Genomic DNA, 144,179 nt, shown 5'->3' with positions numbered 1-144,179 from the left:
TGCCAATGAACCAGCATAGCTCCAGAAACAAATCAATGTTTGGCTCTCCTCCCAAAGACGCTTCCTAGCTGCATTATCATTGACAAGGTAACCGATGCTGTCAGATGGCAAATTCGCACAGGTCTTTTGCCACCGATCTGCCAGCGGGGGAATTCTCTCTGTAACAAGGAGAGCAGAGAAACTCTGGAATAAGCAGTTTCTTATTCTCTGGAAACTTCTTATTCCAGAGTTTCTTACAGCCCTCTGTTTTTGTAGCTTCTAAATGAAGGTCCATGAATCCTCTGGTACTGAAATAGGGGTATGAAACCTCACATTTCTTTGTGAGAATTGCCAGCTAAATGGGAGCTGGCTCCTCCAGAGTATGAAAGAAATACTAATCTTTTTTCCTGAATAGAAATATAAAATAGCATCATGTAGCCTTATAGTTGTGAGGAAACTGAACTTTAATGGCTTCAGCACTTAGCATTACCCGTAGTTAGGAAGGTCAATTTTTATCCATCACCTGAGGACAGTTTCCCCGATTCCAGCCAGTGATGTTGTTGAAAACTTGCTACCTTTAAGACAAAGTTTTTTTCAAAGACAAGTGTGTTTGCTCCTGAAGTATTACGTAAAGCTCCAGTCTACTGTATATGCTGACAATACCAGCTGCAAAGGTCTTCAAAAACACTGTTCACACAGCATGGAAATTCTCGCAAAATGGAAAGCTTTATAGCAATACAATACGCATAACCGTCGCTTTCGCAATTCCAGTTGACACTTAAATATTTAAAAACAACAGGGACATATGGGTTATTTATTTTCTTTTTTACTTTAATTCTAGTTCTGAAAATAGTTTCTAACTTAGTTATTTTAAAACAGAAATGGCACCATTTTAGCACTGAACTTGCGGGCAATTCATCAGGTTGTGAATTCTAACCTGACACTTACAATACACCAAATGCTTTTTCAATGCTGCTGTTGCACCATCTGCTTTGATATTGCCTCAGAATTACACTTAAAAATATGTAGCTGGAAGCAAAAGGAGGTTTATAGAATTTGACTACAATCTATATCTTTCTGGGAGGGAGGATTAATCTTCAGTGCTTGAAAGCTTTTATGCTTTATAATTTTTGACAACATTTGAAAAAGAGAACACAACTGGCACTGCCACAAGGATGTAAAAGTTTTCTCTTTTCAAGTTCTAAAATAGTGGTGTTCTTGCTAAGTTCTTCTGAAGAATATTTTCTGTGGTGTCATTTTTCTCCTCAAAATCTAACCCACAGATATCTCTACGTTTTCTTTTAATGATTCTTTCACATGGGTATAAGACCAAAATATTATGTAACTGTAAAATAACACGCTACAGTAAAATGCTTTCATGAAGGGTAAAATCTGTGTTATTTTCTTACAGACTGTAAAGAGCAAACCAACTCAAAATCTCAATTCTTTTGTGGACAAACATAGCATATGTGAACAGAGAGGTTTCACGTTGTTGCAGCTTCATGTCATAGTATAAATATTGCAGATTTTACTGTTTCAGTTGAAAATTTATATGGAATAATCAAGTTGCAGAGTAGGGAGGCAGACAGTTTTATGAGACACACTGTAATTGTTCTGACCTCTGCTACTGATGAAATAGGGGCAATAAAGTGAAAAACTTACTGTTTATTTGTCCACGGTCTAAGTATGACCTAAATGTTGCAAATCTTATGACAAAAATGAAGCTGTTTCTGCATGTTATTTGGGTCTATTGTTGGAAGTATTTATTCAGAAAACAGATTTTACTAGAACTATTGAGAGGAAAGCTCTGTAATCTTCCTCTTGGGCACCTAGCACTGGTCTCTGTCAGAAACAGAATCCAAGACTAGCTGGATCAGGAATTTAAGCAGCACTGTAAACCTTGTTCTGATTTGTCATTCTTCCAAGCAAAAAAACCACTCTCAATTTTATCTTTTTGAACTTCTCTTAGTGGAACATAAAGTAAAGATGAAGCAGGTAAGGTATATTATTTATATTCATGCCTTTAAAAACATTTATGAAACACAAAAAAGGAAAAAAACCCAACTGTGGAGATACAATCTATGCTAACACACTACCCTTCGTAGCAGGTTTCTTACACTTTCTCCCTGGTAAATTTTAAATGTGCAAGATTAAGAATTTTATCACTTCTCAAGAGCATTTATTCCTTAGACCAGATCTGGAAACTCCTTGACAGACCAAAGGCAGAACTGTGACTTGAAGCATTTCAGCATTTCTATACAGGGTTCTCTACTGCTTGAGTTTTCAAGAGAGATGGTCACAATTCTCAGAAATCACAAGCACTTCTTCCAGCACGAACCCATTTGGATTTAGTGCAAGTGCAGTGAATTCACTTGAGCTTGTTAAGAGAAGCATGCAGCCCGACGGAGCATCAGACACCACTCCACAAGTGGATGTACTACCATTGATCAGAAAACAGTGATTGTGTACATGGATCATTCTGCCCTTCATTCAAATATTTTTTCTGACATGGTTTCATACTTCAGAAATTTTCTGAGTGCCAAGAGGGCAATATGGAAAATTAATCCTTGCGTTAATTTTCCCCTTTGTTTATCCACTTCAGTTAGGAAGTTCAGGACATCACCAATTCCTCAGGGCTCACAAAGGCTTATGCACATCCCCTCTGTCACCCATAGGTTGATACTGTTGTAGATTGACATAAGATCTAGTCTATATTCTTCAAGTTGGTTGCCCCATCAGATGCTTTTGTCTCAAATACAAGTTCTCTTTACACTTCTCTAACCCTGCCGCTTGCTCACATGATCCCAGCCTCTCTTTGTTTCCCATCTGTTGCACTTTGCCTCACACTCCTACAGCCTTCTTTTACCCACCTCAGTAACATTTTTAAACAAACTTCTTTGAACACTTACCATTTTGTTCTTCTCACTTAGCAGTGGCTCCTACTACAGGGCTCATTGTTTGTTCTATAATTACCTCCTTAAAGTTCCCATTTGCTGAGGAAAAAAAGGAGAGCAAAACATAAGATTGCTGACACATTAAGACTTCTGCCTATCATGCCCTTGCACTTCCTTCCTTTTCTATTTACCCGTTTCTTTTTCAGAGCTCTTTTCAAGAAGGATTTTACTATGGTCCATAACTAAGGCTTTCAGATCAGGATAGCAGTAGTGATAACACTTCTTCCAAAGCAGAGTGTGGTTTATGCTCAAGGTACATTAAAAAACAAATTTCCCATCCGTGTTTTTTATTGAAATGTGAGATGCTAATTCAAGTGAAAGCACTCCAATCATCATTCAAAAACTAACGCTGCAGTGACTGAGGATTGCTCAGATTGATGGATTAAAAACAGTATATAAACCTCACACCGTCCCAGCTGTGTAGGTAAGAGTTATTTTCATTTTATGAATAGGTGCAAAAAAGAAGATGTGGTTTACAAAGATCCCACGCTAAGTCAGTCACAAAGTATGTCTAGGTCTGGAAATCATCTCTCTCGTTAAACGGCATAACCTGATCTCATGGAAACCTGTACACAGCAAAGCTGCTGTTCTTCTCAGCCTTCCCTTTTCTTAATGCTGAATATTTCCAGAGAATTGACAGTCACAGCTGCACAGGATGACTTTGCTGACTCCAGAATGAACCCTGAGTATCCCCAAATTATACTTTTAGCTTTTTTGGTTTTTTTGTTTTTAAAACTTAAAGACTTTTTCTGTTAATACTGCAACATGCATGCTACCCTCTGGTATATTCTGTCTTGCTCTTCAAGAAAGTCTAGAGTAGCATATTAGTGTTTTTGACAACACATGTGAATCTATACTAATTGTTGCATCGATGACAAAATTATCTGAATTATCTTTGGCAAAGTAGAAGTAAACTGTATAATATCCCCTGCATATATACACACAAAAAGACTAATCTGAAACATTCTATCGTTAACTGAGGCTCTTGAGTGTATATCGCAGTTTAAAAATAAAAACAATTTTCTTCTTCTAGTGCAGATAAAATAAATGGCACCCAATTCATTTTAAAAAACATTCCAGCATGTAAAGTTGGTGACATAATTAAGAAATGTATTCAAGCTATTACTAATTTAACATAGCTCATCAATACTGCCATCAGAAAGCTGTTTATGGCCAACAGTGTCACAACTGAATTTATGCATTGTAAATAAAAATATATTTTATTCATAGAAAATTCTTGTGACTTCAATTATGCAATAAGTATTTATTTGGAATTCATTATTTCTTGTTTGATAGCCATCATTAATTCATGTTTAACTGATTAAGCCTGCTGTAAGCTTTAGTGAACATTATACAAGATAAAATGTAGATTTTTAGAGATCTGTATTTTCCCTACAACTTCTAATCTGGAATCTGTGGACAATGATGTTCTGCTCTTTTACACGACCGCTGAATTTTATGTTATAATAGCATCACTAGTCATGGAAATACGTCACAAGTCTTTCTATTAAAAACAACGTAAATCTCTGGACAAGAAGATAAATCTATTGCTTTAGTAGACCTTCAGCTTCTTGCTACTTTTAAACCTCACAAAGTTATCTCTCTTCTCACTACCCGTTTTCATTTCTGTATACGTGATTAAGATGTAGGGTGTTTCCTCTCCCCCCACCATCATTTTGCAGGCATGCAAATGCTTGCTTACCAAACACCTAAGCTCTCCACACAACTGCTTCAGTTAAAAAGGGTGGTATGTTTAAGCATACACAGTAAATTTAATCTTCCTCCACATTTTTTCTTAAGCAGGGTGCTAAAATTTGTGTTGGAATATAAAGTAAGGTTCGTATATTCCTGAACTGACTTTTCTTTTTATATTGCTTTTGCTCCTGTTTCCTGGGGCTCATTTAAAAAAAAAAAAAAAAAAGAGCAAAAAAGAACAAATTAAAAGAGAAAGTATGTGACAGAGAAATAAAGACAACACTACTACTGTTTTCTATAGCTCCTTTTTGACAAAGAAATCTACTTTAGCTATCGAAGGAAACAAAAGTTCAGGGTGATGCATAAAACCATTTTACTGAAGTCAAGAAAAGCTGGAGAAAGACTGAATTAGTCCAAACCAAAAATGCCCACTCAGAAAACCAAACAGCTGTATTGAGATAATTTCTGGTAAACAAGGGTAGCATGAAGCCAGAAATTAATGGACCAAAATAGCTATGCTGGAAATTAAGCCCAATTAGCAAATAAAATAACGAAAGGAATTGCTCTTTCCATCTCACTTTCTTCTTTCAATATGCTAGTTTTGAGATCTTAATTTCACACTGACACCAAGAGAAAGCACGGACCAAAAGGAGCAAGAGCACTATTACAGCTGCTGTGCTGCACATCAGCTGTGTGTGAATTCACTTTTATTTTTATTTGGCCATGGTTACCAAAAGTCAAAGATCAGAGACTCAAATAATATAGTCTATATGTGCTTCAATGCATGTACTGAATGGTACAGTCAAGTGAGCTCGCGTGGCCAGGCTCCTCAATGCAATCCCCCTTCACCTTACTTCTTGCTTTGGTACCTTTTTGGTTTTTGCCACTCATCTGAAGAAAAAGCCTAACTTTGCTGACCAATTCAGAACCTTTTGTTTTGTGAGCCCTTCAACAAAAAAGGCAGCTACAAATTACATCTTAATTCAACATTGTCCACCTTTGCCAGGTGTAAACCCATTAGTGATCACTGCTGGATTACAAGAAAGTACTAGAATCAGAAACATTTTCCTTGCTACTCTTTTCTGTGTCTATTGATTCTGTAGAATTACAGGGCTGTGTAAATGGCATCAATACATTTTCACATTCACCAAAATTGCTGCAGCAGTTCCATCTTTTCAGCAGCAAGCATCAGACGTCTGCTTCACTGTCACCTCAAAAGCAGCCCTCTCTGCACCTTACCCTATGTATTTGGTGTACGCATGTAGTCTACCTGATTTTTGGAATGAATTCCACAGGGGAGGACTTTTTACTAGGGCATGTAGTGAGAGGATGAGGGGGAATGGCTTTAAACTGGAAGAGGGCAGGTTCAGATTGAACATTAGGAAGAAGTTTTTCACTTTAAGAGTGGTAAGGCACTGCAACAGGTTGCCCAGAGAGGTTGTTGATGCCCCATCCCTGGAGGTGTTCAAGGCCAGGCTGGATGTGGCCTTGGGCAACCTGGTCTAGCGGGAGGTGTCCCTGCCTATGGCAGGGGGGTTGGAACTCGATGATCTTCAAGGTCCTTTCCAACCTAAACCGTTCTATGATTCTATGATCCATAGCAGAGCCTTGGTCTCTACACAAATTCAATGACTGTTCTCTTTCTGAAATAAGATCAATAGTCTACAAAACCTATTCTCTATCCAAAAGCAAGCGTCACCAATGTATACTTACTTTGCTTGTGTTTTAGGCTCAAAAAACACAGGTGTAGTGAAGAGACTGTAAACACAGCTTTTTTCCAGACTGTCACTTCCTTCGTACCAGAAGAGAGTCTTTTCTGCAGTGTCTGTTCTGCACATGTTTAAGGCTACACTTTAAGGAGACAAACAGTTTGAGTTGTGGTAATGACCCCGAACACTTGTGCATTTGTATCTTGAATCAGAGATAATGAGGTTAATCCTTTTTCCATTAGGCACAGGACAGAAACAGAATGGTATAGACCTGTGTTTATTCTTGGGGGCACGGTTTGTATGAAATTAATTTATTAAGTATCATACGTATGATCAAAATAGTGGCATAATGCTATTAATATTATGGCAATATCTAGGAGTCCTCATCAAATGACTATAACTTTGCTGTGATAGATGTTGTACAACTTTACATGGCCAGAACTGCTGCTGGTCCATACGAGGAAAATTTGTCTTCCTATATTTCATTTATTGCAACCTTTCTACAAGCCTTCTCAAATTTCTCATTTGCATAACCATCTACTTTCCATACATTGCCATTTTTACTTTTTACAAGTATCACAAAAGCATTTAATTTCCTCCCCTTCCAAAGCTCAATATTAACTCAGCCAGAACATATTCTTAAATTATTTCTTTCCATAAAACCCAGAACCAACCACTGACTTCTGAGTTCACACAATTGTTGTAAAACTCATTTGTGAAGCTGGCTTTTGAAACTTCCAGCACCATAGACGGTTATGTCACACACTTGCTCTAAGAATTTAACTTGAATTTGTCAAAACCATAACATGCTCACCTAGCAATGAGCTTCTGAAATTAAATGTAGGACAAAAGACATAAGATAACATATTTAAAACAATAATTTATGTATTTATATTTTTAAACTGATAATGTAACTCCACATGCACAGAGAAGGCTTTTATATGGTAAAGGAAATCCAGAATGTCAAATACTACAGTATTATTGATTGCTTTTGATGCTGTGTTATTCATAATAATTCATACTAAATTTAATTCAAATATTTATACTAAAAGATATTATTCATAAAAGAAATACTGATCACTCGGCACTACCAAACATCAAGATAAGAAATTTTAAGAGCGCCTCATAAAGTAATCCTTCATGAAACGAAAGGTATTGCTGGTTTCAATGAAAATCAGTGCAGTGGAGTATACAGATTAAAGACTGAAAGAATAGCGTCCTCGTCCTTTAGTGACGGCACCGGATTCTGAAATTAAACCCAGCAGGTAAGAAGATCCCAAGAGGATTTCAAGAGCTCTTCTGTTATCATACAGTGCCTGAATATCAAATCATAGCTTCTTTAAACACATTACAGGTCCCTCCCATTAACTTTGTTTCTTGTTGGGTTGGGAGTTTGGGGGGGGTTGTTTGTTTGTTTGTTTGTTTTAAGAAATCCAACTGGAAATGCACTGTGATCAGATCTCTCTGAAGGAAGCACTTCTTTTTAATAAACCATCACTGCTCACCAGTAATAATTAATTTTTTTTCATACTGCTAGACAGCATATGCAGGCACTCGCATACATTCTCTATTGTCCACAATTTTTACTCATTAAGACTTTACCTAGACTGAGGTAGCAATACGGTCATCCCGGGGAACACGACTGCTTAGAAAACTGCTAATAGTACCAAGTTCTCCTCTACTGGCTTAAATCAGGCATGTAACAAAAAGAGCTACTGTCACTTCCATTAATCTAAGTTAGTTTGCTCACCACTTCCTGCTGTATCCTTTCTAGCTACAGAGAGAATTTCTTTTTGTTGAGAGCTGAAGTGAGCAGATGGACATAATATTCAACTACAATAATACTGCTTTACATCTCTGACAATATAACAGCACTGGATATTAGTGTAATTTACTCCCACTTTAAGTCTCCTTTTCACCGACAGAACAGCATGAAGAGATCTTCATGTAAGTGAAAATAAGTCCCCCATGAATTCTAGGACAAAATTATGACGTAGCAAATGCAAAACAGTGAACAAACCTTGGATGTGGATGGAAAACATACAATTAAAATATCATTCTGACTTGAGGGCTTTCCGAGTATTGCAAAATAAATAGGGAATATCTATTGAGTTCACACTTAGACAACAAATCATAATTTCTCTGATCTCTAGAGATGATAGCAGTGAGGCACATGATTAATACATTATGGTATATTAATCACACTTTATGGTGTGTCTGTATTCTGTTGCCTGTCTTGCACATGAACTGCCTGAGAGGATTTCAATCTCTTGTAGTGGCTACTTAACACCTCCCCAGCAGTACCGGCTTCTGCGGGGATCATTCTCAAAACAACAAAACCAAAATTATATCCTGTATCTTGCAAGACGTGCCATCAAATGGCATTATGAGATGTTGGGCGCCTCTAGTGGTGCAGAAGATCCCAGGCTATCAGACCTCACTGCTACGTTCACACAGTATAGAGTTACACAGATTTAGAAATGATGCTGCTGTGTATGCTGCTTCCAGATTTAAGTAAGCCCGCAAACTGTTCAGATAGGCCACTGATTTAGCAGACATGCTTTGTAAAGGCAGAAAAATATCCCTCACGCTATTAGGAGGCAGGGGGGAGGAGGGTGCACAAAGGAAGCCTCTCCCCTGCCCTGCAGAATCCATGCTGGAGGATGTACTGTGCTCTGGAAATGCTGCCGCTTGGGATGCAAAGGCACCAGGGGCAGCCTGGAGATGGGGGATTTATGAAATTCCATTGCTAACAAGACTGCCTGTAGTACACAGTCTCACGGGATATGATTTTGCAATCCTCACCTCACAGGCATACCAGCATACGTTTTACTAACATTTACCCAAGGACTGGCTTACACAAATGAAGTGAGTTACACAAGCACAACACCTAAGGCTTTCCCCACGCAGAGTTTACTAAACATAGGGAAGTAACTTGAGGTTTTAAGACAGTCCTGCAATGCTCCCAGATATATCCATCCTATGCACTAAAGCCTTTCCTTCTACTGCTTCTTAAAATTATGAGAAAGAATCCCCCTCTCTGATGTGACATCTGGTCGTCTACTTCTACTTCTTCTACTACTTCTAACCCTTGCCTACTTACTGAAAACACCTGGCTAAACACCGTTCTTCATCTGTGTTACCCTCTCTGTCTCATGCCAATCTCACTTCAAAAGTGAGAGCAAAAAGACGGCAAACTAGTATTCCCATCAGGATGAAAGTTTTAGGCTGATGAAGATGTATCCTAGGCATTCAGAATTAGATTTCACAACCAGACAGAATTCATAAACTAGTTTTCCAACAGGTTCATCAACTGGTATTAACTAGTTCAGCAATGTAAGATTTCACAAATGGTTTAAAAGCATCACGAGAGCAGACCTAAATCACCGATGGCAGAAGGGGAAATGTATGGGATGCTAAATCAAGAGAGGCAAAACATTACAAAAGATAACAAGCAAAGTCAGTATTAACCAGCTTAATTTTTTTCATCTCCTTCTACAATTTTCTCCTAATTCCTCTCCTGTCCACTCAATCTACTAAAAAGAATGGTTATAGAAAAATAGCATTGTTCCCACCAATAAATACCTTTTGCATATATAAAGTGGCTACCTGAAGAACTTTAATTTTTCCATTTGCCACCTATTTTACAAAGTATTCCTATCTCAGTCTGTATTTTACAGGAGTGTAACGTTTTTAATGTAGCAGAGTTTCAATCCACTAAAACTTGACAATTTCAAATGCTGCTTTTTCAGTTTTAGGCATATGCATCATTAAGTCAGCACAAAAATTTTTCACATTGCATTTTTAACAGGATACTCAAACTATTCACAGTGAAACGTTCTTAATTACGAGAATGAATCCTTGCTGTCATCACTGCACTTTAAAAATGTGACATCTAATTTTATTTAATTCTTTCCCATATTCTGTAGCAAAAAGGTTGCAGAATGTGAGCAATTACAGGCTAAGAAAGGGTGGTAAGGCAGTGGTAGTATAATGGGGTAATCAAAGCAAGCTATTTAAATTGCAGGGGATTTGAGTGTCTCGGTGTCTAAAATAAATATTCTGCAATTCAAACGATCAACCAGTTTAGTTTTCTGCATGTGTTCTACCAGTGTGTTTTATTAGTAAGTCCTCAAAAACCTTGTAAGGTATTTGTAGGATTTATCTCAACCTTTCTTGGTGCTTTTTCCTCGCAATTGGAAGGCCACCTACTTTGAGTTTTTCATGGCTGATTTCTTTCTCCACCAATGTTCAGTAGCTATTGTTTTATTGCAATGTATTTATGAGAAACAGGCAATTTTTTTAAGGTGCCAAGAGCTTCAAGCTTTGTTTGTTTATAGCTCCTCTGTGCACTACTACACGTCTCTTGGATTCCACTGCCAATGTAAGGGATTAAGGGGCTAAGCGAGTTTGACTGGTGCAGGAATCTTTCAAATATGTTCCTCTAGCTCAACTCTTTCACTGGCAGTTTTTATTTAACGATAACTGCCAAAAAAAAAAATATCCCTTGGTGCAGCAGGAGTGACAACACAATCACGCATTTCAGGCACAATTCAGTATCTATTCACACCTCTGAATAAAATAAAATAAAATAAAATAAAATAAAATAAAATAAAATAAAATAAAATAAAATAAAATAAAATAAGTCCGCAAAATTACACAGCTCTTTGGCCTGTTGGCATGCTTTTGCTGGGTTTTTTGTTTAGTCTTTTGAACACAACTAATATTCAGATTGTTAGAGAGGGTTAGAGCAAGCGTTTGCTGACCTATAGCCTGCCCACAGGGCAATAATTATTCAGTTAAGCTCCTGTAAGTGAAAATAACATTTTTTAAAGCTATCCTAGAGAAATCTTGCATCAACATTCTTCAGTTACTGCCTTATTTGGTTTGGACTACCTGAAATCTTTCCTTGGCTCCTGTTCCCCATACATCAGTGATAGCTCTGGTGTTTCATCACTAGAAACAGAAACTGTTCTTTACATGAATTACAGACAGCTTTACATTTGTCTTTCTAGGGAGGGCTGCATTTTCATTGCTGATGAAAAGAGCTATTTAGTAATACCAGCAACTAAATTCAGGGCTAGTCCCAAAAGCATCTCTGCTGATGCAACTCATTTCTGCCCAGCCCTGTTGATTTGCTCCTTGTTTCCTGGGCACAGAGATTCAAGTTGTAATAAAAACTAGAATCGTTTTGCTTTACGCACAAACAGAGATGGGTCCCTCTCTTCCTCTCACTTGCTTCTTAACTCCTGGTCCTCAAAGTGAAGTACAATCATGTTGATTTAAACCTATGCAAGTATGTTTTTTAAACAATTAAAAAGATATTGCCTACGTGTTGTTTTTCAACAGCAAGATGAAGATAAGAGTATTGATGCTCATTCTCATATGCATGATTTTCTAGTTTTGTTTATTAGATTTAATTCTTTCAATGAGGAACTGGTTTTGTTTTTTTATTTTGGGGGGTTTCTTTGGGTTTTTTTAAATTAGTAACACTCCTACATCAAGATTATATTGTTTTTTAAAGACATACACGCACAGAAACTGCTCTTTGGTAAAAGATGCTGGTAGATCACAGTGTAATTGGGAGAGTGTGGGAAGAAAAGAATCACCAAAACGAGAATCATTTTGGTCATGCAGTTGAATGCCAATACAAATAAATACTCCTGATAAAGTTTGTGGCTGACACAGTGACAAAAGCCATATGAAAAGACTTTATCTCTCAAAAAAGTTGACCTGAAACAAATACAGAGCAGAATTATAGATAGAGGAGCACAGAATACAGGTCCTACCAATGGAATGACAGACTGAAGCCAAAAAAGCTGCAATTCTGACAAGGAAGTAGAGAAAAAGTGGAAAGGTAATTGATATACTCTGTCATGATGCTAGTCAGAAACAAAAATAAACCCTAATTCAATATCTGACAAAGAAAGAAGACCAAAGAGTAAGAACAAGACAATGTTACAGTCCATATGACTATACAGCATCTGGTAATCACGGTTTTAGAGAGAGCTGGGAAATTAGAGGGAAAGCGCAAATATATCACAAATATGATTTCAAGGTTAGAAGAATGTGTCTTATTATTGGTAGACAAAGACTTGATATCTTTAGCCTATCTAAAAGGAACCTCTACCATTATGTGATCCTACCATCTAAGCAGCTTCCCGGAGAGAAAATAGAGAGCAACAATAGCAAGACATAACATCTCATCCGTAAGGCAAATGTTCTTCACAGAGAGGGTGACTAACGACTGGAAAAGCCTATAAAGCCAAATCACAGATTCCCAATTTCTTGACATTACAGGTCTTTCTGAAATATATACTTATTAAACTGTGTTCTCCCTACAGTTACACTAAAATGACATTTGTGACGTGCTCAGGATAGTTCGACCTATGTCACACCACACAAAGCAACTGATAGAAAGACTCTTTGTATATTTAAAACTTGTCAGAGTAAACGTCCCATATGTTTTACCTCTGTAACATGTGGAAATAACCATAACTTAGTACACTACGTATCCACATCTCTTCTTTACTTTTGTCTAAAAATACACATATTCCTCACTTAGAGTCATTCCCTCTTGGCACAAGGGAAGCTTGATAGCTCTTAGCATGAAAGAACATGTGATTAACACGTGTGGGCTCAGTGTTCCTCATTTGAGAATACTGACTTCATTTGTATGGAATACAAATATGTCACATTTCCTCAATATCTGAAACAGAACATTTATATTTATGAGGATATAAACTCATTTTCTCAAGTCTCTTATATTTGTTGAAAATTAATCATCCCCTCGCGAAACACATTCACTAGAATATTCATAGGAAGCAAACATAATGAATAATCATATTCAACTTTCATAATCAAAAGTTCCCAAAGCAATTTACAGGAGATAAGTATCATTATCCCAGTTTATGGACAGGGAAACTGAGGCATAATATTAACTTGCCTGACATCAAATAGCAGAAATGTGTTCACCTTAGATTTTTGGCAAATCCCTGGAATTCCTGTTCCTCTAATGCATAAAGATAGTCAAAGAAAAAAAAAAGTTTTAATTTCAGTCAATATTAATATGTTTCCATGATCTTCAGCAAGATTTCCCTGAAGCGATTGGTATTTCTTCACAGTGTTCAGAATGCCTATGTTCTTCAAGGCCTACCCATTTTTACTTGGGTTTCCTGAACTATTATGCTAAAAACCTGTGAAAATCTGAAACAGGTTTCCTGACTTGACTTGTAGCAATGTTGAGAAATCAGAAATATTACGCGGAGCCACTCTACAACAATTTTTACCCTCATTCTGGTCTAAAGCTTTTCTTGTTTGTACAGTAAGATCCAATAAGGACACAAGGTCACCGTAACCCAAGTTTGCTTAATCTTTAAGCTATCATTAAAAAAAAAAAAAAAGAAGGGAAAAGACCCCTCAGTTAAAAAGTTAACTTTATAAATTCATAAGATACAATTCTTCCATTAACCATTATAATTTTAAAGTGAGGCTAAAGAATCCAACCTTTAACTCTACATGGAAAAAAGAATTTTTTCATCATTTTTCACCGGAGGTGGAGGGGAAGTCAGATTTGCTCCTTAAGAAAAATGAGAACACTGAAATTGTAAAACATTGTACTGGCATTTCCTCTCCATTTATGTACCTCTACTTTGAGGATTAAGTCAGTTCACAGCCCTACTTAACTAGTATAACTGTATATATATATTTTTCACTTCTTACTGCTGAGTTTAATCGTTTCTTTTAAAATGAAACATGCCGACGTAAATATAGTTAACACAAAATAATTATATTCACAAAATATTTTTTAAATTTACTTCTCCACATAAAAAGTAAAAAAATAAAATCTCCATGCTTTGCTCAGTGACTTTAATATGAGACTGCCGGTGAAGTCATCAACATATTCTCAGCGTAATACATTAAGCAAGCATGTGTGGGTGTCAAATAATTGTAGACAATATAGTGACTGAATTCCTTTAGGGTTTTAAAGTCCTACTATATTTTTGCTTGGGTACCTCTTTCCTGGGTCATTAAGACACAGTTGTCAAAAGAATAGATGAAACAAGCTTTTAATGTTTTACTGCTTTATAGGAGTTTGAAGGAGTTACTCTACCTCAGTATCCAGGGTTTGCAGCTCTAAACCTGTATTTTTATCTCGCACATGCGCACCCTGAAGCAGTCTGCTAAGGGTGAAATTCATTTTAGAGAAAACAATGCAGAGTTTTCTGGATTTTGATCACAAGTCTTACATTACCGTATTATCTGACATGATCCCCTTCATCAATGCATACACTAGTTCCTCTGCACCAGTCAGCAGGAACTGCTCACCGCCGAAGCTGACTGCCCTGCAATCCTTAGGAAGCCAGCCTAACTACCTACGGAGCAAATCACATTGGGCTATTACTCCCCGTTATGCTGCTCTGAGACCAAATCCGCTCAACATACACAAAGCATGGAGAAACGTGATTGGCAAGGGATGCAAAGGGCAGTAAGGAATGGCTCCTATAGGTACGGTAGCACCACAAGGAAAACAAAGGAAAATACGGGCCCACTGCTCAGTGACACAGTGGTAAGGGATAGAGGATAGAGGAAGAACTCAATGAGGATTAATGCCTCAATCTTAAATGGTGAGGTTTGCTCACAGGCCTCCTGGGTAGCGGACTACAGGGAAATGAAGTACTGCCCATAATAGGGGACGACAGAGCTACATTTAAGCTAACTGGACATACATTAAGTCCAGGCAATGAGATGGGACATGCGAGGCCTCAGGTACAAGAAAGAGACTGTCAAACCAGACTAAGTCCAGTGGAGAGCTACCAACGTAGCCAGGGGCTGTTGCACACGACATACAAGGAGAGTTGCTTTGGTCAACCTGGAGAAGACAGAGAAGGTTGCAGGAGAAGGGAACTGGAAGGGGATCTCCCGCTTTCTAGAACTGCCTATTGTAAGGTGTACAGATGACAGAGCCAGGCTGAAGTGAGTGGAAAAGGAGAGTCCCTACACCCTTGCAGATATTCCAAATTCAAGTGTGCAAGGCCATGTGAAACGTGATCCAACTTAAAATCAACAAATTATAATTATGTTGTTTGTAATCATCAACACAATTAGAATTTCAACATCAACATACAACATCATATAACATAACGTCAACACAATTATAATCTGATGACTGTAATCATCAATGTGATTACAATTTCAACATCGACATATAGCATCAACATAATTATAACTGGTTGACTGTAGTCAAGTTTTTTTCTCCATATGACTATTGCTATTAATATTCTGGAAGAATCTTTTATTACTCTTCCTACTTTGCATAAAATTTAAAGGGTGCAGGTCATACTCTAACTCTGCCATTCACTAAGCTTGTTCCCTGAACTCCTTACCTTTAAGGACACATACCCATGTTCAAGCAACATGGTTGAGGCAAACTAAGGAGGGAGACTGGGAAGGAAGGGAAGATGGCAATGAAAGACAGAAAAATCAAATCATGGAAATCATGGAAACTAACACAATTTCAAAATGTGTCATACTAACCAAACTGCCGCAAAACTTCCCATTCTGTAATATTCTGCACATTAGAGTAAGTATCCACAAACCTCGGGAAAAATGTCATAAAGTTTAAGCCAGTGAAGATGAAGTGAAAATATAGAGACACCTCAATGGAGGAAACATTCTGGAAGGCTGAGTGAGGAACGAGAAGTCAGCCTACTGCACATTTACTGTGTGACTGTGAGGCAAATAAAAGGTTAGGGGAATCTTGGGTGGTTTAAAAAGGAAAAGTAAGTCAAGGTGCTGAGAACAACTTCTCTATAATTCTAGGAGTTATGCAGCAATTTTTGACAGTTCAGTACAGAAAGACAGGTGCATTTGACAGACGTACGTTTTCTGCAAGACTGAATGAAGAAAATCCCAGACAATTGCAATAAAACACTTATCCTATAAAAATGAACAGAAGACTTTGTTGAAACCCTAGCAACACACAGATAGCTGAAAGAAAGCACTAAAACACGCGAACAGCCAAAAGGGGAAAAGGATGAGGTGCTATTCATGCTTTCATCTGATGTTGCACTGAATCAAAATGCGATCAGTTTATACAAGCCCTTCCTTGCCCCTTTCTTCATTCACTGCACAGGGGTTGTTACTGTATTGTTACTACTATACGCTCCAGTGCAGGCGTAAGGGACAGGATGTGGACATCACCTCATTTAGTCACAGAACTGTCTTTGCCTTGGTTTTTTTTTTTTCCCCCCCACAAATTACATGGAACTAGCCAAGGCTCTAAATCCAGCTGCTTGGCTGATCACTTCCTGGTAGGATCAGCCCATAGGCTTTCATAAACTGTTTGTAGAGCTTAATACCTTACTTTTCAAAAATTTTTGGCCATTCCTTACTTTTTCCTTCCAGAAAATGGACTCCAGAATTTCTCCATCCTGTAAATGTCAGTGAACAGTGAGGAGCAACAGGATACAGAAGAAAGTCTATCAGAGTAAATCTGACATCATTTGAGGAAGTAGTTGCATACTGTATATACAAAAAGCAACAAGAAAGACCATAGACCATCAATTCTAATATGTTCTGCTGAGCATGCAAAGCAAGAAGGGCTGGGGGTTTAATTAAGAATATTTGGTTTGAATAATATGAAGAACCAACCTGATTGTGGGATTAATTAGACTACAGAACAAATACTCTCCCAAAGGAAGACGTGGAATTTCCATTGCTTGAAACATTATGAAAAGGCTGAATGAAACTAAGGAGAATCCACAGCTGAATAACCACCTCATGACATGGTAAAGTGGTATAGTAGACATTTAGTAGGTATATTCCAACCTTAAGTTGTCAAAAAATGACATATGCATATTGAAAGGACTGCCTAGCCTGATAGCCAGAGGTTGAGCAAGAGAATACACAATTTCTGTAACATGAAAAGGAACAACAGTAGCAAGATATTGGAGCTGAAGATGCATCACTGGACAAGAGCATGCTATTTTGCTAAGTCTCTAATGCACTGGAGGGACTCGCAAAAGGAGTCTCTAACACCTTCCACCTTGCTGCCAGGTGCAGGTGGGAATCTTCTACTTCCTCCAGCAAAAAGTCTAATTAGCCTATACCTTTTTATCAGGTGCCTTGAAAAATGGTGGCAAAAGGTATCTACTTCTGTACAGAGTGTTGATAAGGTGGCATTGAGCCTGGTCTATTTACGTGAATTTCTGAAAAAAGAAGAAAAAAAAAAAAGTACTACCGATATCTTCTGCTACACTTCCCAAACATCAATCTGCTGGGTTTTCTGTCTAAATAAAACCCACCCTTGTTTAACCTGCAGCCTATTTCCTTGCATCTTTTTAGTAAATATCACTTCCTTCCTCTTTGCCCTTTTTAGCCCTGAAACCCACCTCTGCAATGCAGCACCTTCTTTACTTCACACAATGATCATATTTCATCTCCTCTGCAGCTGAATCCCTTAAAACCTCACCATCTATCAAGCAAAACCCAAACTTTTTATCATTTGCCGTGAAAAAGCCTTCTTCTAAATTTTCAAATATTTCATATTTAGTGCAGCCCAACTGTTTCAAGAGGCCTATACACTAAGTAGCTTATAAATATCGTGCAATTTTGAAGATGCATGCCTTATTCAAAGAAACCCTTGCAAATCTCATCATTGCTTACCACTTATATTACAGTTGCACTTTAAGATTTGAAGCAAGTCAAATCATACTGAAACATAACAGATGTAACAAAAATATTCTTATTCTCACCATTTTTCTTAAACAGACCTCAGTGTAATTCTCCTGCTCTTAGTCAAACCTCAATTATGACCCAAGCTTCTTTCAAGCTTCTGATTATTTTGCCATCTAACTAATAATATTTACAAATTCTAAAAAGATATCACACATGATGTCTGCTGCTCCTTCTATCAAAGAAAAGGGTCACCAAATTTTCTGCAGAGAGGGGAAAAGGAAGGAAGTACTTGGAACAGTTTTCTATAAACTTATTTTTACTAGCAGATAAATTTCTTTTTCCTGGATAAGAATTTCAGTTACTAACCCAAAATATATGTGCTTTACAAACCATGACTCAGATTAGAAGGATTTGTAAAAAACAGCATAGTTGTCACACTGATGCACTTCGCAAATGCAAGCCTCCTATATTTGTGTACAGTATTGTGGAAGAGAAGAATTGCTAAACAAATTACCGCATTTCACTACCCAGCATGGTAATAACCATAGCAACATCTCATAGAAGAGGAGAAAGGTTGAAAAATTGTAGCTCTGGGATTAGATATTTGTAGACTCCATTTTGAAGAGAAAATCTTTATTTAATTAAATGTTTATTTAATTTTGGAGAAAACAAGTCTTTTGTCTCTATGATAATTAGAAAATTTATATAGAAAGGTATATAACCTTGCTGAAATTACAGAATGCCATTGCCATATTTTACAGCATTTTCCTAAAAAAGAATAAAAGTGAGGTACATCTACACAGCAAGTAGCATAGATATTAATCAAGCATATAAAAGGATGAAGTGAATATACATAGGTTAGACAATTCAGTTTTCAATATGCATCTCCTTCTGGGACTCATCATCATGTAACGTATGCATTTACTAGTATGGTTATGAGCGCAGTCTAGCTCATTTTGTATTTCTTGGCTTAGAAGTCAGTTACGCTCTTTAAACTTCATTCAATAAGCTGCTGGTCAATTTAAAAGGTAAGTTCAGAATGGCATGGACAGACTGCAAAAGTCTATGAGTTGAGATTTGTCTCGGTTTTAGAAATACCTAGAAGTCTGCATATCTACCTGAAATTCCTCACCTTTTTAACTGAGAAACCTTCCTGAATAGTTTGCTCCAAAGGCTTTTTGAGATACGCTGGTCCTTCCAATTTCAGCTTAACTTACGAAGGCAAAGATGTAAGAAAGCTGAATAAACTGTGTTTGGATCGTGATGCCCAGAACCATAGAAAGTTGGAAGGGATCTCCAGAGGTCTCTAGTGCAAATCTCCATGCAAAGCTAGTGCAGATAAAGCAGGCTGTAAAGGGCTGTGTCCAGTCAAGTCTTGAACATCTTCAGGAATGGACATTCTATCTAAAGAACAGACAGTTTAAAGAGCTCTTTCAGAAAAGCAGAAACATCTAACAAAGGCTTGTTCAACCAGAAAGTACAATGATCTAATTCAGCTAAGTTTCAAAGTATGGGATAACGATTCCAGCAAAACAGCACTTCTTCAGACCCCTTACAACATTCGATGAGAGCATTTCAGTTTGCTTTCAAGTGAACTCCTGATGCAAGTTTCCCAATTGTTGTACACCACCTGCTCACATAGCAGAGCAGTTTTGGACTTCGAGGACTATACCTCATCCAGGTGAGATTCCACTAAAAGACATGCTCTGTGACAGCACTTGGTGTAGTTCACTTGCTCATGGGCATGAAGCCCATGCTACCAGACTAAAACTAGCCTGAAGTAAAACCCCAGACATAAATATAGCGTGGATTTCAGGTCCTCAATACCAATTGCTTTTTCCTGGAGATTTGCTCTCTTTGGTCCTCACTACTGCCTCTCCTCCCTTCTTTGCTTCGCCTCACTAGAATAACGTGTCAGAATTTTTATGGTGGTTGGCAATTTGTGAAGCTTTGTAGGTGTAGTCTATGTTGCTGCTTAAGAAGAATTAATTTGGGGGTTGGAATAGATGAGCCAGCAGAACTGCCACCTTGGATTTCTGAAGGGCAGACTTTAGCCTGTTTAGGAGCATGGTCGAGAGTGTCCCTTGGGAGGCAGTTTTGAAGAGCAAAGGTGCCCAGGAAGGCACCTGCACCTCAAACCAGGACAGCATACTTCAAGCAGGTGCTCTTAGAAACGCAGGAGAAGGCCATCCCCTTGTCTTGTAAAACGAGCAGACAGGGAAGACGACCAGCCTGGCTAAATAGAGAGCTTTGGCTGGACCTCAGGAAAAAAAAAGGAAAGCTTACATTCTCTGGAAAAGGGGGTTGGCAACTTATGAGGACTATCAAGATATAACAAAGCTATGCAGGGAGAAAATTTGAAGGGCCAAAGCTCAATCAGAACTCAGCTTGGCCACTGCAGTTAAAGACAATAAGAGATTCTTTCAGTATATCAATAGAAAAAGGAAGACTAGGGAAAATGTAGGCCCACTGGTGAATGAGACAGGTGCCCTAGTGGTGGAAGACACAGAGAAGGCAGAGTTACTGAATGCCTTCTTTTCTTTGGTCTTCACTGCTAAAGCTGTCCCTCACGAATCCCATACCCTGGAGGCAAGGGGGAAGGTCTGGAGAGAGGAAGATTTTCCCTCAGTTGAGGAGGACCGTGTCAGAGACCACTTGGCCAAGCTGGACATTCATAAGTCCATGGGCCCTGATGGGATGCACCCACAAGTGCTGAGAGAGCTGGCAGATTTTATTGCTAGACCACTCCCCATCGTCTTTGAAAGGTCATGGAGAACAGGAGAGGTGCCTGAGGACTGGAGGAAGGCCGACATCACTCCAATCTTCAAAAAAGGCAAGAAGGAGGACCCAGGGAACTACAGACCAGTTAGTCTCACCTCTGTCCCTGGGAAGGTAATGGAGCGACTCATTCTGGATGTCATCTCCAAACACGTTGAGGAACGGGAAGTGATTGGAAGTGGTCAACATGGATTTACCAAGGGTAAATCATGCTTGACCAATCTGATAGCTTTCTATGATGTTATAACTGGTTGGCTGGATGAGGGGAGAGTCGTAGATGTCATCTACCTTGACTTTAGCAAGGCTTTTGACACTGTCTTCCATAACATCCTCATTAGGAAGCTGAGGAAGTATGGGCTAGATGAGGTGACAGCGAGGTGGCTTGAGAGTTGGCTGCGGGACAGAAGTCAGAGGGTTGTGATCAGCGGCACAGAGTCTAGTTGGAGGCCTGTAACCAGTGGTGTCCCCCAGGGGTCAATACTCGGTCCAATTTTGTTTAATATATTCATTAATGACCTGGATGAGGGGACAGAGTGTATCCTCAGCAAGTTCGCTGATGATACCAAACTGGGTGGGGTGGCTGACACCCCAGAGGGCCGTGCTGCCATCCAGCGTGACCTGGACAGGCTGGAGAGCTGGGCAGAGAAGAACCTAATGAGGTTCAACAAAACCAAGTGCAAGGTCCTGCACCTGGGGAGGAAGAATGCAAAGCACCAGTACAGGTTAGGGGCAGACCTGCTGGGAAGTAGCTCTGAGGAGAAGGATCTGGGGGTCCTGGTAGACAGTAAATTATCCATGGCCCAGCAATGTGCCCTTGTTGCCAAAAAGGCCAATGGAATCCTGGGCTCCATAGGGAAGAGTGTGGCCAGTAGGTCGAAGGAGGTCATTCTCCCCCTCTACGCTGCCCTGGTGAAGCCACAGCTGGAATACTGTGTCCAGTTTTGGGCTCCCCAGTTCAATAGGGACAGGGAACTGCTGGAGCGAGTCCAGAGAAGGGCAACTAAGATGATTGTGGGATTGGAGCATCTCCCTTATGAGGAAAGGCTGAAAGAGCTGGGACTCGTTGGCCTGGAGAAGAGAAGGCTGAGGGGAGACCTTATTATGGCGTACAAGTATCTAAAGGGTGGGTTGAAGGAGGATGGAGCCAGGCTCTTTTCAATGGTTCCCAGTGACAGGACGAGGGGCAATGGGCACAAGTTAGAACATAGGAAGTTCCGTTCAAATACACGGAAAAACTTCTTTACGGTGAGGGTGACAGCACTGGCACAGGCTGCCCAGGGAGGTTGTGGAGTCCCCTTCTCTGGAGATTTTCAAGACCTGCCTGGATGCAGTCCTGAGTAATGTGCTCTAGGCAATCCTGCTTTAGCAGGGGAGTTGGACTAGATGATCTCTAGAGGTCCCCTCCAACTCTGAAACTCCGTGATTCCGTGATCTCCAGAGGTCCCTTCCAACCCTGACCATTCTGTGATTCTGTGACTTCAACGTCCTAAAATGTTGCAAGTTAGTCCCTACTTATTTTAAGAATTAGTTTTTTAATACAGTTACTTTTGGTTTGGTTTTCTTTTTAAATGGGTAGTTGGGGCCAATTTCACCACATTATTAAGGGCATCCAAGCTAAAGGAGGTGGCACTACAGTATTTTTGGCATTCACATTTTTAGCGTATAGTATGTGCAAAGTTGCTTATTCTTTGAAACTAGAATAAGTTACTGTCAATAGAGGGATTCAATGCAGTGTGCTGAGTACATTGCAAGTTTATCTTAATGCATCTACTCTTACCATAAACAAGTATAAGAAAAAGTTCTTATTGTGAATACTATATGTATGTTTCCAAGCACTAAATCCTAGACTCAAACTATGATATATAAAGCACAAAGTTATGTGGCAGCAGCAGACAAAAGTATCAAAGCATTTACCAAAAGGTATTATTAACTTATTGCACAGATGGTTTCCTAATATTTTATGCTTATAAAGCTACTCGAGATGGCGTATTTCCATTACAGCTGATCTTCCCAGTTATGCTCAGTGATCGTTTTCAGATGCTTATAATCTTGTTCACTATGAAAGGTATAGTAGGCACCTAAAATATGCATAAAATCCATTTTTGCCATGTTTTTTGATGCACGTGTACTTTAATACAAAACAGAAAATGTATTGATCTTAAGATTATACAGTACATTGTGCACAGAAAATCATTACTTGCTAGGTATCATTGTGGAATTAAAAAAAAAGATGTCTTTCAGTTTTTTAGGGCAGAAAACATAAGTGGAAAAAATTGCATGCCATTCCCCCCTCTCCCTATGTGAAGCAATAAAATCTATGAGGTACCTGGCATATGTAGCAAACTCAGTGAGTTTGCTAATTATATTTACTATATGCAAACGATTCAGAAAAGAATGTCTGACTTAGTCCTTTCTGGAACTCTCCATCATTGAAATAACTAGATACTCCTTTGCAGGTGCAGGCAAAAAATAAAAGAAGGAAGAACAAATCTCCACCAGAGACCTTTTTGAATTATATTTCACATGACAAATACATTTAATGTGTAGTTCTCATAAAGCACTAAAAAACTCCTATACTCCTATAACATAGATCTTCAGCTTTTACGGACAACATCTACTGTGTTCTCCTAAAACTGAAAAACTACAAGTAGTGGTCAAAATTGGTGTGTTCTCAGCAGCCTTTCAGTAGTAATATTACCAGCTCCTTTACCCATCTAATTTAACATTGTCTTACAAAAACTTCAATGGGAAAGGGAATGGAATTTTTCTGAGACAAGAAAATTTAAATTATGCAGTTATAAATGGAAAAATCAGTGTGTATAATGTTTTGTTAGCAGTAGCAAGATCCTGAAATGAAGAGCTTCTTAAAGTGAAAACATCAGTCCTGCTTTTTGCATCCAGACTTTGAAAAAGTTTCTCTGTAACATATGATGTTAGCTTCTATTAGTTAATCTGATGTTGGGTCATAGGTAGCAGTAATCAACACAAAAACACCTTCAAAAAAAAACTCCACTGCACCTTAAAACATGTGTAGATCAGCAATGTAATTCTCAGTCACACTCACTGTTTTTTCTCATAGAAGTGGATATTTTTTTAATATTTTCACTTCATCCTTTTTTTGCAGTTTTCTCTATGATATAAAGCCACCTTGGTAGTGTCCTCAGAAGACTCATGTTCCACAGCCAAAGAAGGAAGATACACCCAAATGAAACACTGAAAGCTGTTAAGAAGGAAAAAAAGTATCTCCCAAGAGAAACATGATATAAAACTTCTATATATTTTTAGTCTGATGATTCAAACAGATCACAGGATTTAACCCCTGTCTCATCACATGCATTGCCTAGGTTCGCCTGTAGGATTCATCCCTCCCAAACCCTTTTCCATTTCTTCAGAAATCACTTAGCTCACACATTTCCCTGAAGCCCAAACAGGTCTCCAGTTGCCCGTGATAGAGGAAATTAGTTCCTCTGCATCATCATACTGCAGTGATAGTAACCCTTCTGCTATTTACCCATAAAAGTCACCACAAGATAATAGTTGACAATCATGTTGAAAGGAAAGAAGGAATATGACTAAATAGAACCAAAGGCTTCATGAAAGCAGAATTCAATATCCGTTGACGAAGCTGAAAAGATTGCCAGACCTCCAACAGGCAGATCTCCAACTGACAAATTTTACAGTTAAAGAGAGAAAAATGTAATGATAAAGGAGAACCAGGAGTTCCTTTACTAAAAAGGACAGTTAAAGACAGCGTGCAGGTGAAACAGAAGATCATAAAAATGTCACTTCCCAAACCACAAATTCTTTTTTTTTTTTTTACTTCAAAGGCCAGAAATGAGATTTTTTTTTTTAATTACCAAGGACAAATAGAAAAGAATAGCACAAATGCATACACAAAGTATAAAACCCAAGAGCACGCAAACACAACTACCAAGGGCATAAGAGTTAACTGAAATAAACCTGAAAGTGTGTTGTTAATAAGAGGGGCATATACAGACAAAGAGAGGGGGGAAAAAAGCTACTGATTGCTACTGTATGGAGAAGAAAAGCAAGAAAGAGGAAAAGAGGGAAGGCCAAAAAGTTTAATCTCTTTTTGCTCATCTGCACTGGTGACCTAAGTGCAAGCAGGTTGCCAGTACAGCTAATACCAATGAATCAGGGCAAAACAGAATCTCTCTAAAATATAGAAAGAACAATCTTGGACTATTTAGATAAGTTAAATATTTTCAAAACAGCTAGGGTAGAGATCTGACTGAGGCAATGTCAAAATTAATTATCATTTGTAATTCATGACACCAGTGAAGTATGGGACAGACAGAAAAGGGAAATGTTGTGCCTGTCTGCATTTAAATAACAGGAAGAGAAAATAAGGGTCAGACAGGTACAGATAAGTCTGTTTACTCTCCTGGAAAAACATTGAGACTAATAATCAAACTAGTTAAAAAACTTCTAGATGATGAAAAACAGAACAGATTTGGCAAAAAGCAGTCACCAGAAATATATTTAATCTCTACATTTAACAACAGCCACCAAACAAAAGGCCCTGTGAACCAGACTGGTCTAATACTGATGCAGTATTAATACAGGATGGAAAACTATTTTCAACACTTCTCAGGCATCCACCATTAGACAGAGATCATCAAGTCCAGTTCCTTCACTGTCTGCACTGGTTCTCATACTGTTAGAAGTTTTCAGGAACAGGATTATAGACAGAGCACGTTTTCTTGTGAAGAAGATACAGGTGTGCAGGAAGTTCTACAAGAATAACAAAAGCAGTCAGAACAAAAATCTCCTCCGAAAACTTCCCCAGAAAAGTATGACTAATTGGAGAAGTGATCTAGAAAAGTGAAGGCAATTCTAAAGGAACAAAGAAATTTAGAGGTATGAAGAAAATATAGTGAATAGTCAGCTAAAACTAGGAATCCTAAAGACTCGATCAGAAGGTTATAGTAGATCATAAGTTGTTTGTGACTCAGTAAATGTCATGCCCTTACAAAGGGAACAATTTCCTGGGAGGCATAGAAGTATGTTACATTCCAGAAACAACAGTTCATCTAGATATCACTGGAAATATTGCAACTGTTTTGATCAGCGCTGTTCAAGAAAAAGTTGAAGAATTTTCCAAAATAACTAAAAAAAAAAATTCAAGAAAAAAAATATCAAAGGTCCTAAATTTGTCCTACAAGAAGAGCTTAACCAAACAGTTGGTGCTTAGCCTGTAGAAAAAGCAGAGACTGAGAGGAGATTTGATAATAGTCTTAATGTACTAAAAGGAAGGAAAGAATCTGTTCACCGTTTTTACTTGGGATACCACAAGAATTAATGAGCTTAACTTACAGCTAAGGAGATTTAGGTTAGATATTAGGAAAATCTTTCTAATTGTAAGAACACTTAAGCTCAGGATAGATTTCCCTGAGGATGCTGCAAAGACTTCAGAACTGGAGATCTTTAAGAGCAGTTATGTACTCATCTGCCAGAGATGAAAAAAGTACAGTTGATCCTGCTTTGAAGCAGGGTGACAGACAAGATGACAAAGATCTCCACTTGCTCTTCTTCCTCTAAAGTAGAAAATTGATTTCCTGAGTAGGATCTCAAACAGACTGAGGTGAGTTTAATTTGATGCGTAAATTTCAATTACATAGTGAAGGAAATAAGAAATCCTAAGACTCCAATTTTTACTGTGGGAAAGGTAAGATGTCCAGGAAACTTAAAACAAATGGAAGAATATAATTTCCTACTGGTCAGTTAAAGGCATTAAATACAAGGTCTTCCTCCTTTGTCTAAACTGTTTTCACACTTGTAGTTGCATAATGATTAGTGTAGTCTCTCTTCTCATATTTTTAAAAGCCCATTGCTGTCAAAAATTTGAATTTGAGAGAGAGAGTAAGTTTCTTCTTTCCTGTAATATCTTCATGACCGTTCCTTTCTATAGCATCTATCTGGGTAGCCAACACAACATATATATAGCACAGTCCCAAATGGGAATTTGCAAAGCTGCTGCTTTTTCTTTTCATGGGATAAAATTTGTGACGAGAGTAAAGTGTTTAGCACCATCTTAATTGTGCTGATTCTTTTTTTTTTTTTTTTTTAATCAACTTCATGTATATTTCCAAGCTGTATTTTGTTAGGAAGTTGGGAATGGTGAAGGCAAAAAAAAACCCACCAAAGACAACAACAGGCAAAGATTCTATCAAAAACTATTGAAGGAGGTTTGAAACAGCCCTTACCTATATTCAGGTTATAAATGCACTGGACTACCTCTAGAAATTAGTCTTGGCTGAGCAGTATCTCTTCTTGTTATAACAATCTTCATTCGGATCTACATTAGCCCAGAAGATTTCAACTGCCTCGGTGGTCCTTAGGTTGAAATTTGGTAAAAATATATCTATACTACCAGCCATTGATTGACACCAAATATATTACAGCTGGGTAAGTATATAGACATAATGTTCAATGGCATACATCATCTACACTAACTGTTCTTAGACTCTATTTCCTTTAGGAGAAATTATAATAATTGGGGGCATACAAAGCTGCACCTAGTCTTCTAACTGAAGATGAAAAATCAGCCTATATAAAAATCTCACCTAAGTCTTCATAAGACAGGGATGAAACTTAAACTGAATATTCTTTTGATGCTAGAAAAAGCTCTGACACCACAGAAAATCTATTTTGACAACTGTAGGAGTTAAACTCTAATTTCAGATGCGTGGCTGTCAAAGAAAAAAAAAACCCTGTTTCTATGCCTACAGAGATTAGAATCTGGCAGATGATCTAAAAACCCAGCTAAATATTCTTTTTATAGAGTCACCTCCTGGTCCCCTTATTCACATGAGGAGTCTTGCAGCATTCAAGAACAATAAGGGGGATTTGGCTCATCTTGCTTTTCTGTTCAATAACAATGCTGTAAGATAAAATCAATACAGACAATCGCATATTAAACTGAAGGTCACTCATATGGCAGGTAACTACTTACACAACAACATCTCCTGATTATACACATCTCCGCTGTTAAGAATGACTGCTTTCGCAACTATTGGCAATTTTTGAGTGTCGTTTTCCATGCCCATCTTGAGGTATGGCAACAAGTAGCGGAGCAGCCCACTAGAACAGAACTTGGTCTTTGCACAGAAGAGTTTTGCATCTTCAAATACCAACACAGGCAATTTCTTGTGCCCTATGCTGTTATACCCCCTTGATGAGTAAGTTTTCCATTATCACATTCTTGCCACAGGTCAAAAAATCATTTCCATGATAAACAGAAATATGAGGCGCAAATTTTGAGTGCAGGAAGGAGTGATTTCTCATGCTTCTATAGGCTGTAATCACAGCACAGTAGCTACACAAAACTGCTGGCCGAAAACGTATTTACTTCCAAACATATTTAGACACCTAATTTTTTTATTCCAGAAAACTTTATGCTAAAGTTTGGAAGTTTCAGAAAGATTAATTCTTTTCCAGAAGTCCCAGGCATTTCCAGGCTTAACTGAAGCTCAGATATTTATTCTGCTAAAGAACTGTAAGCTAATTAACCCAATAATGAAAATACTTCATTATGAATAATCCAAGGGGTTTTTTTAATTTTATTTTTTCACGGCATTTCTTATTGAGTATCCAAGAAACGAAGCACAAAATTTATTGTGTTTTTAAAAATTTTGGCTTCAGTATCATCTGAAATTTGATGAACACTGCACTAGCTTTTCAGTTGCTAAAGTTGCTAAAGAATTCAACAAAAAAGTTTAAATAAGAATAAATATGATTCTGAATTCTAATGGTGAAAGAAAAGATTTGTCCTATATGCAACCTAAGCTGAGTAAAACACATGTCAAAGTACAGATACCTACAATATGATTCATAATGCACATAGGCAATTAAGAAAATGTTATTTATACTAAAGAATGTGTCATCCCCCACTGTCAGCATTAAAATATGGAGCCATCTAACCCCACTCTCTGCACAAAGACACTGTAATATTGTTAGTATCTCTGTTCTACTTTTTCTGGTTTTCATCAAGTAATTTAAAAGTAGACCTACTAAAAAATAATCAAAACCACACACACAAAAAAAGAAAACCCCGATCCCAAAACCCAAACCAAACCACAAACCAACCAAAACTCACAACTTTTTTCGCAGGACATATGTATAGATTTATCTTCTTCCAAGAAACCTTCGTACACCCACACCCCCTTCTTTTTTTCCCCTCTAGCATCTTTCCAAAACAAGTGTATTATGCAAACCTGTGTGGGTTGATAAACAGCTGGTTTAACAGGACCTGTTGACATTTCATTCGGCCACTTTAAAAGCTACTCTGTTCTATAATCCCTTTCCCCATATTCTTTATATGAAAAAACAAGAAGAATTTTTTTTAAAAAAAAAAGATACCTTTTGATACACATTTAAAAATACATTGTGGGTTATGAAACTTTCCAGTTCTAGAATACAAAAGAGTGACCTAAAATGTCCCTAGCCTTTCCAAATAAAATCACTCACTTGTTGAAGCTGAAAACTGGTAAGCTGTACTATACATACCTTTTTAGTTATTTTAGACTTCTTTGTTTTCTCAGGTACTTACTGGCATTGGGGTTTTTTTTAACTGGCACTATAGCAAAAACTATTTTAATCTGTCATTCTAGAGACAGAATTCAAACATCTCATTGCTTGTGACACTACATGGCATTCTTCATAAACATAATTTACGCTGGTCGAGGAACTATGTCAGCCGAGATTTTGAATAATGCAGTTAGATGAAGCTATTCTTCAGACGAGATAGAATCATAGAATCATAGCATTGTCTAGGTTGGAAGGGACCTTGAAGATCATCAAGTCCAACCATCAACCTAACACTGCTAAAAACCCAACTAAACCATGTCCCTCAGCACCACGTCGACCCATCTTTTAAATACCTCCAGTGATGGTGACTCCACCACTTCCCTGGGCAGCCTGTTCCAATGCTTGACAACCCTTTCTGTGAAGAACTTTTTCCTAGTATCCATCCTAAACCTAACCTGGCGTAACTTGAGGCCATTTCCTCTTGTTCTTTTGCTTGTTACAAGCGAGAAGAGGTCAACCCCCACCTCTCTACAACCTCCTTTTTTTAGGTAGTTGTAGAGAGCAATAAGGTCTCCCCTCAGCCTCCTTTTCTCCAGGCTAAGCAACCCCAGTTCCCTCAGCTGCTCCTCAGAAGACTTGTGCACCAAAGCCCTCACCAGCTCCGTTGCCCTTCTCTGGACACGCTCCAGCACCTCAATGTCTTTCTTGTAGTGAGGGGCCCAAAACTGAACACAGTATTTGAGGTGGGGCCCCAACAGCGTCGAGTACAGGGGGACGATCCCTGCCCTCGTCCTGCTGGCCACACTATTCCTGATACAGGCCAGGATGCCATTGGCCTTCTTGGCCACCTGGGCACACTGCTGGCTCATATTCCACTGCTTGTCAACCAACAACCCCAGGTCCTTCTCCGCCAGGCAGCTTTCCAAACATTCCTCCCTAAACCTGTAGCGTTGCACGGGGTTGTGGTTGTTATGACCCAAGTGTATACAGCCTTCCTCTAACAGTATCCCACTGTAGGAAGGCACCACACATTAGTAAAACAAATCAGGGGGATTTTAAGTCTGCTAGTGTTTAGGTTCTGATCAAAACACAGAAGAATCGTTCTTACTTGCATCTTAGCAGTTGCATGATGCATGCACACCATCTTCACCAAGCAAGTACATCGAGGATAGGAATGGATTTTATTTGTATTTCACAATTTTTCTAGATTTTGTGTGAATTGAGCATTGTTTCATTTATAATTGCCTTTTTGGACATTAGCACATACAGTGACAATACACTAAATGCTGGAATGAGATAGGGACATGCCAGAGCCAACACAGGAACAAAGCACAGAGTAATTGTCACACCCTGGCACTGAAATGCCCGGTGGGAAAGGGAAATCTATTCCTCTATGTCAAGAGCAGCAGGGGAAGATCCTAGTTATTGTTTTCATTTCCAATTATAACGTTTTCCCCAGTTGAGAGTGAAAACATACATAAAAAGATATTTAATTGGATCAGAGTTCTCAGCCACAAACTTCTATCTCCTTTCCCAATAGCTCTAGCTACATATTCTAAAAAGAGAAGCACTTGCATACATACAAAGACCGAGTATAAGCCTAAAGAGCAATGACTGCTGTGGAGAAATGACAGCTTTTGGCAATCTTCTCTGCATTATCCAACAGCTAAGTTCAAGTTTCAGCATACCAGACCCACATGGCCACAGCTTTTCAAGATCTCAGTAAGCTCACGCTTGTCTTTGGCTCCAGCTGCTCTGGAGCAGACTGTTTCTGCTACCTCTCAATGAAATAGGGACTGTGTGGCTATTTGGCTCCAAGACTAGCATTGACTCTACTTTTTCCCTACTCTTGAGTCTTTGGGACTTATTTGGGACTTACATGACACTACTGAAAGCAAATGTTTATTCTGCAAAGTGTTTCTGAATCCATTTGCTTTGCTTCAGATAGCTCAAAAATTGCACGCATCCTGATCTATATGCTGCTTTTCCGCAATGTCTGAATCACATTAGGGTTTGTGGTTTTTTTATTAATTGTTTTGGAAGAGCTCTAGAAGACCTTTTGGAAATCTTATCCCTTTAAGGGGCTTGTCTATCCCAAATTATCACACGCATTTCTTTGACTTTGGCTGCTACTTCCCCCAGAAATACCTCTCTCCCTCCAGAACAATACACCTTTACATGAACTAGACAGCAGCTAGTGGATTCCACTCACACTGATATTTCCAATGATGCAAAATCATCAAATCAAAGTTTCACGTATACAGATTCCCCAAATCATCACTAGTCAGATCAAATCCATACTTTCTTCTCTCTTCCTTTTCTCAGCTGTAGCTGTCGATTCAACATTCACAGGTTTGATTCTCTCATGTGTCAGCAACTCTCTACACCTGCAACACCTCTAAGTAAGGCATCAGGAGCAAGAGCAAGTACTGATGAAAACTCAGTCCCTCCTCCCCTTCCTGCTGCTGCTACCTTGCCTCACCTCAGCTTTGTACAAAATATTGCCTCCAGCTCCTATGCAGCACATAGCCAGCATCTGCACATTTCAGTCCCTTTTTATTCTTACTTTTCCCTCCCCTCTTTTAAGCAGCTGTGTTTCTGGAGTTTCCCTGGGGAAAATCTTAAACTTGAAAGGGCTTCTTAATAACCTTGCTCAGCCCTGCACACAGGAAAGCTATTCTGCACACTCAGCATTTACCACTCTGTTCTGCAATCCAAAGTTCTCGTACATACATACAGTTTGCAGCCATTTGGGGATTGACTCCTTCACCTTAGAGAAGTGCAGGTGAATTTTCATTTCTGTGTGTGAACTCTTTGCCTAAAGATGTGGGTAATAGTTCATATATTGAATACAAAAGGCTCTAAATGTATCAGAGCCTCTTTGCATGGCTGCCAAAGAGATCTGTCAGACAAACAAAACTCATACCAAGTGAAAACATAATTAGGGGCCTTTGACTCTTAGATTATTCTCCACTTGATTAAGTGTAAGAGTGCCCCCCTTCCTTAAAAAAAAAAAAAAAGGCAATTTATTCTTTTCCCCCACCCACTGTTCTAGTGCACGGTGGTTTAGGGAATTCATTCATTAACCCCTCTTAGTTGTTTTCCCTTTAGTCTAAGGGGCTGATACTTAGGGACACAACCCTCTGTAATTTACATACCAAGACTGAGAAACTGGCTGCCTAATTTGGCTACATCCCAGGCAGCCAGTCTGCAAAAAGCACAGTCAAATTGCTCAGCTGCTCTGTGAGTTTAGGAAGCATGGTGCCTGGCACTCAGCACAGGGCTCACAATAATTCCTGACCAGTCTGTCTATAAATCTTACAGAAGGCTTGGACCAAATATTTTTCTTCTTTTACATTACGGAAATCAAAGTGCAATGCTGATGTGTTTGCTCTCCCATTTAAATTCATGTTTCCTTGCACAAGTACAATTGCAGATAAAGAACTATGCTTCTTTCCTGACAGTTAACATACAAGAAGTATCTACAAATGCTGACACATCCCACATGTGAGACCAGGCACATTTTTTGGCTTCAAAGAGAGACATACCAGGTGCACAAAGCTTTTGCTTCCCCAAATTCTCCACACTCAAACACTCATCCAGCACTTTGCTACTCTAATTCTGCTGCCACAGAGAGCCATCTTTCCTGGCTTCTAAAATGCCTGCCTTAAAATAACATCTTTGCGTTGACATTTGTAAGTGCAGCAGTCTGCGCCCCTCTGAAGTCACCCATCCTTTTACTTCCCTCCTATGAAAGACCAAGTGACCCTTTCAAAACATGAGTCTAGAAAGATGGGGTGCCATGCACCCAGGCTATTTGTTGATCACACTACACAGAATACATAACATGCCAAAGGCTGGCTTAACTCCACATGTGTTTCAGCGATGTTCTTACTAGTTGCAGCAGGCCACTGGAAACCCCTGCCTAAATTATTACCCATCAAAACTATCTTCTAAACAAAAATAATACAATTCTTTTAACCCTCCCTCTACCTCTTACACCTCCCTTCAAAGCTGCAGTAGAAAGAGCTGGGTAAGAAGGCTGCAGCACAATGTTACAGCAAGCTCTGTTAATGCAGAATTGCTTAAGTAGTTTTTCCAGCAGAGAGGCAGAGAAGGTTGGCAAGACCCAGGAAGGTCTTCAGTTAATTGATGTGAGTCAGATTCTGAAAAAAAAATAAGAGTATCAATTCTTAATAACTGCTTTGAAATAACTGGGTTTTTACAACTGTTTCACAAATATAAAAAAAAAGCCTACCGTGCTAATTTTATTTTACTAGCTCCCGTGGAATCCAAAAGAACCAGGCTGAAGAATTCCTAAGTGAGAAGATCCCAATGGTTTTACAGCAGATTTATTACAAGAGGTTTACAACTGTCCTGAAAAAGTTTAATACCCAATCTGACACAACGAAACTGCATTGTTCTCTTCTGTCAGCTAGCCGAGTACACGTCAACTTCAGCATACAGGTAATGAACAGAATTCAAGATGCTTATCTAGCCATTGATACCAACGGCTCTCAGTTTCTGATTTAAGACAACAGAAAAAGAAGGTACACAAATTAAAACTTTACCCTAAAAAAAAAAAAAAATCACATTCTTTATTAGGGAAGCAATAATGCTGGTATACTGCAGTTACAGCACATGAAGCACGTGGGACATATCTCTGTGCAAGAGTTTGCTGAAAGGATTACTTAGATGATTAGAGGACCGCAGACTGCGTTCAATATTCATAGTAGTGAGTTTCAATAATAATATCCAAATGCACAGCTAAATAAAGTTATCCCCTGGCAAGTAGCACATAAGGAAAGTACAAACCCAAAGTACCACATTAATGACAACACGCATTATCAAACCCCTTTTCACTATAGAGTGTTTTGGAGCATTCATAAATCCAAAATCCAAATGAAAAGTGTTCCTTTTCAGTCTTGACAAGATTTCCTTACACCAGAACTGCCAACACTATTACTACAGACGCACGCTTGTTTCCCACATAAAGACAGCAATCAAAAATTGCTTACAGATTAGGGAAAGAGTTCAACAATTGTTTTCATTCTGTGCTAAAAAAGTGCTCAGGAGCACTGAGAGAAGAGCCTGGCACAGCTTGTTGCAGAGCCAGAAGTTGCCACTAACTCAAGTTTTCTTTTAACACTCTCCAAGACACTGCATCTGCCGAAAGGCCAGTGCCTGCAGAACTGCTGCTGACATATAATTCAATGAAATATGAGCACTTCCTCTGAGTCATGGGATTTCCCTTGTTCTCCAGGAAAGCTGAGGAATTTATAAGCACATAAAATCCCTGTCTTTGGTCAGGTGGATCCAGCAACAACATTTCAAATGCAAAGTTGTGGTATCCTTCACAGATTTGGCATTTTTGTTTTACTTACTTATTTTTAAATAAAACAGCAGAATTAATTAGTTCAGCCATCAAGTGCAGGTTCTACATACTCTTTACCTAGGAAATGCACTGCAAAGGAGTGATTAAAATGTTAAGTTACCATGGCTACCTTTATATCACAAGAGAAAGAAAACTTGCACTCAAGATTAAGAAAGAAACAAGACACTTTTTTTTTTTTTCAGTATTGTCAGAAGGAAAGTCTGCTTAAAAAGAAACAATTATGTATTGGTCCAAGTATTTTTTTCTCGTGTTACACAATTTGCTTTTTTTTCATTTGTAGGAAAAGTGATGAGTATCTACTACTTGCATTAGTAGTTAAATGATTTTCACAAAGCACTGAATTCTTCAAGTTCGTTCAGATATTTAAGACTAAGAAAAACATGATAGAAGCAACTTCTTTAACACTGCTGTAATTGCAGCTCCGCAGTTTTTAGACTAAGGTTTTTTCAAAAGAGGACATCGTGCAGTAATTTCCTACACAAGAAACAAATGTAAAATTGTAGAGGCACTTTAAGATGAAGATAAAGTAAAGTTGTTAGAGGAAAATGGATATTTGTTGATTGTGCTGTGAGCAACAGTTATTATGAAACGTGATATCATAATTTTCCATGAAAGTTTCTTGAATACTATGAACTTCTATCAATATAACAGACCTGATTCAACACGTGGAAATTGTGGAAACATTGTCAGACGCTAACATTTAAAGTCATGAAAGCCACACATTTGACAGGAATGTGGTCATATTTATGAAGCTTTTTTTTAATGTCTTAAATTAATTTTTTATACTAAGTATAAATCTGGAAACAGACTAAAACAACTAGAAGGCTCTTAAAGAATGAGTTGTTTATCTCATATGCCAGCCTGATTCCCTTATTAGAATATTGACTATCTCAATTCATTATAATTGACCTAATAAAAAAATTAATTATGTCTTAAAAATAATTTTAAACTGTTACACCACAGTAACACATAACCCTAAAGACTTGTGCAAAGGGAGAAAAAGAAAGGCAAACAACAACTCTTCTGCTCTGCAACAAGCTCTATACCCAGGTCCTACCGTGCTATGTGGCAGTTCAAAAACCTTAACTAGTGTGTTAAGCATCAGTAAAGAAGATAAAGCAACAAAGCACGAGCTAGAGAGAAGCAGGAAGCAAGGCTAGCTTGGTGATGATGGCTAGAGAACCTCTTACTCATCAGAAAGCAAGCTTTGAAATGTCTGCGATCTGTGAAACACAGCATGTGAACCATCGCTGATGAGATCTGCAAGGGCAATTGCATGAGGAAGAAAGTTTTGACTTTTCAGAGTATAAAATAGGGAAAGTGCATATGTTTGTTCTTTCTGTTGTGTTTGAAAACCGGGATCAGAGCAGATGTTGTATTCCAGTTGTACTGCTTTTGATTATATGAACCAAGTAAAAACCTATTTGCTAAGGAACTACATGCTTTAAATTTAACATGAAACAATCCATTGTTATTAAAAAACAGAGTGCACAAAGTCTCATTAAAAGGGCTTTTTCTCCTTTCCCTTATGCTTTTAAATGACAGCATAATAGCTTCCAAATAAATGAAGAAAATACATTTACTAGGAGCTACAATTGAAAAGACTATACGTTATGATTGATGGCCAATTCTTTCCAAAGCTTCAGCGGAGGGTTATGACATCCATTATTGTAAATCCCATACACCACCAAAGTAGAAACACAAAACCACTTACTAGATGCCATACAGGAACAGTCTGGCCAACAGAACTCAAATCATAATAAATATGGAAACGTACTGTCATTTTAATAAATACGTTAAATAACTTGTAAGGAGACTTTCTCAAACAAACACTACAAGTATTTTAGTGGTAATAAAAAAACAGAGTCAAGATAAAAATCACTTATAAAGACTCCATTTCTCTTTCTGAGGTATTAAAAACACATTATGAGAACTGAAAGGATTTGAGAAAACAACTGCTCTTTCACGTTTGTATTTTTCATTTACTTCATGTGTTACTTTTAAGCGTGAAACCTTTTTTCCTCTTATCCGTTTCCATTATAGTTGAGACTGCAAGCCAAATGTTGTTAAGCGATTAACTTATTTAATAAAAATTTTCTCTCTAAACTGTCGCCAGTTACATATGCAAACTGCAAAAAGTGTAATGAAGTCCACTAAAATACCCAGAAATTAAGCCAATTGCTAAAAGCTGTGCAGTATAAGAAAAGCAGACTCTACAGTTCAAGCTCTCTGATGCCTCACAAAAGGAACCACATCCTCCACTTTCTGAGGATCTCCTCTACAGATAGTATAGTCACTGTTTTATAAGACAACCCCTAAGAGCCTTCACACAGGGAACATTGTCCATTGTACCTAATATTGCAAAGATTGGATGGGAAATTGGGATATTAAAAAAAAACAAACAAGAGTAAAAGCCTTCCTCCAACTGGGCTCTCAAAAGGGCAGAGTTCTCCAGGCTGGTTGCTTTGTTGTTTATTCTATTATAAAAATGATACTTCTCTATTTTCTGTATAAATTAAATAGCACAAGTGTTCCTGTACACACTTTGTAAATTATTGATATCCATAGAAAAACTTACAGGGGACTCAAGTTACTGCAAACCATATACGCAAAATATCAGACAAAGAGCTGGCCATCTTGTATAGCTGCTCCAGCTCCTGGGATTTAACACTCGAGCAATCGCCCATAACTGAAAGAATTCTCCAAAAACTTAGATGCAATTTTTTGAAAAGAAAATGAAAAAAACTCACACTAAAACAGAAATATATATATATACACAGGCACATACGCACACATATAAACGATGTTATAAATGTGATGGAACTTTTAGGGAAAACTGTAAGCTTTCTGGGCCACTGAGAAACCCAAACTGGAAAGCATGACACAGAGAAAACCAAGACTATTTGTACACTAGCACCTGACTTCAGCAAAAAGTATATAGTACTTCAGAAAAGTTTGGTTAGTCTTTCTTGTGAAAATACGGAGTTAAGAGATGATGATACCTCTAGTCAAATTTGTAAGTCTTGGACGTGGGTCCTCAAAACTCTTGGCTGTTCCCCTGAAGTGCTACTTCTGGAGAAGCAAGACCTCCTCTACATTTGCTTGAAATAGAAATGCTAAGTGATAGAAGTCCAGTTCCCTGTAAAATTTAGTAACAAAGAATTATGAAAAGCTCTTCTGAATTTCAGTTCATTTGAATACTTCATGCTTACACAAATCCCCCTAAAGACTAAGATAATCATATTATAGCCTCCATGAATATAGCCAATAGGGATCCCAGCAAGTCTGAGTTACTATCAGATAATTCTTTCATCATGAAATATATAAAAATAAAAACTGTTTAAGTTTTCAGCTGAGATGCTTTTAAGAAATTAAGATGCCATTAGCGATGAACAGATGAGCGAAGAAACTTATTAGCATTTAGCAAACTGTGTAAAAATCCCTGTACTGAATAACACTATCAAAGAATTGGGAGAGTATTTGTGCTTTTCTGGGGAGGGGGGGGTGTCAGAGGGAACGGGATGGAAACACAGTGCTAATAACATTTCCAAACAATGTGAAAACCACCTTGTGAAAAAATGAAACTCAGCTTTGGAGACTCTTGTTAGAAATATTTTTGCAGCACCAAGCTGAAATTTCTGGTCAAAATACAGATGCATCCAGAACAACGCTCTCCTCCCCTTCTTTTCCAAATCACAAAAATAAAACACCAGGATAAAAATCCATCCCTTTCATTCAAGAAAAAATACACTGCAAAGAGACGAACCAGCTTCTTGGTGCACAGGACAAACCTATGCACTTCTTGTCCAACCTGTTCATAAAAAACACTAACTCAACTTCTCGTATGTCTCCCAAATCCTGCTTTTCTCTCAGGATAAGGCACAATTCCCCAAATTCTCCAACTACTAGCATTTTCGTAAATAGGAACACACATGTCGCTGTTCCTGAGGCTATGGGACTCCAAGTTATTGTAACATAGTATTTCATGAAATGTTCCTGGAATTAGTACTCCAGGAACCAGGATGTTTACAGGATTTACAATTTCTGAAGTTTGGACCTTTAAAGGGACACTTGATTCCGAGTCTATCATGAAGCCTGCAGCAGCCACGAATCAGATAAAGGGTATAAATCTTTCAACCTTAAGATGGAGCCTTGGATGTAAGAGCCTTCAGGGCCTCAGCAGAAACTAACTCTGCTCTTCGCTGGTATAGTCATGATCTCTAAACAAAGTGCAATAAACGTTTGCAGCTAGGTAACATGGAATCGCCTTTTCCACACAGGCATGTATTTACTACTTATCTACTCCAAGAGTCAGCAGAAGGACTCCTCAGGTCAACAAGAACAGGCCCCACCATTTTGTTTCAAGTTGTCTCTCCTTGCACCTGTGGGAAGACCTGTGAGTCCCAGTGCAAGACTGCAAGACAAATTAAAAAGTGTCTCCTCCCATCCGGTTTCTCTATTCCTTTTGACATCATTAGAACCAAATATTCAATAATAGGGACGTCCATTCCCTTTACCAAGATAATCTTCCTGAAGTGGTTACCCTCTTCAGATCTTGATTCACTCTTTCCTTTTAAGTCAAATGCTCTTCTACTGGTTTTCCTATGCTTCCTTCCTCCAGCCCAGAGTAACTGAAGATCCCTCCAGAGGAAAATAGCACACAGGAAAATGAAGAAACTGAGGGACGTGATATTATTCATAACAATATTACAGAGCTGCTCGTATTCTCCACAGGGAAAGTAGGCTCTTGTGCATTTACTGCAAAAGCAGGAACAATAAAGAAAAAAAAAAGAAATCACAATATGATTTCCCACCTCCTAATAAGATGATTACCTGTCAGTCCAGGAGCTCGGCTGGAATCGTGTGCGTTTGCAATTCCTACAGCTCACAGGCTCAGTCTCCAAGAAGTTCATTAGAAATCTAATGGATGGAAAGTAGCGTAATCAGCTTCAGGGAGCACCAACAAAATCATTTTGAAAAAGAGGAAAATACTTATTTTTGCCTTTCTAAAAAATTCAACAAAGACAACAAGCTTAGGCAGCATTCTGACCATCAGAGCATAAATCAGTTTTCAGCTGCTGTGGAAAGGTAATGAGGACCTGCTGTTGACACAGTTGTGGAGGAAAGATTCACCAGCCATTTTTTATTCCTACTGCAATGGCAGAAACTGGGTGCTGTTTATTATTATCTGTGACAGCATTTCATGCAGAACTGCAGGTTCTCATTAAGAAAGCCACATTTACTACAAACACTCACCTCTCTTATGCAGAGATCAAGTTACAATTTGAGCTCACAGCACATTAAAATCTACTTTATTTTTTTTCAGGAGGCAAAAGACAATCAGAAGGAATTAACATACACATGCTAGCGGAGGCAAATTTTCTTCTTTCAAAATTGCATCTTTTTAATTTCAGTAATGCAGAAGATCACCATACAAAAAGCTTGCCTAACTAGTTTTCATTCAGCCTTAAACGGAGCAGGAGAGGGCTCAGTAAAAAATCAGAAGTCTTAGAAATCTGCATTCCTTCAAAAGTACAAATATATATGAGTGCTTCTTCAGACAAAAATTCAAAATTACCTAACGAAGTTAATTTCATAATTACAGGCCAAAATTCAGGGATGTTTTTAAGTTGCAAATGTCAGTCACTAAAAGAGAGCATATGGGGTAACCCTTACACGATATGGATATGCCCACTAAAAAAAAAAACAAATCAGAAAATGTTAATATTTAATGGTTAAAAATCTCATACAATAGGAGGCAGGGTGCAGTGGAGGAGATGCTAGGGATTTGAATTTCTCCTCATTCCAGGAATGAGCATAGAGGATTTCAAGAGAAAAGTAATTAACTAAAAATCCTTGCATTTCCTTGGTCATAAACCTGTCTTATGTAACAAAACCACTGCAACTCCAGCAAATTGTAGTTGAACCGTTAACACCACCACACTGAACCAAGTTAAATGAAAACCAGAAAGCAGACTAGGTTAATGGGCATGTTTTGCTTCCAGAAAAAAAAAAAGAAAAAGAGAGGAAAGGAAAGAAAAGAATAGGACAAAAACATCTACGCTAGTTTTTGAGACTGAGATTTGAGTGCTTTGTAATTCAGATGTATGACTCTGCCTCTCCTTCCTGCCTATACTTTATTTTATCTCAAGTATTTTATTCAGATTCCTGTTAGAATGTTCAAATAATACCTGATGTTGATACATAGCATTCAGAAAAAAAAGCCCTGCTAATCTTTAATGACAGTTTCAATAATGCATCTTGTGCTTACAGTTCTAAGCAGCTGCACACCACCTTGCCCATACACTGTTGCCTTTGGCAGAAGTGCTGCTAAAAGCCCTATGTAACCACGGCTAAAAATACCATCTTTGGCTATGCTGTTTTATTAGAAGGTACCAAGGAACCGCACGGTACTGTAACCTACTTACATTATACAAGCTGTGTACACCATATTAACAAGTGACTATAGCTCTCTGCAATTAGTAAATAAATACCAATTTTACCAAACAAGACCACATCTAGAGGAAGTCATTGCAGAAAATCATATAGGCATTTTAAATTTTATGAAATTGCAACATTGCAGGATTAGATTTTGATCATGGTATACGGACTGGTGATTGTATGTTCCAAAATGCTGCTACTGAAACTCTGGTAAGCTCCCAATAATTTAGAAGGTAGAGTTGCCTGAGAGAAGTGTGAAGGGGGACTTCACAATTTGGATCAACCAAAACAACAAAATAGCAAGTTATAATTAGGATTTATGCAAGAACAAACATGATGTTTGCTTTATTTTCAGTGACCTAGAGACATGGATCACCTATGCAAACAGTTTAAATCTTTTTCCATCAAAAATTCCCTGCATAACACAAGAATCAAAAGTATTAAACCAATACTTGCTGTGTACTTAGAGATGGAATCACTTTCAGTTACAAAGTGTATTCTAAAAAGATGTCTGTATTTTTAATCAGTTTTCTGTGATCCCAAGTTTTGCAGGAACCATACCATTAAAAAAACGTCCTATAAAAGTTAACGTAAAAAACATTATTGACTTCAACTTTACTATATGTGCTGGGTAGCCTGTCTCTTTTTTTTTTTTTTAAATCTTGCATAACTTCACTATAAAGTTTAATTGATCACAGTGCAAATAATGCCACTAGATGAACACACAGGAAAAAACCCAACAAAATCACATTGCACTTTTCCTAAACTTGCGTGTCTATAATAAAGTGTCTAGAAACATTGTCTTGGACATGCAGGAAAGCTTTTTGTACTCCTGGAGACAGCAGCAGTGTCAAAGAGTAAAAAAGTAATTTATATTCCAGAATTGTGTTTTCAAATAAACAAAAGAACAGCATAAGCAAAAATGTTATGGCCACATCTAACAGTGCCAAATGGTTTGAACAGGGCATATATCTGTAATTGTGGAAAGTCATTTCCTCATAAAGACAACATAATTTAACATGTAGCTCAGCAAATAATGAAGAAAATCAAATCTGTTAAATAGTAATTAACTTGCAATTAACTCAAATTAGTCAAGAGTCATGTACACAATGGGTGATGGAGTCTGTAGCGTATTAGAGTGAGAGTAATTGCCATATAAAGCAGAAATTGAGAAGTTCAGGAAGAGTAAGTATAGTTAAGAAGAATTTTTCCAACTTGAACATAAGGATTGAAAACAAAGAGTGAAGTCCTAGTAGGTTTGAGAAAATGACTCAACAGATTAAGGAGAGAAAACAAACAGTTACTGGGAAAAGATAAGATATTTAAAGCAGTCCAGAAAGTAACAGTCAGCCAGCAACAGAAATCAGCACAGATTACAAAAGTTTTGTATGGGTTGAAAATCCATAAGGGGGTCTGACTGATTAAGAGTGATGACAGGAAATATGTAAAATGAAGAATTTCTGTCGTTCATAAGAAGAAACTCATGAAGACTTGTATGGTATTCCACCTTGAGAAACAGTCCTGAAAATCACCACTGACCTGGTTTCAAGGGGAAGAACAGAACAGTTGGTTTACAAGCAGTTTGTTACAGAAGATCTAAAAAGTTGCACTGGCACGCAGGATAAATCAGCAGCAATATAATTCGTATAACATGGGATGAAAAGGTACCAATATAACGAAACACAACTGCAAATCATCAGAATTACTCAAGAGATATTGCAATTCAAGGTTGCAGGGGAAGGAAGGACATGTTATCACTGGAATAAGAGGAATAGGGACACGTTATCTCATGCGAACCTGCCCTTTAAGCTTCGGGAAGAATGACTAAGGATTAGTAACATTTTATTTGTGCAAGCATTAGGAAAATGCCTTTACTTCTCTACAAAGCTTTGGTGACCTAAGCAAGATATACTAAAATAGAAATATAAAATGTATCTAAAATATAGTAAGGTATAAATGGCTACAAATTGCCAGGGAGACTGAACAGCTGTGAAGACAAAGTGTGATAATAGTGACAGATTTTATTTAGCCCCCATATAGTAGAGTTTGGCTACATATCATGCTTGGTGGACTAACGAAACCACAAAGAATCGCTTTTTGGAGTGGCTAATGAAAAAAACTCACAAGACGAGAAGCAATTCTTGAATCAGGTTAAGATTTAAGATTAAGTTGTCCACTAAAAACTCTGGAATAGACACTACTCCACACTCAGATACAAAACTGCTTGTATGAGAGAGGAAAAAAGGCAAAAAGAAACCCAAAAGGAAACCCACGAGAGGTTTAACTTGAAAGGTTAGCTTGCTTAACTTGAAAAAGAAGAATGATACAAAAATGGAGAAGCTAGTTAAAAATAAATTAAAAAGAATCAGCTAAAATTTTAAAATATTCATATTAATATTTTAAAGCTTTCTTTTTATATAAACTGGCATAGAGACTCTTTAAAGGCACCACAGTAAAAGCTCAGAGTACATGCATATTACCTATCAAAAATAATTTTAAATGGGCTTCCAAAAAAAAGTCAGTATGCTCAAATACCAGAGTAAAAGATGCTATTAGGCATGAAAAGACATCCCTCACAAAGCAGAAGTTGCACCCACCTGAGAAAATTAAACATAACAAACAGAAAAAATGAACATAAAACCAGAATCAGAGGTGGGGGAGGATGGGGGTGGGGACACGGGCAGTGGACAGGACACCAACTGAAAAACAAACCCACTAAAAACCCACCAGAAGATTTCAAGAAATAACTTGCTAAAGACATAAAAATTAAAAAAAAAACAAGTGTTCCGAATACCCACAAGAAGCAGCAAGCCTGTTTGAGCACATGGAGCTGATGGATGTGTATGAAGAATATATAAGGAACGCAAACCGAATGAATCCTACACATTCATGTTTGCCATAGAGTTAGTGGTATTTCCGGACTGGAAAGATTCTCCATGTAGGGTGAGCAGAAAACACTCCCTCAAACCGACCTGTCAATAGAAAGCTTTTAGAATAAATTGATAGGATGAATAGAAACACATGGTATACACCCAGTGGTTTCAAAGGAACTCAGATATAAAATCTGTGATTATCTAATTGTGGTTTGTAAACCTAGGATTTAAATTAGCATTAACACCAGCAGAACAAAAGATAATAAGCACAGTATCAGGAGACCAGGGAATCTGACGTCTGGAATGGGTATATTGGTAGAAATTATAATGAAAGACTAAAATGTTTACCTCATTGATTAAACATCAAAGACTTTTGAAAGACTCAACATCCTGGAGGGAAGCCGGGCCTCCCAGGTGTCTCGATAAGAGTGATGAAAAAAAGGGTGATCCAATCAATAGAGTGCACTGGTGTTCCACCCCCCCAAAATTCTGACATAGTCTTTCACTGAAGACTGTCATAGAATAGGAAGAAAGGTCCTCTTGTAGATTAATAACTGGTAAGAAGACAGGAAACAAAGGCTAGGAAATACTCTTATATGGATATTGTTATCTGCACAGATTTTCAGATAGGTTTTATAAAAGCAAACCCTACAGTAAAGAGTTCCTCATTATAAATTTCACTCTGGTGTTTAAAAACAGAAGCAAGCTACATGCTAGCACATCACTCCATGAAAGCAGCTGTACTTCCTAATCTATCATTAGCTAACTTCCAAAAGAAAATAAAAACTCAACCCAAAATAATATCAAGTAAAAAAAGCATAAACAATTTCTGTCTGCACTGCTACTGAATGGAGGAGTCAGATCTCGTTGTTTTTAAGAATAAATTATGCTAATTTAAACAAGAAAGCTACAGTAAGAAATAAATTGTTGCACATCTTACTCAGAAACATCACATAACAAGGTCATTGTGGCTGAGGCAATTATTTTGGCAAATTGTTGTGGAGGGATAAGAGCTAATAACACAAGTTACAACTAGTGAATTGCACGTATGTGTCTCAAAGCTCAATGGATAAAGAAATTTATTTCTGTAAATTAGCAATACAATAAACAAGGCAGTATTCTATATAGTTACCACTGTTCAGGAATCAGCATCTCCAGGAGATAACACATCACTGAGTGACAGGTTTTTCTTAGGCTTCTTATATGAATTAAACCCAGTATCAACTGACCACTCAAACAACAGCTACAGTAGAGCAATACCTGTAATTCCTCAGAGGATGGAATTAACATATCAGCTAATCCTCTCTCCTAGGGCACCGCGTAGAGAGGACGTGAGTCTATCAAGAAAAAAACTTTGATCGTTTTTATTCTCAGGGAAATTTGGCAACTTTGCAAAGGCAACTATTTCATTTCCAACAGCAAATGCAGGACTTGCCTGTGGTACCCTGGATGTAAATGCAGGAACTGCACACAAGCAGTGCTGCCGCCCCGAAGGGGACCCAGCCCTGGGAGCCCAAGGTGCACTGCATGTTCTCTTAGGACTAAATGGGAACCAGCGCTATGATCACTTGCTAGGTTAATTTCATTGTGGAAAGAAAACATTGACAAATAAAAATTATAGGAGCACTGGAGAACGAGTGGGCAAATATGGCTTTTCTCCCAGGAGGGAGCTAGCCAGTAGTCAGCTCAGTTCTACAAGCCTTCGGCTGATACGCAGCCTGAGAAAGCAATTCTGGCTACCAGAACAATCAGCCCTATTTCATTATGCTAAGCTGTAAAAGAAGTTTGAGGCAATGACTGTACCATATCGCTGCCCTACAGGTATCATGAAGAGACAACATGCGAGGCCGGGTCTCAGGATAGCTATTTTGTAGAGAAAGAAATGTACAGTGCCAGCTTGATGAATTGTGAAACACGGCTAGGAAAAAGAAAGGGAACTGAAAGTGCTTCAACCACTACTACAAATGACAAAAATCTCATCTGTCTAAAGACTCTGGGAAAGGCATATAAAGTTTTAAAGCAGAAAAGAGTAAGAGGAAGTAAAATGCTTGATCCACAGCTCAAGGGCAGACTGGAAACAATTCTTTACCTCATGCAGACATAAAATTGCTAGAAGGATGTTCTCATAAACAAAGTGCCGGAGGCCTTGCCATCGTCCACCTCCTCCTGTTTCTCTCTACATCTAAGGAAGCCAAGTACATCTCATAAAACAGAAGATGCACACGTTTCGGGAATATCCCAGAGGCAAAAAGAAAGAATAGTGAAACAGTAACAGCTTTCAGAGCTGGAGATACAGCTTCTTCTATTTAGGTTAAGAATCCTCTAGGGCCCGTTCCTAGTTCTGATTTCCACATACTTGCTGGATTTTCCACAGCTTCATTATTCAAAGAAAATAGCTAGGTTTTACTAAGGTTGGCCATTGGGGGCAAAATTCAGCTGCAGCAGAAAGTCCGATGAAGGTATTTGCACCCTCGAAGTTCCAATCACTCTCTCTGGGGCACCACTTAAGTACCTATTAAACCCTCTGGGCTTGAACAGGATTTAAATGAAGGAACAGAGACCTAATCTTTTTTTCGCCCATTCTCTTATGCCTTGCAAAGTGTTTTACATTACAATTTATTCATCGTTAACGTTTTTCTAGTTAATCATTGCAAACACTTTCACACTTTGTTTTGAAAAGGTCTAAATGCAGCTTGCTAACGTTTTAAACAAACCCTGATGCTTCCATTCCCATATATCAACAGAACAAAGGGAACTAAACTGAAGGTGGAAAAATAACAGGACAACCTCAGAATAGAGCTCACTCAAGATTTATAAGAGCGGAAAACTGATAGAAAGGCTGAAGGTCTCCACACAAAGCAACTCTTCTGCCTTGCCACTGATATGTTTATGTAAAATACTACTACTAATAATAGTAATGATGATGTCTGTGAAAAGCTCATCTGCACTGAAATGCAGAGGTGTGCTCCTCTTTAGGCCAACGCAAAACTTATAATATTAAAAAAAAAAGGTCAGCTTCATCCATTAATATATTCACACAATTGCCCAAGATATAGCTGACAAAAGCAGCCAAGTAGACCCTGATGTTTTTTTAATATCCATATGAAATGGCACTCAGACAGATTTAGTGCTTGATTTAAAGCAAACTGATGGCTAAGTTATACATTTAGATAGGGATGCTGGGGTAAGGTCAAACCACTATCATTAACATCCCAAGTAGGAAGGCTGATAATTACTAATGCTTAAAAGCACCAGCAGTCTACTGACTGCATGGATTTTCTCAGACTTTTGTTCAGCCAGTTTCTCAAGTAAAAAATAGCATTCAAAGACTTTTAGCTCATACAATGTAAGCCTCACTCATTAGTAATCCTTGGAGCTTGACTTCATTTGAGCCTGTTCTGGGTCTGGATAGCAATTAGTATTGCCCTCCAGGTAAGGGAGTGTAGATTTATTCCCCAAAGGTGGTTTAACTTCCTCAACCTACTTTAAAATTAGATTTACTCTGTTACAAATCGTAAGTGTTAAATGAGTAAAACTATTAAACAAGGAATACTGCTGGGCTAAATGGCTAAGCATTTAATGGTTTACCACAGTATTACCATTTTTATGGTCTATTAAAACAATTGGAAGAATATCAGCAGTATGAAGAATCAAGTAATTTATATACAAGTTTGATAAAGTACCGTATGTTTGAGCAAAAAGTGAGCTCATTTTCTTACACTTAAGAAAATTAGAGGAAGGGATATTTTAAAACAAAAGGTTCCTTTAGAGCTGAAGTACACTTATTTTGAACTAAATTCATAAAAGGATGTACACCATATATCTTGTTGTCAAAATTTTCTTTGTGTTACGCAGCTTGTTATAACCAAAATGCAGATGGGTCTAAACCGGTATCACAAAACAGAACACCTCAAATAAGATATTAAAAACATGACTCAAATCTAATTAATTTCTGCACTGCGGGCTCATCTCCCCTCCTTTGCTCCCCTAAGTTAACATTGGCACCAAGGTGATCAATATATTGAATTACCCTAAAGCATTCTGAGTCTTTGCACAATTGAAACGTGGAAATAAGAAAAACCTTGGTGCAATAGCTTCCAAGAGTTTTTCCAAGACATTTAGGGCCCAAGAAATCATACAGCAAGCTACTACCAAAAGTGAACTCAGATACGTTTTAGTTAGTCAGTTTAACGTTTGCCCTTGAGTAGGCTTTCAAGTCTACTTTCAAGTCTGTCTTGTCCATTTTCATGAAAATATGCCCAAGAAAAAACACAAAGAAACCTTGAAAGAAAATGTCAAACCAATTCCTTCTTTACTGACCTGGCAGCAGAGAAAGAGTTTTGCAACTAAAAAGATAAATGCTTGATTTGCTAACAAAGTTTGAGAAACTGATCAAAACAAGTAATCTTTGATTAGCTTTCCACAACAAAGTCCCATCAAAAGTTATCTGCATCTCAGCTCTCTGGAAATTCAAAGCTTATACAGCGGCTTCAGGGACGTACTGGAGACCAAATCCAATGCTAATATGGACAGTAACACCAATGCCTAAAACAAATTAGATAACAGCACATAAAAACACCTCTTTGAAGGAAACCTCAGGTCTGGTGAATATTGTCCCTAATAATCTCCCTCTCAAACAAACCTGGAAGTCTTTGCTTAGGCATGCAGAAACACTAGCTGGAAAAATCTGATTTCTACATCGAAGTAACAGCGTTACCCAAAGAGCTCTGGAAGGTCACACTGCTCAAATGTGCCAGCAGGTATACATGGAAATACTGGGGCAGAAAGTGCCACCAGACATGTTGGTTTTTTTTTTTCTTTTCAAACCAGAAACATAGGGGTGAAGATATCCATGACAACGAAGAACTTCCTAATAGAGATCATCAACTACCTGGGTCACTGCTGACAATGAAATTACGAACAGAACAGATGGTTTGGCCTGTGGTCAGGCATTACCACATTTCTAGTGAAAAAAGCAATAATTGCAACAATTTAAAGGTAATTCTATAACTTTTAAAAATACTTTCAATTTTCCTATTTTTAATTGGGTGCATTAAACACCTTGATAATACTATCTTAAACACCGATTACATTGTACACAGCATTCATCTATTAACTGGTTGCTATATGTAATGTTAACCCATATGTGTGATGAGCCTTCAAACACTAATAGCCAGCTCAAGACCTACCCACATGTTGGAACCCTTTTAAGCACAGAGAGCAAAATTCTCACAATATCTGAGCAGTACCTGAGCAACAGGCAATTCATCACAGAGAAATAACAAGCCCTGGCTGAAAGAAAGGGATATAGGGCTAATAGTACTTAAAGTGCTGTCACAGGGCTGGATTGCAGGAACCAATACATTAGTAGAAGTATTCAGTTCAACTGCTTCCCTAACATCACTGTGAATTTAAGAAGTCATCTCGCTATTTGAAATTTGAGATCATTACCTGCAAGATTTTCACTCTGTTTTGCAAAGTGAGAGGAACAATACAGAATGCTTTTTGGCAGGTTAAAAGAAAGTATTGGCAGAAATATCAGAGCTCAAAAAAATTCCCTCCCTTACTTTTTAAATGAAGTTCTTTATTATCAATTTTCATCATCTTCTACCACAAACAACACTTATCAAATACAGCTTTACCATTGTCAGGAGATTAAAGTTAAAAAAAAATAAAAATGACAAAGCATCTCAAAGGAAGTTATTTACTTTCCAGACTGTAAGCCTTTTAGATAGTAGAACTCTTTTTCCTGCAATCATAGTGAGTAAAAACCAGTTTGGCTCTAATTCTAGCCATGCTCTCATAAAATAAGCACTACTCAGTATCTGAAAATGATGACAACTAATATTTATCAGGCTACACTAACTTTAGATTATAAAATCAAAACAGCTAGGCCAGGAACTCATGTTCTAGGCTAGTATAATTGCTGTTCTTATAAACTAATATGTTTAAAAAAAAAAAGGGGTGGGGGGTGTTCTTTTCATTGCCCTCATCCCAACAGGTCAATATTTAGTAGTGATAGTGTCAATTGTGGATTTTTTTCCTGAATAGCATTTATGTATGAATATAACTAAGTTCATCAGGTGACATAATCACATAGAATAGTGCATTTCAGTTTTTAGCTGGAGATGGAATTGAAAGCAGGTAGATAGCTTTTTTTTTTATTATTTTTTTCCCCCAAAATTCTTCAGTTTTATAGAACGAGTCCTATTTTCAAAGTCCAACCAGGTAGTTTGAAGCCTGGCCTATTAGTGAAACTTACAAGTTTAGCTTCCTTTTGAAAACCAAGTGTTGGTATGTGGGAACATTTGCTTAGCTTACTGTAAAACACTAATATCTTTGGCCCTGTGTTCAAGAAAAAACGTCTACAAATTGCTAAAGAAGCAGCAGCAGCAAGTTACAAAGGCAAGTCTGAAGACTAAAATGATGGTAATGACAGAATTTGCAGAGGAATCAAATTCAAGTGAAGCCAGAAAGCCAATAAACATGACTTCAGTCACGCACACAGACCAATTTTAAATAACACAAGTGTTAAGCTCATCAGGAACATTTGCAAGAGAAATCAAATCCCAGGAGAGTTTAAATTCTTTTCCAGCTTTCAGTGAAAAAGTCTTACAACAAATTTCATTGGGTTAAATTTTGAATTTTTCAAAGAGCTGAATGCTTTGGAAAAAAACAATTTTTTCAAATTTAATTATCAAATGAAAAATACTGATGAAGGCAATTTAAATACTTGAAGAACATTCAGAAATACAGATGTGAAAATGGTACAGTGATAGCATGGAAGCTAAGTTTTACCAGCATCCATGGTTAACACCTAGTCCATTCACCTGCCTTTGGCTAACTCCTTTTGGCATTGACTCTTCATCCCAGTAGTTCTGCTGAGCAGCAACACTCCAGTAGTCTCAAGAGACTGTCTTTGAAAATACACGGAGCCCAGTACATAAATTTGATTGATAGCTACATGAAAAAACATTAGTACTTACACACCGTATAAAATGTGTGGCTTTTCAGACAGCTTGCATTCGACAGAGATGGTCAATACTGGAGACAAACTCTGAGCACTGGAAAAGGAACACCAGCTTACCCATGCTTTTGGCAAATCTAATCACTACTGGTTCTTAATTCATGGTCTTAACTAACCTGGTTTCTTCCAGTATCACATGTGGGATTTTATTTTATTTTTTCCTTTCTCTCCCAAAGGTATGACAAGCATTTATCACAGTGAGGTATTTCTGTGAGACTTCTTTGTGATTTATTTTTTAATTTCTTAGAGGATTTATTGGATTCATATTTTCTATTTTGTTTGCAGCAGGAAAACAAAACAAAAAACCCCTTGAACTGTAAAAGTAAAAAGCAAGGCATGAATGTCCTTAATGCCTCTCAGACTGCTGCACCTTGAACAAACATTGCAAAAACTTCCAGACTCATAAAACAAAGACCTCAGTATGTGTCTCATTAACATAGGTATATGTGAGTAGCTGACAATTTGAAACTTGAGATATGGCAAGTCCATAGCCCATGGATAGTAACTACTCATGTCTTCACATAGCAAGCGACCTTCAAAATCACATGGATGATACTACTTCAATGCAATCAGTAAGATGAGTTTTCAGACTGTTTTATACTTCTTTGCTTTGTGGTTTTAAGACAAGTGTTTGATGTCATTTGAAGATAGATTTTTGTGGTGCAATACAGATAAGGGTTAGGCTGAGTTTCTGTTCTCTCTCACAAAGAAAATCCTTCAGACACATTCATAAAACAGCAGGAAGGACACCTACCGTCCTTACACATTCATGTCATAATGTCTTTGCTTCTAGAGGATTTTTTCCTAGCAAAGTTTATCAGATAAGATCAGTATCATCATCAATACCATCATGGGGAAGCTGCTGGCAGCATACCAACTGTTAATTAACCCCAGCGCTGTCATACCTGATTGCTTTGAAAAGTACTTTAGAACTGCTGAATTAAAATAAGATAAATAAGGATAACATATAAACTAATATTGAAAAGACTACTATCTCCACTATAGGCGTGAAAGGCACTCTTTCTACGAGGGAAGAGTGAATTGATTTAGAGACAGCTCAGAATTTAGACCTCCACTTCACACTAAGCTTAAGATAAACCTCCTCTTGAGAGCTTGGTAAAACCAAAGGTATGTATGGAGGGGACAGAACTGTAGTACACTAAGACCAAAATACATAGGAGGCTGCACATGACTAAAAGGATTTGTGTTGCTCCTGTAGCAGCACCTTTATTGTGCGTAGCAGATAAAAGGAATGGACAGAGCAAACATACACCCTGCTCAGATGAATGGGTAGAAGCAGAATTAGACGGCTACAAAATGATGCCTTGGCATCACCTTAACCTAATTGTATCTTGTTAGCACATGGAAGAACATATGCAGAACTGAGTAATAACTCATCTTTTTCCTCATCATTTCTAGGATGGTATTTTCTATTTAAATGAGTGGAGCAGAATTAGAGAGCACAGAGCAATGCTTCTACAATGCATGTCTTTATGTTTCACTCCAGCATTACATACCCTCAGATTCAGACCTTTGCAAGCAAGTAACTTCCCTGCCCTACTGAAAATGCAAGATTCTAAAATACAAATCTCTCATCCTGGATTTTACTAATAAGCAAATGAATTAGATAGTCAAAGCTCAGTATGCAAGCCACCTAAAAGACTGACATTAGAAGATTTTCATTCTATAGAAAAATATTTGCCACTGAAAAAGAAAATTTAAAAGTATTTTTTTCCAAAGGTGAGGGTAAAAGAAAAAAAAAATGTTCAGTTTCTTTGTTTCTTTTTCAGAAATAAAATTGGAATGGTTTGAATAGCTCATAGTTGTGAGCAGGCTGAAAGCACAAGCACAGCCCAAGCTGGGGTACAAATTCTTAGTTACGATTACGAAAATCTACCTCCCAAGAGCCTATCTTGAAGGCAGGACTCATGTAACCTGGCCCCAGGATTCAGGATGCTGAAGCCTGAGCAGGAAAATCCAACAAGTGAACTGGCAGGAGTACAGGAAAGTTCCCCCCACCTCCCCAAATGCTCACATTGTGACTGATCTTATTTCATAACTAATATTAATTAAAAATTTCATATATAGCTCTGCTATGTGTACCCTTAATTTCAGTCACAGATGTATTTTAATATGTGATACCCTAGATCCTGAATGTCATAAGCCATACAAGACACCAATACTCCTTGAATTTCTCTTTTCATTGTAAGATTTCATGCCCTTTAATTTCATTGACTGGCCTACTGTTCTTCACTTACAGAGAGGATAAATAGCATTGATTGAACCGCTTCCATTTTTACCATATATTAAAAATGTGATAGTCTTGTTATATGGCAGTCAAGATTTCCTATGTATATTTGTTTTTTTTCATGAACTTTTGTATACTAGGTTTTGTTCAGTTATTTTTGTTCTTCTGAGCCTACGAGGTGCAGCGTGAAACAGCAGACAGATCCAGCAGCAGAGCATCATTCTGAAATATATCTTTGGGAAGACTTCCAATTTTGCTGTCTCCCTATTTTATCATCTAAACAATATCTCTCACCAGACTGTTTCAGATGATCATACTTCTTTGGCATTAAAAATTTCACGTGGCGAAAAAAAGCACAAAGGAAAGAGAGTTGTCTAAATCATTCCCTAATCACTAAATCTCCTCTGAAACCAAAGAGAGAATTTGGTTAAAAAAGAATTGATCAGATATCCCAGAGATCATTAGATTCATTCTAGAAAGGTCCAAACTGACTACGAGGTTGGAGAGGAAAGCAAAATACCTCCCACACTTACATTCTTTGCTTGCCCTTCATATCTTGCTTGCCTGTAATTTCAGTCTTCTGGGTAGCAAGCATATTGCCTTTGTTTTCGTCCTTATTGCTTAGAAGCATGAGAAAAGGGGAAGAATGATTTCAGAAAAACAAAGCAGATATTTCTGAGATCTTCTTCTGATGGCAGTCTCCACTACTGCTACAATATTGTGTGTCAAAAAATTTATCCTTACCCTTGTCAAGATAGGCAACCTTATAAAGCAGTGTAATGAGGCTTTCCGACTAGATGAGATTTGGAGAGGAGGGGGTTAACCCAGGAGTGGGAAATAGATGCAGGCAAGAAGAGTAGGAAGGCTGAGAGAAGAAATCACTTAGGAGACAGTAACTAACCTGACTACGTGAACTATATTTCTCATACCTCTCAGAGCTAATGGGAAAAGCAGCTTTGAACAGTTTGCACACTGGGGATAAATGCATCCTGAAAGAAGAGAAAGGAAGCCAAATCAGATGATTTCCCAAATAAGGCTTGACAAGGAACCTTTAATAAGCTGGAGAACCTAAGGACCACAAGCTTCACAGCACCATTATAGGATGAATAAGGTTGGTGCACTGAGCACGGAAAAACTCCACTGACTGACAAAAACCCTTCAGAGGATATAATTAGGAACTGATGTCTCAAAATAAAAGGAGTAAAGGAGAAGAAATATTTGCTACCTGTTATAGTACTAACACAGAGCTCTTTTAATCATTATAGTGATGCCCATATATAATGGGGCACATGTGCAAATAGAAGTTTAGAAAGAAATTAGTAAAAAATAAAAATAATTTAAAAAATTTAAAATACATGCATGTATAAAAGAGGGGGCAAAAGCACCTGAAATCCTCAAACCGAAACAAAAACAAGTTGAAAAGATTAGGTTCACCAGTCAGGTTAATTTTTATTTCTTCAAAGTTGTCTCTATAAAGACATCATCTCTCCAAAGACATATTTCAATAGCCCCGACTCTGTTTAATACCCAAATTAGAAACCGAACAGGAGAAAGCCAAATATTATGCAAAAAAGCCAGCAGTTATACAAAGCACGAGTGACCTATTACTGTATTTCAAAGGGTAAAGAACCTATATATTCCATTTTCACTGGAATATTCCAAGTTTCCAATGAAGTTTTTCTGTCCTGAACTTGCTTTCTGAACAGCAACACAGGCAGTAATGTTTAAGGCTTCCATTTTATCAATAGAAGTATTTTATTTTGGAATAATTATGAAGTGTTGATAATCCTTGCAGGCTCTAGCAAATCTTTGGATGTTACAAGAGAGACTGACTGAAGACCTAAAAGCATCTATCAAGGATAGTAAATATTATCTGGATTGAAAATAAAAGACGAGGGCATACTACCTGAAATTCATGCCTTTTCTCCCCCAAAACCCCCAACTGTTAACATGTGGTACGTGATAAGGGAGTTGAAGACCATAGTTTACTGTGAAAAAAATCTGAGTAACACTCCTGCTTTAAGGTTTGCCAACAGTGACAGCCATGGGCACATTATTTTTAAAATTTACTTTTGTAGCATTAACAGATATTAATACAAACAAAAGTTTTGTCAGAAACATGCGTCTCTTGTTCATGTTGAAAACATGGTCACCTTCAGTTTGGGAATCTTTCACTGAATAGCCTACTTTGAAAGCTAATTAAATTGCTTTCAATTCAGCTGAGAAAAAGAAAGTGGTGGTTTGTTCAAATGGCCTATTTGGAGAAACTTCAGGATTGATCCTTTCTTCCTTTATACCAGCTTTCCATCAATGCAACTCTGATAGTGTCAATGTAGCTACACTGGCAAAACACTGGTTTAACTGAGAAGAGAATCAAACCCTTCACTTGTAACAACTTCTGTCAAGAGACTAGACTAAGTCACTTTAATTGAGTTCCTCTCGCTTTCATTGTGCAGAAACAAAGGAGGAATAAAAAGAGATCAAAGAGCCCTTATTTGGAACTAACATAATTGTGTTCCTTGGAGAGAATGGTGAGCCTGAGATTACTGAAAGGAGATAGACTCTGAATATATAAACTTGACAACAATGAAATTAGAATGTTTTAAGAAAAAAAAAAGGCACATACAGAGATATTTATTGTAACCTTTTATCATTTTGTAATTGAAGTAGCATGTGTTCTAGTGTCTCTTTTGCTATTATATGATATGTCAGCTAAATTTCTCTTACATTTAAGCTTGTGGGAATAGGTTTCATCTATATATTACTTTAAACGACGTTTCTAACCGACTGCAGTAGTCTGGAAAATTTTCATTTCCTAATGAAATTTTAAGAACGTTTTTTTAATCTTGTAAATTCTGTTGTAAGGGTTGTATAAAATGGATGACTAAAACTTCCCAGATGTGAAGAGATGGTGTGCAAGGGTAAAATGCCATACAAAGTGTAAATCAGTGGAGAAAAAAAAAAAAAGACACTTGGCTCTCTGAAGAATCGGCTTGCCTTTGACTTCATCACTTCACCATGCAATGGTGAAAAAAAGTCACATATAACTGAATGCACGCACAATAATGAGAGTCCTGTAAGCTAATAAAAGTAATCATGTACACGAACTGTAAATAAAGCTTTGGGTTTAGGACTCAAAAATAAAATTGGGGTTTTTGAAGACATCTTAGGAAGTTAAATACCCAAATGCTGCTTTGGAAATCTAGGAATATAACACCAATGAACAATCAGACTTCAAAAACCTGGTATTTAAAATGCCATTCATAAGACATGAGGAGGATTCAGAAAAAAATTTGGGTCTAGAAAATTTAGCAAATTCACAATCAGTTCAAATATATAGAATGCATGAAGCAGTCCAGGCAATACACACAGGTACCTACAGTTCTAACCAAATATATACTAAAACTAGTTGTGTAGGCACATCTAATATTGACATTTAGAAATTTACCCCAAAGCCAGTTTGGTAGATAGTTCTGTACCAGTAACATGGTAAAGTAAAAATTAACTATCACAAGGGTTCAGGACATCATTACTGACCAAAAATAATCAGAAAAGTCTGAACGAGGGAGCGCTTATTAACCAACTAGTCTGATCCAGGTTTCCAGGCAGCAATGCCCAGGCAGCCTGTGTGTACCCCACAGAGTACAGGCAGCGATCATTAGACTCTTGCTCTGCTTCAAAAATGCTGACGGCTGTCTCTCCTTCCTCCCCTGTTTCCAGAGGCAGCCCAACAACACCTTACGAATGAGAATCTAAACTTATTTCTGCAAAGCTCTTCTCACTGTGGAGAAATCGAACCAGAGAAACACAAACAAAAAGCTCAAGTGACACACTGAACAACAGAAACAAAATAGAGTCCGTGAGTCATTTATGGGTACAATCAATTACAAACATAGCACAAGCTTTTTCATCAGGTCAGAACTGTCAAAACACACTGAATCTGCCAGTGTAGGCTAAGTGGAGCTACAGAGGCATGATAAAGGATTATCTAGTAGAAGAAAAGACTTTTTAATGTTTTGAAGACTGATAAGGAAACCATTGCTTGGAGCTATAGCAGAACTATTGCTTGCTGACACCCCTTCCAATTGTGAAGCCAGACTGCCTGGTACCATTCCTCTAAAGGTGTGGTTAGCATGGATTCTAGCTCCTCTCCAGGGTTAAATCTCTAAACAACATCACAAGAAAAATAAGCCATGTGAGGGAGGTAGCTGGGCTCAGTACAAAGTGTGGCTCACAAAATAGGAAAAAAACCAAACGATTAAAAAACCACGCAGACACACAGAATAACAGAAAGAAGGCTTCACAGGAAAAACAGCTAAAAGCACTTCACTGCTGCATGAAAAGAACAAAATGTAGGGAGTTGGTGGCTCCAAGTCTTATCAGACAGTTTATGTCTTTAACTGAATAACTCACCAGGAGGCTGAGGACGCTTCCAACCTGCAGTAATTTACCTGGTTTGCACACAGGTTAAAAGAAGGTGTAGCTTAAATTTTGACTAGAATCAGTCTCTCTTGCAGCAAGGCTGAAGGCAAAAATCATTGACGTGCTCAAAGCCCTGCACTAGCCTTCCCTCGGTTATACGAGGGACACCAAGCAAGAAGAAACAGTATCCCAGAGCATAGCAGCTATAGGATATGCTTTTGGGAGCACATATGCTGGTAGAGACAGAGGTACTGTAAGAGAAATAAGGCTTAATTGCAGGAATTCTTGCAGACAGGCAAGGTTGGTTAAATCTGACAGGCTAATCTTGGAACAAGACCTAGCCAGAAATACTCACTGTAGTTGAATCCTCATTGAGGGCAACAGCAGAGTTAACAGGCTGAAGTACCTTTCCTCACATAGAAAATCCAGTGCCGATTCAATAATCTGGCCCTTTGGAGAATGAAAATGCAAAAAAATAAAACAATTTTTTTTTTTTACCATTCTATTCACACTGATAAAGACAATTGAATTTGATTCAGATCTCTTCCCAACATTAGCTGTTAACTCTTGCATCATGTTGCTAAGGGCTGTTCAACACACACACATGCCATTCCAGAGTGGAATACAGCAACAACTATACATACAAAGGCAATGCCAAGGCAAGTTGCCCAGCAAAGATGCAAGACAAAAATAGGAAACGAGGAGGGAGCAGCTCCACATTTAAACTTCTGCCTGGCTGGATAAGCATTGGTACAGAAACCTGTTTAAGAGAAACAGCTATAGGACTTACTCTCTTAGGGAAAACAAACCCACCTAATCAGGATTGCTGTTGTACCTGAAGAGGGATAACAATATGAAAGGATCTTTCAGAGACTGAATCCTGACAAGACAAGATTCTGTGTTTTCTCTCAGAGGCAGGAACAATTCATCTCATTATTTTAATAAAATCAATTGTATAAAGGTTTTCCTTCAGACTGTTCGGTGAGAGACTTGTCATAGATTCTCAAGGCCAAAAGAAAATATCACAGTACATTTTATACATTTGCAAATGAGGAGACAGATCAAGGAGAGAGGTTTAACACTGGAATTCATAAGGAGGACGGGTTACCTATACTGGCATGTGATCACTCACCCATATTTAAGAATATTGGTTTGATTTTAGCTAATATATCAAGATAAAAATTGTAAAGTAAAAGCTTGCCAAACACACTGTGCTATGCACATATATCCTTCACAGATCCAGAGGATTTTTATTAAGATGTTTGAAAAATAATAAAAAAATCCAACCTAAGTAATAAAACCTAAAAACCAACAAATTGTCTACCAGATTCCCCTCCTCACCCCTCCTCAAAGTTACAGAATTGCTTTGCAGTAGCTTTACTGCATTGAATTACCCAATTATCTTCTAAATTATAAAAGGCAAATCTTCACCACCAACTGTTCCTAGGACTGCCAGGATGTGCAGTGTTGCAAAACTGTAGCAAAAATGTAAACAAAAGAGCCCTACTGAACAGGGAGGCAGGCTGTCCACATATGCCAATCCCAGCGGCTTCAATCAAAGGAGAGATTGTTTCACAAATAAACTAAGCCAGTGCAACTAATAAACTCCTGCTCTAATTACTGGCTGCAGATGTATCAACTGAAGCAAATGAGACGCAGGCAGCCATTAATTATCTAATGAGGCCAGCAGTGTTTCTGATGAGGTGGGGCTGATTAAATATTAAACAGTAGCATATGGTGAGTGCCAAGAACAAAAGACTTGAATCTGACTCTCTCTAGATATATATAAAAAAATACAACATTGCATAAAAATAAAAAATTCCCCTCCGCTAAGACAGAAGAGCACTCTCACTCTGAGAAAGGTAATTAGGACAGAAATGGAAGCACAAAACTCAAAGGGAATCTAGCGAGATCCGACTTCTGAAGGTGTAACTCAGATGAAAAGGTTTCACATTAAAGGGATGCCAAAAACATTTAGACATTGCAGCAGTCATCTCTTTGTTTAACCCTTCTTAGTTATTAAGACCTGCAATTGTTTCCTTTTTCCCCCTGTCCCTTTCTTCCCTTATCTTTCACTGGAAAAGTCCCAGGGCTCACTCAAATAGCATGAACAGTATCTAGCAAATCCGTCCTTACAACACAGCTCACAATATTCAACCAAGAAATGGTAAGCATAAGAAGGGGAATGGAATCATTGAAATGTTATTAGGGCCAGCTAGGTATGACAGACTCTAAACTGAAGGAAAACTCTAACCTTACTCACACAGATGTCAAGCCCACTGAAGCCAGCTAATCCTTTCAGACTTAAATGGGCCACCTACAGCCAGCACACCAGAGAGCCTGAGATGAGCCACATGTGATTTTTTTTTTTCCTCCTGTCAGCTGCCCTACCCTTCATCACAGACATCCACTGGATGCAGCAACCCTTTGCGATCCAAGAATCCCCCCTTCCCAAAGGCCAGAGGATGCAGGATGCAGCGTGCCGAACTATTAAAAGCCTTTCCAGCTTCTGAGAAGCAGTAAGCTACTGCCTTACCATTCAATGCTTCTGGACAGTTTGGTTGCAGTCTTGCCCCTGTGCACTGTAACGTTTCAATCCAACAACTCTGGGAACTACCAGATACGGTGTAGGTTTACTTTCCCCCACCAGGCAAATATGGCAAGTCAGTCTGATTTGTCCCAAACTTATAAACACAAGTATCAAGCTGTTCAGTGCAAGTGATCTGTGCACCCACAGTAGGTAGGAACTTCCATGTTTGAAGCAGAAACTCTGATCTGGCTGCTGGAAAACTCTGCCTGGACTCCAAGGGAACCAGAAACGTTTAAGAAACTTGAGAAACCCTTTAAATCTGTCAGGATAAGTTTGCAAAGATAGGTAAAAAAGTTCAGATATAAGTAGCCCTAAGCAAGGGAAATCATGTCTAGAATTGGCAATGGCTGCACATTCTCAGAAACTTCTGAAGGCTGCTTTTTGAAACTCTTAATAAGCCAACAGCGTTTGCTGTTTATTTTGAACTCGTCACATTTTACATTGTTACAGTGACAACAATGCAAGTGTCCTAGATCCATCCAATATTTTAGCTGCCAGTTGTAACAGTTTATTATGGAATGAGCCCATTTTTATATCAGGCCTTCATGTAGTAACATAAAGAATCAACAAGTCATTATTGATTACCTAGAAAGAGATCAGATTTTTCAAATACCTTTGCTATTACCAATGGTTTTCCCTAAATACGAAAGAATGTTTCTCCCCATCTGCCTTTTTTTTTTCCTTTTTTTTTTTTTTGATAATACCCTTCTTTATTATAATCTCCTTAATATCCATCTGCTACCCTTTAGGCTAAAGCTTCTTAAATTCAAATATAGGGCTATTTTTATCACAGAAGAATATGTAAAGCAATAGAAACATTTTAATGGATTTTTGTGCCTGTGGCCCTCTTTAGCTGAATTTCCATAATGAAATCCAGTTACAGACATTGGTGCTGCTACAGTTGGCTGTTCACACAAATAAAGAATGAACATTTTTGTCTTGTAAGCCAACCCAGTAAAATAGAAAGTGCAATAGCTACCTACATAAACCATGGGATTTTTTTCCTCTGTTGCTGCTTTAGTATAACTGTATATAACTGTATTTTTACTCCAATAGGGCATAACAATCAAGATAAAGTCACAACTCTACATTTAGGTTATAAATAAGATGTATAAAGTAATTTTCCTAAGTAGTACCTAACAAAATGAGGATGCTTTCTTTTGTGCATGGTATTCAGGATCATCAAAATAGCTTCATAAAAACAGCTACGTGGAACAACATTCGCAGTAAATGTCTGTGTAAGCTGACTATTTGTATTAAAGGTCTGGAAAAATATTTTTCTAATAATATTGTAAGGGTACCAATTCTTCTCAACAAAAATATTTTATTATTTTCCTACAGCTGTAAACAGAGCTGAGCAGAAAACAATTTCTTGTATCATAAACATCCCTAAAATTTAAAATGTTCTCCCACTTCTCATCAGGAATAAAAGAAGACGTTTAGAGAAGGGAAAGTAAAGATCAATGAATAATCCATATTGCCCTTACAACAGCAAGCAGCCCTTCTCATCTAGGAATTCAAGCCAGCAGTCACCAGGCCAGGTCACAATGGGATGGCCCATTTCTAATGAAGCAAGACAACTAGCACTCAAACAGAAAAGTCTTAGTAGCCACAAAAATATCTTTTAATTATTATTTATATATTAAAATACCACTTGGCAAACCAATCACTGATGATCTTGACCCTGTTCATACTGCAAATCAGCCTTATATTATTCTGACTGAATTCTTTGGGTATGCCAACTACTCAGCCATTATTTTTATTTTTTAATAAGGCCCAAAGTATCTCAAAATGGGCACTTAGGCACTGAAACTCTGCAGAGCTATAACCAATAGCAACATTTTCAGGAGCACCTGATCGATTTAGAAGCCTTATTCACTTCTAAAACCAGGACTTCAGCATTTCTGTAATGTTTATTTTAGCAATTACTTATCAAATCTGTTTCCAGAAGTCTTCACCATTAATTGCCGCAGAGTCTATGCAAGGTGTGATGAGCCTCTACATTTTTAAAAATGCCCTTTCACAGAAAGCTTTGAAAGTTTTGAATAATTTGTTACTATTCTGTGAGTAGGAGCTTACCACTTAACACCCGTAATACAGTACTTCTCCCATTTCAACAGCAATATTGTCAAAGATGCTAAACTCAAAGCTGTCTTTTGATTCTGATTCGTATGTCTTTTATTCTAGAGATTTAATTAGTCTAAACCCAGTGTCTCTTTTATGGTGACTGTTAACAAGTACGTAATTCTGTTTCCTGTGTCTTGGTGTGATACATGTCTGTGGAAATTAGGTGTTGTAACCTGCTTCCTTTGACTTATTGTAAGGTCTCTGAAGTTTTCCTACACAAGGAATTTTACTCTACAGTATCCACATTTATGCAATAGTTGGCTCGTTAGCATAGCAGGCTGTTTTGCAGTTGTGATGAACATTCAACCATCTAAAAATGCGCACATATGAAGAAATAAATGTAAACTTGCAGTGATGTTCCATACCAGTCAGCGTCTGATACTGTCTGCAAGCAAGGTGGGGCCTTCGGGACAGCAGAAGCCCTGTCGAGACAGTGTGTGCAAAACCGAACCATCACCAGACACACACGCTGCCACCCTCAAAACCTGCTGGCGGGCAAACGGGAACACACCCGACACGAAGCCAAGAAGTTACTGTTTGCCAAGCCAAGGTTTTAAGAGTGTAACAGTCCAAGCTATCTAATTAATATTAGACGTTAATGAGGCTTCTCTCTAATTAGCTAACACACCTCAACTGTACCATCACTAGCTTCCGCCTGTCATGTCGGCCGTGCCGCTCGCTCCTCCGCCCCGGCCGGCTCCCCGGGCGACGCCGCGGCTGCTCGGGAGCGGGGGAACGGGGCTGAGGCGGGGGAGAAGCGCAGAGGCAGCCCCAGCCCCTCGGCAGGAGGAGCCGGCTGCTCGCGACAGCTCTTCCGCCGGGGCTGGGGCCTGCGGGGCCGGGGCTGGGGCCTGCGGGGCCGGGGCTGGGGCCTGCGGGGCCGGGCCGCAGCCCGCTGCCCGCCCCTGGCCCTGCCCAGGCCCTGCCCCCGGCCGTATGAAGGGCGATTTGTGGCGCTGTGCGGTGGCTGCTGCAGCCAGACGGCCCTTCCCCGCAGGGGGCTCTCGCAGAGCTCCAGCCAGCCGAGGGGAGCAGCCCCCGCCCCAGCGTGAAAACCCGTGGCGGGGCCCGGCAGGCTCAGGCCGAGGAGGCGGCCGCTGCACGGGCAGCAGCCCTGCCAAAATGGCGTTTGCTGAGCAGGAGCGTGTGTCTGTGCTTTCATTCAGGTGGCAGCGGAGGGCATGGATGACGCCCATGGTCACCATGGAAGACCAAAGAAGCAGGGCTGCCGCAGCGGGGCGCCCCTTCCTCCTGTGCCCCTGAGCCCTCCCCAGGCTCCCGGCCGCCCGCTACCGCTTCTTGGGACGCCAGGCCAAAGCGCTTGGAAGATGGGAACAGAATGCTCTGTTGTCATCGGTCTAATGAAGAAAAAGGCACATTTCCTCTCTTTATCTGTTCTGTTTTTCTTTCATGCCTTCTAAGTGTTTTCTGTATTCCTTTGTGGAAGAGGAGTTGTATTTTCAGAGGGACTCAGCTCCTGCAGGATCCTAAATTGGCTCATTTAATCTACATGGGTACTTGAATCCTCACTTAAGACATTAGTTAATTAAGCCACATTAAACCACACAGGCAAAAAAGAGGCTATGTTCAGATAAATTTAAGGGTCTGATTTTCTGATTTAAAACCACAAAGCAAAGACTTGCAGAGAGCCCAGCCTGGCACTCCCTCATTAACTCTGCATATTGTGACATTTTTAGCTTGCACTCAGCACTAGGAAACCAAGGAACATAGGGGTTTACAGCGGTGAAACAAAACTGGAGAATGCTGCAGAAAAAAAAAAAGTTTGTGTCTATACCATGAGCTTGCACAACAAGGCTTTGCCTTGTAGGCGTTCGGAAATCTCTCATGCTCAGGCGAATGCTTTCATGTTCACAAGGCGAATTTTTGTGCTGCCATTTGAAAGTCTCTTTTCCATAGATGTTTCGGGTAATTCTGTCCGTAAGCAGAACTCACCGCTGAGTGAGCTAAATAACCACATCCAAAGAGAAAGTAAGCAAGGAAAATGAGTTTTTCATGAAAAAATCATAAACTAGAACAAGATTATTTAAAGTATTCAACTAAGTTCAACTTAATAAACAAATACTAGCTAAGAAAGAAAGGCTATACATATATAAGCAATAAAACACATAAGAGCAAAACCAAAACAAATAATTACTTGGCATGGGTCCACATGAAAGTATATGCCGTGCGCAATGTCAGAAGGCCTTCCCTTGTCTTCCCACTTCTCCCCAAGCTTCAAGCGTCCTTCTGTGAGTTAAGGGTATCCTTACTGCTACATAAATGTTTGAAGTTTTAGGGAGTGGACAGGGCCTTCTGAATTGAGGATTTTTCCTGTTACTGTTTTGTTTGCTGTTCTTATAAGTTACAAAAATCATTTAAACATTATTTCACAAGTATTTACATTAAAAAAAAAAAAAGATTTGTATAGGCATTGCTTCCCTCCCACATCTTAGTTTCTGAGAACTTCAGAAATTTTATGCTACCAGTGTTTTGCAGAAATATGCCAACATAGAAAAAAATAGGTATAAAACTCAAAACCAAACATTTCGGGCAGAGAAAGAGGTAAACTCCTTCTACATTCCAAACCAATAGCTTAAATGCAAACCCCTCCCCCTCCTTACCTGCAGTCAATTTTAATAAAGCTGCAGGGAAAAAAAAAAAAAGAAAAAAGAAAAAAAGGAAGATAAAAAAAAAAAGGAAAAGAAAAAGAAAAACACAAGTAAAATTCTCCCCATTTACAAATTCATTATAACTCTTTCTTTCGCCATGCCTGTAGTTTAGAATTAATCAAACTATTTTTGTTAAGCATATAAAGAAAAGACAAGAAACATGCTGTTTGTTATCTCTGTAAAGAATTAGGGCTATAACAGATATACTGAGAGAGATTTTTCAAAGAAATTTAGTAGTACAGTTTCCTCTGTAAACAAATCACATACTTTCCTAAGTGTAGTAGATAACGCTCAAGACCCAGCATAAAAAAATACAATAACATAAAGAAATACAATAAGCCAAATATATATTGTACTTTTCCTGTGGGTACAGGTAACACTTTGAAAGCCTTAAGCCTATGTTTTCCTTTCATTTACATGAGAAAAAGAAATTGTGAGGGCTTTAGTAATGCGTACAAGACCACGCAAGTGCAGATGCAAAATAAATCCGTTTCAAACTGTTCCTGATCTTGAGAAATGTATTTGTTCTAACGACACTTCAACTCAGCATTCTCATCCTCATTTTCAGTGAACGGAAGTATTATCAATGTTACTTTAATTTAGGATTTTGTTCAGCAGCTTTAGAAGAACCTCCCTGAGATTTGGAAGGCATCTTTCTGTAGCCAATAGTGCTGAAAAAAGCAATCTCAAGATTAACTTGCCACAAGACCATGTAAGTATTCTTTGAAGAAATAATCAGCTATCTACATTTTAAACCAAATTCAACAATCTCGGGGTTTTGTCCATTAACAAAGTAACTAAGTTTTGTATGTAAAAACCAAGATAGTAAAATGTTAATCTCTGTGCTGTCTTGAATTCCCTTGACTAGCAGCTTGATTGGTTCTGAGCAAGTAATTAGAAGGAAATTAGAACAGATTTTTGTTTCTGCTTATTTTTGTTTAACGTTAAATTCCATAAGATTCAGAAAACTGCTTTAGTGCATTGCAGTAGACAAGATAATAGATAAAGGAAATTATTTTACATCTATCTTTGAAGTTGTATTTTTTTAATCTTGCCTTTCCACCTACATATTTATAAAAGAAAAGAAAGGAAGCCTTCTGGGGACTTACCCATTCCCTTTATAGCTTAGTAGCTAGGTTTCCTAGGCAGCTTTTGAAAAAGTTATTAAAATAGTCTATTACCAACTTCTACCCATGAAGAAGTAAATGGAATAAAGTCAAGATGTACGTGTTTTTGATACTTACTACAAGCTGCTATGCACTCTACTTTTCTGCTAACCTGTTTCCTTGTTGTGACCCTTTCACTTCATCCACACTATGGACTTTTTATATATGTACACACATACAGTTATACATAGTCTTATATGCTATGAATCTGTTGTTAAGGTTTCATTTTCAGAAATATATAGCATTGTATTAAATCATTGTTTAGAAACAAAAATAATGCAGGAAAGCTCATGGCTGAGGCAGAAATCCAACCCAGAGTCTCTGAGGCTTAGTCCAATGCCCTGCCATCAGAGCTGCTCAAAACGTACATCCTCACGCTCAAAGGCAGGGCTCACTCAGAAGCAATAGAAGCCATAATGTCGTAGTACTTTATGCACCCTGTTGATGGTTCGAGTTTTACAGAAAGAAGGAGAGAAACAGTGGTTGAACTAATTGACATACATCACTAATAAATATATATAGACACACACTTAGAAGAATACTAATTCCTCACCTGTTTTTGTATTTTATCTGCATAGAATGATAATAATAATTTGCCAACTATGGCAAATTAATTCCCACAAAAATCTAGATGAGATTGTCTTTAAAGTAATATTTTTTTTTATTTCTAGCTTGGTTTGGCATGAACATCAAGCTAATTACTTAAAAGGTTGTCAAATATTGTTTTTTTTTTGTTGTTTGGGGTTTTTTTTTTTTTTTGCACCTTTCCGGCCTCATTGGTCTAAGATGATATTAAATGTAAAAGTCTAGAAAGTGCTGAGTTTTCTTACTTCATCTACAACACAGAATTAGTTAGCAAGAGAGTTGAAGAGCCAAGTACTAAATTTACAGAACATGAGCATAAATCAAGAGCGTCTGTTTCCCCCTAGCTACCACCTCAGCCTGTTTCCCCCCCCTCTATTTGAGGCATTTGTAAACGCCACAGTGTATCTCACACATGAAATATTTATTTGCCACTATGAGAAATACAGAGATTTGCGTTATCATCTCTTGTAGATTAGATTAAAATCGAGTTTAAAAGTACTGACTTTCAAAGGCAATTAAGTACTCAGTTCCCCCTGCTGTTCAGTAGGAGTCAGATACCTTACTCCCCAAAGCAACTTGGAAAATCCTAGGACTTCTACTCCCTTTTTCTGTCCTAACAAACTATGGCAACGAAAGATAAACAAGTTAAATTGAGACTACAGATTGGATTATATTTCTCAGGAATGGAGGAGTCCAAAGTGGCTAACAGAACTAATCTGTTTGTGTAAGTGATATATGATTAGATGTTTGCACAGTTCTCTGTAGATGGAAAGCAGTGTTTACAAACGCTAAGTATCATTATATGTAAATTAGCTGCCTCTGCAGAATTTTTTTCTGGTGAGTCAGCAGCTACTCATTGCTTAAATGATGCTCTTGTTCTCAGAGTACTTCTTGATGCCTCCTGAACATTTTTTCCCCAATGGAAGATAATGCCTTTTGCAATGTGAGATCCAATTCATCTGACAGTCACGGATTGGATGCGCTGCTGAGGGGATATAATGAGAATTGTGGATTTGCAGAACACACTGTCCTCTAAAGCTCTTCTTGCATCTATTTACTGTTTTCCCATATGTTTAGCATCAAATTATGGTCTTAAACCAGACAGATCTCCAAGAAGCTCTTCAGCAAAACAGTTTTACTGATATTGAACATTCTGAGGTTTTATTAAGATTTCATAATAATAAAAAAAATAAATGAAAACTCTGCTTTAAGCCAAGAGTAAAACACCTTTCACTGGTACCAACCTTGGTGGAAAACACAGAAAAAGCTTTATGAGAAAGGCAGAAAAATAATCACCCTTTTCCCCTTTGACTCAGCATCCTTCCTGAAAAACTGGAAACTCAACTTTGCCCAAGAAGGTGAGCTGAACTTCCCAAACAACTTCATACCTCAAGCTTGTGCAGGATAATTGAAATTCAGATGCAGGGTAGAAATAGTCAAGTATAAAATATAGCAATATCCGTTTTTCAGCACTGTTTTCCAGTGCCTCTCAGAATCTTCTTAAAAAACAAACTAGACATCACAAAAACCAGCCCTGCCTCAAACAGGAGAGGTAAAATGAAATGAGGTCTTTGTGATTCATACTGGTCAAAGATAGTATTTTGCATGCCCCCCTACTTTGGATTCTCCTTTAAATGCATTTATGGACGGGACTACGGCAACTGTTTCAGTTAACATCCCATCATGGTCATATTCCCCAGATCCTCAACTATTTTTAACATGACTCTTGTCAAGTATGCAAGCACCCCAGCCAGAAAGCATGGTCCAAGCTCTCTCTTGCTCAATGTATAACTATAGTCTTATGAAAGTACGTGTTGATTACTTGCATGAAATACACCTCAGAAATATACTTCATAGCTAAATGACAACTACCATTTAGTTCTGTAGTCAGTTCCGTTGCCTTTAATTAGGAAAACTAATACAAATTTTCCCTGTACTGAATACAGTAGTTTTAAAGTTGGGGCATTTGGTAGTGGAAAATTGCTGATGGCTTTTACTACCTGCAGCATGAACCTTCAGCATTTCTGTCTCAAATTGAAACTTGCCAAACTAGCCATAGTTCTTCTACTTTAAGTATCATTGGAATTCAGCGGTTGTTAAGCAAATTATAGGTAGTACCCTCATCTGATCAGAAGTTGATCCATAACCATTCAAGATAATTTTGTTTCAGTATCTCTTACTTAGAAACATGATTTTTTTTACAAGAGAGTTGTTTACCTCTATGCCTGTTTATTAACCGGAGTCCTGATACTGGGATGCAACTTATATAATAATTTCATTTCTGCAAGTCCTGCTTTTTTTTTTCCCCCCATTACCCATACTTTTACTTGAATTAAGCATTAATTTATTGTCACTTTACCCCTTTTGTTACTAGTTTTCATTTCTCTTTATTGATCTAGAGGCCAAATTATACATTTTTTTTTTCACCAGAAGACCACCACTAGTTGTCAAAACTAGCAGCATGTATAACCCACTACTGGTACATCCAGAATATTGCATTCAAAACTTTTGACATTTAATCTTGGTTATCTTAAAGAAAAGATACTTACAAACATTACTTGGATTTCTCTGTCTTTCTGACATTCACATTTGTACCTATAAGTTATCCCATGGTGCAGAACAGCTCTAAGCACATTACTTACCCTCATTTTGAGACTGAGTGCAGCCTCTAACCTTGGCTTTGAGAAGACAAAGGGCTGGGCTGTCGGTTAGGGGCAGTTACAGGAGGTTCTTCCAATCCTCAATAGCACAAGATTTCAAATAAGGACCTTCCTTACAGAGATCAGCATCTCTGTGTGGGATACTTTCTGGTGGACCTGAACGGCTGTGCATACTCATGTCCTGTGCACTTTTCCAGTTCCTTTCATTAACCCATGCACAAAGACGTTTGTCATCTCCATGCTGACACACTGGTATTAGTGCAAACTTCAAACTCTGAATTCAGACTCCTGCTTTAAAATCATTCCAAAACACTTGGGTTCAGGAGTTCACCAAGTGACTGACTGTGATCATAAGCTTCAGTGCTCATCTCCACCCCCTCGCTAACAGGGAGCTATTAGCCACTCCAAGATTTCAAACAGCGAGGCTGATCAAAGGCCCAACGGTCATAGCCACATAAACCTACTGAGACTTAAAAAGAATGAAAAATGTGGGCTCAGTGGTATTGTAAAATATGCACATACGTGTTCCTCTGCCTTACAGAGAGTTGCACAGCTGAATAGAGGAAATACTCTCTATTTATATGTAAGCTTTACCTTAATCTCTGGGTAATTTGGGCAACCAAAACTATGCAGACATGCTGAGTAGTGAATAATTACAAAATAGATAATTAGCTAAACTTGCTTACTTATTGTGGAGATATTTTCTCTCTTCCTTTACTTTACCTTACAAATACCAAATTCTGCATTTATATAGGCTGTAAAGCATAACACAGAGCAGTAGAATAAAATGATGTAACCATTTTCTTACACTGTTGGAAAAGGTAGAAAGAGAGTGATAGTTGGAAAGTCCCCAAGCAATGCAAAGCTTACCAATCTAAGTGTTGAGACAGACTAAAAATAAAATCCCAAAGTGCTACAAAAGCTATTGTATAAGAGACCACATCCACAAGGTGCAAGCTTTTGGGCTGGATTTCTAAATTGTATACCCCATATCGAAGACACCGAGACAAAAAAGCTGCCTGAATAATGAAGCCTGATTGGCATGTGTTGGAAGCTCACTGTGACTCCTGATTGAACAGCATCCTTCTATTTAGCGATTTCTAGCAACTCTCTCACATGTGATTTTGCTGGTATTAGATAGAAATAAGCTTGCACAGCTATTCTCTCCCTAGGTCTGCTCTACCAGATGCTTACCCTCAAATCATAGGGTTCCATTTGTCCTTGCATTTCTCTTTTAGATTTGTTTCACATGGTTAAAAGACTAAGTTTGAGAGACAAACGGGCGGATAAATGTCAACAGAACTGTACAAGCCTCTTTTTCCTAGAGAATAGGCTGAAAGGCCATTGTTGCAATGCAGCTAGGGGAACCCTGATCTTGGCTTCAGCATCCAGGGCTGCCTGCATGCTCTCCTCCAGTGCTGGGACAGCCAGCATCACACAGAGTAGCACACAGACTTTAGCACTGCTTCCACCTTCACTTGAGGGGTGAATGGGACCCTGGTTGTTATCTTCCTTATGCTTGCTTAGCTCTCCTCTTGCTTCGCAGGACTGAGGATGTATTCATCAATGTTTAAGGCCAGACAGGTATTAAGGTATTAGCTCGAGAGGGACTTAGATCATGCTTCCTCTACTAATGAGGAAAACACAGACAGAATCAAAATCTACTTTCTGCCTCAGGCAGAAGGTTAGCATAGATGAAGAGGAACGTTTCCTTCTAAGTAAAAAACTGAAAACATGAAGACTGTAGGAGTTTTAGTTGGGGTTGCATAAGATGCAAATGCAGACATTTTAAGTAACCACTAGGCATTTGTGTTATGCCAACTGAATGCTTCAGCACATTTACTAAAATTTCTTTAAGCAAGCCAGTATGTCTCAATCACGATGATGTCAAGAGCATACACATCTGTAACCAATGCTTTCAGCTACTTCTTACCAAACATGCTGGAAAGATAATTGCAGGTCAAACATCAAGTGGGACTCAAAGGTTCACTACAATAGGCTGACCATCACACATCTGTGCTACAAGTATTCCTCAACAGTCCAACTGCTTAGAGAAATAACTCACAAACTTTAAGAATATACCACAAAAACAAGATGGCAAGTCAACAGCTTTGAATAAACAATGCAGAACTGTATAGAATTCAGCAGCCTGATTCAATGAGCTGCCTCTAGGCCCAGAGACCACCCAGCCTCTGTGCTGTGCTAATTTTATTTCTCTGCTACTCAGAGCGAGTACAGAGCTTTGCACTGTGCTGCCATTCGTTCTTAAGGATTAGGCTGGATCTCTTCAATATCACACTACATAGCCAAAGTTCAGAAACCACCTACATCTGTACTCATAACCACATTATGCATACTATGAGCGATTATGATTCATTTAGATGATTGATTTATTCACTTATACAGAGGCTGAGCAAGAGCTGTGTGTTGACAAACTTGGTAGAAAGTTTCTTCCCTACTAATAAATTTCTCTATGTATACCATAGTTTTGAAGAACAAGTGTGTCTCCCATTTTGGAACAAAACTCATTTGTTATTTCATGGATTCAGTTAGAATTTCAGGAAGGAAGGAGAGGCACTGTAGACAATAAATGGGGGTAGAAAGCAAGAAAAAAACCTAACCCCTTTTGAAAAGAATGTTCACATGAATGTCTTGAAGTCAGTTTTGATGCTTAATATGAACAGGGGTCCTAGAGTCCCTAAGCTCTGTGTGATGGGCTTGCCACAGTGCTCTTGCAGTGATCCAAACCAATCAGCTGCTCAGGCTTTTGCCTCTTCTGTAGCAATTAGACCATTCTCACTGTATTACTCCAGTATTGGTGTGACATTACCTCCAACATAGGAGGACCACTTGAGCTGTTAATGGAAAGCTTAAGTTGTATGAAGGACCTTCCACAGCCAGGATTAATTTCTGCCTGTAAGCATAATTTGGTTTTCTAAATATCATACTTGGAAGATTTTGTTGCTAAACTAGCTTTGAGCTATGCAAGCCACAGTTGCTTCCAGAAGACCTAAGAGGGACTGTATGCATTTAAGGTATAACATGCATGTATCTTTAGCAAACGTTTACTCTAGTTTTAAAATGCAAGCTAAAGTGATGTTATCTTTTCAGTGCTAAGTTCTGCTTATACTCTACTAAGTGCGTATGGGTCTAGACTTGAATCAAAAAATATAGTATTTTGTAAACAATATATGAACAGCTCAGGTGCGGATCACGATCCATATTTCTCTTTAACAGTATAACTGCATAGTTAAAAACCCCAGCTCAAGTAGTGTGTCAAGACAGCTCTTGGAAAGTGAGGGATAAGAAGCAGGAGAATATCTCCGCAGTGCCCTCCGTGCAGCTGCAGAGGCTTATCCTTCTTGCTGTGCACAGCTGAAAGGGGTCACTGAAACATGTTGTGGGATGATGCGCTCAAGAGCGGTGGACTCATGTGTGGGCTCAAGGCTTGCACAAACAGACCATCAACCTTTTCTCTTCTTTCCAAAGAGACCAGACTGAAGACAATCTTCACATACGATAAGAGCACAAGACAACATCTCTCCACCTCACTTTAAGATTTAATACAGGCTTGCATTTTGACACTCCCAAAAAAGAAAGAAATTTAGCTGAACTCTACTGCATTTATTAGGAAAAATATTCATGACTAGGATAAGACACCAGCTAGCTTTTAATAGTCCAGACTCAGAGGTACCTTCAGCTATCTAGAAAATACGAGTGCGATCGCTTTAGCAAGCTGCCAGATACCAAAACATTCTACGGAGCTAAAGTACCTGTACTTAAAAATGGCATTTCAACAAGCACATACTGGGAAGATACCAAACATTTGGGTTATCTTACTTTGCATAATAGGTAGTTTTCTTCCACAGCAGAAATATCCACATCCTTCAAGTTCTTTAGGCAGCGTGGCTGGCTGGAGTGAGAGCGTACTCCACACAGGCAATCTAAAGATATCACACGTCCCTGTGGAAACTCTACCTGGAAAGCAGAAAGACGACCAAGGTTGCATCAGTTACAAGCTAAGCACCTTTTTTTTTTTTTAAAGGCCTGTAATGACATGGTTCCTTGCACCAATTTAAATTAGCTTCTTCCACCAGCAAAGGACAACATAGGCCCACAGAATTCAAATCAAAATTCCTCTGCTCAGATTCAATGACAACTACAAGTTAGTGCCTGTCACAGCAACTGAAAACTTAAAATACATTTTTACTTATTCACTCTAGATAGTAGTAGATTAATACAGGTATTGTTCTTACAAGAGTCAACACTTCTCAGGAAATTAAAAAGAAACAATTACCACCCAAAGAATTGTTTCATATTAAAATGGTGTCTATCATATCCATGATTGAATGCATCATGAACAGCCCATAAATCCTCAAAAATATACATGGTCCAATGACTATTCATTATAGATGCTATGAGGTAGGAACAACTTTAAAGTATTTCATAGAAACCAATGATGATCTGATATAGGAACACAACAGTAATTTAACCATTCAGTCACTTTTCCTGGAAGGCACAAACAAAAGCCACTGGCACATAAACATGTCCCTAGCTCCTCCCTGCCCTCTCCGCAATATTTTTTTTTTAATTATTTTGGTAAACTGAAAATGTCTGTCTTTGTGATGTACAAAGGAAGCATTTTTAATCTGCAGATAAATTATGCAAGTTCTTAGACAATGAAGGTTGCAACTTCAGTAGAAAAAACACAAATAGACTACCCTCTAAAGATGCTTGAAACCTACCTTACTGATCACAATAAGCATGCGAAAAGTCAAGTACAGGAAGCTACACAAAAGCTACACAATTTTTCTGTAGCTTAAATCCAACTCTGCTGGAAATGCCCTCTGCCAAGTTAGAGTGGGACTGCTCCCAAAGGCTGATCCACACACTGCCGGGCACAGTTTCGCAATACATGAGCACGGGGGACGCGGCAGGGCCAGGTGACAGCCCAACACTCAGCAGGTCCCAGAAGAGAAGGAACCGTGTCTCACATTGACCTGAGCTTAAATAGGACTCCTGGGCCATGTGAAGAGGGGCAGGTGAGGCTGCTCAGAGCAACTAAAGCTCATTAGAGCTTGCTGGGCCTTGAGGAAAGTTAGGGACAAAGCTTGAACAGGACCACAGAAAGTCTCTTGATATCTCAGTCTCTGTGCCCCTCTAGGGGAAGAGCACATCTGTGCTGCAGCAGAGCTGTTCTCCCATCATTACCCCTCACCACACAAAGCTGCCTACAATTCACTACAAGTATTCTGGCTGCGTGATGAATTTGTCCCCGTCTGGATATTCAGTGTTGATTTGCAGCAGCAATCATAGACTAAAATACATGCCCATCTTGAAAGAACCTATCTTGTAGATGCTAATATCAACTTTATTAGGGTTTATGGGGTGGAACAGTGGCCAAAGCACCCATAAAGCTCTGCTATTTGAAATTCCCACGGAACTATTTCATATTCAAAACTTCAGTAACAGAGAGGAAGCAGATGTCAAAAATCAAACAAGGTCTTAGGATATGTGTTTGATTAGACCATTGCAAATGGGGAAACGCTACCAATCCCAATTTTTCACTCCCTTTGCAGGGGTGTCAAAGATCACGGAAGGCTGAATACAAGCAGAGAGTCTAACCCCCAAATGTTTGTTGCTTTTTTTAAATTTCTCCAAAGAATTCCTCTGGCATAACTAAAACAAACAAGACCACTTGACTTGACAGTGGTACAATTGAAAACTGTTATGTTGCATGAAAAACAACTCAAGAAATGGCTTGGGGAGATACATCTTTTCATCCTTAGCATTGTACTTTAACAATGTACACAATGCAAGACTTGTACTTCAAGGGAAAGCAGCAGGGGTTTGGGTTTTGTGTTTTTTTTTTCCCCCAGAAACAAAAAATATTTCTTTTGAAAACAAAACAAAATCCACCCCCCCCCATTTCCCCTTTCATACATATTCATTAAGTAGTCATACTGGAGCAGAGCTTGGAAGCAAGCCATATATGCCCTGTGCATACACTCAGACATTACCTGGGCCCCCAGCAACAGGGAGAGACTGAAATATTGCTCATATTTTGTTCTCCGAACATCACTTCTTGTGCCATTCTGCTGGCTGTTGAAGAAGTTTTAAAGCCTCTCTCCCTTCATAACATATATACTCTTATCTCTGAAGAATATTTCAGCTACAAAGAGGAATGGGGACCCTCAGAAGAAGTTCAAAGTGGAGAGAAAGGAAAGACTTGCTCATTTGTAGTAACAGAGAGACAGCAATGAAAACTTTGATGAAGTTAGAAGCCACCGCTAACTGTCCCTAAGCATCTCAAGCTGAAGTTGGCACTGGGTGACATTTAAAACAACCAGAGTTGGGCTGCGGGGGGCTCAGGGGCTGGTTTGGAACTGTTCAAGCCACCACAGTGTGGACAGCCTTCATGAAAGAAGAGGAGCAGAGGCCCACATTGCCAGCTCCCTTCATCTGGGTCAGGGCAGAGAGAGATTAAGGCCGTGAGGGGCTAGGTTTGGCCCGAGCCGTGCAGCCCAGGTGCTCCATGGCACTGGGCTGACAGCTTGCCGTCTTCTTCAGTCCCCTATCGCCCATCATGCTGTTTTGTCTATTTGGACTCCGTGCTCTGACCTGAACCACCTGTCTTGAGTCTCCCTACTGCCAAACACAGAGGATGTTTTGTTTGTTTAATTTGGTGAATCTAGGTCTTATCAACACTCTAGTAACCACCAATAACAAATTATCAATACCCATTTATATAAAAGTTTTTTCTTCTATTTTTTGTCTAATCTTAAGCATCCCGAAAGCCTGGATGTACCTCAGCCTTCAGCATATTACAAATTAAGACAGCAGAAGAGTTTTCAAAGCTTGACAATTCCTATGGTACACTTTACATTTCAAGTCAGTTCTAAGAGCTTGAAAAAAAGCTAATTTTACCTGCAAGTTATTAGTTAAGTTTGTAGTGTCATTCAATCTGTAATGTAATTATACACCAAAAATGCTTTGAAGAGAGAAAAGAACCATAAGAAATTATGAATTTAAATAAAGAATAAGAATTTAATACATAGTAATTCCTCGCAATGGGAAAAATTACAATGAGATGTTTTTAAATGAAATTAAAAGTGTTGTAAGTAAACACTAAGAATGTTTTGGTTTTTGTTTACAGAATCATTAGCTAAAGGAAGGAATGATGCTCACAAAGGAAGGGGAATTAACATTTGTTGACATTTTACTGCTTTTAGTTTTTATGTAAACTCAAAGCAATTAAATTATGTTTAAGACATTTTTGCTGTAAGTAGTTTCCATTTACATTCCTAGAAATAGTAATCCAACTATTTTATTGCATTGTTGGGAGCCCTGTAGCAACAGACCAAATATTTAGCAACAGCTCTGTTTGCCATCTCTAGAGCTGGAAACCAAAGATTTGAATCAATTTAATTGCATCAGTGTTTCTCCGCTACCGCACCAGAATGTGTTGTTCTTGAGTTTAAAGGGTCTATTCCTACCTTCCCCCACAGCAGTCTCTAAATAAACCTATAAATCCTTGTTCTGTAGCACATGAATTATCAGTAACTTCAAAATAAATGAAGACAAAAATGGTTGAATATTTAAACGTGTAGCAACTCCATCCCATGATAGATCATTTCAAACCAAAATTCATTTTTTTCTTTGATATCTACTACTGCTATAAACTTCCAGTTTATCATATAACATTACAATTTATGGTATAACCAGCTTGTGTACTGACTATAAACCCTTTGTCAATGCCACCGTAAAGACTTTATAGTCCATAAATAATAGAAGAGCGATAGTATCTATCCTTCTTATTTTGCCCAGCACATCCAGAATATAGGACTCTAAACATGTCAGAGGATTTGCTTGTTTTACATACAATATACGTTATGTAAAAAAATAAAAAAAGGTACATTGAGTATTTGGTTTACACAAAACTCATTCAAATAAATAGAAAATAAGTCACAGGTGGGAGTCTACCTTTGCATGTTATAACGCGGGAATAAAAGACACACACAAACAAAAATGAGACTTAATTTACTGCAGCATTCACCCATGGCCAGGGACCACAAAAACCCCTAATTTCCTATCTCCTAAATTAATAAAGAGAAGATGGCTTTTCTTCACATGTAATCACTTGGGGGGAATTTACTTAGAACTCTGCATGTAGCATACCACCTTTTCCTGCTTTTCCATGATGTATAGATTTAGTCAAGACGTACCTTTCTCTCCCAGTGTAGTGATTCCAGACCCAAATCTGTCACACATTTACCTTTACAGCCCACTGAAGGTAATGCTATTTAGGGGGGGTTCCTGACCTTGAGGCAGAAGAAAGACAAAGACCTTTCCTCATCCCTCCGTGCTGTACATGACCAGTAACATAACTAGTAGCAACCTCACCTGCTGTGCTTGCCAGGCACAAGGAGTTGTCAAGGTTTGTGCTTCTGGCTTCTCCTCTGCATACAGATTCCCATGCAGGGACAGTTATTTCATTTTTTATACTGTTAGCAAAAGACAAAATGGGACCGCTTAAAAACAAACATACATGAAGTGTGATGACTTTAAAGTAGGCTAAAGGCCACTTTATACCACTCCCATGTTATAAGTAAAGAAGTTATTTACACCGAAGATCATAAGATGCCAAGATGTCGCTGAATTCCGTGCCAAACTCTTATCTCAGATGTATCATGCAAACAAAACTTCCATCTCTCTCATCCATAGCCTCAGACATTCCTCTACCCACTACATTGCTCTCCTACCACACACAATTTCCATGGCCTGTTCTTTCCCTTCAAGTTTGTTTTGTGAGTGTTTTTCACATTATACAGTGTTCATCCGGCACCCCTCGTGGCAGGATGCTCATGTTTTCTCACCAGGGACTGCCCCTTCTCAGCAAATCCTTCCAAGTGATGCAGCAATAGGCCTTCCAGCACAAAGCCTCCACCTACTGATCCTGCCAACCAAACTTATTTATGCTTACACATTCCCTCGATGGATCCCTACATTGCTCTCACTTCTTACAAATTAGCAGGCACCTTCATTTATGTTTCTTATTCTTTTTCTGTTTCTCTCTTTTATAAACTCTCAGAACAGTGAATATTGACTCCTTTCTCACTGAAAAATGTAACGACGGGCTGAGGACCTTTTCTCCCTTTTCAGCTCAATGAGAAAAAAAATCTGTCCCTCTTTATTTTTTTTTTTTTAAATCCCCCAAACCTGAGCACAGTCTCTCGCTGGGCAGGGATGGGTTCCTCTTTGAGTGGTGTATTGCAGCTCCCCACAAGATCACATTCCTACAGCTCTTCTAGTAGGTCCCCTTTCAGTGCCACTGAACCAAAAGCAGGCAATGAAATACCCTTGTGAGTAGATGTAGCACATCTTTAAATGTTGATGTATTCAAATATCTTTATAGAGAATACGACACAATAAGTCTCAGGTGAACCCTTTGGGAATTCCAGGAAAAAGGCTGCCTAATCTCCAGTTAAACAGGCCTATTATCTCTCACTCCCCATGAGAAAGTGAAGCAGAACTGATTTGATTAAGAGCAAATTAACCTCTCTAACACAGCTACCCAGGGTTTTACACCTGTCACTTTAGTATGACAATTTATATTTATTCAAAAAGCCATGAGACAGTAAATTAAACATTGCCCTAATTAGAAAAATGTCATATGTTACAGTGGGGTAGCAAACTGAACTAATTTCAAACAGTTCTTGTGCAAAATACATTTCAGTACAGCATTAATACAAGTAGAGTCAATATTTTTTACACTGTCACATTGAGCTGAATGCCATCATGCCACAGGTGTATATTTAAAGTTCTGTCAAACAGTAAGGCTGGACTATATTCAAAGTTTGCCATAGACCCAAATTTGTTTAGGAAAAGCCATCAACACCTTAATTACCATATGCTCCAGTCCTATTTCTAGCCTCTAATGTCACAGTATAAACCAGCTCTCCTCTTAATTAGGTCTGTTGGCACAGCATTCTTCCTAATGATATGATGGAATACATAAAGGGTAAATTCTTCAATAGGTTACAAAACAGTACAGTATCAAATGTCAAAGTTGCATTTGCTTCATCAAATAATTACTTATAGGTGAACCTCAGCATTTCCAAAAAGTCTAAAATTGTACAAGATATATTTTTAGGCTTACAGAGAAAGCCCTTAGATATCATATAACCATATATAGTAACTTGCTAATTTTGAAACAAGAATAAGAAAGGTTGGGTTGTGACTGTTCACTCAACTCCTGCTCAGATTTTGGCTAACACACAGCTCATGCTAAGGCCTGGCACGTGCTGGGATCAGCGCCATTAGGACAAAGTGAGGGCAACACGTAAGCAGGACACAATAGCCAGAAAGGGCTGAAGGTCATTATGCAGCCACTATCACCTGCAGCTCGCTGCCCTCTCCAGCCATCATCCTTGCATATTGATGGGGATGTGCAAGGAGGATGCGCAAGAAGTGGATTTTTTCAGAATCCACTAACTCATGGAAATGGTATAGACCAAACTTCCAAGCTGGAAGGTATAAATATATAAGTTTACCCAGAAAGATTTTGAAGCAAATCCAACAGCAACTGGACTGCTGAGGCTTTCACACTTCCCAGTGTGATCCAAGGGACACCTGTGCTGAGATGGAGAAGGACAAATGAGCACTCACTGCTGGTCAGCTAACTAGTTTGCTCATAAGCACACAAGTTATGAGTTAACAATTTATGATCAGAGAACATGTGAGTTAGGAAGCTCATGAATTAAGTGATGAATTGGTGAAGTAATTTTTTGGCTGTTTTGTTTTTGCCTTTTTTTTTTTTTTTTTACTTATTCCTACCTTTTTAACAGCTTTAATTCTCTTGCTATTTAAGAGCAGTATGTACACTGTAATTACAACACAGATAATGACCCTTTTGATAAATAACTACAGATTATACAAAAAATTCTTCAGAGTTGCTCTGAGGAAACTGTATAATAATGAAGCTATCTGAACTCTAACAAGAAAATAATTTAGGTCATTATTCCTAGCAATAAATATTGGACATACACATTTGTTCTGCTTAGCTTGCTAAAAGGAGGCCATTTTTTTTTAAAATATGTATGTGCATATATATTTCTGTAGAGATGTAGATTTTCTGTATTATATACAGTTATCCATTTTATATATGTATATCTGCGTATCCACATCGATAAGTATATGTACATAGATAATTATAAAACATATAAAGAAATAATGCAGTTATTTGCCCATAAATGAAGGATCTTGACTGGGGGGGGAGGGAATGGGGAGACATGATATTTATGACACACAGGCATAATGAACACCAGCTTAAAATTGGTTTACCAGCTGCAGTTAATACATGAAAGGCCCTGCCTGAATTGTGGCTTTCCCTCCTCATCATCAAGGCTGCTTCTCCCTCTGCTGCCCGGACTCCATCGGGCCCTGGGCAAGGGCAGGCAAGTCAGCTCCCACAGAGCCTCTCCTCACTCATTCAGTTAATTTGCTCCCTTTATTTCTTGGCGTGTTTTGTTTTTTTTTTTTTTTCACAATCCATACAACCTCAGATCTGCATTTGGTCCAGGAAATGCTAAAACTGTCTACATTTACCTTACTAGTAAATTGACTGAGAAATTAACAGGTTATCTATGGCAGTATTTATCACAAAAGGATAGGCTCTAGACCTTTCTCCAGAGCCACTCAAGGACAAATCAAGAAAAGCAGTTCTTCAAATCTAATGCAGCCATTATCCCTCATCAGACTTGTTTTTAAATAAATAACATCAAAACCAAAGGGAGCCATCAGAAGCAGAAGTCAAAGAGAATAAGAGATTTGCTGTTTTATAGCTGTAAAAGAGTAAAGATACATTAAACAATTCTGCCAATCATCTTCTTCGTTTAGCTCAAACGAGAAAAGTCTACCAATAATTTTTATACTGCCTAAAGGTCACTAAGTATAGAAAGTTCCTCAAAATGTACTAAGTGTCACAGATAACCATTATTTTTATTCATTATCAGGCTTTACGTACAAAGGACTAACATCATAAATGTAAAGACATCTGCATTTCTTTTGGAATGACCTTGCCTTTGCAGCCCAAGTTGTTAGCCTAGTCACAGTTGTCACCACTAAACAACCTTCTGTTTCTTCTTTAACTCTTAAGACACAATAGCCATATAGCTTCAAAGCTGAAAGACACAAATTAATGAAGTACAGATTACCTGAAAACAATGCATTACAGACATTCTGCCTTGTCACCAACCCTCATATTCAATGGGTATAAAGTTGTCAGTAATATACTGCCCAATTCATTGAATTTTGCTTAATTCGGATTTGTTTCTGTACATCTAACTTTGACTACTTTAAAAATATTTTGGCAATAGTTTAGAAGTAGCTGATAGTGTTACATGTGTGGAGACCATGCCAGAGAATATCTCTACCGTGAAAAAACAAACACCCAAACAAATAGTCTCCTTAAATTACGTCATGCAACTTAACTTAAAATAGCAGCAAGCACAGCACTGCCTGTGTTTTAACTTGGGATGTCATCCCTATCTCATCCCCAGTCTTCCCGAGGGCTGAGCTGCAGAGATAATTAACAACCCAGACTGCCTCATGCTCGTTGCCAGTTTAGCCTAAATTAGATAATTTGGATGAGCCACTGAAGTTACAGACTCCTGATACTGCAGCATGGGCCTAAATTCACATATCCCATTGTAACTTGTCACTTTCCCCACAAATTCCAGTATTATGTTTTGAAGTTGGACATTCTCATTGCCTGGGACTGTTTTTGAGAAAGCTTCTGCAAAGATCACAATAATTATTTGTTTAATCTTTTTGGAGAACATGCTTTAGAAAAGTCTAACGTGGGTAAAATTTTCTATTTTCCCTTAGAACATCTTTAACCTGCCCAAATCACATATGATTTAGAACAGGAAACTTAATATTACTCAAGAAATTATCTATGGGATTACAAAGGTGTCATTTATTTCCCCTGTAAGTATCCATTCAACAATCAGTCCTTCTGCACCCGCAGGTTGGAATTTGTCCAACCCTTGCACACTCAGGGAATGCTCTGTCTACATTGCGCGTGCCTCCAGAGAGCGCGCAGCCAAGATGGGTTCTGCTCCGGCAATCGCTTCAAAATGGAGCAAATGAATAACAGCAGCAGTTCATGTCAAACACAATCTGTAGCAACAGATCCCAGGAAAGAATATTTTTAGAAGACTTTAAAGTTGAAGTTCGCTTTCAGGTCGTGCATTTGTGGATCAGTGAGGAAATGACAGAAATAACAAGGTGGCACCTTATAATTTAATGATTGAATAAAACAGAGTTATGGGTCATTTGAGAATAAGACAGATTTAAAACAACCAAAAAAAAGTTTTTACATTAAAATTTTAGGGACATGAAGCCTTTGAGAAGAAAGGAATAAAAGGAAATACAGAAAGGGCACCTTGTTCATACACACCATATGTATCATCAGGAAATTCCTATGGAAATAGCAGCTAAAAGTTACGAGCAAAATAGGTATATCAGCTCTCAGATACATAAGATTTGCTATTCTTTTTGAAAAAGCAAGCACTGAAAAAAGGGAAGAAACTGTAGCAGTTACAAAAATAGCTCTTAAAAAAAAAAAAAAAACAATCAACAAGCTCTTTCCCTGAGGTATTTTTTAGCCTATAAAAATCAAAAGTTTCCAGAAAATGAGACTGCAGGAAAATACTGTAGCAGGAATATTAAATATTAAATTTGTGTAAGGTGACAAGTAATGAGGTGGGCAGGATCACAGTATGTGTACTGGATCACACAGGTGATGTTAAAAAAAGCACGTATTGTTTGTAATCATTAACACCAGAGCACAGGTGAAGTGTTCCCATGCGTAATACCTGATACCCCAAAATGGCATAAATGGGTTTTGTTTTTTTTTTTTCTTGAGGTTAAAGAAAATAAGCAGGCAATCAGCTCAGTTTCACAACCCATCAGAAAATTAATCCTATGAAACAATTTGTTCCTCGCTACTGCAGAGGCCTGAACAATCTCGCTGGATAATTACTGATCCCAGCAGAAGGGAGATGTAGAAGTCCACAGGTACAGGGGGAAGAAAGGGTACAGCACAGCCAAACTTTGAACATCTTAAATCATTATGTTCACGTCCCCAAAAAAGACAGCCTGATCTACACGAAATTAGCTTGAAAGTCATGAAACAGAGATAAAAATGACATATGTTCATTGTGTTTGCCTTGCTGGGTCTAGAAAAATATGAATCTTAATAAGGCATCACAGTATGGAAAACATAGGACAGCAATGATCTCTCTTTATGGCTCAAATCTAAGAGCAGTTGCTTTGGATGAGTACTGAAAGATTAACAATTAGATCATATCAGCTGACCTACAGCACAAGGCAACGATGCTTTCCTGAGCCCCTCAAACACCAGTGTGATTGGGAATCAAAGGCTTCAGCACCAACTGGAAAGCATCCTCTGCAGTGAGTCGCAAACAAGCTATTTCCCCAAAACTCAAGGAGTACTTGGCAGCAGAGTACTGCTGTCCTGGATGGGCTTTCAGATTGGACGTTAGCTATGGTCAGAAGACTGTAACAGAAGACTGTAACCACAGGCAATGGCTGTTGTAGGGGGCAGAAAGGCAAAACACAAAACCACCTCACAAAACATCTGGCTTCCTAAAAAAAGGAGAAAACAATCTGCCTAACATGTATTTTTGTTGTGCTTGGAGACAACTGTGATTAGTCAAAAGCTAAGAAATTAGCTTTAATAAAAGAGGGGAAGTGCTGGAACGGAGCCAACAATAACTTTTTATGGCTCTGACACCATTCAAAGAACATGCCGAGTTACCATTTCAGTATTTTGTAGGATGCAGTTAGAATTATATCATCAGATACATGAATCCAATATGATCCTTCACAAGCAAAAATCAGCAGCATGCCATATGTTGTATATCCTAAACACTAGTCAAAATAGCCTCATTTCATTTGACAGTACAAAGAAGTGTCTGGGTGTTGTATCTTTTCTTGGCAGACCAGATAGACTTATTGCTGTGTTTGTTTCAAGACAGGAAAATCACATCCAGTGCTTGTGTTGCAATCATCAAAAGAATACAAGCTGAGGAAATATTAATAATACTCTTTGCTCTGGGTTTTGTGGAATTTAATATTCATATTATATTTTGGTCACGAAGGGTCAAACCTATATGCTTTCTAAAAGTAGACAGCTTGCACCTGAGGGTGCAAAACTCAGTATTCCAGAGACTATTGCACAAACTTATATTATGAGCTTTTTTTTTTAAAAAAAAAAAGCTTTTGGCACATGCTGAACGTAAATAATGAATTTTGTAGAATTATTATTTAGGAAATGGAAAGCACTAAATACCAGTATTATACAGTCACAGTCAGGGTCCATTGTGGGACACAGTCCACAGATACATAGCAAGTACCTCCTACCAAAAGCCTACTCTGCACAGTTGACAAATGCCAACTATTTTATTTGCTGGTGAGTAAACTATAGGATTTTATTAACCAATTTGTTGGGGGCATGGGTGAGGAACAAAGCAAACCCACTCCCCGTCCCCCAACAAACTAATCACCACCTAGTTGCTCTTCAGTAACTTCTTTATTACCTGTAGTCAGGGCAGCCAAGCGGAACGAGCTGCAGGCTCTGCCCTCTTACAGATGGCCAGGCATCGGGCTGGCAAGCCCACCTTGGTTCTTATTTGGTTAATAAGTGTTTTGGCTAATATCAGATTAAATTGCTTTGGATTCACATTGGTGACAGAGGTGATGTTCTCTCAACCCACGGCCTATGCATTTCCAAACCAGATACTCAAAGTCAATAATGTAAAACATGTAAAGATTGAAATTCTGAAGTGAATGTTGTGCTTATATTGTGAGGCTTACTGCTTTTTGGTGTGAAAATCTAAGTTGATTGACCCAGTTTTCAATTTTTCAGTTAATCAATTTAATCCAGACAGCAGGCAAAATTTTCCCAGTGATAGAAACTAATATGTCTTCTGACTCGTTTTTCTTAGGTACACCATTAAAACGGGGAAAAAAGGCAAATGCATCCAGTTACATACCCAGGATTGGGGACTTCAGGGTTTCAAGGGATACACGATTGCTGTATATAAGAAAGAAATTTGGGTCAAACAAATGAATAAGAAATAGATGTGGGGCCAGGGAAAATAAAGTGGGGAGGGAGCAAAAAAAACAGTTACACAGAAATAAATGGAGTGTAGATTTTTGTAAGTAATAAAAGCAGATTTTCAAAATACCTTGTGGCAGTTCTAGCGAAGTGCCATGGAGTGGTATATTATTACTCCTTACATGAATGATCTGCTAGGTCTACAGCTGAGGGCAAAACAGGCAGACAGTGTTATCCATTGCAGAGTCTTTAATGAGACAATGTGAAGTTCAAGTTGCACACCACGCAATATTTTTCTCCCCTGTTCAATCTATATTAAGTCGATACTCTGCTAAAACCTAACATTTGTTGCATTTTTCCAATTTAGTTTCTGTCAATGTCCCCTAAAAGTGCTGAGCCTATCAAACTGACATCACCCACACAAATTTCAATAACAGTGCTGTAGTGAAAAATGCCATTAAGCAGAGGCTGTGCTTTGAGGAAACAGCTCAGCTTCTCATCCACTCTACATCTGTAAAAGCTTGTAGACTTTCACAGTTCCTGATGAAAAGACAAAGATGCACACTATGGCAGTGCTCCCTTCCCTTTTTATTGATAGTGTGGCTCAAAAGAATGAGGAGCGTTATAGTAGATGGCTGTAATGAAGACTAACAAAAATTTTAACCAAATACAAACAGAGCCATTTTAATAGCTGCAGAGCTGTGTGAACTGCTACACCATACACACAGCTGCTTCTAGTCCCTCCGACTTGATTTTAATTCTTTTTTGAAGGTTACTAATATCTCAAGCTTTTCTATCTGATACTTCAGCTAACTACACAACCAAATGCTTTTTGTTCTAATCTGACTTTGTTTTCCCCTGCTATTTTTCATTCTGAAAGATCCCACAGCACATAAATGACTGCAAGCCATTTCTGGAGGATGCTTCACACAAAAGCATATGGGGGGGGAAAAGTGTAAATTGTTCCTCTTCCTTTACTATAGCACCAAATCAGATGCTGCCTTAACAAGAAGGTTTATATTAACTCCTGCAAACTCACAAAACATCAAACAGCCAAAGGTGTTTTTAGATCACTCCCTCCCTCCCCCTTCCAGGTGATATCTCTGCTTCTTATTCTCCTAATCAAAGAGACACAGATCCCTAGAGCTTAACAAAAACAATGCTATTAGCAAAAAATTTAAGGACATTACTCTTTTAAGGGATAGAGAATATTAATTTCATGATTTCTGCTTCTGTATATCTATGCATTTCTATAATAAATGAACTCTAACTTGTTACAGATGAACCCAGCAAAAGAATGAGCACTAACAGGAAGACAGGAAACCTAACAGTCAGTCAGGCAAATTATACTACTTCAATTTGTTGAGAAACAGTGGACACAACTGACAACAGTAGGGCCTGATTTCACAGGACTTAAGCTTCTGATTTAACCGAAGCAGAGTTCAGGACCAGAGGAAAAGAAGGCTGATGTCTCGAGTAAGCCTAGGTGCCCATTATAAATGGACTTGGGGCAATTCAGGTCATGCAAAGTTACAAGGCATATTGGAATGCTCTAAAATCTTTTAAAATAGCAGTTGACTGCAAAAAAATGCAACAAATGGAAAAATATTTTGGAACATAATGAGAAAAATTGCCGAGTTGTATGGAAAGTAGTTTCTGGCATTGTGTAAGCTTCTTTTGTGTTAAAGCACATAACAAAAATCACAGTAGTGAACTACAAAACACATAACTAAAACAAAAAAGCAAATTAAATTAAATAGGGAAAAACACTTTAAACTGTAAATCATACTTAGTGCACACACTTACAACAGCAACACCTTAATCTATGTCTGCTCCACTAACACACTGCCTACTCTTTCAGATAACATATTTATTGGGACAGGCACAAATTTGATATATACCTCCCAGTTATAGTAAACAGGGAGAGACTGCCAAATTGGCCTGTATAAATCACAGCAGTAATATTTTTATCACAACACAAAAAGTGAAAGAAAAGATTACTTTGATAATACAGCATAAAGCAAAAAAAGGTCAATTCTTGAATGCTTTTAAGATGTCGCAAAATCTGCAGTGATTCACTGAAAATACTAACCAGTTATACTCAGATGGGAAAGGACGCACCCAAAACCTCACCAACTCACAGGATCAACCAGCCAAACTCAACCAGGTAGCAGCGGAGCATTTAGACACTGGTGTGACGACAGGTTTTGAAATGCTGATCTTGCTGCCAGTTTTCTTTTTGATTACAGAAACTATGTTTTAAAGTAAACACTGCTAAAAGCTGTTGACACAGTACAAATGAGATCACAAATTAGAAGGGATGTGCCAGTTAATGAACACAGAGCTGTTGATCAGTGTAAAACTGTAAACTCTAAATATTCCACCCAACATTTTTCTTAATTTTCTTCAAGGAACTCCACCGCTGGGACTTTCATACATTAATTGAACTTACAGTGCCCTTTATGTGTGTTTTAATTTTTTTTTCCTCAGAGACTCAAATATATTCCTGTGAGACTATGTCCCTTTATACTTGCAAGGTAACTGGAAATGTTACACATACTTTAATAAATCTGTAAATGAAAAACATTCATGTGGTCTGCTGGGCACTTCTGACATTGTTTAACATATCAGCACAAGTGTGAGAACACACGATGTCATTAGCTTTGACAACTCTTCACAATCGCTCCTACACCCATACATTAAAGGTGCTCAGAGTTTACAGAAATGTACTATGAATGTGCCTTTGCCATTCATTAATGTCTTCGTATCTTCCATGTTTAATCTCAGTCAATAAATCAGGAATAAGAGGTTTCTCCCATTCCACAGAAGTTCTGTGAGCAAACATGTATATATATAAACGTATCTACCAAAGATACTTAAATACTATGGAGAGACAACGTTAATATTTGCAAATGTAAAAGGATTAGGAAGAATCCACTGTTTCTGGTGGCCAGACCAAAAGTTTCTGGATTATTAATTTGAGCCCAAAATTAGAACACAGTGAAAATACTCTTTGTAAAAGTTGAAGAAAAGGACAGTTTCATTTACACATTTTCAAAGAAATGCTTTTCACTTTTTCTTTCTTTTTTTAAAATATACAATCATAGAACAGTTTGGGTTCGAAGGGACCTTGAAGATCATGTGGTTCCAACCCCCCGCCATAGGAAATCACTATACATTAAGAATATACTTCATTTCCATTCTAGGTATCTTCTGTCCATTTAAATTGTACCTGTTCTGCAATGCAGTAGTTACTTCTCTACATGAGTACAGTCAAATTCTCTTTCTTCCTCTATAGCATTTACTGTGATAACTGAAGAGTGGAAGACTTGTTTATCTGGTGTAGCTATACAGTTTCCATAAGGAAAGATATTTTGCCATGATGATGCAGTAGTACAGGGGAATCAAAATGATGCAACATCTCTAAAATAATTGAGCAAGCAAAGGTCAAGGATTCTTACTGAATTTGAAAGATTACAGCAATAAAGGTTTTAGAAAGCACTCTGGAAGTTGTATGGAAAGGATATCACTCTCTCCTAAATTTTATAACTATAAAAGCTAACCTACTGCACCAGTAAACTGCAGCTTTTCCAAGATAAAAATAAATGTAAGAATGCGTGGAGGAAAAAAGGAAAAAAAAAAACGTTGGAGAGTGGGAAAACACCATTATTGGTCCCTTCATCCTTCCTGACAGAAGAGAAATATGAACACGATCCAGAGAATACGAAAAGCAAGCCCTATGTACTGGGAATTTCTTTTTTTTTTTTTTTTTTTTTTTTCTCCCCTGATTGGTTGCTATCCTTCTTATGGGAATGTTCATCTTATATTTGTCTTACAACAAATTTATTGTTACCTTTCCCTCACTCCTCCACCCCCGTCTCAAGAGATAGATGAGTTCCAAAACCAGCTGCATTCGACTCCCCAACAACATATTCTTGTTGTCATGCCTACAAGACATTGCTTGAACAGGCAATATTGAACAAGACCAATTTTCTTCATGGCTCTTAGAAAGAGCAATGAGATGATGGAGAATTTTGCTAAAGTAAGCACATCCAGACTTCATAAAATAAATCTCCAACATATTTTTTTTCAGTTAAAACAAACTTCCCACTTTGGAGAGATGAGGAAACAAAAATAAACAAAAATCCTTGAACAAATTATTATAAAATAGGATTAATGGGAGAGGAATTTGGAAGAGAAACAAAAGCAGCTGCAGGAAAGAAAGCTCAGCATTGCTTGTAGTCTAATAAGAAGGTTTTCAGTTTTAAAAGGCAAAAGGTAATGTAGTTACAATACTAGATAAGGACAAACTACTTTGCCTACAGCCTCAGTTTATCCACAAAGGTTCATTGCTCTGAAAGCTGCAGCATTTTCTCTTTATTGAAAGTGTTCACATTAAGGTAAGAACACTGTTTCAAGCTTATTTATAAAGCAAAAATAATGTATTTACCTCTTAAGACACTTGTCGGGTGTTAAAAGAGTGAATTCATAAAATGCTCACTGATGTTAAACTTGTGTTGCAACCTAATGCTTCGGTTACCTCACTGAACATAAGAGCCTACCATATTATTAATCTTCAATTTAGGATGGAAGGATTTCTGCTCACCATGCAGAACTCCGGTTACAGTGTGATTTCATTCCAACAAAATACACTTTAATTGTGATTCCATTAAATTAGAAATAGATGGTTTTGCCCGATATAATGCTTTGATGTCTACAGTTTCAATGCTAATAAAGTTATTATCACCACAGGTGTACATTACATGATGTTCATTAATTAGGGCATGAATTAAAAATTTTCCAGGCTATACTAATTCTCAGTCATTTAGATAATTCATCCAAGAAGGGAAAAGGGGGGTGGACATGATAAAATGAGTTAAAAGTTAAGGAAAGAAAAGGAGTAGGAACATTGCACTGTGGGATAACTCCTTAACGTAGTCAGTCTGCATGCCAGCAGACTGCTCAATGCTTACCTGTGCCATTGTAAACTCAAGAGAGATCAGGAGTTATGCTTAAAATCTCATTATGGGCAAAAAGAAATGCACCTTGTATGTCCAGCCAATGATTTGCTAGTAATATAATTGAAATATTAACATCATTATTAGTCCAGACTTAATCATTAAAACAAAAGAAAAAAAGAGAATACTTTTATAGAAACATAGTCTCAATAATAATATAGTTGCAATTGTTATGCATGCAATACTAATATCTAACCTTTTTCCAGTGTTAGTCTTGCCCTTCTACCACTCCTCTGGATCCTGAGGTTGAAGACACCAGTCTTCCTCAAGCAAAATAAATCACTGTCCCAACTTCCTCACTGGAAAGAGTGTATCATTGAAGGGATTTCTTCTTCCTCTTCTACTTTCTTCTTTCTGAATTCACTTGGAACTATTTTTATGCTTTCTAACTAACTCTTAAACCTTGCTGTTTCTTCATTGGTCTGCAACTGCATGTTACACAGGTGGTGTGTTTTACCTTGCTTAGGTACTCTCTCTTTCCTCTGTTTCTTACCTGTAAATGGGCTTTGTCCAGCTTTAGGTCTGTGTTTCTTCAGCTGACCATCAGCAAACTGTTTATAGCACTTGGGTCTCTAGTGCCGTTGTCTTTTATCGTCCTGTGCCTGTACCCCTCTGCGGCACATCTTGCATCGCCACATGTGAGGAGGCCTCTGTCACCACACCAGGCCTGCCTCCCCCTGCGCCGCACCACTACCTCGCTCAGAAATATCTCGGCCTACACAGAATATTTCCTTGTTAGTGCTGTCTATATAAACCGTACAGTTATATCACACAAAGATAATCAAACATGAAACAAATTAGGCACAGCCATCTGGCCATGGGAAGGGTTGCTGTTGCTGCTCAGCCAAGGAGGAGCGGAGCTGGGGGCAGGCAGAGGCGGGTTTGTGGGCAGCCAGGCGAGCAGGCCCCAAGGCCGGGCAACCTCCCTGCGAAGCCTGCGGCCGGCAAGGCTGATACCGTACTGCTGGGAGAAAGCTCAGACTCCTGTTGGTGTAGTTCCTACAAACTACAGAGGCTAACGTGACTCGCTAACACAAACGAATGAGAAATACCGTAAGAGAAAAGAAAACAAAAAGATTTGGTGGTAAAATATGACGGCATCTAAATGAGCTTCGCTTCGCTATTGACTCTGCTTTTAATCTCAGCCATTAAACAGTAAACAAGTGTTTGGCTACTCAGACCGTTTCCCAGACATATCATTATGTTGATATTTGTTTTTCTAAAACAGAGAGGAAAATATGGTGTGCATATAATTACGCCTTCCTTTTCAAAGCAGGCGTAAGGGTACACAAAATACCAACATTTTACTTTTTTTCTGCCATGTCAAATCAAGTGTTGATGAGGCAAAATTTTCTTTTCAGTACCTAATACCCACACTGCTGACACCTACCACGAGGACCACATGTCCCAGTAGCAGTCGTAGGAGCCCTTGAGAGGAGGAGGTCTGCAGCAGTGCATTAGAGCACATTTGGTCCTCATCCTCATCCACTCCTTCCCCAGGCTCAAAAAAAAAAAAAAAAAAAAAAGGATGCAAAGGCCATCACGCGCTACCTTCCACCAGCAGACTGCACAATCACAGGGTGCTTGACCCTCCCTAGTCAGAGAGGGCAGCTAGAACAGAGGCCACGGGCACCCTGTGATCAAGGACAGTTGGCACGAGTTCGTTAGAAGCTGCTAGAGCTACCCCTACTTAGCTGCTTAGCCTCACCTAGCAGCAGCAGGCACCCTTCATGTTCCTCAGAGGGTTCCCAGAAGCTCAGCAAGATCTCAGAGAAGCAGAGCCCAGGAACCGGTGCACAAACTGCTGTGTCTGATGATGGGGCTCTGAGCCCTGAAGCAAGGGGCAAGGGCAGCAAGACTAAATCCGCTTCGTGGCTGCAGCAGCTTGGCTTCCCAGCACACTCAGCAGTGCTATGAAGCCAACCCAGCTGCCACAGCAGGGATAACTAGCACCTCTTTTGGGTCCCAAGACTTCTAATGCATTTCCCAAAAGCACTGAGTTTTGCTACTCAACAGAGACCTAAGATATTCCTGCCTTCCACACATCTCCTGCTTTCCTAGGAACCCTATGGCACAGGCAGGGTGTCCTGCCTTCCCGATTTTATTAGAGCAGAGGCAATCCCTGCATAGGCTAGCACAACACCAGGGCTGAGCAGATGACACCCAGCCTGGGGGAGTAGCATGCAGCCTCTGCAGAGCCATCCCAGGCACCAGGTTGGGATTAGCGAGGCATGGTCACCATGGCCAGCACTACACAAGGGAGGGACAACCTGGGCTGTGTCACGCTTCCTCGGGTGGGAGTTAGCACTGTGGAAGAGCAGCGTGATCAAACTGCTCAGTTGCAGGATGGCTTTGCTAAGGGTTTGTGTGTTCAGAATTTGGGCTTTTTTTTTTTCAGTATGTCTGTGTGTTCAGGACAGAGGGGTTGTTCATTAGTTGCTGGCACAAGTCAGGCAGGCAATGCACAGGCTCATACTACCTTTTTTATCGTTTCCAATTACACTTTGATGGTAATTGTGCATGGTGGTATATGACAAAAGTTGAGAGTTGACAGAAGAGAAATGGTCCAAAAAGTTTAGGTATGAATGAGCTGGCAACACAAAACAGGAACAGCAGGAAAAACAATAAAAGCCATTACAGCCTGATAAATCAAGTAAACCTTCAGTAACCCAAAATTTTGATGGTAAAATTTTCAGAAGCCGTTGACTGCATTGGCAGACAAAACACATTAACTTTCTGTGGACTGAGATTCCTAAGCAGGTGAGTCATGTTCAAAAATGAGACAAAGCTGACTAAATCTTTCAAGTGCCTTTGAAATTTTTCCCCACAGTTACTTGTGGTCCTCCAAGTCAGCTGTTGATGCAGACCAGAGGGATTATGGTCATTTATATGGTTTCACTGGGTGGACCATTTATTGTCACAGCATGAAGCCAAGTGTTCTGGCATGCTGCATGCACAATGCAAGAAAATATTAAATATCTGTAGAAACAAGTCCTTGGGCACATCTTCATCACCATTATCTTTTAACAGCATCTTGATTGCCAAGACATAAGTATCACTTATCATTCACAGAAATCTTGACTTTTGAAGTGATTACTGAGGTTTCTGTGCCATAACTTGTATTAGCTGTAATACATTTCCATGACAGGAACAGACAGCTTTAAAATAACGTCCAGCCATCAAAATTTCATTGCATAGCCTCTGTGGTTATGAACTATGTTACATGTAGGCCAACAGTACTTCAGCATTTCACATATAAACACATACACACTCTTTATCCTTAACAGCTATGTTACTCTGAGAAAAAAAGGTAGCAGCAGCTTGAGTGGCATTAAAATGAAGGGAAAGTGCAAATAAAATTCAGATTTATTTCAGTTTCATTTCTACTTAACTGCAGTTATTCATAACATCTAAATGCACATTCACTGCAGTTTCTAGGTGCAATATAGTAGGTTTTATGCAGTTAAAATGAGTTTATGTACAAGAGAATTGCCACAAGCCAATTCAAAATTGCTTTTCAAAACCCCTTTTCCAAACTAAGTTGTATAGCAATAATTCTATTTGTGTTGTGTCAGCTGGCCCAGAACTACAAATTTGAAATTACCATGAAGAAAACTAGGATAAAAAAGGATATTTCCAGAATCCATACAAAATAGATAAACATACCACATGCATTAAAAAGAGGGAAAAGTCAAAAGAAATTATTCTTGCTTTGCTTGCAGACACACTTGCAGCATAAGCATACATCTGCATCCTTAATTCTGATACATTTCTCAATTATCACACCTTAAGATTTTTAATGCCCCCCAAGCTCAAATTATTAATCATAATTTGCATGTAATACTCTTCAGTTTGTTTTATGTGCACTTACAGAAGCATTGAACTATAAAGATACTAAAAGACTTCTATGATACTTTCTTTCATTATGGTTAAAATGGCTTTTTCTCCAGCATTTATATTACATTAGAGAAGGCCCTGTTGCTCTCCATAGTGTTGCACAAAGACATTTTCTTTGGGATTCTCCATAGCTCTTTACACAGTAATTTCAAAGATGAGGAAATAATCCATTCAGCCTTACTTGCCATCCGTGGAAGGAAATGCAATTTCTAGAATCAGTAAGTTCAACTTCACCAGTCCCCCAAACCATCTCTGGGAATAGTCTATAATTTTAAGATCACTTGATAAGCATATTTTCCCATAGTGAGAAGGGTTGCCTGGGGTTCAAATGCAACCAACCCTCACCAAGTGCAAGAGTCACACATGGGATGCTTATTATTTGTACTTTGGTAGTAATTGGAGACCTCAAGTGAGGTTGCACAGAGCATACTACAATGTTATTTTAAACACTCATCGAGATGTATTCTATGCTCTGAAAAGTTTACAAAACAGCTAACACAGAAAATAAAGCAAGGAAAGAGGAGCCAAAAAAAAAAAAAAAAAGGGTGACACTGCCAGGAGGAAGCTAAGATCAGATTCACTCGTATAGAAATTATGAGCAGGAACATGACACTTGCTACTCAGGTCACCAAACACAAAAGCTTACAAAATCCATACTCACAATTTCAGTTCAACAAGAGCTGTCTTTTTTTTTTTTTTCTGTTTTAAAAAAAGGGGGGTGCGTGCAGGAAAAAGCCTAGTCAAGAAGTTTTTAGCATTCCTACTGTTGCAACAAACAAAAAATCGTGCAAAGAATCTCAACTCAGAATGTGATCAATGACTCCCAATCATTATCTGAGCAGAATATTAAAGACATGCATAATAAAGTAATTTTGATTCATTTTTGAGAAGTGATGGCATTTAGCGAGATTCAGTAAATTGTCCCTTTCAGCACTAATAACATGTTCATAGCTTTCCCCACCAGACGTTCCATAATGGCAATATAATAGGATTGCAATGACAATTAAATGATTGCATATTTTAGGGCAATGGAGGGTATCCACTAGGGCATGAACCATTAGCAAAATGGTAACGTCATTGCAGGAATTTTCATGCTTTGGCACAGCAACTGATAAAGCAGAAGCACTGGAAGAGAGCAGGTATTCAATTCTTGTACCATCTTCTTGACTTGAAAAGGCAGAAAAATGGAAACGGGTACTAAATCTTAAAATACCTGACAAAACCTGAAAACCCATCAGAGGTTCACCTAAGACCATGTGTAGCCTTACTGACAGTTCAGAAGAGGCAGCAGGGAGGTTCCTCCTCTTCCCTTCCCTTCCCTTCCCCAGATGCCAAGCTGTGGACTCTCTCAAAGGCTACCCTTCACACTCTCCTCTAAACGAACAACTGGTCTGCTGCTCACACTGCGGATGGATTTGTAGTAACACCAGGCTTTATAGCCGTATCTGCCATACATTGCTGGAAGGAGATGTCCGTTTCAAATTTAGTGTTGGTGTAAAACACTTGAATTGACAGCCTGGGAAATAAAGCTCTCCATTCAAAGGCTATGTACTGAACAAGGCAAGCATCCTCGCCATGCTTTGCTCCTGTGGCTCCAGAACAGCCATTTTGGCAATGAAAGCCTATCTTCTCTAGACATCAGTACCCTGCTCAAGTGTTTTGCTGAGGTTATCATCGTGTGAAGTGGAATCCAGTCTGGCACCAAAAGAGTGGGCAGCTACAGTGTTTTTCACTGGTTACAACCAGCCCCTGGTTACAGCACAGAACCAGTGTCTCACACGGAACCTCTTCTGCCGTCATTCCCTGACATAAATGGCCTGGGAAACCTTTCCCAAACAAGATGTTTATGTATGAAAGTGAGGAAATATGACTGCAAAAGGAATGAATAAAAGGGAAAAAAAAACCCCAAAGTTATTTTGTGGCGTTCTACCCAAATTAATGTATCTAAACTTCTGCACCAACAATAAGGACAAAGCTAACTGCACTAAGTGTAGATGTTTCCCAAAGAGAGTTCAGATTCTGCATAAATCTGGTCACTGGAATTTACTTGTTTAATACTTACAACAAATGGTTCAATGTAAAATCCACGGATAAATTTAGACGCTATCAAAACAAGATTTCTCTCCTAGATCTGAGTTTACCTCCCTGATGCTTAACTGCAGAACCGCAGGAAGCACTGACATAACAGAATGCTGAATTCCGTCATATTAAATATCATTTCAAGAAAGCATGCACATTTTTCATTCTTTGCTTAAGAAAAAAAAATGCATTAAAAAAGTGAAACGGCAATCACAGAAAAAGAATATGGGGGGTGGAATATGCATGAGAGAATGTTTTTCCTACTTTCTTCCTATTTGATTACAGCTGGAGGACAGAAACCGAAAGACATTTGTTATATTGCTGCATAATCCCATTTGCAATGATCACTCTCTGATGTGGCAGATAGAAGGGTGCATTAGAATGCCTTTAAGTATTTGTTATCCCTTTGTTTTATATGTACAACCAGTGACTGATATCTGCTGACAAAGTATTCCATAACAACTCTGGAAGTGTTTGTGCACATACATAGACATACATCCAGTATATCACCTGTGATTGTGCCACTATTTCACAACCCTAGAAAACAATTAAACCAGAATGAAGAGCATTTGGTGTTAAAAGCTCAGGAAGCCCTTAAAATTTAGACAGGGGAAGAAAAATAGCATTTATTTTCCTTCTTTGAAAGCCAGTTAAATGAAATTTAAAAAATAACATAAATAAAAACTATAACTTTGACCTTGTCTTATTCATGAAACAGGGCTAGTGAAAAATGGATCCCAATGAATAGCTTTCCCACTAACCTATCAGAAAGGAGGTAGCATTTCCCTTTAGGAAAGGACAAAGGACAGTGCATACCTCAACAGTGGGTCTGAAAGACAGAGCAGCAGTCCCATAAAAGAGAAAGATATATACAACTAGCCAAAAAAATAAAATAACGTAATCTGAATAATTATGTAAAATATATGTATATAATAGTAAAAAAAACTCATTACTGAACATCAGTGTAAAACTGTTAAAAGTTATCTAAGAATGTTTTTGAAGATGTTTACCATACTTCAAAACATCAGATGTAAATTCATTGGAGTGGAAGCTCTTCAGGGCCATAGCAACCACTTACTTTTTGTGTAGACAGTGATCTTGGTCCCACCCAAGGCCTGTAGGCGCTACTAGAATAAGAAACAAAACTGCTCTCCTCTACAATATCGGTGCAATAATCATCACTACCTAGTTCAGAGAAGTGCTTGACTCAGGGTCCACTTAGGTCCCTTCCCAATTAATGTCACATCTTCATAAACCGCTATCTAAAGACTGCAATCCTGGTCAGCAAACCAGCGAGTCCATCCCTTTCCTCCTGTATTAGTAAGAAATACAAATTACACTATTTCAGTCAGAGGATACCGACCCTGAAGAACAGTAAGTCAACAACAATCTTCAGCTCATCGAAGAGGAGCTAAACAAATTGGTGTATGCCATAATAGAGAGACATCATGCTTATTAGTGACTAGAACTCATTTTCTAGACTGACAATTGAGGCTGAAGTCTACTCCTTGTGTGAAAGTCACTCTATGATTTCAGAATTTTATCGCCCCTTTCACCTGTCTCTTCCCAACATAATCTACTCCACTCTGGTGAGACCCCACCTGGAGTACTGCATCCAGCTCTGGAGCCCCCACCATAAGAAGGACGGGGACCTCTTGGAGTGAGTCCAGAGGAGGGCCACAAAGAGGATCAGAGGGCTCCTAAGAAGACAGGCTGAGAGAGTTGGGGTTGTTCATCCTGGAGAAGGAGAAGGCTCCTGGGAGACCTTATAGCCCCTTCCAGTACCTAAAAGGGGTCTACAGGCAAGATGGGGAAGGACTCTTGATCAGGGATAGGACGAGGGTAATGGTTTTAAACTGGAAACGGATAGATTTAGATTAGGTATTAGGAAGAAATTCTATACTGTGAGGGTGAAGAGACACTGGCACAGGTTGCCCGGGGAAGTTGCGGCTGCCCCATCCCTGGAGGTGTTCAAGGCCAGGTTAGATGGGGCTTTGAGTAACCTGGTCCAGTGGAAGGTGTCCCTGACCATGGCAGGGGCATTGGAACTAGACGATCTTTAAGGTCCTTTCCAACTCTAACCATTCTATGATTCTATGAACATGCAAAACATCTATTTGAAGTTGCCTCCTGGGAGCTGAAACCTGCAAGAGTTTTCAGTGTCTTTTTCTTTGTTCCTCAGTAGCTGAAGTACTATAAAACTATTTTGGAACTAAAAGTAACTCCAGAACCATAATGCTGGAACAATGAACATCTGCTGGTAACATAGCCTGGATGGCATTATTTATTTATTACTTGAGAGGAATACATAAGAACCTATAGTTCTATACTCTATTCCTCTCTGCATGCTACTAAGATAGCTCTTAAAAATAGCAAAGTGACAGGAGAGAAAGTTTGAAAGAGGTTGTTCCAGGCCTGACACATATCTGGTAGGCATTAAAGACTAGATCAGGTGTCTTGGCATATGGGGCTCCCTGAGAGATGTCAACACGTGATTCTACCTAGCGAGAAATAAAGCTTCCTGGGCATGCAAAGCAGTCTATCACCTTCATCCAAAGAGCAACAGAAAGATTAGAGAAGAGCAGTAATTTGAGAAAAACACGAATCCTTGATGGCTTCCTAAGTAAATACCAGGTGTTGAAATAGCTTTAAAAAAAGAACAAATAACCCCCAACACACACCCCATTTTGGCAAGAACTTAATGGAGTAGATGGTATAATTTTGTAGTTTTCCTTCCACACAGCTTATGTTGCAAACATGTAGTATATTTTAGACTAAGAATCTTGGTTCAGTAAACAAGTCTTTAAAGGACAGATCCCACTGAAGAACAACAACAACCCATTTTTTAAAAAAAGCAGCAACAAACCAGGATAAATGCATCCAATTATCAAGACAAATATTGTTTCAAAACAATTAAAAAACCTTGCATGCAAATCCTTTATCTCTAGGAGAACAAAAATAAATATTTGCTGTGTGCCAAATAAAATTAAGAGGTATTTGGCACTGAAGGGAGAAAAGCACTTTGAAACACCACATTGCATACCTGCAAACAGCTTCTGCAATTGGAAGATGTCTTAAGAACATCATTTCACTTTTAACATTAGTAATGAAGAACTTCAAAAAACAAAATAAAAAATTTAAGAGAAAGTCTTACCAAAAAACCCTGGTTTTGATTAGTTATCCAAATTAGTCTCAATTGCAGAAAATCATAAGAAGTCACATTCTCATTCCCACAGTGATGGTTTGTTAATCATTTGAAAGCTGTCTTGCATATGAGCTCTATGGTGCCTCTGCTTGGCTATTGGAGGTACAAATAAGTTTGCTACTTCCAACTGTTCAATTGTTTCTAGCATAGAAAACCAGGATTTAATCTAAAAAAAAAAAAAAAAAAGACCTTAATATCTCCTGATGATTTCCAACACAAAGTCCACAGTACAGAAACATCATCACTACACAAAGATGGCACAGTGTATAAAAAAAAACCCAAAACAACACACCATGGATGCTGCATATTTTCTTTACAATGGCCCACAGATAACTGAAGCCTGGTAGCTTATCAACTGCACTCAATTGCCTGAACAATGTGATTGCACACCCCTGCATCTCAATTAACCTCGTTTGCTGCAGTGAGGCTACCTCACTCATTTTCAGATGTGACCTGGGCAGGATTGATTTCCAATCTGCCCCTCAGTTCATTGCAAAAGATAAGATACATTTAAAAACATTCAAAACCAGAACAAAGATCTGATTTCTGCCATTGAAAGAACTCCAACTGTACATGGCGAGTGCAGCACACCCAACGTACTGAAGACAGAGTTTGCCCCCAAACTAATGATGACCATAACCGAAGTTAAGCTTGGAAGAAGCAAACTCTCATGAATTTCTTTTTGGCCTAAACAATTCTGGAATAAGTAAAACAATACTTAGGCTGTCATTTCTACAGCTAAAGGGGTGGAAAATCTTTTTTTCTAAACCTTTCCTTACCCCTTAAACTTTGCTTATGGGAGTATGTTCTTCTAGTTATATAAAGAGCACATCTTAATTATTTAGATAAGTTACATAAGGAAAGAAGATGGTTAATACATTTGAGGTGCATGTGCAAATTACTTTAGCACCACTTCTATTGCCCTAGTGTACAAGTTTAGAAATACTTTCGTGACATCTCTCTCCACAATTAGTTCTTATGTCTCCTTCGTTATTTCCTCATCATCTAATTCTGTAATTCATTGTCTTAACTTCTTCATTTGGGAAAGTAGGACGTTTCTTCTTAGGCCCACATTACGTAGCATGCCCTGAAGACCTGGCACACATTTCAGGGCATTAACAGAAAGGCTGCTTCTTTGCTGTAAATATGAGTAATGCATTTTTAAGGCCTCCTATAGGAATTACAGGACCACCACATTCTTTTCCATGCTGTAATCTGACATACCTCTGTTGCTTGAATACAACTTTACAATTGAGGAAATAAGTGCCTTAAAAAACCCCTGCATTATAGATAAAAACTGTGTAGCCCTGTAAGGTGCAAAGTAAGAGTTGCATACCTGGTCTGTCCCATTTTGCTACAGAATTACAGAAAAATGGAGTTTGAAGCTTTGCCATTAGGAAACAAAGAGAAGCATGGCAGACCATTTCTAGCTCTGGTCAGGGTAATTTCTTGGATTTAGAGCCTGGCTCTCACAGTGTGGCACCTGGCCAAAGACTTGAAGATCACGGAATCACGTAGTTTTCAGAGTTGGAAGGGAACTCTAAAGATCATCTAGTCCAACTCCCCTGCCAAAGCAGGATTGCCTGGAGCACATTACTCAGGACTGCATCCAGGCGGGTCTTGAAAATCTCCAGGGAAGGGGACTCCACAACCTCCCTGGGCAGCCTGTGCCAGTGCTCTGTCACGCTCACCATAAAGAACTGTTTCCGTGTATTTGAACGGAACTTCCTGTGTTCTAACTTGTGCCCATTGCCCCTCGTCCTGTCACTTGGAACCATTGAAAAGAGCCTGGCTCCATCCTCCTTCAACCCACCCTTTAGATACTTGTAAGCATTAATAAGGTCTCCCCTCAGCCTTCTCTTCTCCAGGCTAAAGAGTCCCAGCTCTCTCAGCCTTTCCTCATAAGGCAGATGCTCCAATCCCGCAATCATCTTAGTTGCCCTTCTCTGGACTCGCTCCAGCAGTTCCCTGTCCCTCTTGAACTGGGGAGCCCAAAACTGGACACAGTATTCCAGCTGTGGCCTCACCAGGGCAGAGTAGAGGGGGAGAATGACCTCCCTCGACCTACTGGCCACCCTCTTCCCTATGCATCCCAGGATTGCATTGGCCTTTTTGGCAACAAGGGCACATTGCTGGGCCATGGATAATTTACTGTCTACCAGGACCCCCAGATCCTTCTCTTCCGAGCTACTTCCCAGCAGGTCCGCCCCTAACCTGTACTGGTGCTTTACGTTCTTCCTCCAAAGGTGCAGGACCTTGCACTTGCTTTTGTTGAACCTCATTAGGTTCTTCTCTGCCCAGCTCTCCAGCCTGTCCAGGTCATGCTGGATGACAGCACAGCCCTCTGGGGTGTCAGCCACCCCACCCAGTTTGGTATCATCAGCGAACTTGCTGAGGATACACTCTGTCCCCTCATCCAGGTCATTAATGAATATATTAAACAAAATTGGACCAAGTATTGACCCCTGGGGGACACCACTGGTTACAGGCCTCCAACTAGACTCTGTGCCGCTGATCACAACCCTCTGACTTCTGTCCCGCAGCCAACTCTCAAGCCACCTCGCTGTCACCTCATCTAGCCCATACTTCCTCAGCTTCCTAATGAGGATGTTATGGAAGACAGTGTCAAAAGCCTTGCTAAAGTCAAGGTAGATGACATCTACGACTCTCCCCTCATCCAGCCAACCAGTTATAACATCATAGAAAGCTATCAGATTGGTCAAGCATGATTTACCCTTGGTAAATCCATGTTGACCACTTCCAATAACTTCCCGTTCCTCAACGTGTTTGGAGATGACATCCAGAATGAGTCGCTCCATTACCTTCCCAGGGACAGAGGTGAGACTAACTGGTCTGTAGTTCCCTGGGTCCTCCTTCTTGCCTTTTTTGAAGATTGGAGTGATGTCAGCCTAAGATCCATGTTAAATTTCCACTAGGTGAACACAACCTGGTTGCAGAAAAGGCCATGAGGCAAGAGTGAGTCCTTCATGGCCACATGGTGACACAGTACAGTATATTAACCAGGTTTCTGAGTGCTGGGTCTGCCCACATACAGCTCTGGCCATATCTTGTCAGTATGATGGGATTCAGGGCTGATTTCCAATGCAATGCTCAAAGACTTACTTCAACCCATAATAACAATACCTTCCCAATGAGAGTTATGAACTACAGGCACTCTGCAAAGGAGCACCTGTGCTCTGGGAGACAGGGGAAAAGCTCAACTTTGAAGCAATTCCTGTCAGGAAGCATTTAAAAAAAAAAAAAAAAAAAAAAAAAAAAGAGTATTTGGTTCCTCCCCACCACCACCCAAGTTTTTGTTTAAATTAAAGAAGAAAGCAAGCAGGAGCCTTTTAGATATTGTTAAGAGATATGCATTCATGTGAATGTGGATTGCTAAAACAGTTTGTAAAGTGAGTATATGGAGTTTTGAAACAATTAAACTTAGAAAAAGTCTCAGTTTCACTTTAAGTTGCTCCAGGAAAACACAGAATTTACAGTGCCATAATTCCAAACCCAAATCACAACCCGTTGAAATACTAGCCTTAATATCTCACTAGCTAAATGAACAGTCATCCACTTTTCTGAGCAGATATATTAAATCAAACCATCTATAACGAGACCACCTTCCTATTTGCCAAACAGCATTGGCCGGCCAAGTCTATAGCAGTTGGCTGATTACAGATGTCTCAAGGATAGACAGGCATTTTGAGAATCCAAAGCACTGGCAAACACCTTGATAATCTAGTTTACAGCATTACAATCTACACACAAGGCAATGGATCTACTACACATTGGTGCACATCTCTGCTGGAGCCAAATGGCAACACGAGTGCACTCAATTACTCACAATGCACGGGGAAAATAACAGCAAAGTCATTCTTTGGCTTGCTGTTTCGAAATAACTAAGTATTTTTCATCAGCACTTCCAGCTGAAGGCAACTCAATCATTTGTTATACCCTCCTGAGGAGGTCCAGCACTTGATCAAGTGCTCGTTACACTGGTTCTCCAAAGGTTTGATTTTAATCCACACCTTTGGATTTGCATCTATCTTGTGCTTTCTGGTCTCCACTTGCAAGAGCTACCCATGACCTGAACAGCTGAAACTCAATAATCCCACACTCTTAAACAAAGAGAAGTTGCCCTCGTTCAACCTTCTTGCTCGTTTATTATTATTTATTATTATTTAACAACCGCCACCTAAACACAGTGAACTGCCACATTTCATCAAAGCCCCATAACTCTGAGCTTCTTTTAATATTCTGAAAATCACTTTCTTCAAGTGTTTTTCACATTGTTCCATAATGTTGCTGTGGCTTTCCAACTACCGCAGACTTTCAGTGACTGTTACTCCAAGTGATTTAGAGCATGCTGCTCAATGCAATCTGAAACAAGGTCAACAAAACCTGTGTATTTAAACCGAGGGGTAAGCAGATAGGGAGTCAGCAGCAGTCACTGTCTGGGCTGCCCCAGGAATAACTCAGGACCACCTAAGGTTCCTGGATTTTGTTTTAAATACTGCTTGGTCTCCCTCAAGAGAATATTTCTAAAAAAGCAAGGAAATAGCTGATGCCAGGAACTCTTTAGCAGCCTGTGCTTGCTAAGCAGCTCAGTTAACCTAGATCAGGGTGTTTAATAATAGAGAAGACAGAGGTGAAGTGTTATAGTAAGGTACCATGCTATGTTAAACCCTGAATCTCTCCAAATAAGAGCTGTTAACCACTCACTGGAAATTTTGACAAAATTTGTTCTGCCATGTGCATAGAGATGTTCCAATGCAGTGGTGTTACACATTTGGACTATGAAGATCAGCTGCATTTTTAAAATATATGCATCACGTCAAGTGGCTGTTTCCATCGTGGTAATGGTACATTTTTAAGTTGTAGAAAATATTCACAAACTAATTGATCATTGCCGCACCAGTACCTGACTGTGAAGCATTTCAAACTCTATAATGGGTCTGTGTGAATCAACAACATTCATTTAGTCAGCTGTAAGCAAATGAGGATATCCATCCAATCCCCAGTGGATGCCATGAATTACTGCGAGGGATCCACAGGTCTGACTGAAGAAAACACAGAAAAGCTATCATTAGAGTAGCTGCATAAAAATGTTTATAGTGGGTGGGGAGGGGGAATACCAAAGTTCAGAGTGAAAAGGACTAAGCCCAACTGCAGTACATACATTAATATCATTCACTAAAATATCTGCAATACAATAATAGAGTTTTATATTCACGGTATGGCTGAAAATAGTATCTCCATTGCTTGTCTCTCTCTGTCTCAGTTTTGCCTCTTTATAAATTCACCTCTGTAGCACTCAGAGGAAAATCAGCCTCAGTCTTAAAACCACAATCCAAGCAAATAGAAAAAGGAACACATTCTTATGACAAGTATACATGAAAGAGTTAATGCCAAATCAATTAAATCTCTCAGAGGTGCTGAATACACGCATTAATTGTCACTGCTCAACACGTCTAAGATTTTCCCACCGCCCCATAAAACTGTTCCTGTAGGTTTGATTTTTTTTTTTATTGCACCATGTGTTGTGCAGAAGGCATGCACAAATCTTCAAAAAGCAGCTTCCAAAAAAATCCTAGTGAACACAGCACAGAAGGCTCCTCTGAAGACAAAGAACAAGACATCAGTGTCTCATCTGCTGTGAATTAGTTTGCTTTTTTTCCTCCAAGAACTCTCAATATGAGAATCCGATCAACAGTTAATCTCTCTGAGCAGACACCGCTTTGTTATCCTCTGTGGTAGTTCTCTGCTGCTGGGGTAATTTGTTGCTGAACAATTGAGGCAAATACTTGGCTCAGGATAGAAAGAAGTAAGATTAGTCTGTAATTGGAATATTTTGTCTCATTTATTCTTGAAGATGTGCCATATTACACTCCATCAGCCAGGGGTTATTGTTTTATGAAATCAGGCTGCACCTGGCATTGCATTGTATAAAACCTGAAGTGCTGCTGTTTGCAGTCTAACTTCCTATTTACCCAGACTCTAGTACCAATGAACGTCTCAGCCTGTGGTGTAACCTTCACCACCCTCAACTAATTATCCTAGATACTCTTACGTTAGAAAGAAAAAATACCATTTTCAAGGACAACTATAAAATTTAGCCATAATATCAAACACAGAACTGTCATGGATCATAGTAATCCACATAATCCATATGTTTATTTTGTACTTCCAGCGAGTTTTCAAGATGGTCTCTTCTTTTACATTTTAAATTACTTACTACTGCAAATGCAAGATTTATATGCCAAGCTAACTAATTGTATCACTATTTCATTTAGTTTGACCTCTAGATATTTTTTTGTGCTTTGAGATGATTGCAGGCATAAAAACAAGAAGGTATTTAAAATTCAGCTGCATTTATGACATACTTGTACCAGTGTATCTTACTGTACATATGACAGCATAATTTAGAAAGTATATTTATAGGAAGCTTTAGGATAAGTCCTAACTTTCTGTATTTAGACATGCCTGGTAGAATAGAAATTTTCGTTCTCATTATCTAGTATTACATAAGTGCTATTGTACCTTCTGTAAAATCCACCTTTGAAAGACATTCTGTAAAAAGGAATAAAGAGACATTGAAACAAGCGCAGCACCATTTGTAGGTAGCTAATTCCAGCCTATCCTCTTGTACATACACAGAGTTGATGCGTATTTTGCTGTTTTTAATTAAGCCAAGTTTTTACTGTGAAGTTTATACTAGCTTCACAACTGTGAAGTCAAATATTTACACTGTTAAAATAGAAGATAGAAAAGAATAAACATTTATGGATAAATCGTATTTCTAAGATGTCAGGTGGCAAGGGTGCAAGAAAGGATTTTACATTGGGCCCAGATGAAGCATTATAGTATCAAAGCAGGATCAAAAGAAGGGTTTTTCTTGGTTTGGTAGAGATTTGGCCAGCGGCAAGGACAGCATAGTCAATTCTTTAACAGCACACACACCCCCATCCTCCCCTCAAAAAAGTTAAGAATAAAAGAAAATTAAATAGACCTATATCTTATAATGAGACACAAACGAGATTTAGTTTAAACTCAAAGTGCTGTGATTTTTCCCTGATATTAATGGATTTCTATGTAACCAGATAAGATGAAGCATATTCTTGCTGCGTATGGTATTTCCCACCCATTCCCTAATCTCCCTCAAAGTGACTTATTAACTATACTCAATTTTAAATACATTATTTTAAACATCCACAGACATCCGATACCTGAACATTAATACTAGAGATAAAAGAGGAGTGCTTGAGTTTTTATTAATGGTAACAAACTGCATTTTAAGAGCATTTCAGACTGTGGGAGTAGCAGTAAGGACCAGGTTACAGCTAAAAGAAAAAAATAAGCAGACTGAAGAATCAAGTAGAATGCTGCAATGATACAAAAAATACTCACAGCTGTGCTGTAAGTACAAAAAGAAAAGATATAGGATTTAGGAAAAGAAAGATAAACTATTTTCATATTTCCACCATAAACCTCAGAGATGGCCTTTTCCATCCTATATATAGCAGAACACCACCAAAGAGGTCCTGAATGTTATTAGTACACCCCTTAAGCAGCTGAATTCTATGTTGGGGTCAAGCCTGAGATTTGTCCAAGCATGAGGAACGCACTGGTTTGTCTTTGCAAAAATCAATTGCAGGGTATGGGACATAATGAACATTATTAGTTTGATCTCTTGTTACTAAGCAAGCTCCTAAATAGGTTCAATTATTTTAACAGCTTTGTTTCCTGGCTGCATAGATTTTCTTGCATACATGCCCCTTGAAACCTGATTTACCTAATCCCTCACAAAAGTTTTTAACATCATAGAAAACATTTGAATCACAAGTTCATTTGAAAATCATGAGCTATTAAAAACAGGTGGAAATCCAGGGTACATAGTCAAATCCTGTGTTACCTAGCACTGTCAAAAATCACTTGATACTCTCAACTGATCTCTTCACTAGTGGCCAGACTTCACTCCCAGAGTGAACCATTTGTGTTTGCAGCACTTGTGCTCAAGCAGCCATCATGAAAAGTTGAAGGACTTGTATGTTTATAAGGTGGGTATCGTTGGGGTACAATGCTGTCTCGCACCTTACAAGTAGAAGAAGCAAGCAGAAAGCCCATGTCCTGCTAGTGGTCTCACTGCTCAGCTACAGCTTTTCAGTTGCTCAGGAGTACCCACCCATCAGCGAGACAAAACACTCTCTTCCATCCACTCTCCAAGTACTTCTGCTGCGCCTCACGCCCTTTCAGCCAAGGCAGCCATCAGCTGTGGCCCACTTGTCCTCATCAGCTAGGTAGAGAGAATATTGTGGTTTTCTGTACCTTTCTAGGGGATCCCCTTTCTGTCCGATACATAGCTGGTTAAAACCAATTCAAAGGCTTTCTCAGTGCTCAGAAAACTTAAAAAACAAAAACAAAAACAAACACACACACACAAAACCCAACAAAACCAAAAAAGCCTTTTTGTGTCTAGCCACATTCAAAGGAGAAGATTATCTTGTCAGTCCAGACACAAGAGTCATCTTCATTGCAGTGTATGGCCATAGCTTTATTTGATTAGAAATTACATCTGGAACCATGCTAGACATAAAATGAAGCTGAAGGACCTCCTTGTGCCAGACGTTGCTGTACACAGGCAAAGTACTTTCAACTCCAACCTGCAAGATGCTTGGGACAGAAACTTTGTCCTGTGAAAATGAGAAGAGGCAGAGGAAGCATTGCTTCCAAAGGTGCCCACGATCCATTGCACCTAGGCTTCCATGCTGCATAGGGTCCGTAATCACACCTTCTCCCCAGGGACACCCACACATTTGTCATGTTTCTGTAGGTATCGTATTGGTAATGTGCCCCATCTTTCTCACATGCCTTCTGGCAAGAAGGGAGAAAAGTTGACTGTGTTGCCACCTACACAAGTTGAATTTTAAAGGACATGTTTTAAACTTTTTCACTCTCAAAAGCTGGGGGTGGGGGGGGGTGTGGGGGGGGGGTGGTGCGGGGGGAATAAAAGCCACTAGGTCAGTTTTCAAGTTACTGGCACAGCAGATGGGAAAGGTTTTGTTAATTTTTTATTTATTCTCTAACATAGACAAGCAAGCTTCTTTCCTTTCCCCCTCCCTCCTTGACATTATCCAAGCAGTATGCCTGGGAAGTTAAGCCACTTCTAGTCTGTTCACTTCAAAGTATACCCCTGTGGGGGGTGGCAATCTGCCATAGCACAGCATCATAACTTAAGGTGACAGCTCCTTTGGAGAGCCACAACAACAGTGTCCCTTTGCTCATCCTCAGCAAGTTCAAGATCCCATGTTGACATCTCCTCATCCCTTTTCACTGCCCTTATTCCAAGGGTGGGGGGGGAGTAAATGCTTTCATCTTTTCTCTCCCCCAGCATTTTCCTTTGTTTGCCTAAAAAGAAGAGCCAGATCATGATTTTTCAGCAACGTTTTGTACAAAAGTGTGTCAGAAGCCATTACCTGGAGGTGCTGATTACTGTTGCAGCATTCAAGACAAGTTGGCAACTGGTATTTCTTTGGAACGGCTACAGACAAAAATAGTCTGAGTTGCTGCTAGGTTTTAAAACTGATTTCTCTAAAGCAATATTTTTCAGAACGAAAGGAATTGTCAGGGCCAACAAATTGCACATGAGATATGAAAGAAAAGGTAAGTATTTCTATCCTGGGGATACAGCCCAAAACTGAGAGACGTGGCTCCGGAAAAAAAAAAAAAAGAAATCAGTGACAGTTTTAAAAAAAAAAAAAAAAAAAGAAAAAGCAGTGAAGTTATTGAAAGAAACATCAGAAATGAGAACCCAAAGATGAGGTTAAAGGCCACAGCACATATACTCATTCACCAGTAGTTAATAGCTCAGATCTCAAGAGGTTGCTGGGGACAATTGCTGGGTAGGTAACACTACTACATTTTAAAGGCACTTTCAGAGCACAGGATAGAAAATGTAGTATGTATTCTTGTTGTTCCTGCTCTGAGGACTTACAAGTATGAGTATAACCACCTGTAAAGCAAGTGTGAAGGTAGTGACCTTTCATAAAGCCATTTGAGATTTGGTAATAACACCTGCTATTTAAGGAATTTGGAAATTTTAGAATTCTTGCCTAGATAAGACACAAGCAAGGTGCAAAAGCGACTGCAACATCCACCCCAGATCTACAGCATAAGCTGTTCTTAGACAATTTGCCTGGTTCGCCTTTCTCAGTTTCTTCCACGAACAGACCGCTATGTTTGTTAGCTACAGTAATTTCAGGAATAGAGTAATTCTTCAGAAGCATAGTACTTTGCTAGAGATAAGGACTTGAATTTTAAAAGGCAGTGTGATTTACAAGCAAGTTTCACTGTACTGTGCATCACGTTACACATGCTCTTTGCCTTCTGTATGCTGGTAAACTTCATTCCAGTTGGCAGTTTCAGTTGTTTCTATACTGTAAATTGAAGTAGCGCTTTTGCAGAATTCTAACTCCTCTTATTCATTCAATTTTAAGCTAAGTTTCAGTCCATGAATAATGTTAAAAAAATAAGTATATTTGCTGCCCCAGAAGCTATGTCAGCTTAGAAAAAATAAATAAAAAAAAAAATAAAAATCAAACACTGACAGCTCCTGAGGTAATCAAATATTTTCTGCTCATCTCATATCGATCTTGCAAAAATTTAGCTTGCTTGATTGAAAACAAGTAGTTAAAGGAAAAGCGTAGCCTCTCTTCCCTGTAGGTACCAAGCCAGCTGGCTAGTGTTTAAGTATAGACACTAAAGGGCTTATTAAATAATTTTCTTACATAGTAGAGTTACTGCATAATAATTGTTCTCTTCTCTTCCATAGTTGGGTACTTACTAGAATTTACATCCAGTAGTTGGAAGAAATCTGACTTTCAGGGTTGTGGATCTCCATCTTTGTAAAGTATTATGTGCCCCACGATGAGCAAAGAGCTATCGTACTGGTTCAGGCAACCGTTCATCCAGACCAGCCTGCCATCTCCTGCACTGGCACAAGCAGATGGCCAGGCCAGAACAGGAGCAGTGTTTCCTGGTCTCCAACTATATTCAGCTCTGGAGAGAGTTCCTGAGCCCAGCTTAGTTTGCCTAGAAGCCCTCAAATGGATCTCACTTCCAAGTGCTGAGCGTGCATGATACAGTCATTACTTCACTTGGACAATGAAGTTAATCTGTCCCTGTATGCAGTAGTTGCTGTGCTTGCCTAAACCTGAATTTGATTCACTGTGTAGGCGCAGAAGCTGGTTCCTGGATCAGTGAGGACAGCCCTGCACTCACGTCATCAGAACTGAGGCAAACTCAGACTTTCTACATCATTTCCACCTGATGTGGGATACAGGCACATCACCAGCATAGTATTTTTAAGCCACCTCAGAGGGGAACTCGTCTTTGTTTTATTCAACATTAATCAACCCATCTGTATAATTTCCTTTTGATGAATGACTTGATCCGTGGGTATTTTTTTTTTAATGGGATACATTTTTTTCCATTTGCTAGAGTCGTGGAAAAACTCACTTTCTTGTTCTATTCCAGATTTCAGTTGGTCAGAAATGCAGCAGGCCAGTTCCCTACTTCAATTATACCAGTGAGTCTGTCCCTGTGAATGCCTTTTCTCCCATAAGGCAAACTAGCAAAGAGAATTTCAGTCCATCTGTTCTGACCAAAATTAGGAATTACAGAGGAGTGCGAGAATTAAAAAAAAACAACTAAAAAACCTAAAACCCTACAATCCCATAAACTCTGCCCACACTTGAATTGAACCTTTTTTTGCCTGAACTAGTTCTTCTATCCCTACTAAAACCACTTCAAATTCTCCAGTACCTTTTTACAACTTAAAATTTTAATTGGAAACAAACTGGTATGTGAACTGAATAGATTGCATTAGATGTAGATAATAGAAATTCAGAAAAGATGTGTCAGACTCAGATAGTTGAGAGTTGAAGTTCAGATGTCTAGACATTTTAAAATTATCAGAATTCATTCTTATTGGTGAGAAAGAAGCTTGTGTTGAATTCTAAGCTAGAAAGATTTTCAGGGAAAGGCAGGATGAAGAGAGGGACTGTGCTGTGCACACAGCCGTGCTATTTACAACATTCTGTTTCACATGTCACAGTTCAAATCTAGTTGTCTAAAGCTGATGCAATTCAATAGAGTGAGACTATTCCAGCAGTTGTGGCTATTCTGCTTCATTATTCTTCTTCAGTAAAGCAGGTACGTTAGGGTTCAAAACTTCTGAACTGTGTCCTCAGTACTCTGAACTCAATTTCCTAGCAGCTTTCACAGTAAAAAGAGGACAAAGAGCGATGCATTTACTAAAGGAAAGTTATACCATGATTTCCCTCCCATCTCTTTTTACAAAAAAAAAAAAAAAAAAAAAAGCATTTACTATGAAGTGATGCTCAGTTTGAAGTAGACAAGCTCTTCAGTTGAAACCAAGAGGGTTCCCTGCCCTCTGCTTCTAGTAGTCTCAGTAATTAGAAAAGAGCAACTGAAGTTACAGAAGTGTACAATGAAGTGATTCTGGAGAGCGCTACAAAATACCAGTCCCCAAGGGTGCAATTACAGCATTCTAGTGAAAAGACCTGTAGGTATGCAAACATTACACACAAGACTTTACAGATGCATGAAAGATCACACTGATATTTGTAAAACTGGTCTTTGATTTTTGCTGCATGTTATACTCCTCAGTTTGTTTTCACAAAACAAGCAAACAAAAAACCTCTTGTCAGTCTGACTTCCCTCTCTAGTCCCTCTTCTCCTTTTTCCCTTCCTGCTGCATGTCATGCATTTGAGAGACCACTGTCACATGGATTTATCACTCATAATGACCAGAGAAAACATGTGATGCAAGACATGTGATCCATACCATAAATAATTTGGTCAAGTAGAACTTAACTTTCCTTGGGATGAGTGAACTGATTTAATCAAAACCAAGCATCATCCCTCAAATCTCTCTGGAACAATATAGTTGTCCATAATCCAGCCCTCCCTGCCCAACCTTCTTATATGATCCTGTACTTACCTTCCAAACAACAGACTGTCAAAGCATGATTTTTTGTAGTTTTGGAGAACTCCTTGGGCTTGCAGTTTCCAGGAATACAAGGTCTGTGGAATTAATAATCAGAAATAACACATGCTTTATCATGCAAAAATGAAAGTTTGCAAGGTGGGCACTATAGCCCACCTTCATCAGGGTCTGAAAGTCCTTGGTAGAAAGGTGGGAGGTGCAAATCAGACAAGAGTTACATCAGTACTTTCAAACAGTGCTTTTCTTTGTGAGTTGATGTAATCTTTGAGTATATTTCACTGTCACAAAATTCATATCTACTTATATGTTCAGGCCAGTGATTGTTTCAATTTGCTTATCAGCATGAACTATACCCAGTGAAAACATTAGATTTTTACTGATGCCCTTCTCTTTTAAAAATAAAGTTTCAGTTAAATCAAGGGAACATCTACATACTGACTGGAGCAGCAGCTAAAATGTACAAGACCTGAAAATGGCATGAGGAATAGTTTTCTCGAATATGCCTCATTGGAAAACACCACCAATACCAGGAAGGGACTTTCAGTAAACAGTTTTTGCTGAACTTAAGGAAACAACCAGGAACGGTGCCTTAGAAACCATATCAGAACACATCAAACTACCATCTCTTTATTTAAATGCCTGAAGTGCAAGATAAAATATGTATATTTATATAATAACAAGCAATTAATTCCAGATAGTAGTATCTGCCATTAGCACTCAATTAATGGTCAGTGTGGTTTTCTGACTTCAAGGGATATGACAATCAAGTCCCTAATGCATTCTTACACTGGTGAGAGACAAATCAAATCTGCTTTTAATTTGAAATATTGTACACATTATTTGAACAGCTTAATTAACTTCTCCAGCTTTTAAGTAGTGCTCGCAAACACTGTTATAAAAATAGGAAGGCCCAGTTAACACAGAGTAAAAAACACCATCATTGCATTTGACTCATCTTCGACAATCAACATCTTGTTAGCCTACATAGTTTGCTGATATTTGGAGTCACGAGCTAGTCAGAAACAGGGATTCAGTAGTTGAGTATCCTGTCAAAGCAGCACTGACTTCTTACAGGGCTTATGGATGAAGAGACCTCTCTGAGCACAAAACTTTAAGGCAAGAGGCAGATTCCCTAGCCGCTATTCCGACACTGTCGGCACAACCAATGCTCTTTAAAACGTTATTCCTATTGCATAACCCTGGGAGAAAGGCAAGAAATCTATTTCCTGCTGTGTTTGTAGCTCTGTTGTGCTCTCTGCCTATTCCAACTGATTGAAAAGCACATAGTTACAGCCATGAGTGGAACTTCCACCGTTTCAGCTGTTGCTGTGTAAGTAGGGAGGATAGTTCACTTCTCTGCTTTGGAATGAAAGGAGAATGGAAGGTATGCCCACTGGCTTCAATAAAACATGCTGTGGCCACAAGCTAAAATCTGCAGGTGCTCCAAAAAAAAAAGGCAGCATATGGGTGGAAAAGAAAGGAAAAAAAAAAAGTTGAAGATCAAAGAAGGCAATATAACTTTGAAAGCATCTAGTGGTCATCATACTCCCACTTTTTGTAGGAAGATTCCTGGATATTTAAGGTCTGTTTCCACTGAGACACATTTTATGGACCTTTCTGTGATTAATCAGTTCTAGAAGAAAAGAGACACTTTTAGCATTTTGGATAGAGAGCATCCGTATTTAGGCCGTTGGCTTCTGAGATGAAGGACACCAAATGACTCACTTCCTCAGGAGCGAGAACTACCTTTTTTCCATGACTCAGACCACAGGCACATTCCACATCTGATGTAACACTTTTTTTCCTGTTTTGGCCAGATTATTCAGAAGAAATACATACAAAAAAATAAATAGCACAGCCAAAAAGCCAAATATGCCAGATGTTTCATTGCTTCTGAAAAAGATGACTCAAGGGACCCAAAGTATTAGAACGACATTCCCAGATCTGCTACTGAATTTCTATGGTATCTTTGAATTTTCATTTCATCTGCTCTGTATTTCTTTTGTCTGCTTAGATTCCGAATGCTGGCTGACACAGGCTTTAAGCAGCTTTGAGAGCATCAGTGGGTTATATTGTCAAAATAAAAAAAAAAACAACAAAAACACACACACAACACATACAACAGGCCATATAGCTAACAGATTTTTGAAAAATCACATTAGTTCTTGATACTTTTAAATCGGCACCCAAATCACTAACTGCTTTTAAAAAAGCAGAGCTACTGTGTGTCTGAGAAGGTAGTCACAGGCAATCCAGCATGTTTCGCAGTCTCAAACTCAATATGAAAACTGACCTTTCAAGATTCAGGTACTAAAAACCCCGTCTTATATTTAATACCACATTAAAACTCAAATGCAGATTTCAATTTACTCATTTTTAGCTATTATAGAGTTCCATTCACTGTACTGTCTTGAATGTTCTTTTCTATAGGATGTTGTGAAACACCTGAATACTTTGAGAGTTTTTATGTTACAGACAAATATAATGAATAAATATGATTTCCCCACCCCAGTTCGTTGGAATATTGCTACTCTCCCCACGTTTTCCTGCAAGATAGTATGAAATATATAACACGAGTTCCCAAACTGCCTTTCATTTCAGACCAGCATGACACCAGCACAATGACAGAGTTGAAAGCCATAAGAAGTTATCATTACACGCTCAGAAATGCTATCGTAATCAATCTTATGTTATGTATTCACCAGTTAGACATATACCACAAATCAACCACATGTAGCCACAGATGGAAATGACATGATTTAATCTTTGGTGCAATAAGGTAAAATGAATCAAATTCACACTGACAGGAACCTGCACCATAAGCAGTGCACTCAGCTAAAAAAAGTTTGTCGTCAGGATGGACAAATCACAAATGGAAAGACAACCAAGAGCACTGCCATTTTATCACCACAGGTGCAGAATGTATGTTTGAGCCCTAGTCATTTATTCAACAGGAGTTGATATACTTTACAAGTTGATTTTATTTGAATCTAGATTACCAAGTAGAGGCTGCCGTGGTGTAGGCCAAAGAGGCCCCTGGAGACATGGGGCACCCCAGATGGGACCAGCAGATGCTCCCCCATCCCTCTTGAAAGAGAGGGGCAGAGGAAGGAAAAGGAGACTTACGAGTTTAGAAGGAACTAAACTACTTTAATGAAATATTAGTAAGAAAATAATGAAATACATAAAAAACTGTACCAAGCCCCCAGGATGACAATCACCTCACCAGCTGTCACTGGGGCAGTCCCAATCTCGACTCAGTGACAGACAGGAACTGGATTCTGGGTCTGGATTCAGCATCGGGATCAGAGGCAGACGAACAGACGGTGGCCATTGAAGAAAGAGAGAGCTGACCCTTTGATCCCTCAGCTTTTATACTGAGCATGAGGCAGATGGGATGGAATACCCTATTGGTCAGTTTCGGGTCACCCGTCCCATCCGCTCCTCCCCGCAGGGGGGACCCCTCTACACTTTTCCACTTCTGACCCTCCAACGGGGCAAATAACCGCGCCAGCTGGCCCTGGGTGGTATAGCAATAAGCGTAAGCAAGAGCCTCTCTGCATACCATGCCTGGGCATCAGCTATAAACATAGGTCTTAGCACTCAGAGCAAACACAATATCTGCACAATATGCTGCTATTTTCAGTAGTTAAGAGAGGCCCAGCCTAAGAAGCAGAGTTACTGAACAAAATTGGTCCTGTTTTACCTCAAACCAGGACAGAGGCAAACTGGGCTATGTTTCTATTCTCTACTTATTATTACAATGCCTGACTTGGGATTGTAATAAGTAAATATTGAGTCCTCTCTTGGCTTTCCCTATAAAATTGAAATTATGGGAGCTGGACATGTTGGCAGTTCCACTTGACAAAATGAAGATCAGCCCCAGTCATGGCCTTAATTTCCCCCTAAGACAATTGGAAGAAGATCTATGGGACAAGAATTAGCTCTAGATATAAGTCTTACTTTACAGAGCCATTTGCTCTAAATTTGTCTATGTTTGGATTATACAGAAGCATCAACCTGCTGCAGTTTCACAGTCTTTATAATATACCACCATTACTGAAACCACTGTCTGCAGCTGCTGTTTTATGACATGGAGTGATCTTTCACTGGAAGTAGTTTACATTAGAAGCTTATCTTGTTTCATTATACTCCATGATTTGTCTTAGTCCGAATATTCATTTTTGAAAAACAGGAAGCAAAAAGCCATGGGGCCCCCTGTGGAGTGAATTGTTTTTACCCTTCTTCTGAAAATGTTAAGTACAGAGTCATTATTAAGTACAGCGTATTAAGGGCTAAATAGTGCTATTAGTCTAGTGTCATGAATTTCTATCTCATTTGCATTAGACATACCTGAAATACAAGATGTAGCTGTGAAAATTTCTGTGCCCTGTTTCTTTTTGCTTCAAAAACCTTTGAGTACAATACGCTAATGTAACACCAGACATGTTATCAAGATGCCTTTGTGTTATTTATGTCACACAATGCATTCATTCCCAATCGCTGCATTTTGTAGGTAATGACCAATGGTATTTAATTTTAAATAAACTGTGTCCTCTCATCTTGTTAACATGTATGCATTATACATTAAAATGTTTTAGCCATGCAGACACTTTTGGTACAGTGTTGTGGAACTTCCATTTAATATTTTTTTCTAAATACTTGCGATCCTCAAGACTGCCTGTGTGAAAGCAGTACAGAGTTAAAGCAGAGGAGGCATGTGTGTACATTGACATAGTGAAGGTCTGCAAAGAAATCTTAGCACAACCATTAATTTGAGAAACACGTAAATCACAAAAGCCAGGCAGGATACATTTCTCCCAAAAATTAGAGAGAAGAGGAAAAAAAAAAAAAAAGCAGGGAGGAGGAGAAAGCAACTTTCATAAACAGCGAGGTCAAAGGAAACTACCTCCTTTTAGTCCAAAGAACAAGAGAGGGGAACAGTTGTCAGCTAATGCCCTGAAGTATTCACAGGAATGGAGAGAAGCAACCCGTCCTTAACCAGAAAAGGAAGTTGGCAGTGCTGACAACTCACAAGCATTAAGAAAAAAATTAAAATAAGTAACTACCTGGGCAAGACTCTGTACTTTAACCTGTACTCCAGGTGCTTACTCTTTTACCTAAAGATATATATCTCTGAGGATTAAAAAAAAAAAAAAAAAAAAGCAGCTACTTTTTGAGTTGCCAGGCCCCAGGAGCTTCAGGAAAAGCTTCCCAGGTGCTTTGTTTTGCCAGAGCTTCCCCAGTGACAAGCAGAAATAGGATCAGGTCCTGCTGATGTAGTCAGAGTCCAGGTAAATCATGCTTTTTGCTGCTTGGAACAAGGGGCTGGGGCTGACTACACAAGGTGGTCTAGTAACCGAGCCAAGTGTCTACTGGCCCAAAACGCCTTCTTAGGGACTGCTGCCTCCGAGACAGAAAACTCAGCACCTGGCCAGAGAGGCTGGCGAAAGCACCACAGCAAACAGAGCACTGTCCCCTTTCAAAGAAAACGAACTCTGCCTAAACACAGCTTAAGCTTATGCTAACGAGTTATGCTTCCCAGCCAAAAGAAGTGCCAAACATCATCCTCTTGATGGGAACTTGTACAGATATAGCAGTCAGTAAGAAAACACTTAGTGCGTAAAATAAGTACATATGCACATTTTGGTTTAGTAAGTATCAACTATGGGAAAGTCTTACTGTTTCTTAAAAACGTATGGTTTTAGACAGGAAATCCAATGTAGTCATACAGCTACAGCATAAATCATGCAGCAGGAATGGTTACCTGAGCTACAGGTTTCAACAAATGAAAAAGCTGAAGTCAAGCCCAGGATATTAAGATATGAATTTTGCTAGCTCAGTAATGTTTTAGCAGTCATGCACTACTGGGATCTATTGTTTGTTCCCCATCAAAAGGATGATATCTCTCACAGCATAGAAAGCATTATCTAACAGCAGTTGGGTTTTCCTGAGATTCAGAAGTAAGCTGAGAGAGAAATTTCTATCAACTTTTGAATTCACAATTTGTGTCAATGTGGCCATTATTTCTAAAAGCTTCTAAAAACATATTTCTGAAAAAACAAACTGGATATAGGAAAGAAAGGATGCAACAAATACAGCAGGAAAACTGTATTTCTTCCTGCTCTCAGCTGAGACAAAGTTTAGCTTCAACATCATTACATATTAACAATAACTCTTCTTTTTGTAAAGACCTCCTCCATCTGCAGTTAAATAGACTATAATGTTAGAGAGGGTTCCCCAAAGATGCCATAGGCCCAATTAATTAATAAAGCAGTCAGAATAAGAATTTTTATATGAGAAAAGTATACTTATAAAGATTATATTGTTTCCAGTTAAAACATTTCAGTATCATAAGCATGTGAAAGAAAAAGGTATTTATGAAGTCTTACAGGAAAATCACTACCTCACTTGCTTCAGTTTTCATCTTATATATGCCTAAGAAATGGTTACCTGGATGATGTTTTAGAACAGATCTCCACTTCCACTGATCACCTATGCTTTGCCTTTGAACCAAGACCACTTTTTAATAACCTGTTTCTCCCCTTTCCTGCTGTAGATATGTTTCACTGTTTTTCATAAATGGTTAATATCGGATGGTCACACATCATTCCTCTCATCCCTGTTTTTGACCACCCATGTCACAACTCTGTTTAAACGATGAAACTGCAACATTAGTTTAATGACAAGTAAATTCTGCAGAAATAAAGATATATGAATTTAGGCAGTAGACCCTAAACTGCATTTAGAGTTTAACTGGATCCTCATTAAATTTCATCCTAACATTTTACTTTTTATTGAAGAACAGTAAAAATAATATATATTGTAGGTCCATGGAACTATTGAGAAATTAATCTGCTGATATGAAATATGAACACTTTCAATTTTGATTAAAAAGTTATCTGAACGCTTACATTAACTCATAAAAGTTACCTTGGAAGAACACTTCAATAGTGTTTCAGTCATCATATGGAGAAACACAGAGAGATAAAGACACACTAATGAAAACATTACCAATGAGATTATTCAGAGATTCTTTGAGATACATTTCTATACCCATTCTTGCAATGCAGACTCCAACAACAAATACTTCGTTACAGGTATGCATTACTAGTCACCAGGAACATGTATTTCACAGGTTTAAGTTCTAAACTTTGATAGGCTGTTAAATCCTACTTAATAGGACTTGCCTATTCTTGATTGTTAACCTGGATTACAGGATATAGCAAAAATTTCCACACCAGTATCCATTTCTGAATAGCCTCGTGTGCAGATGTCCTGATTCCTATTCAAATTAATTCATTTTGAAAGAGAATATTTGTGAATCAAATTTTCATTTTGTCTCGGATGCCAAAAGGCCAAGATTAAGTGTGTCGCTTAGGTCAATCAACAGGAGCCCACTATGCTTTCTTCTATTTCCTCGTGTCATTTCACTCTAAAGTCTAAATTTAAATTTATCACCTAGCTAATATCTGTAGATTCTAGCACTACCTTGAGCATCAGCTTGCTTTCTTTTCTGTCCTATCAAAATAAAACTGTTTCTTCAAAATTACAAAAGCTATAGCGCTATAGTAAAGCTGAATATTGGAATCCACATCAAAAACAGAAATAGGATCATGCCTCAGAAGTCACAACAGCCACAAGCACTGCCTGTCCACACCTACCTCCACTCCTCCAGTAACTTTTAAAAGATGTTGATGGCTCAAAGCTTGATGGAAAAGTCAGTTTATCTCCTGAGTATGCGACATTTCCACAATGCCCATGGCTAGCAGAGAAGAAAGACGCAAATTAGTGTTCTATTTCCCATTACCTTCTCCCTTCTAAGGATGGCAACAATAATTCAAGCCCTACCCTGAAACACAACCGCGAGGGCAGCACGTCAAAATCCAGGCAGCCACGACACGGTGCACTTTTCCCAGCCAAATGAGGGAGACCCAGCAACCCGCAGTGGGGGGATAACAAGGGGGCCTGGCAGGAGCCAGTGGCAGAGATGTGGGTTGCAGGACACAGTGCCAAGAGAAACCAGCTTTTCTCTCTCCACTAGAAAACTCTTGGTGTTCTGTTTTGATACAAAGGAAGTTCAATAAAATGCTGCTGTATTCCAAACAGACATTTTCCCGAGTACACAATTTAAGTCTGCATCACAACAGCTCTTCCTCCTTGTCACCACCAGTAACCCCATGGTTGTTATGTACCAAGTTTCAAACCACATTTAAATGTCATTCACACCTTGGCAGTCCAAACAAGTCAGAAAATATGCAAAAGAACAGACCAGTCTGTCCTTTAGTATATGAGAGAACAGTTAATAATATTGCCAAAGATTATTATATAGTAATTTTTTTTTTTTTTTAAAGTCTTTGCACATGTGATGCTGTAACAGACTCCCACAACTGCTGCAAGCTCCATAGATTGCTATGAGAGCAGCCTGCTTAGAACTTGTTTCCAGCTGTTTTCTAATTTGGGGTTTCAGACTCAAACTTCCACTTATGTCCATCCCCCAGTTATTGTTTCACATTTCAAGAATGTCTCGGCGGTGTCTAAAGAACCTTTTATCTCTGACCATTGCCACACATCCTCACTCTCTCCAACATACTACTCTTCAAATCTTCTCTTTTTCTCTCAGTCTTTGTCACCTAGTAGTTTTATTTGTATGACTACATTTAAATCTGCTAAAATAAAAACGTTCAGAATACAATTTCCATTTCTACTTTACAAAATGGAGTTTCAGCTAGTTGGAAATACAAAACTGTATATAGCAGGTTTTAGTGCCCATTGGCTTAAATGTAAATCTTGTACCATGCAAGGTCATTTCATTCCACAGGCAGGAGATTTAAGTTTCTATTACAAAATGTTTCATTTCCTCGCATACTGAAAATGAAGTAGTTCACTCTGATCATCTAAGGACACTAGGCTTTTAAATCTGATAACATATTATTTAAACCTGAACAGTTAGAATGCACCACTTTTGCAAGAATGAGATACAAGAGATATTTTAAAAGACGCAACAAGTAATAGAGCATTACCAGCCACTGCAGTGCTTTAAAGTCCCCAGACAATCACACTAAGGAAAACGAAGTCCTCTCTATAGCAACACTGTTTTGATTAGTAGAAGCCAGCCAGCCTACTAAAAAAAAAAAAAAAAATAGAAAAAGTAGCTCTGGAAAATTAATTCTAGCAGAATAAAGGTGTAAAAATAAGCATTGGTAAGTCTCTAATTCAGAATTAAATAACCTTAATTTATATAAGAAATAAGGAATCTAAACTGAATTAAGGACATTTTAATACTCAGACTTCAAAGGGGTTTAATGCTAGCTAGGTAATCCCTTGCAAACTTTAATTCAGATTAACCTCCTTAAATATCTCTTTTGTTGCCAAACATCATACATAGGTGTTTATGTTACATATAAAATATATTGATCCTACCTGAACTATATGATCACTTCATTATAACTGGGTCCCTCCTGCCTCAGCCCCCAACGCCGTACTGCTTCAAAGCCTAACAGCTCCTATCATTCCTGTACTTGTAAGGTTTCCTAAGAAAAAAAAAAAAAAAATGTTCTCCATATATAATCACTGCCTTTTTGTAATCCAGCACTGCACTGTCCTACTAAATTACAAAGCAAAAATAAAAAAAAAAAGGACACTCGCACTTCGTCTGTTTTCACCTCTACTTTTACCAACAAACACTGACTTCATAAACTTCAAGAAATGAACTCCTGCTCCATACCCTACAGGTTAGATAGAAGTACTCACACATTAGCTAAAGGTGCAAATTAGATTTCTGTACTCTTGTATCTTATGAGTTATACAAATACAAAATACAGACAGCATCCCAGTCTGATCTGTTTGCAACATGTCTGCAAGTACAATGACAAGTTATAGGACAGAGAATTAGGTTGTGTGACAGGTAACTCAGGAACCCTAACAGGCCCCACTGACATTGCTACCATGTTAATTGTAGGTCATAACTACCTAGTTTTCCAACATAAAATGAGCATGTACCGATTAGCTTAGGTATAATAATTCCAAGTCACCATTAAATGACACAAGCATTTAACTATTGCAAGCTCAAGCTAGGACCATTAGAGAAACACATAGTTACGGACAGCAACTTTCTGCTGCATCTTTGGCAGGAGAGGCACAAAGTCACAATAAAACCAACATTGGGCTATAGCATCAAGAGGCCTGGGCATGAAAGTCTTTTTCAGCTTTATGATTCTATAATTGAATTTTTAAAAAAGAAATTTAAGTAGTTACCCACACTGGCAAACTAACCACAGTAGTTACCCACACTGGCAAACTAACCACAGACAGCTACTGTGTGGGATCCCTGGAAGTGTTCAAGGCCAGATTGGACAGGGCTATGAGCAACCCGGTCTAGTGGAAGCTGTCCCTGCCCATGGCAGGGAGTGGGAACTAGGTGATCTTCAAGGTCCCTTCCAACTCTAACCATTCTATCATTCAGACTGTGAGATTTCATGAGACGCTTTACCTGACAGACAGTCAGTAGTGGCATGTCAGCCTCACTGGAAGGAAGCCCTATGCTGTTTTGCCAAGAGAAATCAATTCATCACATTGATCTAACAAGTATCACTGCCAGCCTTGGCTATGGAACTGCTGCTAGAGATGGAGAGTGCTGACCCACTAATGCTAACATTAGCATGCTGCATGGCTGTGCCAGCATCTGCACACAAATTTCATACTCTATGGCTGCATGGACCAGCCAAAACTATCTGGGACATATTCTATTAGAGATGATATTGCTTTTGCTCCAACAAGCGGTAACTCTATTGAGATTGGCTAATTCAATTTTCCCCATCTTATCAGATTTCTTTTTAATGAAACTGAACAATAGTTTCATTTGTTATGTTATTAGTTTTCCCAGTGGTAGCAGCAAGACTAACTCGGTTGAAAGCTAAACAACAGCATTGTGCCAGTGTTGACTGTTTATCATCACCACATGCCAGCTTCATATTGCAAAGTTGCCTTAGTCCATTCCTTTTTGTTTGTTTCCCATCCGTGGGGATTCACAGCTCAGAGGTCATCTTCCTGCTCCATCTACTTTGTGGATTAGCACGTACATGTATCTAAGTACTAAACCCTTGAAGGGATCTGAAAGTATCTGGGATGTCACGGCACTAGTGGGATACGGCCTTAAATGGAGAAAGTTTTGGTGGGTTTGTTTGTTTTTGAGGAGGAGAAATGATCATCTTATATCTTCATACTTACAGTTCTTGTTAAATAAATATCTCGCAGCACAGACTATACAGGTTGTCATCTGAGAGAAAACATCCAAATCCTCCTGTTGTGTTTATCAACTCTAAATCCTTTCATCAATTAACCTCCAGAGGTGCTCAAAAAAAGTTGCTATTCCTTTAGTTAGATTCCTGCTGCTTCAGCTGATTTATCACATTAAAGACCTACACTGCGTTGGTGTTTGCAGGGAAATTGTATTGAGAAGGCAGATTCATTTGCATGATGCTTGCTAAGATTTTTTTTTTTTAAGCTCTCTTTACCTTTAGAGAAATGCTTCGTTTGATCCATGTATGTAGTGCTGGTGAGACAAGATGACTGTCAGCCTCTGCACACTAAACCCTATAGCACATTAATTTAGAGAAATGACCCAGAATACACAAACCAATCCTTTTGCCTTAGGTCCCAAACGTCTCGACTCATCTTGGCATGACTCATTCAAAACCAGAGAGGTAGATCTACTGCAGAACTCCTTGTCAGCCCATCTTCGTTGGTAGATCCACACACACTGTCATCCAAAGCCAAAATGAGCTCAGGTCACAAAAGTCAAAGACACTACATCAGCTGTCCACGCAGCATCAGGGTGTAAATCGAGGATTAAAACAACAGCCTCCAGCTTCAACTGTCAGCCAAAACTTACCTCCTAACTTACTTCCTGGGCTTCAGGTACCCCCGGTTCTCATTCTTACCTCCAGATCCTGAGCACATAGCATGCTTTCTAACCTCTCTTGCTAAGACTGCACCCGACAAAGCCATCTGCAGGTGCTGCCTTCCGTAGAACTGTTGTTCCCAGAGCCAAATACACACAATAGCCACAGTGGTTATTAAGGGTCAGGTGAAGGGTTTACTTTTAAAATTGCTAGCAGATAGTAGCTGAAAATCTAGTGAAAACCACTTAGTCCTGCCAACATGTCCTCCCTGTCCTAAGGCATTGTTGTTAGAGGTATTATGGTTAACAAACCACATGAAAACCAGTATTGGTGTGCAGCTGGAGCACCCCGACTGCTGCAGAAGAGGAAACACCCAGCTTTTGAACCAACTGCCATGGAAATGGCTGGTTTTCGCATTATTCTTGTGTGCTGATGGGTGCATGCTTCACATCTGCCGCACCTGTAGTGGTAGAAGCTACAAGATTTGGTCTGTTATATCGTCAATTATTTGCTATGCCCAGGTACTGTACTACTTAAATAGAGCAGCAAGATACGTCTGCCACAGAGCAACAGTGCTCCCTGAGAAGCAATTCTCCTTAGTACTGCTTGGAAATCTACCTCTCACCTTATTAAGAATAATATTCTAATATAATTTCACTTGAGAGCTGAAATTGCCTGCTGCACTTTTTGTTCACCCCATCCAGAAAAGTACTGAGGACTCCAAACCCCCGTTGATCTCAGTAACACAGTTTCCCCCCCCAAGACTAACATTATTCTCCAAATAAATAAACTAAACAATCATAACAGGAATACTAAGGCATTCAGCAAATGTTCAATATTAGATGTACTTAAATATTTACTCCTGAAGCTAGACTGAAGCTCACAGTGTGCATTAAAAAAAAAAAATAATTATTTGCATTACAATAGCACCTGGGAACCTAGTCACAAATAGGACCCTATTGTACAAGCACTGAACAAAAGAGACAGTCTCTGAAAAGCTTTTACACCAAAAACAACTGTGCAGTAATTTCAACTACTTATTTCATTTCCAGGGCTGAGCTCCTAGTGTTCAGCTGCATCAGATAGTAAGTATATTCTCACTCCAAGCACCCTGTACGTAAATTAAAAGCACAAGGAGTCTGTGCCTCACTAGCCAGCTCTTACCTATCATCATTCCTCATTGTTTCACATAAAACAGCAAAGCATGCATTTGGCAAATAAATTGCCATCATAACACTGTGTCTGTATTTTAAATATATAAAAAATTATTTTCTGGAATTTCAACACTAAATCAACTTTTTTTGTTTTAAACCTCTTCAGTTCTGAGGACGGTATGAACTGGTAGGCTTTGTGATTAATTATATGTCTGTTGCAACAGGGTGTTTGCTTACAAAACACTCCAGGCCACATTGGTGGCTAACCGTTTTTTCTTATGTCTGAATAATGATTGAAACCAAATACACTGTAAGTGCCAGACCAGGGCATACACAAAGGGAAAATACGAGGGTCCTGATGTCTGTACCCCCACCCCTAAATTGTGCAAGTTTCAACTTACGCAGGTCTAGAGAAAGTGGAGATAACAGGTTGGAAATGCAGAATCCAGTCATACAAAATAAAACCCGAGATGTGCGTGCACCATCTTTTCATAATTGTGTAGATCATTTAAAAAATATAAATACAAAAATGTATCCCAGCTTCTGTAGTTCTAAAGAAACAACCTGTGACCAATAAATCAGAAATCTGGGTATCTTCTGCTTACTATCTTAGTCTGCCAAACAATTATGCAGTGAAATGTTCTAATTGCACTTTGATTTTAATGTTAAAACCCATTTCCATAATTTCAGTGGATCTTTACAACACCGTTTAATATTTGCCAATGAAGCAAATGAGCTGCAAGTAACATTCACAGATGGTTCATGTTTTCCATTAAATCTGCAATCTAAGATTTTCTTTGTTTACAAAAAAAAGTAAATGCTTTGGAAAAGTACCATGAACTGGAGGCTTACCCAAATCAGTAAGTGGCAGCCTGAAAGCCTCTCAACACCTACAGGTGAACCAGAGCTCCATCACCAAGAGATAACACACATTTTCCTCGCAGGAGAAAACAAAGCCTTGGTGAAATAAGGAGTTTTGTAACAAACACATGCTGCTTTCTAAGGCAGAAGTCTGAGGTGCAACTGGATTATGCTTCGGTTTAATGAACCAGAGCACTTCAGACTAACCTGGTAAGGGGAGACAAAGCTCATTTCTCACACGTTCAAACCATCTTTCTCCGTTTCTCCTATGATCTGCTTAAGATTAGGGAAACAGTTCTCCCAGGGGTTTTTGTTTCTGGTTCTATAAGAAACATTTATATCAGCATAAATCCAGAGTCAGCTCAGGAGCGTTGTAAAAGTGATATTACATTGTTAAAATAATTAACCCATTAAACAGACCTTTCAAAGAAAGATATCTGTCTTTTCTCCAACTAGTTTCTACTACACTTCTTTATTTACACAACAAGGTTTCAGTGTTATAATATTTGAAGTGGCATCATTCTGACATACTAAGCAGTTTAAATTATATTGAGCCAGGGCTCCCACAGCAGCTATTGACTGATCACGGTATGTATTGAGCAGAAAAGGAAAAGAAAGGTCAAAACAATGATGATCTTAAAGCTGTATGTTTGTTCAAGTGTCTACCCTATGTGGGAATACAGTCTCCGGCCCCTGGCTTATAGCACTATTAGAAAGTGGCAAAATACGCAGAGATGCAAATACAACTTTCTTACACAACAGAGAAAACTTGAAGAACACTAAGAGAACTGAATGTACATTCTGTTAATTCCATATTGGCAAGAAGTCGAAGTGATTCAACTGTTTCTCACCTGCTCTATTCTATAATTTACTCTCCAGTATTAACGCAATGCCGGGAACGAATGCTTTTTCATTTCAACTTCCTATTTTTGTGCAACTCTAACTTTGACCTAAATATTAAAAAATAAAAAGGGGGGGGAGGGGGGGCGTGAGCAGAGGAGATGGATCGATGCACATTTTTTTAGGGAAGGGCGGGGCAAGGTCCTTCTGCCAAACTCAGAGCACTGAACTTCCATTCCGGCATGGGGAACCTGGTCTTCTCCTGTGGGGCTCTGAAGTGATCCTTTAGAAAAATTCTTCTCAATAGCTCATTTGCTTTGAAGTAATAGCTATATACAAGCAGAACTAACAGTTCTGCATCGTAGAACATTTAAGCTGTAATATAACAAGCAAGAACATCATGATGGTTGTTTACCACTAATGCAAACTGCTGCTGAAGTACTATATTTCTGAGCACTCACTCTGGTTGGATAAGCATCCTAAACATTCGATTAAAGTTACTGGTCACAGTCACCAATTAAGCTTTTTTACACAAAGCTGAAACCTTTTTGGTTTTTTCATTCAATAATGCCCAAATTTTAGGCTAGAAGTGATGGTATTTTTCAAAATTATTTATACTTAAAGCTATCACTGATATCTTAAGCAAGAGAAAGAAAACAAAAGCTAAGTGGTTCTGTGATCACAAGAACTAATTTCCTGTTTTCAAAAGCTCCAACTCAAATGTGCAAGCTCCCAATTTCTGCATAGTGAGTCTAATTTTGGGGATTTATCAGCACAAGTGCAGCATGGTGAGCCAGTACGTCTTGGGATTAGATCTGCTGCGTAGATGCACGTGCTTTCTGGAAGCGCCAGGCTTACAACTATCTTAAAAGCGCAATGGCCCTAACCCAGCTCCTGTACATTTACAAATCCTGCACATGATAAAGTACTTAAAATTCACCCCACAAACATTTTTGGAAAAAAAGCTGGACATAAACCCTCAGATACAGACACTCTTAACCCCAGGGGCAGCATAAATTCTGTACAGCTCTTCTCCACTATATTTTAGTGCCCGTGCAAATACTCTTTACCTTCAAACAAAACACGTGCAATGAAACCGCAAAACCTTATTAAGAAGTACTGGTTCCTTGCATCACTTCAGACAATTGAAAATCGTAGCAACTCAGAGATTGCCTATTATTTTTTTTTCCTCCTAAACACAGTATGAAGAACTGTGAAGACACACTGCCTGATGATCCTATAGTCTGTTCCCAAGTCATCACTGAGGCACAGTAACTCAGAGGCCTATTTTCCCGCTGCGTTGGTAGGCCTATCTGAATATGAGGCACTTACACTGTGATGGCTTACATTGAAAATATGTATTTGTGTGATTGCATCACGTTTACCATCCACACTTCCTGTGTCTGTTGCCTATAAGCGATGATCACCTTCCATCAACAGAGAAAGAGCGGCCAGGATTAGGGAGCACCAGCGAGGGCTGTAATGGCCCTTTCCTGGAGCACGCTTATGGCCAGATAGTTCAGCCTGTAGTCAAATGTTTCTCTAGGAAATGACTTTGTTATTATAATACAGACATTTCTTCTGTCTCTGCCGTTCGCATTATTTCAGTAATATTGGTGACTTGGTATCACCTAAAAGACACAAACACTACAGAACAAACCCCAGCTGCCACTACTGAATTAGAAGAGAGGTTAAGAGCCACTCAGATACAAGCAGAGCAAGCAGACCAGCAGTTTGGAGGGAATTTTAAAACCTTTTCATCCATCGGGGGGGGATGCGCATGCATGTTCCTTCTGTCTTTCTTCTAAGAGACTGCAGTAACTCCTCTAGGGATATTTTCTTTGTAAGCTTGCACTTCTGTTGCTGGCTATAAGAGTTTGCTTGACAAATTAGGAAACTTTTCTCCTAATGCAGGGACGCAGCTGATCTTCTTTCATGCCCCCTTTTTGAGTTTGACCTTGCCGCCCTCTTAAACAACTTTAGTGGAGTCTGCTTAATTGGCACCTCCCAGTGAAAGCAGAAAAAGCCAATTAAGTGTTTGGACTCCAGTTTATGTGAGTACTTGGGCCAAACTGTCACCTGAATTTTCTAATCAAGTAACAAGGAAGCGATGCATCTTCAGCTGACATTCCCCACAATCAAAGCAGGTTTGTCACAGCGATACTTGTTCACATCTGCTGAAGGAGCCTGTATCACAAATGGGCAGAGGACAATTTATTAACTCACTAAAACTACTTGGGTATAGCACTATTTTAATAACACACGTATTGCAAGAGGTAGCTATTAAGAGCGAGATTAAGTGCTGGTTGCCCGCCTAGCACGGCAGCTCTGCTCTACGCTCTACTGCTAGGAAAGGAGCCGAACAAACAGCAAAACCTCTTTATCGAAGCTGATCCAAACAGCCATCCTTTCACCAGGGCTTGTGCCTGGGCACACTGCACAGCAGAGCTGCAGGAGGCACAGATACCACGTGCCCCTCAAATCCGACTTAAATCCTGGATAACAGTTTGCTTCGTGCCCTTTGCTCCCCGCTTCTGCTTTTGAGGGCTATGCTGCAGCGTTACGCTTCACTGCCAGCCAACCACACATGAACAGACCACCTATTTTTAAGGCCTAGAGATATATTCCTAGGCTCATACGCCTTTTTTTCCAAGTATTCATGGAAATTCACATACGGTGTTTGCACTTATCTTTTATTTTATATAAGCTTTACATGCCATTAGTGTTAGTTGATTAAATTGCTTAAAAACCAACGAGCCTCAGTTACAGCATATTCCTCAGCCAAACGCCTTGTTTTCCGCTTGCCTAGATTAACCTCCCTCGGCCCACAGCCTTCCCGTTCCCTGTCTCACAACTCCCTTCCCTCTTTCTCCAGAGGGGTCTGTCATATTTCCTGACACCCACTCTTCTCCGAGCGCTCCCGCACCGCCACCACGATGCCCCCTCTGTAGCAGGCTGACCTCGGCCGCTGCCAGCCGCTCACCCAGGCGCTCTCTCACCACCACCACCCCCCAACAAGACAGCAGGGATGGAAATAAAAAAAGGCTCATCAGTTGAGAGGAGATCATTTATCATCTACTATGCCAGGCGAGGCAGACGCAACTTGGAGAGGGAACTTAATTTAACTTCTTGCCAATTAAGATAAGAGTGGGCTGGTGGGAAAAAAAAAAAAAAAAAAAAAAGACCTTGCCCCCCACACTTCCCTTCTTCATCCCCCAAACCCTCCACCTCCTCAGGGCAAACCTCTAAGGCTCTGAAATATTTTTTTTCACCTGCCTCTACAAAAGTTGAGCAGCAGAACACAGGGCCTGGGCTGTATTACCTATCACTCACCCACGCCTTTCTTTCTCCTGTGGCACAAACCTCTTCACAGCCAAAACTTTTTTCTCCAAAAAAAGCCAAAAAAACCCCATATTTCGACTTTCATGGTGCCCTCGCACCTGAGGGCGGACCTGACAGCCGCTGTGCTGCTCACAGGAGCAGAGCCGCGACTGCCCCTGTAAGGCCCTTTTCTTCAGGGCGGGCCCCTCAGCGGCAGCTGCGCCGCGCACAGCGCCGCCCCGCCAGGGCCGGGCCGGGGGGGGGCGGGGACAAGCGCGAGCACGCGCTGCTGCTTTGAAGTTCGTCACTTCCGGCCTGGCCAGTGACCGCCGCCGAGGGAGGAAAAAATAAACACAAAAGAAGAGAAAACAGCAAACACAAGAAGAGAAAATTCAAGACTTCTTGAAAAGCGCCTAATTTTGCTTTAAAAGAATTGCAAAAAATAAGGTCTGCGTGCAGCATAAGCCTCATTCCTGTATGAGGCGGTGTCCAGGTGTTTCAATTAATATAATTACAAGTGCATTCCTTCAGCTGAACTCTACAGGTGAAACAACTCTCTGACTTACTGACTCCATAAAAAAATAAAATAAAATAAAATAAAATAAAATAATGAAGGCAGCTCATCCTGCCTGAGTGATAGTCTGTGGCTACATATATTTTAGGTAATTGCATTTTACATGAACGTATGTCAGTATTTGCATCACATAACTAAAGAGCGTGCCCAGAATGTGAGACGCACCATAACGAAACGTATGTGTACAACAGCTCCTTGAGTATTGGCAACTTGGCTGAAGAGCTTTTGAGTTTTAAGGAGTATTCTTTTCTATAAAGCAGCTGCAGGAAATCAGCTGGTGACCTGTTTCTGGTGCGCGGTCGGGTGTATTACCCAGCGTCATTTAAAGCACCACACAATTGAAATAAGAAAGTGGGGGACAAGAATATATGATAATACCTACGGAGCCAGACAAACGGCAGAAGAATGATTTTTTTTTTTATTTTGTTAATGCTAAGCCCATTTAAAAAAAAACATATCTAAGTCTGCCAGCTTTCAAGTTTGAATATTTAGTTTAAACCAGTGAAATGTTCTACTTCTGGGCTGCCTTTTCAATAGCAGTTACTGAACCAGAGGATCTCTGGAAGAAATTTCTTTTGTAGTGCACGCGGGCTTGGAAACAGCATGCGGGTTAATCTTTTGCAAATGCCCGAGAGCTACAATTTCTGTTAGCAAGCCCTCACCCTATTTGAGGAGGCTGGGCTGTGATTTGTGCATGTGCAGGATGGGAAAAAGACTGGTTTAAAGTTTCTTCTTTTATAAATTTGATTTTAGGCCCTTCTACAAGAAAAGACATTTTTACCTTTTATCTTTAGGGAGAGGACGGCTTTGTTGACCACTCTTACAGAGGTTTCTATATAGTATAAGTGCAGTAGACAGAGGGAGCGCCTCTGGGGTTTTTTTCCTAGTTCTTGAAACATTGCTGGTGCGAGTGGATTTGGCAAAAGCTGGGAAAAATGTAGCAACATTCAAGGAGGCAAATACAAATTTGCTTTTCCTGGCCCATAATAGCAAAGTACATTTTTCTGCAAGAGCTAACAGTGAATATTCTAATATTTTATGTAACGTATATGCCAGTGAGGTGATAGGTTGGTATAGGAGAGGAACATGTACACCTGGAGCGGTTGACTGTGTTGATGAGGTTACTGCCGGCCTAATCCTGCTGCTTTTCCATCACCAGAAAAACCTTGCAACATGGTGCAAGGCTGTCTCAGCCCAGATGGCAGAGGAGCTGCTCCGTGTTTCCCACAAGAAGAAGGATAAAATGTATCCTACCTATTTGACAGTATTAAAAAAAAAAAAAAACCAAAAACAAAAAAAAAAAAAACCAAACCAAAGCCAAACATAGGTACTTTTAACTGAGGTTGTTTTAAATGGCCTGTACCCACGGGAGCCAGCAGTGTAGAGGCTGAATTTCCCTCATTGGCAAATACAAATTTTAGGTGTACTGAGCTGAATGCGCTTCTTATCTGAAGTCAGTGGCTAAACAAACCCAGATTTGTTCAGCGGTGACCACTTAGAAATGCCAGGTCCTATAGGCAAAGAATCACAGCTAAATATCACAGGAACTGTATAAAATGTATTTTGCTGCCTCTCTTTAGCCCTTACTGACCAGATTCAGCCGAGGGTGTGATGGGAGGGCAGGGGGGAGGCCAGCATCTGCATTTGAGGAAAGTAGCCAGGAATTTTGTTACTTATGAATTGGGGTATTAAAAACAGCTTAGACCAGCCGAGAAGAATTATTTAATCTGAATTCTTACTAAATTAGGTGCTTAAGAAGTGCAGGGGAAGCAGCATGGCAGGAGACCCAGATTCAAGCCTGCGATTCCCCTATACCCCCATTTTTTTATTTCTTCGTATTTAAAGTACTTAATTAATCTATACAGAGTCTTTAATACAATACAGTTGATTAACGCTAGTAATTTCAGTGCCTTTTTAATATAACAAATCTCTTCTGAGAAATATTCCCAGTTAATGATCTGTGTCATTTTTTAAAGTTTGCCTTCTAACTAATTTTACTGGAAATATCATTAAATTCTTCATTATACTTATTTATAGCAAGGCCTGAATTGGATTTTAGATGTTAAGATTTTACCATAATAAAGACCTACAGCTCTCCAAACACACTATTTTCTCTGCTTTTGGAACTTTAATGTGAAGGTTTGGAATAAGAGTACCTTAAAAACAAAATTATGGGAAGGAAGAGAAGGTTTCTGTGCCACTCTGGGGATGGCTGAGCGTTGCAGGAAGATGCTGTGCTCGTGCGAGCCAAGGGTGGGTGGGCGAAGGCCATCGCAACGTGCTTCAGCTGGAGGTTAAACACCAGACCCCGCTGACACCTCACTCAGCGGTGCCGAGCTCTGGGGAGCTCTGCATGGCTCCGACGGGGTTTGGCTGACACTGCCGACCAGACCCTGCCGTACTCTGGAGGGCTGAAACAACAGCCAAGTGGAGAGGGAAGGGGCAGGGGGTGGGCGATCACGTATTTGCACAATGCACAACTTTCATCAGCTGCCTGTCCTCTAGGCTGAGAAATTTTTGGCTTTACAGTTGGCTCAGAATTAAGGCAAAGATAACCGCATTTCAACCATGTATTTTTCTAATAACATTGTTTCGACCAACTCTACTGTAAATAAACACGATGTAAATATTGATCGCTACTCTGCTTTTTACACAGAAGGGCTGGGGGTTTTATTTATTTTTGTACACGGGGCGTTTTTTCTACTCCTGTGCAAAGCAAGTCCTGGGGCGAAGGGGGGCTTGTGCCTCAGGGCCGGGGATGCGCGCAGCAAGGGCAGCGGCAGCACCAGCACCACCCTCGTGCCTCCCCCCACTTCCACTTGTGAGCTCCACCAGAACGAACAGAGATCTCGGCATCGACCTCGGTTATAGGAACCGCGATACGTTTGAGCCGTGCCTTTGGTCCTGCAGCTGCTCCTGAGGGAAGGCGGCGGGGGCTGTTCTGCACTGCCGGCTGCCACGTGGGATGCAGCGCGGCTCCCTCGCTCCCCCACGACCCCGACACCACCTGCACAGTCACCTCGGCTCGCTCAACATTTAGTTCAAGGGCTCTCCTCCTCCCTCTGTCTGCTCCTGCATTCCCGGCCTCTTTCTTGCGGGGCAGTGGACTCCCGCTGACGGGAAGCCGGGCACCGAGGGTAGGACAGGTCGCTCGGGGTCTGCTTCAAAGCCCTGTGGAGATGCAGAACGTGCCCGCTCAGCCTCCCTCGCCCGGCACAGGCCAAACGCGAGAGGTCTTGCGCCCTGTATTAAGCCAACCACATTGGAAATGGAGCTGGATCTGTGGTCAAAAGACATCAGGAACTTCCAACAAACCGACAGCTGGCTGTGCCCACGCGGAGGCGTGCACGGGCACGGCCGCGTGGCAAACGTAGCTGCGGTGGCCGGTGCGAATGTACACCGTCACCACGTGAACTATGTATTTCTTCGCATGTAAAATACTCAACGTATTTATGCATCTTTCTAGACTTCTTATCACTTTACTGGCCATAGCATGATGTTTCCCCCATCATTATACTGGACCTTGAATTAAGGCGAGTTCCTTGTTAGGGGGTTAGGATTTGGTTGGTTGTTTTTTTTTTAATTGCTCCTTTTAAATTCTAGTGAAACAACGAGTAAACAAATAAAAAATTCATTAGAGAGAGGCAGCTCAACTTAGATGAAAGTTTTACAGCATATAGCTCTGCTTTCAAAAGCAGAAAATCCAGTCACCGGGTCATTAGCACAGCATGCTGCACCACAGAAATGAGGAACATTAGAACTCGTGTCGTTTGCAAGATTTACTAATATTTCAGTGTCTTAACAGCAATGTTTTAGCCTAAAAGCTTCCCAAAAGGCACTTAAACATTTAAAATACCAGATCCAAATGGCTATGGATGCATTTACTCATTACAAGCATATTTAAAACAATGCATTTGGGCTGGCTTGTGACAACTTTGGGGCTACTGTGGGAAGGCAGGGGGAGGGCACGAGGAATATTCGTTCCTTATTTCACCCCTTTGCAAGGGCAGGCGGAGCATGTCTGCTCTTGAGCATGTGCGCAACGACCGCTGCGGTGCCAGAGGTGCTCGTGGGAGTCGTTGCATGTACAGATTACATTTCAGTGTTTGACTGTGAAGATTCCCCTGAAGAAGCTAACGCTGATTATGATCCGGGCTTGATAGCTTTGCTTCTTTGAACACGTCAAGTTAATTTCATGCTGAATAAGGAGAAAACTTATGCCTGTCACAGTGCTATATATCAGTCAGGGGCTAAGAACAAAGGCTTTAAAACCCAACTGACTGGGTTTGCCACATGGCTTGGCTACAGAGAGTGAAACGCAAGGGCCTCTCCGCTTCTCACAACTGAGATGACCTTTCCTTCGGAAGAGAAGGTGGCTACAGAGGGGTCCCCATCACCACGGAAAATAGCTTTGCATTATGCTTTGCAGCACTGGTTGAGGCACTCCCCGGACAGAATGGCTCTGCAAGTGTGTTGAGGGCTCCTCCTCCGCATGGCCCTCCCCTTTTCCCAGGTCTCTCTTGAAAGATAGCTGTGGTAGTTAGCTACCAGCGAGCCCAAAGAGACTCTTCCGCTTTAAAGTCAGGTTAATATACTAAGAGAGCATGAATCTTTGGGGGTTTTCTTTGGTCTTTTATTTGTTTGGTTGGGTTTTTTCCCAGCTCCAGCCTCTGCTACGCTTTTTAAATCTTTACGTGCTGTTTGATCTTCTCAAGCTCCTCCGGTTTAATATTAGGAATTGTAAAAAGAGTCTTTAAAAGGAAAAACAACAAAAAAACCCACTGAGTTATTTAAGCAAACTGCTTCTGCTGGATCAGATGTAAAAAGAAGGGCTCAGAAAATGCTATCTTTTAGAAGTGAGCTTTCAAAGTTTAGTGATGTTTCCAGTAAAACCATCTTAGTTAGAAGCAACCCCACGTATATGGGGAAGTCCCAGAGGTTTTGCAGATGCCCATCATAAGGAAACTTCCCAAACCTCTGCATCATCCATCTTGAGGCTTTTTTGGTTTTAAGTTAAACTTTCTGAAAGACGGATGGCCGGTTGTAAACGAGGGCATGGCATCGAACACTTCATTAACAGTAAAATGTCTTCTTCATTGTTTTCTATTATTCTTTAGCACGCGCTTCTTTTATTGTTATGAAAGGAAGGAGTGTCCTATGGGCGTGTTACAAGCTACTGGTGATCTTTCTATTTAGGGGAAGATAATTAAAAGCTACTTGAAGAGCTAAGCCTCTAAACTTCCTGACAAGACTATCGGGTTCCTTCTCCCACATAGGTCTTTGCCCTTTTTCTGCACATTATCAAGAGATTCACAGAAGAGTCGCTTTGCTTTCACAGCTGAAATTCTGGGAAAATTTAGTTTTCAATTAGGCTTAAATATCTTTCCTAGGTTGGGTTATTATACAAAATATTCAGGAAAGCATAAGGTCAAAAAAAAATTCATTAATTTCTCCTGTGTATGTGGAGGAATGCGACTTAGAGGGAGAGAAGCCTCAATTCTGTGTTTCCTTCAAGGTCAAATTTATCTTTGAAGGCTGAAAGAGAATTCCCGTATGCAGAAATACGGGAGAAGGGAGTGAGTCACCCTCCGTTCCCCATTGCACAGAAGGCCTAACGAAGGACTGGCCCCAGTGATCGGAGAGGAGTAGCTCTAATCCCACTGGACTGGACTATGCCTTATCCATTTACCAGGACAGCCAGCAAAGGGTTGCCACGGCTCCCTTCCATGGTTCAGCAGTTGTGTGACTGTGGCCTCGCACCAGCCCACACGAGGGTACCAGACCGTGCGGGGTCCCCGACAGCTGTGCAGCCCGTGCCTGCACGGTGCATCGCTAAGCGAGCGGTTGTCACGCATCAGTGCTGCACGGCGTAGCTGACAACCTGGAGTTCCTTGCTCAGCTCTCTGCCGGTGCCAGTCCCCAGTCTAACCCAGGGAAGGCTGGAGCAACTGGGTTTAGTTGGTACTAATCTGCAGCCCGTTTGCCGTAAAAACTTGGACTTCCCTCCTGTTGTGTGCCTGGGGGGGGGGGGGAGGGAACAGGAGGACAGCTGGGGATTCTCCTGCTTTGGTGGAATTTTCAGTCCAAAAGTAAATAGCTTCAGGGACTTCAAGACTTTTTTTTTTTTTTTTCCTAACAATGAAACTCCACAGTATTATTTCTATGGCTCCTTATGTCAATGAAATATGATGGGCAAAGATCAAAATAAAGCTAGCCTGGGACGCATGAAAAATATACATAGCCGTCCCAAACCAGCCTTTTAGTGGGCTTCTTCTAACATCCTGAAATTCTGTCTCCCTCCCTAGCAAAAAATTTTTACCTCTAATTTTGAAAAACGTGTCAGTTTGCTTTTAGACGTCCACTCCTGAATTTACAGAAAACAGGTCACCTTAGATGTTTATATGCTCTGGGCTGAGCCCCGCAAATAAGCACAAAAAAAATTTCAAATTTAAGCCATTGTCTTTTCTCTGATTAAAATAGGCTATTGATATTGTTGCATGCTTGTGCTTACACAGAAGATAATTGAAAAGTTTCTCTTTTAATGCTGTCTGGTTTTCTGCAGAATGATCACAAGCACCAGAGACCTTATGACTTTTCCTTTTAGCAGGCTTAAAGTTATTTAAAATTCCTAGGTTCTGCTCACTCAGCAGCCTGCCTTCCTTTACCTCATTGGTAAGTACCCTCTGCATATCTGCATAACTACCAATGCTTTTCTTTTTCCTTTTTCTCTCTCTTTTTTTTTTTTTTAATCTTTAAATGTAATTCTGGCCATGAGTAGGAAGAAAGTAATGCAGATTACATGGCTAACAGCACACTACATCATCTCCCTTTTGCAGTACAGCTGAAGAGGAAGAGCAAAGGAAAGTTAGTTTGGGAGTAAAATTAGCCAAATTCGTATGTGAGCTTCCTTTTACAACACTGATATGCAGGCAGGAGATATTAATGCAAAAACTACACTACGGCTGAGTTCTGTTAGTGCAAACGAGTAGTAACCCGCCAAAGCGAGTTGACAAAATAAGCAGTCGTGTCCTTTCTGATTCTAAGAAGGTTGAGAAAATGCACAGTCTAAAACCAACTGGCAATTTTTGCATGATGTAAAATACAGTCACTATTATATGCAATGCAGTGGCTGCTTTTCAGAAAATAGTAAAAAGAAGCAACGCGTAAGGTCTAGAACATTTCAAGCAAGGTGTATTTATTGTCAGCTGCTTCCATTAACTCAGACAGTGGCTGTTGCACCAGAAAATATTATACAGATTTTAAAATCATCACAGGTAAGTGAATACAATACTTTTATGCATAAATATTCTAGCACTGTACCAAATCTTCATAAAATACAATTCTTCGGAAATGATCTTGTAATTACCAAGCTAAGGTCTTAATTTCTCTTTCACGTAAATTGGAAAAAAAATTACCTGCTCCACATTGTCTCTTTTAATCATGAACAAAATGAAGTTTAAGTTTAGGAATGAAATCGGAAGGGAGAAGAACTTTCAAATTTGTGCAAAAAGTGCAGAAATCTCACACTAAAAAAAGAACCTAGAAGTATCCTTTGTCAAAGGTCTAGACAAACATTTTTGCCAAAGTTGGACCACACCTCTTTAGGTGACTTCAGTCTCTTAAAACCCTGAGTGTGCTTTACACAAAATAACTTGAAACCACCAGGATCAGGCTGACTAACCGACAAAGAGATGGACAACTGGATGAGAGCACAAATTTACATATATCTCCATTATTTTGGCACTGGGTAAAAAGATTTCTCTATTGGCTTCCCCTCAAAGCCACCGAGAATAAAGCTATAGGAGACTATCAAAAAGTAGGCCATGTTGCTCTGCTTATCATATTCACATTACCACTTCTCATTTTCCAGAGGTAAGAGATTCCAGACTGGATTCAGAGCGGATGACTGGTACAGCACGCTGTGCTGACGCGTGCCTTCTCTTAATCTCAGCGCACCAATTATGTCCTTGCATACCTACACATGTATATTCTTATAATAGGAAAGAGATATCAGAGGACAAAGTTGGCTGAAGACAGGGGACAATGTCAAATTTTTATAGCATGACCTCATGGTGCATCATGTTTTAAAAAAAAAAAAACTAAATAAAAAGACATGTATCAGAATCTAGAGATATCCCATAACAACTTCTCATCTTTACAGCAGAATTTACCAGCTTTGGCAACACGCATATTTCTCTCTCTATTCTCAGTGTATGAGAACTGCCAATAAAAGCTTTACTGCTTCCCAGATAAAACTATTTTTTCCCCCTCTTCCTTGCTTTTTTTCCTGAAAAAACTTTGTTTGCTTTTTAACTGCGGAGCAATGGGGCTCCAGATCTTTCAAGTCTGTGATGAAACCTCAGTTATACCTCAGATATATATATAACCTCATATATATATATATATATATATAAAAGCTTCGTTTGTGAATTAACAATGTCTGTATCCCCAGGCCATCACCCTTCTCAAATAATAGGAAGTTGGATGATTGCCCTTCTGGGTGAACATCAAAAGTTATGTCCAAGAAGATGTTAAACAGAGCTTCTAGAAGAATAAAGGTGAGGATAGCAGAGGCACTCAGAGTTGCAAGTGCAACTGCTCACTTCACAAAAAAGGTGGCAATTCCGTGGGTGGCAAAATCAAAGAGAGGTGGGAGTGTTACAGCCATGATCTTCCATGCTTTCTCAGGCACTGCAGAGCTGAGATTCTCACCTCTCATTTCAACATTTGACAGAATTTTTATATAAATCAGGCACCTCACAAACTTGAATTCCATTTTAATACCCCTGGTAAAGCCTCTAAAGCCTCCCTCCTAGTAACAATTTTCTGCTTTCTGCTCTATAAGCCACCAGAAAATCCCTATGTTTCACATTAATTCTGTTGCAAATGCCGTGAATTAAATGTCCTTTTAGAAAATTTGTGTTATAAGTTTCCAGCCTTAGAAACTCTTGTTTTGGAGACCTGTTCCAAAAGGCAGGTTTAAATCTTGCCTTAAAAGAAAGATCTGCCCTTCATGCCCTATCATGGCGATCCAGAGCATGGGCTCTTCTTTCCTATAATGGAAGTGCAACCTAGTTTCTAATTTAATTGCTATTGTGATGCCTTCCCACCACTGGCTTTCCACTGTCATCTGATAACCTCTTTTTGCTAGAAAGCAACAACAAAAAGAAATTAGGTTAAACTGTGTCCCCCACTGGTGGTCTTGAAACTTCGTGGCCCCTCTTACGACACCAGTGCACACGACAATGTTCAAACACTTCCTCGATCTTTCTTAGGACAGGAATCAAACTCCTGAATAAATCAGGAATTACATTTAGTGGAAGACTTTTCCCTAAATTACATTTATGCAACTTGTTATTACATTTCACGGGAAGTATCAGAGAGGATTATGGGAGATAGAACAGCACCTACCGTAGGTAGCTATTTCCCATAGAAGCCATTAGGGCAAGTTTATTAGCCCATCGTGGTTGTAAATAATGAATTCAATTCAATATTTGGGGTTACCTGGGGTTTAAATTGGTACTGATCTTAGTCTAATGTTTCCAATTTCAGGGATTGAAACACATTACTGTATGCCTTTGCCAGCATGCAAAATGTTAATCTTGATAGATTACATTAATCTTTATAGAGAGCACTTTTTGCTCCACTTATATTTCAGGATCTTAACTCCTCAACATAAGGATGCTTTAGCTCTTTATATTGAGAACACTGCACATTTATTTTAATTGGATAACCGAGCTTTTCTGCTTACTGAGCTGTCTGCCTGACATTTGGAAAACGCAGCTTTTTTTTTCCCCAACATAACCTAACTGTTCATTTTTATAAGGCCTGTCATCCAAAATGCAGAACCTAATCCTTAATTAGTTGTCATATTTGTTTAGATGTTATAGATCATCCATTGGACTGAACTGTTTGGTTTACCGTCCTTTCATAATGTCCACTAAATGATTATTTTTGCATTCACTTATGTTTTATTTAACAGTTTTCCTACGTCCTGAACTCCTGACTTACAGGCCTTTTGCTGAAGAATGGAGCCATTAAATTGGTTAGGCGTGCAGGCTGCCCAGGCAACGCCTGGGGAAATCGCAGCTCGCAGAAAGCCAACTAAACCAAGCCATAAGCAGCGCCGAGCAGCCGACTGGAGTGCTGTGAAGTGCCTCGAACGCCATGAGCTTTTCTGCAGTTCGGATTTGCAACTGTAAATCTCCTTTGGAATCGGGAACCTACAACAAGCTAACCTCTCTCATGGGAAAGAGAAAGGCCACTTCAGCGTCAGCCGATCCCTGTTAAGCAAGCGACGGGGTCACGGAGGCATGTTTTTTCAGTCTAATGTGGAACAGGGACTGGAATCCAGGGCAGAGTCCCAATCAACAGACTATTGAAGAAGTGTTGCTCAGTGACTAATTAGTCAAGTAAAATGGAAGGTCTTTAACAGAAGAACTGAGAATGGCTTGACCCAATATACACACGGCAGCTACCTACGGAAAAAACCCCCACCGTTCCTGTTTTACATTGAGCCAAGAGATTTTTTAAAACCATCTGCCACGTATATTCGCGAGTGCTTTGAACATGGGTTCAGTGGGCATGGCAATCACCTCCACCTTGCCTTCCACCCAGAACTCTTACTCTTAGTACCCCTACCTACCTGAGTACTGCAAACCACAGAAACCAGTATTGCCTTTCTTGAGCATCCTGGTAAGGCACTGGGTAGGAATCTGAGAAGTCTGACAGCATCTACCAGAGAGCTGAACAACAGCAGAACAGGAGCTCCTGGCCCTGAACGCTGCCTGACTGAACACCTAAAATGACATTGACATTTCCAGGTCCCTTCATAGATATAATTCAAAGTATCTGCTCTTCGCCAATGGGTAATCCGCATGTTTCATGGCTTTGCTGCATAGCAGGAGTTGTACCCTGGCCAACTAAAGTGAGCGGTGAAATGCTCAGGTAGTCACATCACAGCTTCAACTACACTGCCGTTGCATTAGATTCACCCTTTGTTTGTGTGGATGTAGGAAACGTACCCACATAAATACAAACCGGCATGAAATGAAAGCCTTTCTTTTCCAAGCAAGAGAAGAAGGACCAGCTCTTGGATCTAGAAGTACTTTTAATCTTTTTCCTCCCCGTGCTAATCTCAGTCTTGCCTCATTAAGAGAAAAAGATTCAAGTTGATGATAACCTGGAATACACCACCTAGATTTTTTTCTGATCCTAGTCTGTGTCCATTGTGCTTTTTGTGAAGTGCTGCAAGACAATTATTGGTATGCAGAGCACCAGGGAAGTGCTGGAGAGGCATAAAAGCTGCCGGAGAACAATTTCCCTTTCAGACAAAAAGCAAACATCTCCGTTGCTGTAGGAATCAAGTTACGTGTTGTAAGGGCTCGAGTTCCAGTCTGGAAATATGCGGCATAAAGCTCATGTTTTAGTGAGAGGTGAAGCGTATGCCCTTTAGGAATAAATGAAGCGTTATGATAATCTTTTATAATACTGGTGACTTCATAAATTCTTCAAAGACCTCCCAAAACTATTGTTTCCCTTCTGATCTCCCACTCAAATCTTCTCTTCCCACTGAAATAAGGTTGCTTTTTTTTCTTCTTTCTTCTTCTCTCCCCTCCACCTACCAAAATGATGATATTTCAGCTCTTACTTTAGGGAGGAAATCATTTGCACAGCCTTTTTTCCTCACGCATCTGTACTGTAAAACTGAAAAAAAAAAATGTGGCAATAGGAACATGTCAAACTTGCAAAAAAAAAAATCACTTGTGGTAAGAAATGGCAATACGGCACAACAGCAATTCAAAACGAAGACAAAGTTCCCAGAAAGTTAAAGAAAATTAAATTCTAGTTAAAAAAGTTAACATATTACCCAAAAAGGAAACATGATGCCCTTAACGATGATAAGAGACAGAGCAGTACGGGACATGGTATACAGGGACAGATTTCCTAAAAAGATGTAATGTCATCTTTGCTGGACAATTAAAGCTGTATTAGAACTTTAAATAATTGGGAAAAAATACCCTGAAAAGCTTGCTGCATTTTCCTTTTTTTTTTTTTTTTTTCTTTTGGTTACACATGCTTTTCTTATTCTCTGGCCAATTGTTCACTAAATACAAAGTTTTTCTCAATTTAGCATGCGTTAGCTACTTGGCCAAGAACAGAAGCACTACTGCATTAAATCATAAATGATGATACCAGACAACAGGCAGATGCTTGATCCAACCACATGAAAATGACGTGGTGTTTCAGGTTTTGTGGGCGTGTGTATATCCCACTCACGTTTATCTATTCACATGCTTCTCACCTTCCTTCAGTCCAAATCTTACTCGGTATTACTACCTTTGCCATTTTATCCAGCCGCCAAAGGAAACACTGTCAATACATCCCTCGTGCATGGTGTGGAGGAGGGTACACTTGAACATTTAGTGCTCGTATTTCATATAAAGCTATAAAGTAAGCATAACATAATACCTCCCCACCATCCCTGGCAAACACGAGGGTTCCTCCTCTTTACCCTCCCAGAAGGAACCAAGCGCTTCTTAGAGTAAAGCTCTTATCTTTATGTCTTCTCTTCCTCTGCCAAACTACAGTATAACAGGAACC

This window comes from Vanellus vanellus (assembly GCF_965231255.1).
Source record: "Vanellus vanellus genome assembly, chromosome: 14".
Classification (NCBI taxonomy): domain Eukaryota; kingdom Metazoa; phylum Chordata; class Aves; order Charadriiformes; family Charadriidae; genus Vanellus; species Vanellus vanellus.
This window is presented reverse-complemented; position numbering follows the sequence as displayed.